Source organism: Camponotus floridanus, unplaced genomic scaffold, assembly GCF_003227725.1.
Source record: "Camponotus floridanus strain SB8 unplaced genomic scaffold, Cflo_v7.5 scaffold20, whole genome shotgun sequence".
NCBI lineage: Eukaryota > Metazoa > Arthropoda > Insecta > Hymenoptera > Formicidae > Camponotus > Camponotus floridanus.
Genome location: NW_020229326.1, coordinates 425,424 through 547,319, shown reverse-complemented (window position 1 = coordinate 547,319; position 121,896 = coordinate 425,424). Strand labels below are relative to the sequence as shown.

The 121,896-nt window shown below is 36.3% G+C and overlaps 1 protein-coding gene across 2 annotated transcripts; it reads left to right on the top strand.

The window, feature by feature from the left end:
• Nucleotides 1–18,595: 18,595 nt before the first annotated feature.
• On the top strand, nucleotides 18,596–91,210 carry LOC105250010 (tyrosine-protein kinase Drl). 2 transcript variants are annotated; one of them, XM_025408304.1, is made up of 9 exons: nucleotides 18,596–19,191; nucleotides 46,472–46,599; nucleotides 69,901–70,180; nucleotides 77,252–77,426; nucleotides 82,617–82,821; nucleotides 88,129–88,285; nucleotides 89,016–89,283; nucleotides 89,762–89,948; nucleotides 90,302–91,210. In XM_025408304.1, the coding sequence occupies exons 2-9, from the start codon at nucleotides 46,525–46,527 to the stop codon at nucleotides 90,548–90,550; spliced, it is 1,596 nt and encodes a 531-aa protein (XP_025264089.1). In that variant the 5' UTR covers nucleotides 18,596–19,191; nucleotides 46,472–46,524; the 3' UTR covers nucleotides 90,551–91,210. The 2 variants fall into 2 exon arrangements, with proteins under 2 accessions (XP_025264089.1, XP_011254153.1); XM_011255851.2 differs by lacking the exon at nucleotides 18,596–19,191 and adding an exon at nucleotides 24,103–24,675.
• The last annotated feature ends 30,686 nt before the right edge of the window (nucleotides 91,211–121,896 follow it).

The window sequence follows — 121,896 nt, the reverse complement described above, 5'->3', positions numbered from 1 at the left end:
CGTTTATTTGTACTGTTATATATAATAATTTTTCATTTATTATACTTGCTTCGTTTGCAATATTTTCTGATATATCTGTCGATTTAGAACAATGTATATTACAAAAAGCATCTGCGAATAGATCTGATCGTTCCATCAATGGTTTGAACAGATTCTCGTGAATGCTCGATACTGTCATTTTATTCGATATTTCTAATGTTCCTTCGAATGATATTTATTACAATAAATAGAAGAATAATTGAATCCACGAAATCTGAAACGAGAATTATTGTATTTTCTTTTTTTAATCGACTGCATGATAAAAAATAAAAAAATTATACAAAAAAGTATAAAATAAAAAGAGATAAGAAACAATTTAGTTACTTAAAAAATTCTACAAAATTATTCAGAATACTATAAATTTTTAGGGAGCAATCCAGACTCGTAATTGTTGATTGATATTCATTCATCAAATTTGATTTAATCGTTTGATATAATTGTTTGCTTTTTATACATATTTTTCACACTTAGTATCTTTCAATATCAATAATTTGAGTTAAATATATTTTTTTAACAAACTGATAGTTTAAATAAATAATTTGTACATTATGTGACATTATTTGTAAAAAAAAGTTTAATAGAAATATGATTTTATATGGTGAATAAATAATGAAGTGTATGTTTATATTTAAAACTATAATGAGGTTAGAGTTGACGTAGATAATATAATTGTTTATTAAATAAAGTAAATAATAAAGTAAATCGTACTATGTGTAAAATTGGCTTAAAATAAATAATTAAAACGCTCAATATTATTTTACAATTATTTACACATTTACAATATAAATTAAAAGAAACCTCGATATAATATAATCCTTAATATCTCTTTTCTTCCGTTTTTTTTATCAGAAGCATTACATGGCATTCAATAAGCCTTGTTGCAAAAAAATTCATATAAAACTAGCGATTGTTAAATAAGTTTAATTAAAATTTTGCGCAACACAGTGAGCGAATTACAGGCTTCATGGCGAATCTTTCTGGCGAATCAGTCTGCCGTTATACCATTTGTTTCACCGATACCAATCTTGGTCGTAAATCGTCGGCTTCTCGTGACACTTTTTGTCGATAAAGCGAACCTCCGACAGGCGACAACTGACATTCGTTACACGAAGCGAGATAGCCGCGTTTGTTTCAATTTTCGCGATAGCCCGCAGTCACCTTTATGTTTACAGTGTCATTTACAACGCTAATAAGGTATGCAGACTATGCATTCTAAGAAAAAAAATGATAATAGCTTAAATCTGGGGAATTTAGCTTTTTATTTTACGGAAAATACAATAAATGTACAGGATACAAAGAGAAAATATTGACGCGTTTTTTAATATATAAACTTTTTATTTTATTATTAAAGTTAAGATATATGATAAATACGTAAAATATATATACATGATACATAGATTTTGTTGCGCATATAAAGCACCGAAAAGTGGAAAGCCCTTTCATCAATTACGCTGATTGCTAGGAAGAATAAGAGAACGGGGCGCGAGAAGAATAAGAGAGCAAATATTCGCGTTGGTGTTCCTGAAAGTTTTTTATGACGCCAGATATAATTTATTGGCCGCCCCAAACAAGTCTCCGCACACTTTTATATACGAGCGCGTTCCTGCGCAACTGCAATATTCATTTGAATACGACCGAAAAAGAGAAGGGAAAATAGCGAGAGGAATAGAGTTGCTGAAATCAACATATCCTACGCGCTTTCGTGTGCAATTTTAAGCGCGTAAAAGTTTATGCACGCGCTCGTGCAATCACTTACACGAGAAAGAATGTAATAAAAATTTTATATACATATTAAGGAAGATGCAATGGAAGTTATTGAAATATGATAAAATATAATATCGCAGATTGGGAAGACTTGATAAAATTTTCAATTACGAATTAATTTTAAGACTTCAGAAAATAATTACGCTCGTATTTTATTTAAACATATTATATGTATATTTATCTTTTAATAAATTAAACAATTAATAGATAAGACAAAGAAATATTAATAAATATTATCGACAAATATTATAATTCGTATATTTTTTCGTTAAATATCTGTCTGCTATAACAATATTAATGGTAGAAAGAAGATAGAATCGCGATGAATATACGCATTTGCGCAATTTATGTATTCGAATAACGAGTCGCGGGGGTTGATATGATAAATAACGATTGTCCGAGCGTGATAGACTCTACGATCGCCGATTATCCGACTATTTACGAGCCTTCGTATAAATCGAATTTTCATATTTCCACGATATAAATTCCAGAAATACGAAATGCTATCGTAACGCGAGCAATCGTATACCTCAAACGATTCTACGCAAAAACCTCCATGGCGCTGTTAAAGGACGGAAGAGGTTCACTTAGAATTTTTACGACCTCCCGGAATCATCTGAATGGTCTCCCGCATCCCACGAGAGCCATGTATGCGCTCCGACGTACATACATTCTAGATTAATATAATATCACGAGGCGCAATATTAATATCGTCACGTGTGTGTAGCAGTGACGCGGTATGCGTCATATAAGGAGAATCCTCTTGTCTTTTGCAATAACCGTGAGAGGTAACGAAGCGAGCCTACGTTCCAGCACGCGGTGGAATAATCTTCCTGCGATAGTGGAGGAATTTAAATGCCGAGTTTCCGGCAGCTTTTTTTAAAGAGCTGCTCGTAGGAAGGAAAGCGTCGCGCAAGGAAAGCGATCTGCATCTCGAAATCGCGTGGGCGTGCAAGAATGCTTGGACCACTCGAGGATTCCGTCAGGCGCTACGCATCCAAGTTGCTAAATTTGCGATAAACTCTCTCTTTTTCTTCGTGAAGGCGCTCGAATCATCTTTATAATTCTAATATTCTCAGCAAGTTTAGGTGCTGTTAAATAAATTCCAGGAGTCTAGATTTTTTCAATTTTAGAGCTTTCGCATGGATCTCCTCGATATAATTGCAAAGCGGGTAATTTTTAGCATAAATTTTATGCAATTTGAATTTAATTTTCCTACGTTGTGTTATAAATTTTTCGGTATTTTAAACAATATTTTGTGATTAAACAATGATTATAAACAGAAATGCAATCTACAAGTTTGACAATAATTTAATTGAAGTTATGTGACGTGCTGTATATTTATTGTATGGTTTGTTGAATACATTTAGATAGATGACGGCTGGCAGTTTTATACAAATTGGACACATGGTTGCATAAAAATTACAAGCTTCGTAGATTTCAACAAAATTTTGATGCTCATAAATATTACACAATATTTCTGACGAGAGTTAAATATCTATTCACGCTCGCCAACGTTTTATTCGTTCTCATATATTCCAGATTTAAATCATGATTAATCTTCGTTTGCATGATAAATTTCAATTTTAATCCTTTTAAACCTAGTTACTAAAATACTTTTAAACCTAGTTACTAAAATACATAGAATGCCTTACTTTTCGCGAATGTAGAATACATCATGTTAGATTTAGCATTGATATTTTCAATTATAATTATTTTAAGTTGGCCTAGTAACTTATAACTTTTTTACACGGTACTGAATGTCTATTATAGCGTCGACATGTTGCTTAAATAATTCAAGATATGTTAAGTGTATGAGAGGGTAGATAGATAAGTGTTCGTACCTAAAGCTCAACAAGTTTACTAATTCCTGCGTAGTTCTGTAATTACGGACAAATCTGATTTTCATCAAACATGAAACCTTGGGTTTGAGGGATTGATGAGTATAAAATCGATGAACGCGAATTACATCCTCGACTGATGTACTACACATTCAATTACAGAAATTATCGAAAAAGGATGAAAGTGAATTAACTTTATATTTTTAAATGTGATGTAGAATTATCGAAAAATCTATAAAATTTTTCAATAAGTACATTATCACATAATATTGCAAAATTATAGTTTAATTAAATAAGGAAATGACTACTTTGAAGCGCGATCGACAAGAGAGCAGTTCGTATTTCATTTCGCGGAAAATAAAGCGATAAAATATTAAAAGACGAGAAAAAGAGAGAAATGTAAAAAAAAAAAAAAACGGTAAAGAATCTATTGAATTACAATTAACCGACATTGATGAACAGGCAAGCGCATACTTTTCCTCTGAGCGGTAATGCATTTACGCGAGCGAGACAATTCACTTAAAATTCTTGCACGAGCATTAAGTATCTTATTACGTTACTCTTGAAAAGAGAGAGTTCAGGTTATAGTTTCTGTATTCTTCTTTTTTGTTTCTTTACCCATCTCACTCAATTAACGCGGCTCTCCTTCTCAAAGCCCGCGGAAATTACAAAGCGCCTCACCGTCGCTTTATCACCCATTCGCAATTATTTTTGCGAGAGAGAACCGGCACGGGGCCGGCTCGTCACGATGCCTAAGGGACATGGTTCCCCGAGGCGCCCGTCCGAGTTCCTCAATTAACGCATCCACGCCGCTTACTTTACCTCAGACGCGAAAGCGGACAGAGGGGGGGGGGGAGGGGGTCGTTAACGCGGTTTTCTTACGGATAGGACGTAATACCTTGCTCGCGATCAAAGGAAACGAATTTCATGTAATTACCGGCGAATACGCGCATTTTCCGAAGAGGACGGTCCTGAAGAAGCCTGTACACCGATAAATTTATCAGCAAAGTCCACGATTCTTTTGAGGATCGTTCTTTCGCTTACCGACGCTCGTCTTCCGATTATTCACTTGCACGTTCTTTCTCTCTCTCTCTCTCTTTCTGTCTCTTTTTGTCTCTTTCTCAAAGCTTTCACCAATTAAGGTGACGCTCGCGCGAGAAATGACTTCCTGGTGGCCCATGTGTAAAGGACTTGACGAGTTACATGGCCCGAGGGTGCTCACTCGGTCGTTCTGAAATTCACTATGAGTCCTTTGATCCTGTTTTCCTTCTTGATTGCAAATGAGAACAGAGAGGTGCGTTTAAAAATATTCATCGCAATTTATAATAATGTTGAAAATGATGCCATGTTATATGGTTCTTTATTATAATTAAATGTTCTTCATTATACAATCATTGTCTTCTTAAAATTACATGTAACAATTCTAGAAATATCTGTGAAATAAGCGAGAATATTAAACGCTGACACACTTCGGTTTAAAATTGTCAATGAGTATATAAAATATTTAAATCGAACTGAAATGATTGAATAGCGCATACTATAAATATTTTGTGCTCATTGTCAGTTTGAAACCAAAGTATATAATTAACATTCAATACATTCTCGTCTATTTTACAAGCATATTTAGGTAACTTTTAAAAATGTTACATGTATAAGGTTACATGTGTAATGTTATATGTATAAGGAGGCAACGTTTATTTTCGCGATAAATTAATAAATCCAAAATAAAAATTCAATACGTAATAAAATAGTATGTTAAATATTTGGATTATGTTCTCTCATAAGAATATGACAGTTTCAAATAAAGATGAAGGCATCATTTGATAGAATCTTTTATAGGATGTGTTTCTTATATACATGTTTTATACTTCGAAGACTTGATTATTAATCTCTCATGTATCGATAAAGATTTATAGTTTGCGTACGAAGTAAAGTACAATGCACTCGCTGGAAAGACGAAGTGATGAAATAAAGCAGCTAATAAGACCTCTTGTATCGTAAAATCATACTTGTCTGTATTCTTATATCCGAATAAATGACGACCCGATAAAACTGCTCGTAAAATTTTACTACAATCGTTGTATTGCCTTCGACATTTTTCCTTATTAGTATTATCGTAATAGAAACGTCTTGCAAAATATTATCATATTTTCTTTCCTTAGGAATCGCAATTTTAGATTAAATTAGATTAGATAAATCTTTTATTAATAAATTTGCGAAAATGTCAATAAAAAATACACATAATTTTATTTTATAAAAAACATGTGTAAATTAATATTTGTTATACGTGTATATTGTTATATGTGTATTATAATATTAATATAATATTAATATAATATTAATATAATATAATATTAATATTTGTGACACTGTGCCTTAACACACTATTTTTAAATCTTTCAAAACACAATAATTTACATGAAACAAAGTACAATTTAAATCTTGTTATTACAATAAAAAAATTATATTTTCATTAAAAAGATTTTAGGGCAATATTGGTTATACCAATTCAATTAAGACTAAAGAGCATTTAAGTTGATTTGCACTCTCTATTAGTAGCTACGTGATAATGGCTCGTATTGCGGTGAGGCTAGACGTAAAATTTAACTGTCGGGCGAGCTTGCGTTCGCGTATTTTGGATAACTGTTACAGTCAGCGGGTACATTTGTAGCTCACACGATTCGTTCACGCGAGCACTTTCGCGAAATGAGCTTGCAGCAGGTGAGCTTGAGCTTCCTGCGAGATCTCTACGTTCTCGTCACGAGCGATTTCCGCGGTACGCGCTTACATCCGCTTTTAGTCTTCGCTAAAGTGACACGTTTGCGACAAATAAGTTCCTGGATGAACATACGAACAGCTGTAGCAATTCTTTGCGATTTCGTGTAATGTGTAATATGTACCTTAGCTGACGCTAAATTATAATTATCACCGGCGGTTAAAACGCTTCTTTGTCGTTTTTAAGTGAAAAGATACTTGTAAGAAAGTGATACTTGTAAAATAATCGATCATATGCATTTTTTGAAAAAAAGTACGAGTCGCCTTAATCCCTTTAATCTCGCCATAGATAGCGAGATGATCGAGGCGCGTTGGAACGTTTCTAATATCCTGTCTGTCGACGGGAGATGAGGTGAAAGGATTCGCATCATGGATCAACGCGAGGGATGCGATCGCGAATAGATTCACCGAAGGACTTGATCTCTCGGAGATTCACCCGGAAGGGCGCGGAACAGAATGATATTCTGTTCGCGATGAAGCTGGCCCGGACAGTTTTGAATATTAGATTAAATACCGCTCGATCCCCTGTCATTAGCAGGATGCTCTAATCAAAGTCGATCCAAAGTTCGGTACCCGTTCGATGTGGGTGGCGCGTCTTATTAAAGCAGAGACAACCCTTCTCCTCTCCTGTCCCGGCTGTCTATTCCCTTATCGGTAGCTTATCCGCGTCGTTGCTCGCTCGAGGGGGCATCCTCGCGTATTAATTAAGGGATCATAGGACTTGATGCGCGTTAAGTGTAGTTGGAGTAAGCGACGAGGTGCTGTAAGTGAATCATGCCCATGTAACGCATAGCAATCGATGTCACTTCCTAGTGCATTTTCGGAAATGCATCGTGCCAATGTTTCGTGCATCGCTACTCGCACTTAGACAGGACATGCATGCTCGTGCATGATGGTGCGCGAGATACAGATTCATCTACGGAATTAATTGAGAGTCGTTTCGCGTAACGGCCGTTTCGCGTGACGCGAAAATTGGATCGCGCATTAAGTGGCGCGTTAAGACAGCCGGTAATCAACGATTTTTACATTTTGTTACGTTGCATGTTATCGACTATCGTGCCGTGTAATATGAGTCAATTTATATAATGGGAATTTATTCTTAAGCTTGGCTTTACACTTTTTTATTTATTACATTCGTTAATTGTACAGCATATCTCAAAAAAAGATGGTCAAAAAGAACGAATATCTCTTGCTCGCAACAAAATGTTCTAATTTCGATAATAAGTAAATTGATAAAGGAAATCTAATTAAATTCCCTGATTGAATCCTTTGGATTTTTATTTATGTAGACATGTGTCAAAAATTTTTTTATTCTTATGATGAATAGAATGTGCTCCTAAAAATTTGACATCTATTTCTGAAACATTTTAAACACGCTAGAAGTATATATTTTATAATATTTACATTTTTTATTTATTACATTCGTTAATTGTACAGCATGCCTCAAAAGAAGATGGTCAAAAAGTTACGAACATCTCTTGCTCGCGAGAAAATTTCCTAATTTCGATAATGAGTAAATTGATAAAGGAAATCTAATTAGATCCTTTGGATTTTTATTTATGTAGACATGTCAAAAATTTTTTTATTCTTATGGTGAATAGAATGTGCTCCTAAAAATTTGACATCTATTTCTGAAACATTCTAAACACGCTAAAAGTATATATTTTATAATATTTAAATTATATATAATTTTTTAATTACATATTTCTTTTTATAGATTTCTAGAATCATTAGATAAATTAACTGTTCATTTGATTTACTTGCGCGAACGAACGAGGAAATGCATAAAACTGGCGATAATGAGAGAAACGTCGCGCCTTAACAGAATGCTCGTTTCGCGTCCGTGGTGCATAATCGTTATCGTCTCATTGTACACCCGATACATCCTCCATCGAGACGCCGCCATTGCGTCGCTCCAAACGATTTCGGCGTTTTCCAAGCGTCAGAACGACGCGAAATACACGCAGTAAATGTCTCATTCACGCTCCATTTCCCGGTTCCCTCGTATTCATTCATGGCCCGTTAGTCTTTAACTGCAGGTGCGTAAGCGCACGTGAGTCCGACATTCATGCTAATTTTATCGCTCTCAGAGAGAGAAAGAGAATAAAGTAAATTGTGGGTGCCTAGTGGCAGTTACGGACTTCGACAATATGATCGCCGACACTTCTTCCCATCACATACGCGATGCTTTAACGGAACTTACGTACCAGATATGTTTGCGATGGAACAATATTTGCCCACTTAATTGCTGTTCTTCCCCCATCGTCGATGATAATTCGATGGTTAATGTCTGACAATTAATATTTAACGAGCCTTTTAACGAAAATCGAGACTCTAGCGTATATAATTAAATTAATAACTTACGATTAAAATTTGCCTATCTGCTTCCACATGTACTTGATATTTGCGGTATTCTGTAATTTTCCTATCGATTATTCGAGATTATTTTCCGCTAGATATGCTTCGGTATATGTTTATTTCGCTCGCTTGCCGCGACGTTAATATCGAGATGTTTACAGAGTTTATACGTGCATATTTTAGTATACAGGTACTATATTATCGTCAAATATGTGTTCAGTAACACTAGAATATATATGTAGACTTGTAAACACAACAGAACTAACGGCACCTTTATTAGCTGTAATTATTAATAAACTTATATTAAAATAATTTGATTATAAACAAAGGTTTCTTAATTTTTTTTACATTTTCTGTAACCATGTTTAAATTTTAGTCAAGTTAAAAATATTCTAAAACCAAAAGTAATTAATTATCCTTTATAATATTTTATATGATATAATATTTAATATTTAATATTAATATATTAATTTCTAATATTAAAGTTCCGCGTGAGCGTGTGTGTGAGTTAAAAGTCCTAACTGACTGGATTCAAATTAAATCTAAATATTATTAAATGCATATAACTCTGTTTATAGAAGTTTAATTACATTTTGAGTAAGCGAAAGATTGCACATATGCTAGACACACACGCTGCACACTTAAGGGTTAAAGAGCAAATATGTGCACTGGATAGATAGTTTTAACTGCAATTAAAAATCCTGTTTGCGAATGTCGATATGTTCGCCCTAACAGATAATCCGTTTGTCCATCTTTCTCTTCGACAGCGGTAGACGCGAAAATGACGGGAACAAGAGTCGAAGAAATTACTTCCATTTCTTTTCACGTACCGGTGATTCTGAACTCTCGAAGGTGCAAAGATAGGAAAGTAGAGAGGGAAAGATCGGTGATAAATGCTTTAGAATTCTCCATCAATGATAGAACGAAAATGATCGTGAATCAAGCCGCGAACATTTCTTAGTCTTTCACGCTAATGGCAATTCTGTAAATAAAGTGCATCAGTTATAATCATCGCAATTTATTAATAAGAAGATTTAGTTCATATTAGAATTTATTATAAGTATGAAAAAGTTTAATCAAAATTTATTTTTACAAGGTATCTATATGCAAATATCGCAATTTAAATGATGCCGAAGAAAAATTATCAAGAAAATATTCGCGAAAGATTTACCTTAGGAAAAGCCGGAAAATAATTAGATAAATTATCTCTCGCAAAAAAGACATGTTTATCATTTAGAAAATTTTTCTCATTATATTACAATAAGTAGCTATATTTTTAATTATTATTATGTGAGCCAATTTTTTATTTAAAATTTTTTAAGATTATTAAATAATACATGTATCTATATAATCTATGCGTATTGTCGGTTTAAAATAATTATAATAAAATTGTATGCTATCGAGAAGCTAATATTCGAGTTAATGTCAATTTACAGATGATATAATACAAATATCACAATTAAATATATAAATATGACAATAAATATGACAGATCTTACTGATTCGGAGAGAGAATGATAAACAGGAGCTACTAGAGAACATCTTAAGAAGGATCGCTATATTAATTTGTCTCCTTCTGTATTAGTATTAGTAATAATAGTATAAAGCAGTTGAGTCAGTCGCAAGATAGTCAAAAATATATAAATTTTCGACAAAATATATAAATTCCGGAAATTGTAAATTAACAAAATCTTTCACACGGCAGACAATCACTTTGCCATCTTTGTCTCGCCATTAATTTCTAAGAAATAATAAGAAATATATAAGAAATTTTTTTTTAAATTCACCATGTTAATTTTTTAAAATTATTTTTAGATTCATTTTTATTTTTATATTTTTATAATTAATTTTACTTTTAAATAAATAAAAATATTCCACATAATTATTTTATTATTATTACAACTACTCTGTATAATGTCTATTCTTTTTTGATTACGGTTTTAGTGAGATATCTTAATCGAAAGTTTATTTGATGTAAAATTTCGCATAAATTACTTGATAATTTCTCGATATATCGAAAGTAATGACTCTCAAACAATTGATTCAATTCTTTCATGTATTTGGCATCGCGACGCTACCACATCGCTTGATGATTTACTGCTTGACTTGTCTCACTGTCAGTTTCGCGTAAATCTGTCACTGATGCATCGAATCGTAGACACAAATGCATGTCCAAAGATTTATTTGTCTCGCCTATCGTTTCGTTTATCCGGACCATGTTAGTTCGCCATGACGTAACGTCGTTTATTCATAATCGGACGAGAGTAATATGGCTGCAGCGATGAATTTACTGGATGCAAGACCGGAGAGCTATACGTGACAGTAAACGAGAACATCGCGTAAAAAGTAAGGGCATGGAAGAGAAGAAATACAGCGGTTTAAGGATATACGAAAGGGATGGTTGCGCTTCTTTTACTACTTCCTGTTTCTCGGCGGGTCCTAACTCCTGACGCGCCAAGAAAAACCGATGCACGACATGCCCGAATGGCATTCAGACAAATTTCGACCCAAGCCAAGAGCATCATAAAAGTTCGCCCATCCTGTTCGCGCGACCCTCTCTTCATCGAGTCATTCAGAGCGAGGGCGGCAAATTTCCATCGGGGTGACGATCTACGATGTATTTCGGCCAATTCTGCATCCCTTTCTTCGGAAGAATGAGCCGCGATCCTACGGACATCGTAAATAGTTATAAATTGCTATTCGCGAACGAATGAACGGAATGCATAATTTTTGGCCGATTGCCATCGGGTACGATACGGCTAGTTTTTGTTGCTTCATCCGGAAAACGGGAAGGGAGAGCAAACCAGACCTAGAGAACGTACGCGATATTGGAAATGTTTTCCGATAAAACATGCACGTAGACTGATGACATCGGAAATATCGAATCGAGTTCCATCTATGGACTAACTCGCTGATATAAAAAGAAAAAGAAGAGACGTAAAAAAATATTAGAAAAAAAATAAAAGTCAAAATGTATAGATATTTTATAAATCGAAAATTTTTCTTTTACCTAGCACATGCACAATTCACAATTTTATTTATAATATATTAAATGAGCAAAATTTTTCAAGGAAAAGAATTTTCTTCTCCTTTTATCCGCAATGATTTCTGATCCATTCGCATTCTGTTAAAGTTTCCATACTTTACGCAATCTCTACATGATCGTCTTTATTTCGTTCCTCTGTTCTTTTCTTCTCTTTTCTCTTCTATCCTTTTTTTATTATCCTATTCCTGGTGCCAGCGAAGTTTAAATGGACTTCGCCCAATAGCCTGCGCTGCCCAACCCCCAAGAGCTAATAAACTATAAATTCTTTCCGCTTCTGGTCATGATATTTTGTTAACCTAAAGTCGATTCTGTCTCGGCTCTCACGACAATAAGGGGCGGTTCTTTGGCCTCGCGAAATGGAGATATAAATATATTTCAAATGCGATATATACAGGGTGATATAAAGCGATCGTGTAATTTATGATGTTCTTGAGAACGGTTGGCAATAGAAAAAAATAATAGATAAAAAAGCATGATATAACAATCACTATTTTTTTATTCTCATTTCTTTTCTTGAATGTAATAATGAACTTATACTTTATTTTTCTTTTTATTTTTTTAAGTCATCTAAATAAATGAAAATAAACACACATGTATGATTAATATATATAAATAATAACATAAATAATAAATTACTCATCCTGAAATTGTGCTCGATGTATTCTTTATGTAAATAAATGATATGTTAAGGAAAAAGCCTCTAGCGACAAAACAATTTTAATTAGTAACCCGAGGAAGCAATTTTTTTAAATTATTGATTACTCGTTATCGATATCGTACTTTAAATAAATAAATTTATCGAGATTTTATTGATTAGATAATTGAAATATTTTGACAATCGTAAAACGAAAAAACCAGAGATTGTTACGATATATATGGAAAATTAAGGATGAGAATGTCGAATTGTTGCAAACAGATTTTAATGCAATTGTTTACCCAGTATGATCGGAAGAAAATAAGCCGACGTCCGTAACGGAAGTCACGTAGACAGGCTTATGGTGCAAACAGCTTCTCAACTAGGTTGGATCTATTAATTTAATGCTGCAAAATCGTTCTGTTTTCTCTCAAAACAGCTGATGTAAACGCTTATTTAATACAGATGAAATGTAGAATATATATATATATATATATATATATATATATATATATGTATATGTTGTAAACAGATTTCAAAATAAAAATTTGATCACGAATTTATATCTTTTCAATATATATACAAAGTTTAGAAAGAATAAATTTAAAAAAAGAAATATTAAGTTATCTTTTTTAAGATATTACTTTGTTTATTTACGCATAAAACGTGTAATAAGACAAGTTTTTACATTTTCTCTGTAATCTGCTTTATAAAGCGAAAGTGAAAACTTTGCAAAGGAAATTGATTTTTTAGACAGAACCGATATCAAACACGCCAATATTTAATGATTTTTTCATCAAGTGTTTTACGCCATTTTGTTTCCTCTGATCCTGGTCATGAGAGGGAAACGATATATTCAATTTTTCTCTTTCTCTTTATTTCAACCCCAGAAGGATACGAAAAATGCCGTCTTCTCTCTCTCTCCATCGATGTTACATAAGAACATCTAATTCCGGCCTCTGTTCTCGTCTGCTTCAGCCTCGCTGCACCAATTACTTGCGCCCATCGCCTTCGAATTTGCTCGCCTTTGCCGAAGGGCATCCGAGCGGTCCCGCCATCAAAGAAGGCACTCTCCGGTGTAATCTAAGCGGCGCAATTCTGCGCAATTATCGTGGGCCCCGCGCGGGAACAAAGTACAAAATCGTATTTCGGCCTTTGGACCAATGTGGCGGGCGTTGATAACGTCCTACACCCTCCCCGAGCAGACACATGTATTTAAGCTTATACAGTGGTTTCTCTTCTCTCAGTGCCCCTCAATGTGCATCGCATATATACATATATGTACATATATATATATATATATATATATATATATATATATATATATATATATATATCTTGTTTTCTCTGTACGCGCTCTGGCGTGGCGAGTGTGAGCGCGACATCGATCCTGAGAGAACGTTTCGAATTTCAGGGGTAGCTCTCCTTGATTGGATTGAAGGTTCCATTGATCACACATGCTTTGACGCTCATTTTGTATATTTTCTGAGAAAAAAATGTTTTTGACAAAATGAAGCGCGTCAATATCGAACAAAATTCGATGTGACACGCGTAAGAGAAAATATTTATAATTTTCACTAATATTTTAATTTTTATTTCATTTACTTTTTTGAATTCCTAACGAAATATATCTTTGCTATATGTTATGAATGCCACGTCTGCCAGCATATTGTAGGATCCTTCTCTTCGAGGGGTGATCACCCTTATCTTTCACAGACAGCGCTTTGGTTGAACCGAACGCTCTTGCTTAGGTAGATAATCGGGAAAACAGTCTCTCTTGCGAACCGAACGTTGTATTAATGAGATCCTTTCATCGTATACGTATCCATTGGATCAAAGAGGAATATAAAAAAGATGATGCAAAAGAACAAGAATTGCAATGTAGTTTTTTGATTGATGAAAAAGAGTTTTGAATTTTTAAATAAAAATTCGATTTATTGATTAAAAATTTAAAATATTTAAAATATTTGTAGATAAATATAATTCATGGATTATTGTCGAATTAAAATAACAGATTTTATAGATCTTAAATAATGATAGATGAAATGAATGAATATATCTGAACAAAATATAAATATAAATATAAATTTATATTATTTCTATTTAATTATAATATTCAATAATCATTAATTTTCGTCGCTCTTTTTGTAAGATTTCACATAACTGATATGGATATATTATATGACTTTGGAAACGGATGTTTAATTATTATCATATAACCATTAATATTCCACAAGAGGCAAATTGTCATGTTAGATCAACAAATAGTAGGGTTCCAACTGCTCGGGCTCACGACCGATTAAGTATCCCTTTTTACTTTGATCTACTTGTCTCACTCATTCCTTAGAATTTTTCTCTATTTTCCTCTTTCTCTTTCTTATTCTATCTCTTTCTCTATCAAAGTGTCTCGTTTCGCGCTGCGACTGATAATGGACTTTTAATGCGTTTGATTTGCGAATCGCATGATCCCATCTCGTCCTTTTCGAAGCGTAATTTCCATAATATTTCCGGTGTGCGCGATGTGGAGGGTTGACGGTGGATTTACCCATCGTATGAGATATTGATGGTTAAATGTCAATAATTCGAATATGGGAAGAGACACGTCATCGTATATTTTATACAGAAAAAACGAGAAAGAGAGAATGAGAGATTCTGGGTACACGAAAGGGAAATTGCAAGAGCAATGTTTGCACCGAAAATTACATCTTTTATCTGCGTTTGCGTATCAAATTGCCATATGTAACAGAATGGAAGCAAAATAAAAAAAGAGGCGAAAAAGAAAAACGGTTTTATCTCGCAAGATGCTCGCAGAACTTGATTTTTCAGAATAGAAAATGTGTATGTGTGTGTTATATATATGTGTGTTTTATTGTCATATGTTGACAGAAGATCCAATTAATTCTTTTATCTCAGTTTTCCTCTCGTAACATTTTAGCGCTATTATTTCTATAATTGTCCATTTAACAAACATATCAACGCATTAAAATCACATTTAAATTTAAATCTAAAAAAATAGAGGCTTGTACATTTTGTTTGTATCTATAAAAAAGAGAGAATACGTATTATAAATTATAAATATTATAAATTATATATGTAATTACATAATTATATAATATTTCTTTTATCTCTGGAGAGATTACATCGATGACATGTATTTGATGACAGGTATTGTTTAGCAGTGAATCTATACGAATTAGGAGTGCTTATTTTATGAATTGCGTGCCACGTTTGTCGCGTATCCTATCGAGTTATGTCATAGCAAATATTGATCGAGTCGATAGGATTAATAGTTAATCATACATATGTAGTTTCTTTTGTCCCGTTAAACTGGTGGTAATCTCGTGTCCCCATTGAAATCGACAGAAATCCGTTGATAGATAAATATCACGACTTGGCTGGTCCCATTAAAAAAATGCAAAAACTCGTCGAGCTTGTTTCACAGGCTCATCTGGGTTAATCGGAATTTCTCGGGAGTTTCTTCATCCGATGGTACCGGGAACCATCCTTCGAAGGACTTAAGCTTCTTTCTCTGAAGTAAGCACATCGAAAAGTTTCGCGCAAAATATGTCGCATGAACGAAAATTTCTGACCTCGACTTCTGTCAGGATTACTTAGAAGTTTCGAATCTTTAGAAACTTCAAATCCTTGCGTCATAAATTTGTTATAGGATTGTATAAATTGTTTCTGATAATGTAGCTAAGTTTGTCATAATTTTATTATAATTTATTAACAGCACTATTATATTATTATTATTATTATTATTATTATTATTATTATTATTATTATTATTATTATTATAACGTTAATAGTTTGTTTTTTTATGTTTTGAATACTAATTGCAAACAATTGTAAAAATTTAGAATAAAACAAAATAAATATCTTAAGCAAGCAATTAATAAAAAAGCGAATTTTAATAAAAAAAAATCACATAACTAAATAAATTTTTATTTCGAGTAATTTTACAAAATTGAAGTTATACTTAAATAAACTATTTAATTTAATTCTATCAAATTATATCTCTTTAACTTTTTTCAAACATATTATATAACTTTAACTAACAATCAACGATTAAAATCAACGATTAAATCAACGATTATATCTCTTATATAAATTCTATGATATTATTTTTAGTTTTCGTTAAATCAATTGATGAATTGTTTGAAAAAATAATTTGGGTATGTGCCTGAATGATTTAAATCGTTTGTTTGCGTTTGCTTTAGACTGATCATATTATTCGATTCTTGTTAATTATACATGTATAATTCATTATTTTGATATTATTTAAGTTCGTAGTATTGGATATTTAATTTCATGTATCTCTAAATATGATAGGCAGTATAATAAATATTTTAATAATAGGCAGTAATAAATATTTTAATAATTCGTGTACTTACTACGTGCTTACTACGTATTATTACTTGCGTACGTATTTTATGGAATGCTGAATATATTTTGTATCAGTGTCCCCCACTCCGCCTCCGTAACACACAAGGAATATCTGGCACGGCGCGCGTGGCTTGTTATTGTTAGAGTCACCTTTGTCGCCGGCGATACTCGAGTCACTAGTCAGTAGCATGAGCTCCTTTGATTGTATCACTACGCATTGTTACCTTCTTCATGCGATCATTTCCACATTCTTATAATAAGCGGTTATCGATCTGCAAATTAGTCGAGGCTTTTTATTAACGACTCGTAAGTGTATAAATAATATGTACTTCGTGAAATTCCGTGTGTCCGAAACGTAACGCAATAAATAAATTCCGATTATATATTTTCGAATGTCCATTTATCGTCTTAATTAATCGATGATGTGTCTTTTCTTGAATTATCGCGCAATCCGCCGAATTTACGCGACTAATTAAACGCGGCTGTCATCTACTTGTCACTGACGTAACGATTGATTAATCAGAGATCTATCTATTTTTTATTAGATAGCCGATAAAAAATACACAAAATGGATATACATACCTGCAGCCCGTCGTTTTTAACTAAATTAAAATTTGCGTTTAATCTAATAATAGAAGCTTTTATGGAAGTATTCTTGTTATTATTATCGAACTGTGATAAACAATGTTTAGTTTCGCGAGTTACGATTTGAAATATGAGAAGCATAGACTACTTATAATTTATGCGAATACATCGACGCGATAAAAGAGAGAGTAATACGTAATTAGGCCGATATTACATTTGTCATAGGGCAAATTTTTAAGCATATTGATTGGCTGTAGCATAGTAATTTTTTAGAAATTTTCTATCCTGCAGCCAATCAACGTGTTTAAAAAATTTGTCGACAAATGTCAGTCAACCTTACTCTTTTCCTTTCTACCAAAAGTAGAGGCAGCATAAATATTTTCTCACACTCTACGCATATTAAAGGAGAACGGTGAAAATTGAATGAGTCGACACTTTTTATTTCTCATAATTGTAATTTACGAAAACTATCAAATGTATGACAATTTTGTAACACAAAAAAACTCTAAATACGCGATATCACTCGGTTGGCATCCCTTGTATCTAGTCGAGAAATTAGTACGCTATCTAAATTAGTACGCTATCTGTCCACCTATCGGCTATCGGCGTTGCAGCGTGACGTAATTTAAATTTTTCTGAAGAAAATGCAAGTTTGCTTCGCGCGTTAACGAACGATGGATGCATCGCACGGTTTAAGAAGTAATCGCGCGATTTATTCGTCCGATATGTGCATCTGCGAGTGCAGAATGTGAGGAGTGACACATAAAGTGATGGACAATTATCGTATCGCGTTAATTCGTATCCGCGGGTGGTTAAATGTGAAAACAAAGGAGTGGATGGAGCGGAGTAAGGTTGACCATTAAACAAAGAGACTTGTTTTTCGCGGATCTTTATTAGAATCCTACATATATCACGAATCGGTGAGTGCGTTTGATGTGCTAAGCAGAAAAAATTCATTTTAAATTTATTACCAAATAAAATTCTCTCTCTCCCCCCCCCTCTCTCTCGCTCGCTCGTTCACTCTCTCTCTCTCCCTCTCTCGCTTTCTCTCTCCTCTCTCTTCCCATTCTTTCTCTCTCTCTCTTTCTCTCTCTCTCTCTCTCTCTCTTTCTCTCTCTCTCTCTCTCTCTCTCTTGTTCGCCCGTTCCGTCTGTTCTCTCAAGGTTTCGAAACGCGCGCATTTGCGTATTTGAGATTTACAAATATACGAAATTGACAGTCATATTTTCGGAGATAATATTCTGCGGATAATTGTTTGTATAATTTTAACTCGTACGCACACGTTTCTTTATCTATCGTTATAATAATTTCGTTTTACAAAACGCGCGCGAGCATATATTATTTGTTACATGAAATACACAAAGTACATAAGAGTGTAACTAAAAGCAACAGGTGCAGCCGCGTTAGATGACGCGTGAAATTGGCCGCGCGATTCTTGAATTCCTCCCCCTCCTCCCGACATTCGTCCGTTGCGCTAATTTCTAAGATCGAGTGTCGAAGGGTAATTTTGTACGAATGCAGTGTTTCGCGTTACTCTCTTTTTCGTAATAATACATACAGTAAAGTTCGCGTCGCGCGTGCATACGATTAATATCGGGAGTGCCGTGAAAAGTGTCGCGCGATCGTGTGGTAAAGTGATGATTACTAATCGCGCGATCGTAATTAACCTCGCGAGTGCATGTTACGCGAGTGCCACGAAAAAGCTTGGGAAAGCAAGGAGAAAGAAGAGGAGACGGCAATGAGTCGACGATGAAGGAATGAAGGTAATTTATTACATATTTATTATTTTTTTTACTTGCGCGCAATTAATCATTTATCTCGGCAACAATCGCAAGCATATCAAGCATCATATGCGTGACTCTGCATTATTGTGTGACGTAATGTGTATAGAGTATTTGAAATCTTTTTATTTTGAGAAAGAGATATTTTTAAAAAATTCTAACAGCATATTTGTAATATTTGGACATGTCGATTAAGAAATTATTCAAGTAGAAAATTTTTTTTACATAAATTATATTATATTAATCATAAAATAAATATTAATAAGAATTATGATATTTAATTTTTTATTACGCTTTAATTATATATTACAATTAAAAGCAGATGTTGTATATACGTTTAATATTTAACAAATAATGTTCTAAATTTTTTTAACCTTAATTAAAAATATTAGCTACATTGGTGCAAAAATTTAATATACAAAAAATAATACAAAATATTGGAAACTTGAAATATTATGTAATATGAAACCGACTATAGATGTGATAAAAATGTGATTGACTCTTTTAAATTTACATAAATTTTTGTTTTTGCAATAAATATGCTTGATTGTTGTTTCCGAGTAATGATGCGCAAATTATTTCTATTAATTTCTATTTCATTATGAAACTACTTCATTGTAGTGCACATGAATAATGATATCATTAGTTCTAAATGCAAAAGGTAAATTTGCTAAATGTATTAATAGGTAATAATATTAGGATAGATTTGTTTTGTTTGCATAACTATGCATATACATCGTACATAATTAATATCATGATCGATTTTCAATCATTATTCATTATTAGAATATTAATGAATTAGAATATTAATGGATTAAAATAAACTGTTTCGAGGACTTCGTTAATTTGATGTTAATTATTTTTTCGTTAGACATTTTGCTCGTTATATCTAATCTTTCAATTTTAATATTTACATTAATGAAATAAACTCATTGCTAATTATTTTTAGACTTTACGTTATAATTCATATATACATATAATGTGTCAAATATAATTTTCCCCGTTAAAATTCTCGATCTCTTTTGACTCATTTTAATTAAAGATAAGAGTGAATCGACCTGTCGATCCGCAATTAAATATTTACAGATATTATATATATATATATATATATATATATATATATATTTAATTTATATATAATCAGGACTTTGATACTTGACTGAATTTATTGGCATGATAGTTGATGTGTCACATTTTTTATTTTCGATTTTTTTGTCACTGATGAATGAAATTGATATTTTCCTAAAATTAAATATATAAAATATTAAATATATAAAACATTAAATGAGCAAAATGAATGATGAGAAAATAGATTTAAAATCAATAGACCTTTGAAATGGTTTATTTTAATAAGTAAATAATTAATATTTTAACAATTAATAATATTGTGCTATAATTAATGATAAATTAATTATAAATTTTGCTTTATTAATTTCCTGTGTTTTTTAAATATATATAACTATACAAGAAAGAGATCAATTAAAAAGAGTATAGATATAAAATAAATATATGAGGCAGTTGCAAAATAAAAAAATCTAATTCAAAATTTGTTTAAATTTAGAATTACAAAATCTTCATCACGAGAAATTTAGTTTAAATGTACAGCATAATTAAATGTATTGATTTATTGTCAAGTTATTGTTGTAATTTCGAATTGTTTGCTTTATATAATTAATTAATATTAAAAATAGAAATGCTGAAATGTATTAATAATTTTAACATTTTCATCTGTAAAAAATATTTGCAAATTGTAAACAAAAATTAAATTAGCAGAATTAATTGATATTGCAAAAATAATAAAAGTTCAAGTTTCAAAAATATTTAATTTCTTATGATGAAGATTGCGGATTAACAATGATGGTTGCAAACCAAGATTAGTCCCAGTAATTTGTGCGAAATATTCGAGGGGAGTCGTCGACATAGGTACATATCGCTTATATCAAACGCATAATCCGAAATATAGTTGCTCGAAATGTGTTGAATTGTGAAAACCATAATAATTCAGTCTGGAACACTGAAATCCCCGGCGGCATTAAGTTGAAATAAGAGGGACGACGAGGAAGAAATATAAATGTAAATATTAATACAGAGAGAGTTGGGCTACTATATGGATCTTAAGAACCGAGGGGAGACTTCCTCCACGAGCTTGCTTCCCTAGCCTCTTTCGTTCGCTCAAATATTTAATGGATTCGACTAGATCCACTCTTAGCTTTAGCTATATTCGTGTAACTTTCGTATGTGTATACATTGAGTTCGTGTGCTGTTCAATTTATATACGTACATACGCCATACGCTTGCGTGATTCTGCGAAAGCTCAAACTACATCCTTACGAGTCGGGGTCGAATCACATTTCGGCGATGTCGGAGAGAGATGTTTTACGCTTGCTATCAAATAGAATGCATCAACAAAGTTAAATTATATCAATCAATGTGTGATTCATGAAAAAGAGGAAAATGTTACACTTATAAAAATATCGATGAAACAAAATTAAAAACATTCTTAAATTATTTAAAATTATAATTTATAAAAGTTTTGGATACGATGATACTCTTATGTAAAAATATGTTAAAAAAGCAAGAGAGACAGAGAAGGAGAGAAATAGAAAACAGATACAAGACGTAATTATAAACATCTTTCTCTTACATTACTTTTTTAATAAAAAAGTCAGTTGTTTATCAGTAAATTACGGTAGCTTCGCATAGTTTGCGATATCACTGCTGTGTAGATTTTTTTGTGCGATTGCAATTAAAAGTACTTTGCTCCCATGTGTCGAATGTCGACGTCAATATAAGATGACTTCGGGAAAGCATCTGTTGTGCAAGCTCGAGGAAAGCGCGGTTCGACGAAAGAGCGAAGGCACGAACGAAAAACAGTCTTTAATTATTTGCGATCGGCTCGGGCGAGTCCCGCGGGTGTGTTCCGTCGAGTTCGACGGAGAGTTAATTAATCCCGCGGTATAATTAAAGCGCCGTTTCGTCAGACCGAGGGACGAGGGGAAAGGGGGATAGGGGAGGGAGGGTAGAAGGCGGACCCGCTGGAAGTTAAACTCTACGAAGATCAAATTGTGAATCCGTGGCTGTCCGGGGGACCGTCCGGCGATTCGGAGAGGGGTGGAAAGGAGAGGGTGGAAAGGAAGTGGACTCTGCGACACGACAGGGGTAGCCGGAGAGACCGATTTAATTAAATTCTAACGCTTTCGGAGAAACGCGCGCGCGAAACGAGCGGCGTCGATCGTGCACCAATATCTCCGATGCCTCCCCTGCCCTCTTTATCCCCCGTCCCTTCTTCCTTCGGAATCATACGAGGAATCAACGTGATCTGGAATCGACGCGTGATTGTTGGAAATTATTTCTTTCGTCGTTACGTTCCCTCTGTGCTTTCGCGTGTCGAGCTAAAGCTCGTCAGCGACGATATTGCGTTCTGACGAGGACCTGGAAACGCACGGGCGAGGGTGAGAAAGGGGGAAGGGGCTATCACAGGGGGAAATTTCACGGCTCGAAGTAGATTGAAAGTTTTTGATGTTATTGGATGCTGGACGTCAATTTCGTCGTTGTGCCGAATCGCGGCCGTTAATCGGCACTCTGTCGCCGCCACGTCAATAACGAGTTCGATAGAATTACGGGCGACAAAGGTTTCCCGTATTATTATGAAATTATATCGTAAATCTGATCGTTTGCGTGTTCCACGCCGTGGAATACGCCGTTGCAAAAATATTTGTACGTATTCTACGGTGAAATTCCATTTTTTGAATTTTCCACGTCTCGCGCGCGCGCACACGCACACACACACACACATACATGGCATAAATATGGGATGGATTGTTACCGATTTTTATATTTTTCACGTTGTACACTTTGGTGAATAAATTATCAAAAATCCGTATATTGCAGTTTAAAATTGGAAATCTTTTTTTTTTATTTTTTACATTTCGATTTAATTCTTATTTTGCTGCGAACCGTGTTTTTTTCACAATCTACAATTAATACTTACGATATATTTAAATGCATGACACACGGATTAAAATAATATTTTTTTTTCTATTTTTTGCTGATATATTTTTTTTGCAAATAGCACAATAGATGATTATATGTTGCGTGCACGATTGTTGTAGGATAAATTATGTCATTTACATAGAAGATTATGTGCGCATTTAAAATAAACGTTGCATGCGCAAAAGATTTATTTTACCATATGTTGGTGATATTACTGATATAATAATTCATATAAATGTGACAAATATGCATATATTATAAGCGTGCAAAGTGTTCTTGGAACATTTCCATGACATCATCGTGGTTGACCTAATTTTCATCATGAAAGAACATACTCGGTGTAATCACAAAACAAATTAATTACGTTAATGCTGCCTATAATCATGAAAACACTGCACGAATTATTCACGCGATTATTCTTAATTTCATGCATCATCAATAATCGTGCACGAATATGCTCAATAATGGTTGAAGTATCCTCTCGATATGGACGAATAACAATTTTTCGAAAAGCAATATTTTCACATTAAAATCGTGGAGAAGCGGTGGAAAAAAATGCAGACCGGAGGGAGGGAGGCTGGGAAAGGGAGGATTTTTCGCGCAATGCGTAGCGATGCATACATCCTCGCTATTTTCGTAGCGATATCTCGCGCGTGATTTTCGCGATATTTATCCGACTGTCTATTTTCGACGACGTAATTTACACCTTACCGGGATTTGCGATGCGTACGCACGCACCCACTGTTTTTCTAGTTCAATCCATCACACGTACGTGTGCATAATATGTCCGTTCGTCGTATATAAGCGACGAGAGGGTGCATAGGCGCAGGCGCGACGAGATTCATCGTCGCGACTCGAAAAGGACGGACATTCGGCACGCCGTTCAGTCGAGCACCGACGTCGACGACGATGACATCGTTTCTCACCCTTAATCAGGCGCCACCCTCGTCTTGTCATCGCGCCTCGCCATGTGATCGTCTTGCCGTTCGAGGGCTCGTCCGATCGTGAGCGGCCTTTGACGGTGCGTGTGCGCGCGAGAAAAATGCGTTGACCATCGTCGAAATTCGCTCCTTTCTACGTATCGGGGTGGAAAATGCTCCCCGATGATTTTCTACGATTACGATGATTGATAAATCTCGGCGAGCGTAGCGATCGAGAGAAGGAGAGACTGACATATCGGGACGGCTTGAGAAATGGCAGGGCACGTCGATGAATGGATCCACGTGCGAGCGATTCATGCCCGAGAGAACGATAGGATTTTTCTGCGATTCTTAACGACGCGGTGTTGAAGTTAAAGGGCTACTTGGTGCGTGGAAACGGGTAGTGCTTACGGAGCATGTGAGACAATGCGGTGGTGTAGTGGTCCTTGCGATCTCCTGCGGCGCGAGTTCTTCGTCCTCCTCGTCCTGATCGGCTGCAGCGATGCCTATCTTAATGTATTCATCAGTCAGTCTCAGGTCATGAAGCTCTTAGGTATGTAGGATTGCTATTTGATGTTGACGTGGGGGAAATTGTGAAAATGTAACATACAGGCGTAGGAAACTGAATAAATAAATTAATGCCGGTCGAATTAATACATAGATAGATTTCGCATCTTTTTTTTTATTTATATCTATAGTTTTATTCATGAAAGATTAGAAAAAATATATTTAAATGTATGACAAAAAGAAGAAGTTTCTGCGTAAAAATTGAATAATTAAACTTTTAAATAAAATTTTAGTATACTTGATTCATATTGATTGATTTATTCATTCATGTTGTCGTAACACGACAATCTGATATTTTGTAATTTTTCTAATTTTTTTAATTCTTCGAATTTCTTAAAAATTTTTATTCATTCAAACATGGGTTTAGCAGTTTCTTTAAATTTTTTGATATCAAAATGAAAATATGCATTGGAAATAAAATTTCATATATCATGCAATAACTCAATGATAATATGTTACTTTGTTTTTGATGCTTTTAAAGTACAGCTCATTTAATTCATAAAAAGAATTTTCAAAATATAATCGTTATCCTATATAAGTTTATCTGAATTATGAATAAAAATTATTTAAGATAAATCGTAAGACAATTACGAACATCGCGTTAATTGAAATTTGACGTATAAACATTTACTTGTATATCTCATCCGACACATATTATGAGAAACAGTTTTAATTATATCTGATTTATTAATGGAACCCATCCTTCGCGAGTAATCTTTTCCTCGTCATGCCGTGTCATGCTAACATCGTGCAAGAGCTATAGTCGCAAAAACGTTGAAATGCTTGCCCCGTCCTCTCAACTTCGCATTACTTTTTCCATTCAATCGAAACTCGCGCGTACATTTCCGCGTGGCGGTAAACATGAAAAGTTCCTCTCCCATGGCGATGTTCGTTAACAGGTCCCATTACAATTGCGCGTCGGACGCGCAATATTTTCTGAGAGCAAACGAAAGCCGGCGAACGCGCGAAAAAAGAGTTGACAGAGAGAATCTGTGAAACCGGACCATTACTATGTTGCCGCACCGGTGCTTGCGCATAAAGTCACAACCAGCGATAAAAACGGAAAAAAGAGAAATAAAACCAACAGAGAAGAGAATCGAGCTCTCGGAAAAGCAGCGCAAAAGTTGAAAGTTAATATTATAGAACTAGTTGAAAATCAGCAAATTAATAATGAAGCATGAATAAAAAATAATATAAATTTTTACAACGACAATATTATTTATAGTGCTTTATTTTTAAAAACTTAATTGACAGCCTTTTCTGAAAAAGTTTACATTTTTATGCTTTTCAAAAAGAATTCTGTCAATTAAATATTAAAAATTTCGAACAAGTATATATGCAATGTTAAATATACATTTTTGTTAGACAACCGATAATAATTTTCATTTTACGTACACAATTAAAATCGATTCAACTTTTCTTAAAAGAATATGTTAGATTTTTGTAAAAATATTAAAAGAACTTTAAAAATTTGGATTAAAAAATTTAAATTAAATTATTTCTATTGGTTTAAAAAATTTAAATTAAATTTAATTTAATTTAAATTAAAACATTAAAAGAACTTTAAAAACTTGGTTTAAAAAATTTTATTCGAAAATTGGAAAATCAAGTACCTTTAAAAAATTGACGATATTATTTTTCTTATTTTGAGACCAAACAAAAATTCTTGGGCATAATATAAGTAAATGTTAAGTTAATGCCCACTAGCGTCGGAAATGTCTTTTCGCTTTTACATTCATATTAATTGCGAGCTATTTGTGATTGTACTATCCTTTGTATCTTATCAAATTTGGTCTCTTTAACGTCCGCATCGTTTCGCATCCCCAGTGTGCAATTAACGCGATTGTAACGTGTCACGGGGGGAAAAAACTCTTTCTCGAAACTCGTTGGCGCGCAGTTTTAACAAACACGGGCGGAAAAACTTGGGGTTGTGTGTAAGGAAAAAAAAAGATGGAGAGCCGCGTATATCTCGAGGCGTCGTGAGAGGGAAACCGCGGGATAATGAACGAAAGAGAGCGAATTAACGTCCAGGACCGCTTATGACAAGCGCGCGCGGAGTGTCATTTTAGCAATTTGCGGCACGGACCGCTCGTTTTAATGGTCGCCCGTCCACATATATCGGGATCCTGCTATGCATCTAGATAGTCTCCGTTCCATTCGATATCACTTTACGGCCCTGCGATTCATATTCGCGCGCGCTCGCTCGCGATCCGCGTCGAACGCGGATCAAGCGTTCTCCACTCGACGTCGGTCGCTGGATTGAACGGGGTCTCGGGGGTGGCGGGGTGCTCGGGTGAAAAAAAAAAGGCGAAATCGCTGTATTTACGAGCGGCCGGTCCGCTCGTGACTCTTCGAAAATCGAGGCAATCCCGGCGGTCGCGACTCTCCGAACGGCAGAACGAACCGACACGTTCCGCTGGTTGCGTCGCGTGCTATAGCGGTACAGATTGCACGCGGCACTTTCATACATTTTACGTTAATCGCGAAATATGGCGCACCGGATGGCGAATGTGCGAAAGAGATAGGGAAAAGAAGACCGAAATAACACGTAGAAGCGAATTTGCGCGCGAATTGAAAGCGGACGGCCAAGGCTTCAACGCATTTTTTCGCTCTCTGTGCGTTCTTTGATTCACGATGGCCCGATTTAATGGCGATTTAGTAATGCAGCAGCTAACGTAAAATCGCGATATTGGAGGTAACGTAGTATTGAGAACGCTTTGGTATGAGATATTTATGGGAGATGCAGGTCTCGTAATATATCGATAAACTGGGCTAGTTTGGCTCCTCTTAGTGGGTAACTTTAGTCAGTCTTGGAAGGAATATATAATTAAATTTCGCTGAAATTACACTAGTGGTATAAGCACGCATCTAAGATACACCGAGGAGAGATAACATGGATAAGAGGGATAATAGCGCCAAGAGAGGCTGATAGGATCTAAGATTGAAGACAAGTAGTGTTGAGTATATTAGTTCATATAAAGTTATTAAGTTTAGTGCTCTACTTAGGCTATGCTTTAAAACGCTTGATCTTAATGACAAATTTTTTTTAATACATATAAAATTGCCTCTTTTCCGGGAAAACTTTGGGGCACTTTTCATTATTTTTCTTCTTTGCGTTTCAAAAGCTTATCAATGATTATGAATTTTTCTTTAATTACACATATCTACATAATTTTCATTAAAATAAATATAATTCTTTTCTTTATTACTTTTTGCAAACATGATTGATTTGCATAATTTTAGCATCAATTAAAAATGTGAAAGATAAATATTTTTTTAATGAATAATTGAAGTTAATCTCTCTGCTTGATAGTTTATGTAATACGAGGATGTAATGCTAATTTAGCAGAAAAAACGCGGTGACTCCGTTCCTTGGACTGGGTCTATCTTTTAGATGCCCGAACAGCCGCGGATCTTTAGAGAGAGATACAGGGTAATTTTCGTCACATTTCGGATTCCGTCGTTGAAGGAGTAGAGACCGGCAACTACGGGAAAGTGAAAGGGTTGCCTCTAAGAAGAGTAAGCGGTGGGGCAAGTTTCGTCGCCGACGCTCTCGAAAGTCACTTAACTTAGATTGCACGAGCGAAATGACTTTACTTCCCCGGAAAACTTCGTTCCGTTGGAAAGGCATCTCTTCTCTGCAAGCACCAAAAAAAAAAAAAGGAACGAAAGGAAAAGAGAACAGAAGAAAAAGAGAAGAGTCGCAAGAGAGAAAGAAAGAGCGGGAGGTGGTTGAAAGTGGTGTTACGTACGTAGGGGGAGAGGAGAGAAAATACTCACTGCCACATACACACGTGCACATCCTCCTTTTGCGAGAACGAAGATACGAGTCGACTATTACCTGACACCTCCGTGCGGATTCAGCATTTACTTCCGTCGCCGAGTTCGGAACGTTTACACGGGGTTTGCTCTGATTGGGCAGGGGATTTCTCACTATGTGATGAAAGGCGCGGGATGAGTTTGCGCTTTGAAGTAATATCCTTATTCCTCAAATGGAGTTGTCTCTCGGCAACCTGGATTTACTACCGAAATTGCTTCGCACCAGTCACGGTCTCCAACGGTGTAAGATACCGAGTCTTACTCCTCGATGAAGTTATTTAGCGGCAACGTAATCTTACACAGATGGAATATACATTTTTTAAATTTCTTTTCCGCGATAATAAATATAATTCGCATATGTAATACTATTGTCGTTAAATGAGCAAGATTAACATAAGAAGTAGAGTGGTTAAAATTGTAAAATTGGGTTGTATTATTTTGGAACGTGAACAATTTTGCTGATTTTTGACCGAAATATCAAATAAATTAATAGAGGCACTCGTAGGACCGAGTTGTGAACATTTGCACGTTTATTTCGCGTGTATAGCGAGATTTCGCGAACTGCACTTTCCTCGCAATAAGCAGGAACTTTGGGACTACCGCACATTCTAGAATTGATTTTTAATTTACCTTCGTACACGATGCACGCTCGCTGCAATCGCCTCCGTATGTTTGTCCTGTCTGGACCACGAAACGGTCCGACAAACAACCAACAACGTGTTCATTGCCGACGACTGTCGGACTAGCTTGTGAAACGACCCTTGTCGATTCCCCAGGCTCCGGCCGTGTCGCTGGAAACGACACGAGAAAATCGATTATTCCACAAGAACGCCCATTAAAAAAATAGTATTGCGCGAAAAGATTAACGGGTGCAATCTATACTCATTTTTGCATATCTCTCTCTCTCTCTCTCTCTCTTTTACAACCATGAATATTTTCTCCGTTTAGCGTTAATTTACAATTGACTCCATTATTTTCGGGTTATTTAAGAGAAAAAAAAATAAAGAAAAAAAAGAGAGCGAAATTATATAAATTATACACACGTACACGTTATTGCAATTTTCTATTCCATTTGCACTTTTATTTATTAAAATTTTTGAGTAACTTAGAATTCATCTTTTATTCGTATATTATTCAAAATTGGCTACTTTTTCTTTGATGTAGGAGATATAAAGAATCATTCTTTGAGAGGTGAAATAGATATTTTCGAAATGAAATTTCTCATATGGTTTTGACGTTTCAAAATTGAAGATATTAGGACGTCCAATTTTCTCGTTAAAGACAAATCGCTTCCATTCCGGATTCTTTCTTTCTGGTTTTCTTTATCACAGTTTATCTCAGTTAGCGCGATTACGAACAATTTATACGACGTATAATTTCTTCTGCGAGATGTGCGGCAAATTCCTCCCTTTTTTCCCTTTATTGTCCGTTATTTGACATGCTGCGAAACTTTGGCGAAAATTTTCGGCCTTTTTCACACACGTGCGTAATTTTCGCGCTGGACCCGACCGCGTCAATTTCTCCAAAATTGCTGCTGCCTGAAGTTGGCAAGGTGGAGGAGCGGCGTCAGCCCGAATTGCAGTAGTTTGGCGATGGGTAGATCCGACCGGACGATAACGTAAACCGCCATGGTTTATAGCCGTGTACGCATTCACGCATACGCGTGCAGGTCGCTGTAGAAGCGGTCTCTTTAGCCACGTGTGTTATTGCGAAGCCCTTGATCCGGCGATAATAGATTAATTAATACGCCTTCCCTGTGTAATTAACGGCTTATATACTGTCGCGTTTCCATCTTTCGTAGTTGCGACAAATTGGGAAGGATTAAGGAGAATGAGCACCTCGATGAATGATGAGAGATTTTTACTCTTTTAATTACCCGGTACATAAAGCAGATGTAAATTTATATGCTTTTGTCTTCAAAAAAAGCGGAATAAATTTTTAAATATTAATTTAATTTTGTTTCTCACAAGACGATATATACGAGTAAAAATAAGAATAATATCTCATTTTTAATATCATTATTCTTATTATTTATCATATAATAAATACGTGTGTGTATAAATATATGTATATATTCATTTCTGTGATAAATTATAAAAATCTTTCTTTATACATTTTTCCCCATCTCCTATTCATTAAAAAAAAATTTTTTTAATATTTAACATAAGTAATAAGATTATGAACACGTGATCAATTTCATATTAGATAACATATTACGAGATTAAAAAAATATAGAAGTATGCAAAATTATTTTTGGAAAAATAAATAAAAAATATATGTATACAAGGCTTCTCTCTTATACATGAACCATTTGATATCGAAAGTAAATCATATAGATATCAGTTAATTTGTTGGCTAGCAAGTATGCAGCTGATTTGCAATCCGATTCATGAGCACAGACCGGTTTATACGGGAAATTGATATGACCGTACAAACGTCGATGTACGCGATATGCGCGCCATTCGCCTCCATATCCACGATTTCGTACATATTTACACGTGTCTCGCTTGCACGCCGGCAGACACGTGTGATTTACGCAAACGCGTGAAGAGATTCGCCGACAAAAATTTATCCTCCGACAGATCATCGATGTATAGCTAAAGTACACATATTACCTATTTTCGTATACACTTTACATATTGATTTTTTTCTTATGAAAGAGTGGACACAGAACGTGTAGAGAAACAAAATTAATTCTGAAACATTAAATTTCAAGAATGCAAATAGAATATTCGAATTAATTTAAAAAGGGGAAATATCCTTGCTATAAAAATAATATTTTTCAAATATTTTTTAGTGCAATATTCAAGATGTATCTAATTTATAGAAAAATACAGAGAATTGCGCATTGAGCGCGCAAATATAACTTTTATTAAACTGCTCGACGAGGAGACAAATAAATCTAATTTCGAAAAGAGAATATCTTGTTTTTACATTTTTTCTCACATATTAAATAAATAAAAATATGATTGTTTTTCACAATCGTATCTTGTTTTCGATACCGATACGTCTGTTAATTTTTTTTTCTCGTCGGATGCTTTGAAAGACTTCTATTGATTCGAGAACTCATCGTTTCATGCGTGATGTATGGTACGTGTCAAATACACTGTGCACGCATCACGTACGAAGTGGTCTCATAGGATATTCGTAGGGAGAGCGCAAATAGTATACGTATATAGAAGTGTAGAGGCTGCACGTGTACTCGCTCCGACACTTGCATATTAGTACGTTTCGCCTATACGTCGATATCCGCGCGTGCACAGTTAAACATATTTGTACGTGCACAGCTAGGGTCAAATCCGTTCGTATTAATTGGCAAACATTAAACTCGTTATGTGTATACGAGCCTTGTACACATATACCACGAGCGATGAAATGTTATTTCAAGTCGGCAAAAATGCATCTGATCAAAAACATGGTGTTTTCGAAATGCTGTGTTTTATCACACATGTCACATTTGTTATTTAAATATAATGAGTAATGTTTTTTTAATATTTGTATGTAGACTGTACTTTTTAACTGTACTTTTATCGAGGGTGCCGTTATAAATTTGCCTATCAAAATTTATATTACAAAAAAAATACATGTATATATATTTTCATCGCGAGCGAGTTTATTACGATTTATTTATATATGTATCAAAAATATTTTTTAAATATTTTTATGGCATTTTGATCGTATGTTACTATTTGTTTAAGCGCTTTATAGTATTTTTAAATATTGCGTGTCGGATACGCGATGTATACACCTGAAACAAGAGTATAGTTTGAAAAATAAAAAAAGAAACGTTTTATGCTCTATATACACACGTGTCGTGTATGACGTTAAGCGTTGACATCGTTACATGTACACGTAAATTGGACGTGTATATGTCGATTGATGGAATCGATAATGTTTTAGTGACAAAAAGCGTGTCACTGTCGTGTGTAACTCGTTCCATACATTTGGCGTCATTTAATTCCTTCATTTAATCGCATGACGCGGTACGCGAACGCACTTCGATAGAAACAAAATTTATAAAGCAAAGCGCCAATACACGCGCGTACGCATGCCTAAATACGCGTTTTCCCAAGTTACTTTTTTTCTCGAAACAAATTTTTCGTTACGTTTGCTATATTTGGCGTCGCGCCGACAATATTTTCAAGACGTAAACTATCGAATTTGTTGCCCGCGCATAATGCACGCGTTCGAGTCGAGCGAAGAAAAAAGTCAAAGGTAAAAACGGAAAAAAAAGAGCACGAGAAGGCCTTTCCATCGAAGCGCAAAATGCGCAGAAAATCGTCGGAAAAGCGTTGTCTGCCGTTGCTCTCTGCGGCTGCACATATTGCGAATCCGCGCACACCCACACACCCACACACCCACACACATACACGCACGGTACCTGTCGAAACCTATCATCGTATGAAATCTTCGTGCAGGTGCGATAGCCGTTCTGTCGCGACCAATGGAAATTGCTCGTGATTCCTGTGAACATTTTTTATATCCCCTTCCCCATCATCGATGGCTCGCTCCCCTCTGCGTTATTCTTTTCGCATATTCCCCGGTCTCCGCGTAGATAATATCGTATCGTTCGCTCCACACTTGTAAATCACACGATATATCGCGATATATCGGTCGGCTTTTTGATGTTTTATTCGAGTGTGATTTAAACTCACGTTTAAAAATGCTCGAAGAATAAATCTACGCGCGTATGAGATTTATTCTCTTTGTATCGCATGTACATCACCAAGTTTACATAGGATAGCGACATTAAGAAATTAAAGGATAAATGGTAACGATAATAAACATCATTAGTATTACTGATGAATATATCCAGTAAATCCGACTCTCGATTTTGAATTTTACGTTATGCGCGAAAACCATTTATCTGTTTCAGTAATTTATTGCGCATTTATGTGTACGTTATTCGTTTATTCTGCATATCGTAACGCGTATGTTGATAAAAACCGCAGGTACTAGAAGAATTAATATCGATTGCATGTCGAATGAATATTCAGCGCGTGATTGGGGCCACATTGTTGCTACGCGTTCACATTCTAATGAGCGTGCATTCCATCGTGATCAATTATCCTAATTGACAATTAGTCGCCAGACATCATGAGATATTAAAAGTGGAAAATGTGCTGTTAAATTAGTGGAGAGAAAAATGGGAGAAACAATTTCGTTCTTTATAAATAAACTTAGAAAATATTCATTAAGAAATTTACAATTATCTGTAGAAGTATTTTTATTAAAAACTCTATAAAATGTATATCTGGACATTAATATTTGTAGATGAAAATTTATGCTGCTCTTTCATATGTTTAATATTGTTTAGCGCATTTTTTTCATAGTAAATTAAAGAAATATATAGTGGATATAAATTAATATATAGTGGATATAAATTGCTTATGTCATTAGAAAGAGCATCAGTATATTCATTAGCTTTATGGCAGTTTATCTAAAATCGACAGGCTGAATTAAACTTTGGATATGTTGATAAGATGCAATTCAGAGTAGAAATAGCTTCGATTCGTAAGCGATATATCTATATACAAAGCACGTATTGTCAGAACTTGGGTATTGAAGGGAGAGTTATTCGCGTCGGATTTATGGAGAAGATAGCGGGAGACATCGGCGCATCGTTGCATGCAAGTAGTACGATAAGTGGTGAGGTTGACATTTCAGTAAAAGAAGCGTTTCCTATGAAAATTACATTGTGCAATTCTTATGCAAAAGAGGAAGGAAGCTTGAATTAAATCTCAGAAAAGAGCTTGTGTCGGTAAAATTATAACAAAATCAACAGTATTAATTCTTTTTTAATTTTAAATCTTCAATCAATAATTTTAGACATTTATCAGTAATTTAGATTTATAGCAAAATGAAGCAGAAAAATGTTTGTATCTCTTGTTGACTATATTTTAAAAATATGTAAAATTAAAAAAAAATAATTACAATTTAAATTAATTTTGTATATCTATTTCTAGTATTATACGAATGTATTTAATAGATGTATAAAATATTGAGAGACAACGTCTCGCCAATATATGTCTATTATACTTCCAAACGAATAAATATAGTAACAATTCTCTCGTGTATAATACAGCTTCGTTTGAAACTACTTGAATAATTCTGTAGTTCGAGGAAGCATTTATCGTTATTAATATAGCGAGAACATTAGTTCGAGGAGTCAGGTCAGTGCATTGGAGACATTGTCGACATCGATTTTCGGCGTAACGCTGTGTGATTGAAACTTTATAATGCAAACACAGTAGACAACTTGATGCACGGTATTGTACAGTGTTCGTATTAGATATTAAATTGCGGGACACAGATTCATATAATAACAAACTTGTTTAATATTGATATAAAAATAAGAAATAAATTGTAAACATTAAATGATACAATTTAGTTATCGTTATCACTAATGGATGATTGACAATTAGTAGAGAGCGAACAAATGAATGGATAAAAAAATTGGGGACAAAGAAAACAAATTTTGTAATTTTATATATTATAAATTATATAATTATTTTATTAGAATCAAGTTTTCACAACTATAAATATAGTTTAAGATAAAATTCTATTTTTAATTTTATATGTCATATTTTTCTCTATAGATATTTATTTTCAAACATGTATTTTCTTTCATACGACTATTTTATTTCCTCAAATAGTCCTTATATTACACGACGTATAAAATTACAAATGAATTTTGTCGCTAATCATAGATCTTTTGAGGTCGGCCTTAGATTATTGATGACTTTAAAACGAGAAAATTCGATTATCGCGAATTCTACGCGACTCGATTTGCGTTTTACAAACGGTGAGATTGACTCGCGAAATTAATATCGTCATGAGATGACGCAAACTTCTATACGATTGCCAGAGCGTTTTTCACTCGACGGTTAAATTAGCATTCTCTGGCAGCGCCGGAACTTCTGCATTTCTTTTTTTGTACAACTCCCTCAACCAGTCTCCGCGGAGAACAAAAATTTTTTTTCATCGGATGTTCCCCCAATTAAAAATTCCGGATAACTGAGCGCGCCTAATTATCGCCCGTGCACGAACAGTCGGGCAAAGTTCTTAATCAGCGGCGGTTAATTGAGAAGCTGCGGTAGCGATCGACCGATCTTACGAACAAAACCACTTCTGCGGAAGCTTCAGATACGTATGCTGCCTCGCTTTTTTCCTACGCTTCTCCCTGGACTGAGCCCGTTAACTCCTTTATTTTTCATAAGAAAAGCGAATAAAAAGCGGAGGAGTGAATCGAGAGGATCGAAAAGTCTGTTTCTCATAACCTTTGCGAATTGAGAATATTTTCTTGAAATCTAAAATTCTTCAATTTCCGATTTACTCCAATTTTTATTTTGTATCTTTTGATGGAAATGGAAATTGAATTTTCCTTAATAAAATTTAACGCGATCTTATATCTTCTCGCAATTTTTATTATTTAATTTTTAAACATTTGTAGAAACTTATTAAGATTATTTCTAGTACGAATTATATATATATATATATATATATATATATATATATATATATATTATCTTCATATTTTGAAAAATGGATGTTTGAAAACTTGATAAGAGTAACATATTGAAACTTCAACTCGTATGGAAACTTTCTATTTTTGATATATTTTTCTCATTTTAAAGAAAACAACTCAAGTTGATCGAGAAATTTACAGAGATAAAAAAGCAAGTTTAATAAACTTTAATTCACTTTATGTTTCTTTCCGTGCGTGTTTGCCCTCTTCCTTTGATTATGCAAACTCGGAAATAGCTAGCCGATTGTAAAGTAGAACGTTGTGAGGAAAGTAATCAAATTTCAACCCTGCTGAGTCTTGCAATAAATGTGCATTCCGAGGAACGTCACCCAAGACAGGAGGAAGGGCGACGGGAAGAAGGAAAGGGTGGGACATGAAAGGGAAGGACGGAGAGGAAGTACCGTCACTCGAGGGCGATTAACGATCGCTGATAAAACGCCTGATGGTAGGCGAGTTAGAGAGATTGACTGCTTTCGCAATAACGCCTGGATAGCATTAGCAATCTAGTTTATTAATTTGTTCGCTACTTAGAGGAACACGATAATTAATCGCTGTGTAATCAGATAGTTATAAAACTAATGACGCGAAATCAGATATGAAGTGAAAGATATATACGTTTTTGGAAATACATAAAAATTACAGGGAAATTAAATTAAAATTTGTGCGAAAAAATATTACTAGGTCCAAGTAATAATTTGATTAAGGAAAATTGTCCTTTGAAGAATAATTTTTCTTTCTAAATTAATTATGCATTTTAAGAAAGGTATAGGAATATCGCGCGTGAGAGAGCTAATTAATAAAATAACGATTTTTCGATTCTCCTGTGAGGACTGCTATTGCACTATTATAATTTAGTTCAATTAAATGCATTTGTACTAGCATCAAACGTATGTGTTTGCGAAATTTAATAGAACACTTAACGTACGTTCGATTCAATTGATCGCCAGTATTAGGTTCATTAACGAAATGTCGGCGCGTTTATATCTCATCGACGTTACTTCTCGTGATAATTGTCGCTAATTACGCTTCGTGTGTTCGCTTTATTTGAGCAAATGTGCCATTATTTCTCTTGTTTCTTGGATCATTATCTGTCTCGTTCATTGATCGTTCTAATGAATCGTAACGTTTCATACCGACATGTTTTATATCGATCTAGCTGCACGTATCGCGACGTCAGTTTCATTTTATCAGATTGAAACATGTTAGACCAAATCACATTTCTCGGACAGTTATTAAAGTGAGAGCCGTTGTACCGATGTTTTTTTTCGGATTTCTTCTTTTAAACTTTTTATCTTAGAAAGAAGAAATTTTCCTTCTCTCTACGATTTCTAGCTAAAAGTTAAAATGATAAAAATTGTTACCAATATTTTTCAGAATATTATTCAGCATTTAAAATGCTAACATTTTTACATGAATAAAAATTGTTTCTTATTTTTGAATAAAATCTGTTACTAAATGAAATGTAGATTGCATCCAGCGATGCGTCGATTTTGATTCAAGCTTTTATCAGGGATGTATAGCGTACTGTCAAACAATGACGATCGATGCACGAGCGTCGCTGCAATTGTGCAGTTTACACAGAATGTGCTTTTTTCCAAGAGAAATCTGCGTTGCGAGTAATTCGTGAATAGTCCCTCACTTGGTTCGGTGCTAAAATACTTCCGCGACAAAGAGACGAAGAGAATAAAATGGTCTTTTTCCCCGCGCAGCTGCAGTCTCGATGTAATGAAAGCCCTTGTATCGCGGTGGCTCTTTCGCATTCATCCCTCGGCCGCCATCGCCGCCTCTCTTGCGAGTACAGTTTTTCATGGCGCCAGTCACCTTCCGTTTGTTTATAGCTTCAACTATTTACCGTCGCTGAGGAAACAGGAAGGTTTTATCACTCCGCGATAAATTGTTAAAAGAACGACATGCGAGGGAATTTTCATTTATTCAAAAGGCGCAAATGGTTTTTAAATAATTCAGTTTTATCAAGAGTCGAAAGAGGGAAAATCTTTCTTTATTACTTTATTAATATTAATCTGGGAATTAATTTTTTATCAATATCTCAATATATATGTCTATTCATAGGACTTTTTCATTTTTTGAATTTTTCGAAAAAAAAGACAACAGATTCTTTAATGATAGTTTCACTGTAAAAATCTGAAAAAAAAAAATCATTTTTAAGTCTTTTCTGTTAACTCTTGCCGACGAATTGTTGATATCTACTTTCTGGTTTTACTGAAACTGTAGGGAGCGAATGTAAATGTAATGCAAATTAGTACACAGCTTCGGAACAATTGTATAATTTGCAAAATGAGCAAAGCGAGATGATTAGGCAGAGAGGATGTTTGTTGCGCAAAGAAATTTATGACGAGCGAAAGTTAAATCCGCATTAACTCATCGTCTGTACAGACAAGGTACTTATCCGAACACGCGAACTTTTCGACCGGAAACGAAATCCAAATATTGCTTATGTATCCTATCAATCGTCCAAATTAACCGCTCGCCGATTCGTCAGTTATCGCTAACCTCCATCGCACTCTGGAAATTAACGAAATTCAATAATTGAGTAACGAGGCAGATCGTGTAATATTCACCTCGTTCTCGTAACGTCGGATCAATATTTAATAAATGTTTCAATCTACCTGAAACAACAAATTTATTGGCTAGAACGATTACCACTCGCTCGAACAAGCGCGCCGGAGGGGCCATGCGCGACTAATTAAAAGCACGGGGGGATAATTGAATATTAAGAATTGTGTCCGACAAAGCGGCCAACGGGGCGGGGGACCCAGGCGGGTGACGATTGCGAAAAGGGCGAAGGGAGGGAGGGAGGAAAAGGGGAGGAAAAGCAACGGCGAATTTTCGCGGAACGAACGAGTTGCGACTGATTTTAATTAAAGACAAACATCCTGTTCAACTAGACGACGCGACGCTCTTTCGCGGCCAACTCCGAGGAACAACCGTCCCGAAAGACTCGTCCGCTTCTTTTTGCTCCTTCGGCTTTGTCTTTCTTCCGCCGCTCCTTGTTTTTCCCGTTTTCTTTCTTTTCTCCTCTTTCCTCTCTCTGCTACTTCGTCGTTGATTTTCCGCGGCATTCGCCCTCGGCTCTTTTGCGCCATATCCTCCAACTATCCGACGAAACCTCGGACGAAACGTCGAAAACTATACAAACGAACCGAGCGAAGAGAAAGTCGGCGATAGGACGAAGAAAGGTCTTCGAGAGAAGAGGCTGCTGTTACACGATCGTAGATAAGTTTTCAGAGAAAATGTACGAGCAAAGAGATGGAGCGTGGCTTGGTCGAAATTATTTGCAAAAAGTGACGTCAGTTTTCTCAAACGACCCCTGCCTCTTTATCGCAGTCTCCCTTTTACTCAGTCTAATACGAACTATACACATAGATATCCGAAGTAATCATCCAAATAAAATAACAGTTATGCGCTTCTCTCTTGCACTTGAAAATAAACACATCATTTTCTCTCTCTCTCTCTCTTAAAAGAAAAAGGAAAAAGGTATGTAAGAAGAAAAATATAATGATATGCATGTAAATAAATTTATTAATAAACATAAAACTTTCTCTAAGAAATCGGAGATAAATATTTTTTTTACTTGCAATAAAATGCTTATAAAAACGCTAGGAAGGGTATATTTTTAACATAGAGAGATATATAATAAATTCTTGTATTTTTACTTGAAGACACACGACGCAAGTAACTAGTAATGTTGTACTCGTACCTTTGAAGCCCTCGTACATCGTTAAGTCTTTCCACAGTGAAACGCAACTCGTACCGTATCGCTTTGCCGGTGAAACAAGGTGGACTCTAATGAATAACAAATGAGCGAGGAAGACCGAGAACGGAATGGAAAAGTAAAAGATTAGCTGCTGGCGATATTCCTTCCATCGCATCTATCTTCTTTATTGCAAATTCGAGTAGTCGACGTGCGCTCTGCGCGCGCTCCAGGAACAATAAATGACTCCTCCGGAATTCCATCCGGCTTCAACGCACACGCTCGGCTTGCGAAGACGGAGATCGCGATAAATGACTCAGATAGAATGAATCGTGGAGACTGCTCAAGGTCATGTCGAGGTGCCGCATTGCGTTCGGTCGATGCACCAGTATCGATCGCCTCTTTGCGGCTCTTCCAATCATTAGAGTTCAACATTCGCGAGTCGCTTCATAGATAAAAAAGAAATACAAAATGATTCGACCAATCGGACATGTATGATTTGATGAGAAATATATATATCATTCAAAAAAATGATCTATTCATGTAGGTACATTTCTAAGTATCACAATAAATATACCGCCATTTTTTGTACCTTCTAAAATATTATTTGTATGATGTAGAATTTATAGCAGCAAACTCTCTAATTAATCTTTGTGCAAATTTAAATTCCATTGCCAAATGTTAATCTGATGCATTGATAAGTTTCCATACTATAATTGGAACGCTCGTAAAAACGAATTTTTCTGCGTGAGTCAAATTTTAGAACAAGTATGACTGTAACGTGGATAGGCGCGCGTAAAAACTGTGACCACACGATATGGTGGCAAGGATCACGCACGTTATCGACGAAGGGGGTAAACGAGTGGAAACGACGATCGAGGGAAACAAGATCCGAGTGCAGGAGATTAGTTTCCAGGGTATATGTCGACCCAGCACGACTTTTTCCATCTCCGGCGATCCGCGAGACGTTCGAATTTCCGTTGTAGTCGGCCATACGCGCCGAGTTTCCCCATCGGCGGGATGTGTCTCCTATACAGGATGTTGTATCCTTAATGTGTTTACCTTGGCTCCTGACCCTGATCGAACCCGCGTGCGCGTCTTCCCCCGTCTATGCGCCTGGAATATCCGCTTAAAGAACATTCATGCGCCTCGTCGCTTAGCCCGACAGCTAGGTGAATACAAATTACATGCTTTAGGAGCAAACGATCCCAAAAGCGTATGTTAAGATGTATTAATTGAGCCTAATAAATTCAACTTGTTGGCTTCAACGCGTTGGATTAATTTGCTTTAATTTGAATATTATTCAATTCACGTGCAAATTAAAGTTTCGCAGAAAGAGATTATCGCTTGGAAACTTCAAGAAATCGATGTTAATATAAAATACCTCTCTCTCTCTTTCTCTTATTAATTCGCGGATTTTATTTCCGGTTGTAATTTGAAAAGGTAACGAGGTAAATAATATTTGAGGGAGTACGGTTTCTAAAATTTAAACTTTACAAACCGTTTACGTTATTGACAGAGGACATCGCACGAAACGCAGTTACTCACGCGCGTTCATTTCAAATTCAATTTGGCGTCGCATCAGTCTGCGATACAACGTCAATCCCTATGCTAATTCAATTTTCCTAGTACGATATATGCTTCTAGAACGAGACTTTCTGCCTCAGAACAACACGTACAGTCAATTTCGCATGATACGTTACTCAACAATTTTCTAAATATTGTATTTAATTACGAAAAAATTATTCGCGACCAATAGTCAATTACCTATCAATTATTATTAATGAAAATTTTCAACGAGATAATTGCTAGAGACGCTTTGAGTAATTCTTGCTCGGAGATAATCGAGAGAATAATACAGTAAATGAAATCGCACTCTGTTTTAATGGCCTAAAATAGTCGTTGGTCGTTCATATGCCAAACACGATATTCTACTTAACGCCATCAAAGCAGGGAGCCCCGTTCACGAGGTTTCATTCCTGAAGAAGCACCCATAACCTATCCTCTCTGTCCCCGTGCTCTTTTTCAGAGAACCATCTCCCACGGGATAAGACAGGAGAGCTGGCCACCCTTCTTCCTAAATTCTTCCTTCCGTACCGTCTCGACGGCAAATTGATAGATCGCCCTATGACCCGCCGTGATCTCGCGCGAGTGCTTGTGAGAGATACGTCAGGAGATTTGATGGATTTGACCGCGATTTTATCATATGAAAGGGACACAGACTATGTAATAAAAGATAAAATGAGTGATATTTATACATGCGCTCGCATGTACGCGTGTCATATCATTCAGATTCGTCTCGTGGAATTTCCGTGCTTTGGAAATTTTTATGCAAGTACTTTTTGAAGACTCGAGATGTATTATAAAAGACTGCCGTGTAACATGACAATTTTACGAATATATATGCAAGATTAAAATTGGAGGAGTTTTTGAAATAAGAGTATAAGTGAGATTTTATTTCTCAACTAACTTTTATATATAAATGATTGATATATATATATATATATATATATATATATATATATATATAATGGAACTTTATTCACAACTTTATTAATAAAAGTTAAGAAGTAAGAAAATACAAAGTTGTATTCTGCACATTCATTTTTCATTTCCATCAAAATAAAAATATAAAAATATAAATATAATAAATAAGTTTGTCAAAATTTTTAATAAAATATTTATTTGTCAAGAGAAGAAATATACATCATAATATTACTTTTTTCCAAATACCTGCGGGTATACATATAATAAAGTTATTCTATATTATATAAATAAATATAGGGTATTTAATTATAATTAACAGAGTCAAACATGTTTCAAATTAAATGCTTTCTTTTTACTTTATTACTTTATAATTTCATATTTTATATTTCATGCTATAAAATGTCAGTAATATCATGATGTTATAAAACATTAGTAATATTATGATATGTATTTAAAATTAAAAATAAGTTAGAAAGCTATTAACTTTTCATGATTCAATATCAATCATATATGTAGAATTTAAAAAAATTAATATTCATAGAAAAATCGTATAATCCTAGTTATAAAAAGAAAATCGTATAATCCTAGTTATAAAAAGAAGACATCATCTTGGCACACTTTCGAATTCAAAAATTAAAATACAAAAATATAACAAAAAGATTTAATTAAATTTCCAAGATACTTGACTTTATTGATAACAACTGGATTCTGTACGATTATTTTATGGATGCCGTCAGATTCGCGAAACCATATCGTGGGATGTGGTATAATTACACGTTTGCTTGCACCGCTAACTTTTGGCCGTCTCGAACTTTTCGCCGAAGATCCTGGGCGTCGTGAAACGGAACTTACGGAACGATCGCAGAGTCGTCTGGGTAGTATCCACGTAATCTCGACAACGTAATGCAATGGCCTGCCCAGGTCTGCCATAGTCGCGCGGTGCAACCTAATTATGTCCATTTGTTGTCCCACTCGAAACCCTTGGGCGATATCGCGAGGAACTTAATCCACCCGAGTTAGTTGCTTGCGCGTGTCCGTTCCTCGTGGGATCGGCTAAGATTTATCTTCTTGAAATATTTTCTGCCCCTGGCTTTCCGACACGCGGTAGAGTTTCGTGTTTCAGAACCTCCTTCACGAGGAGGAAGGAAGAGCGAGACCGTGCACACTCCCCCCCTTCCTCCCGCTTCTTCAGCCATATTCGAAGTCATTCCCGTTTTACGTGTGCGGCATTCCCACGGGATAGCTGCGACTGATAAACTGGCGTACAAATATCCCCGACTTTGCATCCCGGTTATTTTGCGACGCGGTGAATAGATAATAAAGATTCGCGATTTTCCGGTTTGTTTTCTCGCTCGGTTATTTGCGAGCGGGCGATTTAATTGACCGGAATCGAAAGCTAACTGCTCGCTGACGTTTGCAGTAAAGAGTTTTCCTGTTAGTAATTTGTTTTATTTTTACGATGGGTCGGGTGCGAATTTTGATGTCGCCGAGTGAACTAATTGTGAGCTCGCTTCGAAATTTTACATTAATGCAATGGAATTATCATCTGCTTGACACTTTTACGTTAGTTCAATATGAAAATTCGATAGTGTCACTCTTATTTTCAGTATAACTTGATTACGTGAGCGATAAACAATTTTATTATCTTCTAGAAAGTTGGGAAGGATTTTTCGAAATATATATATATATATAGAATAATGAAATATAAAATTTCTTTTTTCAAGAAAGAAAGTATGCACGCGCAACAGGATTTACGCGTTTCACGCGTAACGTAATACCACCAGGCAGCAATATTATGCGATGAGTTTCGGCACATCTTAAAGTGCAAGTGGTAATGCGTTTACTTAGTCAGACACGATTCTCCACTTTAGCCGGGATTAACGCCTGATAATAAAATGGAGTACAGTGGGATTAATTCGATTTCGCGGATGCTTCGCTTAATACACGGCCGACTGTCATTATCAGTTTCTCTGCCGAGTGTTAGTCTTCCGTTCGTAAGACCCGGGGCACGGAGTAGAAAGTTACTTAATCTTCTTACTACGCTTACTCTCGACTCCCCGCTCGATGCCACCTTAAACTTCAACTACTAGCATTTCAATGTATACGTATATTCACGAAACGCTAAGCTCTCGCTAAACCGTATCACAAGCGTTCGCGTCTCGCTTCGACGCCTAGTTCGTGGAAATACAGTTTGTACAACCCATTACGATTTTTGAAGTTTCCAATTTTATTGTTAATCTATTTTGCAACCTTTACAGATAATATACATCTGTGTATGTGAATAAATAGCATAGGTATATCTGAAATAACCGCTCTTTTTTTGTATACATTTCACCTTTGCGTTGGTCCTCGAAGCCTTCTAATTTTTATTGATTTTATCTAACGGACCTTTATTTCATTATAATAATAGGTATATCTATTTAAAAAACAAGTCTTGTGATTCTAGACAAATATTTTTACTTTTAACAATTTTCAGAATATCATTAAAATAATAATATTTTATTCTTATATTTTTCTGCGCTTCTTATATTAAGGGAAATCTAAAATATTTAATATATTTCTCCTTCTTCTTCTATAATAGAAATGTAAGAATATAAATACATACAACAATCGCAAGCAAGTTACTAAACGTTATGTCCTTTGACTATCAAAGAACCAAAGCACAAAAGCAGTAGGACTCGATACAGAGTCAGACAATCTTTCCCATTTGCTTTTGTAGTTAGAACTTTGACTTCGACATGCAATCTGCTATGGAAGGATGTCTGAAATACGTATAAAACAATAAAAATATTTCTCGACTAAACGTGATACGTATTAGTGAAAATTTACAAATATAAAGAAAAATAATTGCTGAGAAGAAGTGCTAATTACAACTGTAAACTGAAACGCGAGCGTTTAACTCGAAAAGAAAAATGTTAAGAGCGAATAACACGATTTACGAGGAGTCAGAAAACTTTTCGGTTTTCAACACTATTAATTTCTACCAAGTCACGTGCGCTGTTCCCACTTGCTCACAACACACTCCGCGATATAGAGATTTATAGAACATCCTTTCCACTTGCCTCTTTTGCTTCTTTCTTTTTCCATTTGCTTTCTTGTACTACATTTTATGCGCTTTTCCTCTACCGAGATTGTGCAGCACTCCGGATCTGAATATCTCGCTTCTTTAAAGGAATCTTATCTCGACGCACACGCGACACATGGTTTGCACGACGTCGAATATGACGTATGTCTATGCACGTCTGATAGAGCTTGTTCGCGAGCGTGATATCGAATTGCGTAGTCATACGTGAAGGCAGACGGATGACGCATCCGATCGCCGAGAAAATTCAGATCCCTGTGTATTTATTCGACGTAGGAGATTTTTCGGGAGAGAGGAGAAGGAAGATGGGGAGACGCGGCTGTACGTGCGAGTGCTCGGGAGGAATTTTCAGATCATGATCCGCACTGAGAAAGAGGCTGCGTGGAGAATGGAGAGAGAGGATGGATATAACTGGCATCGACGGGAATCCGTATTATAAATCCGTTCCTAGAATTCTTGTGGTTATTCCTTGGTAGACATCGTCGAGATATGATTCCACGTGTAGAAAATATATGCCGACAATAATCGTCGCATTAGCTCTCATTCCTCACCTGTCACGCGTCTTGACATTTGCTTGCGACTGACATTTCCCTTCTTCTTCCCTTTTTTCTTAATTTTTCAATTAATATTTCTCAAAATTATATAATTATAATATATAATTATTATAATTTTATTAATTATAAATTATATAATTATAATAATATATAATATATAAATACATATAATAATAATAATAATAATAATAATAATAATAATAATAAAATGAACATTGCGTTTTCCTCAGGGGCAAAAATGTATGTAAGGAAAAAAAGGTTTGCGAAAATAAAAAAGATATGAAAGATCGCATTAGGATTGTATCGAAAGTACAACAATGATTTTGAAGTGCGGGATTCGCGTGCTGCCGAACGGCGAAATTATCCCGTTTCTGAAGTTTTCATACGAGAAACGTACAACTACGATACTTCATGCAAAGAAGACGCGACTGTGGTCAATGTCCTCAACTTATAACGAGAAGGGCGACTGCACGTGCCGTAGTCTGCGATCGGTCGATTCATCGGTGGGTTGGCGAAGGGAAACTTTGCCGGCGACGGCACGGTACAGCTTTTTCATAATTGATCGCCCAATCGATACACTCGTCGCTATTCTGCTTTCAGGACTCGAGGCCGAGTTGTACTACGTCCGGGAGGGGGTGGTCAACACGTACGCGATGAATTTCGTCGTTCCTGTGCCGGCCAACATAGCGGACCTAGAATTTTCATGGCAGAGCCTCGTAGGACACCCGGTATGTATATCCACGAGAGGAACCATCTCTAAGCGAGACTCTCGAAAACGTTCGAGAGCTTACAAATAATGATTTCAACATCGGTTAAATATTTATTTATTTCGTTCCTTACTTGATATTTTTCCTCGGGATAAAAAAGCGCTCGTTCCTTTAATTTACGTGCGCGACATTGTATGATACTATTACGCGTACAAGAAGAACCTAACCACTCCTTTCCGGATACGATACTTTTCCAAGACCTCTCTTACGTCTTGGGTTACAAAAGAAATCACGATACTCGGATGCATATCCGCGTCGCCGAGGGAAACGCTGAAACGGAATCTCCCCCGTGTACTCGGAGAGCAAAACGTTTCCGCCGGCCATTAACGAGACGCAACAATGCGGAACAAAGTAAACACGTGACCCGGCCAGAACGGTAACACACGGGATATCCTCGTTTATGTTTTGCCGCGGGACGGGTGGCCCGTCACGGTGGTTTACCGGGGTTGCTCGTGGAGGGTTAAGAGGGGCTCGTCGGGGCGAGGTACACGACGGTACAGGGCTGTATCAATACTCTATCAATATGAAATACAAATAGATGGCGTGGGCGTGAAAGAGACGGAGCGAGCGAGTGTGGTTCGGTTTTGCGCTCCCTTCGGTCACCAAGGAAACCGAACGCGCCCTCGAAAACCCCTCGCGACGAGATGTAGGACGCGGAAAAACGTGAAAAGTCGCCGCGCTCTCCCTCGATTGGGATGTTAAACGACAAGAGGAAACCTCCATTCCGCAACTACCGTTGCGTATCTAATTGATCGTAATTGCTTTAATAATCCTTGTCGATTGATTTGGATTTATTATCGTATTTATTGATTATTTTGTTTACAAATATTGAGTAGAGATGTAAAGTATCATTGCCGTGCAATAATCGTTTTTTAAAATATGGAGACTTTTTAACATTTCTGGAAATTTGTGTCGAGGAACAGACGAGGTAGTACATTAACATCTATTTTTCATAAGTCTGCTCGAGACCATGTTCTCAAGCATTTTGAATATTTTCTTAGGCAAATAGTAATGCAACAAACGGTGGATACATTTCAAGTGTGCAGAATATTGAAAATAGTCACTTAAATATTGTTTCGTTTAAAATATTATTTAAAATTTTTTTTCGTAGAAATGACAGACACGGGAATATAAATAGAGAAAATATTAAAGTTAAAATTAGAATTTTCAAAAATAATAAAAGAATAATTAAAAATTTTTACTTGATATAAAGTTTTTGAAAGCGCATTGTGATTATTTCATCTTTTTCGTATTATTTCAAATATTATATTAAATGTAAAGAAAATTAATTAGAAAAATAATAGAGTTAATATTTATTTCAAAATATTAATTTAATAAAAAAACCATTAATACTTAACAAAACATGGAACAAACATGAATTTAAGAGATGTATAAGAGATAATTAAATAGAGAAAATACGTATATAAACAATTCGTAAAAATACCGTGTTCAAATATTTTACTACTCATATAATGAGAGAAATAATTATGTAAATTGATTAATTGAAATCCCTGACGAGAAATATTCATTTATTTGAAATATTTATTCATAAAATTAAACTAAATATTACAAATAGGATTTTAATTAATATGTAGATATAAGTTATTATTTTACGTTAATCATTTATAAGCCAATAGGTATAAAATAACTTACGTAAATATTTATATATATATTTTTTATTTTAAATATTATCTTCTACCGAGACTTCTCTCTATCAAGTAACTCAATAGAATTATTATAAGATTAATATATAAATAGGAATAAGGGTTATATAAAAAAGGAGCTTCTATATCGAGCGTCTGTATCGATTTGTTTCCGGTTAATTGATTGTAAAGTTGTCTTTCGACGACGTAGACTTTCTTGTCGACGTAAGTCTTTCTTGTCACCGTCCATGTGTCGTATCGCGGTTTCATTGAATCTCGAGATTTTCAGGACGAGCGTCCGTAAAAGGCCAATATGTTCGCGCCACGAATCCTGGACCTGGACGCGACGACCGCGTCGCGATCGTTGAAAAGACGTTCCTCTACTACTTCGTAGATGTATAACGTATACTCCCGGCACCATTACGGGGTAGGCGCTTTATTGTCGTTGCGGGAATAACACAACGATCCGCCTTATCCCGCGGAGAGTGTTTCCCAGTCCCTTCACTCCGTTATCTCGGTGGACTTATCCATAGGTTCGTTAACCGCGCAAAATCGCACCATTTCCGTGATCACGGACCCGTCGTTTCGCCTTATCTCTCGTTCGCTTTCGATCCGATGGAAGAGTCTCGCTTCTAGAAAACCGCCATAGCCGGCACAAAAGAATGGAGGAACAACGTGCGCAACGAGATGAGAATACACACAGAAATTGGTCGCTTAATTTCGTGCAGATACCACGGATTTTTATAGCTTTGCTTGCATTGCAGAATTTTTGAGCGCGAATGTTTAATTAATTTTTTATTATTTTGCTGAGAGTCAAAATGATAAATTAAAATAGAATGTTAAGCTATTTCGTAAAACGCGTCTTAAAAATCAATTTTGAGAAAGATAGAATTTCTTGTACTTTATTACATTTATATTTAAATATTATTTTTTCCTAGAAACAGTAAAAAAATTATATTTAAATATAAATATAATTTTTATATATCATTTAATATATTATTTTAGAATCAACCTTTTCAAGTATTTAAATTCTGCCAAGTTGGAAAAAATGTGAAAATTCAGAAATAGAGTTGCATAAATGATATATATGAAATATCTTTATATTTGAAATTCTTTGTTTCTCTTGTCGCCCCTGTTAAAAATATTTCAAGAACATTTGAGATATAATGCCTCATTCAGCAGCAACTTGATTAAGCATAGCTTTATCCGGCTTTATCAGTCCATCGAGAGCAAGAACTTTTCCTCTATCATGGGAATGCTACACGTTCTCGTACACGTTCTTCGTGATTCACCAGAATGTCGCATGCTGTGATCAGACGAAAGGATCTCCCGTCAGATATCACCATGTAGGTTCCAACTAATCCGGTCATCTGAACCGGCGGGTCGATGAGTCATGACACTTAGTTCTTTATCCGATGGCTTCATCTATTGAATTGCTCCCCACGAACGAATCGATCGCGACCGAAGGTCCTCGTGTATATAATTTCTCTGGTATTAGAATCGCGAAATGTCGACGGAATCGCGTCGTCGACCTCGTTGTTGACGGCACGAACAGGAAGGAACGCTATTTTTCACTTTTAAGGTGTTTCATCTTAAGAGATTGCCGTCGGAAGACGCGAAGACCGCGACAGTGAAAAATGGAACGGAGCGAGGACATTGGAGGGAAAAAAGAGATCGCAAAGTAACACGGAAGGCGGAAGCAACCTCGAGCGATAGCACCCTCGATTAGGTTCTCGATTCGCGTGATGGCGAATCGGAGAACATTACACGTTTATTTCTCCCCCGTCCACGCCGTTCTTCGGTCTTCCTCTGTTCTCGATTCGTCGCCTGCAGCGAGATACGAGTTATTGGTCGTTCTGGGCAAGGATATAGACTGAAACGAAGTTTCTCATGGCGTGGGGTGGCGTGGGACGCCGAATCGGGAATGATTTGTGAATCATCCACTTGTTAGGCGAAAGTTGCTCGCTACTTTTTCCCTCCGACTCACGAATCGATGTGGGGGAGCGGGAGGGAGGCTTGTGAAAAACGTGGAAGGGTGTCGCAGTCTCGCATTCTTCTCTTTCTCTCTCTCCGTTCGCTTTCAAACCCCTTTGAAACTTCTCTCCTTTTCCCTCGAACCCGCTCTTTCTCTTTTTTTTCCATGCATTCCATGTTATTCTCTCCCGCGTTCTTACTTCGCTTATACGTTTTCCTCCTTTTCCATTTCTGCGTACCATGTTTTCTTTCGTGTCGTGTTTTTCCTCTATCCTTTTTTCCTCCGTTTTCTCTCTGCCACCTATTTTTCCTTCGCTTTACCTCCTTTCCACTCACACCCTCGTCCCATCTCGCTTCGAGATCGGGTTGGGGTGGATATAGGGTCGATCTGCGTCCTCCCCAGGGCGACAATTACTTGTAATACCGTCGGTCTCTCGGGGCCGATGGGAACTCGACGGGGTGTATTTTCTCCGTAAGGAAAAAAAGATATTACTGTAACCCACACATCGAGTCCGGTGCCGCCTCCCTTACGGAAACAGTCACGATCTGTCGTTCTTGTCTTATCGTGGCTGACATGTTTGATGAACTGTCAGGGGCTGCTGTTCAATTAGATGTGTGTATGTCCTGTGAATGGTGTATTTATGTAATTGGACCGCAGTAATTGTACGCGTACTTTGAATTTGATAAAGAAATCATCGCAAAAGTTATTGCATTTTCTCAAACAAATCATCATTGATGATTTCTCGTGTATGGTAAACTTTTTTTAAATTTACTTGATAATTTAACTAAATGAAAAAAAGCTTTACTTGAAACTTATCAAAAAATGATATAGACTTTTCTTGTCGCTATTATTGTTTTCAAAGGTCTTTAGTTTCGATCTTTCGCTCAAACATTTTCTCACAAAGAATAGATTCACAAACGTATCCCTTAACCGCCGACAATGAATTGGCGATGCGCTCAGCCGGCATTCGCTTCGTCGAACGATCCGCATCCGCTAATTCCATCGAATTCCGGCCACTTCCGTTAATTAATGAGATCGAAGCCGCGGCTCATTCATCACCGGCGATCGCGCACCGGTCCGAATCGGACCGCCTCGATATACGGTGTAAACGACGCGCTCCTCGCGACGATGACGGCAATTTCGAATTAATTGCAAATTCACTGAGATCACGCTGGGTGACGCGAAGGTGATTAATGTCCCCGCGGTAATCCGGGGACCGGCCTCCCGCCCCTCCTCCCCCCCCTCCACGATCCGTCCGTCTCGTCCCGTTCTTCCGGCCATCGCGGCGCTTACGTATGGTAAGTGCTGTGGGATAACAGCCTCGTGTTTCGGATAACAGGGAATATCACCCACGGGGACACCCGACACCAACCCGTCGCCGTCGTCGTGGCGGGCCGTGACAAACGCACTCACCGCGGATTATACGACATAATCGCTGGAAACCCGAGCGGCCCGACGAACGCGCGGTAATTTTCCTGAAATATTCACGGAAGATTTCAGTGTCGAAGGACGTTCACGCTCGTCGCTATGTAACGGGAGACAATGACGGAGGGGTGATTGTGCCGGATTTAACGACGGTAGATTACACCGTGTTATCATACCGCGTGTGGTGGTGATTTCAGTAGACATCGGGGGCGGCTGCTTGTTTATAAGTCAGAGTCAACATTCCCACGAGTATCAGAATTTAATATAGTATTACTCTTCGGTTTCCTGCAAAAAAAAGTATCTCGATTTAATCGGGAAAATTAAATACACCTTCTTCAGACGCTTAATTTAATGTAATTGAAAAAAAAAATTTTGTAATCTTAATTAGATTAATCTCGACACTGCAAGAATCCTATTTTATTTTGTGTATTAACTGGGTTTTTTTTTCCTTAAATTAGTTTTTAATTTTTATATATAAAACGAAATAATAAAAATTTTTATTTGCATGTGTCAAAGTGTGATGCGCGATTTTTGATCTCTCGCGTTGGTGCTTATTGTTTTCATGATGCGAAAAATTGATGTTGACGGAGTATCTTTTTTGTTGAATGCAGAAACTTTGTCGGAGAAATATCCATAATATAAAATATTCAAAAAGGAATTCCATATGGCGCGATCGTACCCTGTAATGCTTCGCAACGTCGAAGCGAGAAAACGATGTAGACCGTTTATTGCCCTCTGGGATTACTCAAGAGCCGATAAAAAATTTACCGTTATTCTCCGGATCTTCGTTAAAACGCGTAAATGCACCCAACAGAGCACGCTGATCCTTACAAAATCCAGTATTAAAGCAGACATATATTCATCTGCATAATATTACATTATAATATTATAATCTCATCATAATCTCACACGAGTACTTCTATTTGTCTAAATGTTACACATTTAAAATATATTATATAATAACATATATTTTGACGCATAATTAGATACGTTGCGCGACTTATGGCAGAAGAAGAATTTTTTTACTTGGATAAAAAAATCCTATAATTGCATATATGAGTTACACATATTTGAATGATTGCGTAAATTGTATTCGAAATTAGATAAGACAAGTTTCTCGTTAGCATTTGTGTTACATTATTCATCGTGTTTCTACGAGGAAAAGGGAGAATAATTTTTATTGCGACCCGAGATGCTCTCCATAAGGTCGCTCGATCGATAGAAAGTTAATTGATTCACATTCGCGAACTTACGAATAATAGCGCGCTACTCAAGTATTACTCATAGTTAACATTCCACGTCGTCCTGTGAAGTGCACATTGTGTCGATTTAGTAAATCGTTTCCGAAGTTGAGCTGAACTTTTCGAAACGAAAGGAGCAGCGGAGTTTCGAAACTCTCGAATGTCCGCGAACAAGACGTTAAGGCCCGAACGTGGGCCGCGTTTAAACTGGAAATTTTGTATATACTGCATAATACGACCTTATTATGTTAAGGTATACGACAGACCTGCGACGAGGGCTCCGCGGGGGGTGAATGCATAATACAGTGCTGTACCCAGAAATACTTGCTCGATAGCGTAGGTGGAGATTCGACTCTGTATCCTGGAGGAAGAAAGCAGAAGGAAGGAGGGAGGGATGTATAGGAGTAGTCGTGGCCGTTTCGATACTCCAGTCGCGATATCGATATTCACGATTCGATAACGTTCATATTTTCTCGACTACGACGGCTATCCGATATTATTGTTGCAACAGGAAATAATAAAAATGTCGCTGTGAATATATCCCGCTTGCATTCGAGCTTGCATGAGCTTGCGGCAAGGGAATCGGAGCAATTGATAAGCGATTGTTTAAGCATCCTATATTTTTGTGCGTATATACGTGAGTAGCTTATATATTCATACCTAAGTACACAACAGAAAAATTGTATCGCGATAAATGAATTATTTATCTGCGACTTCTTGGATATTAAGATGAGAGATATCGAATGTCGTACATGTTTTATTAAAGCACCTGGCGAATAAGCACGGAAGATAGCGTGCATTTTTTCAAGAGGCTTGTAAATTACGTTACTTTAATAACTGGAAGCTCGTATTTTTCACCTATAGATAATCTCTCTGTGTCCTCGACGTCGTGTAAACAGCACGCTCAGGATCTCGCGTTCATCGGGAGAAAGAGTTCCATTAGCGCATTGCAGAGAGCAAATCAGGAGGTACGCCAAATGACGCGTATATGTATTAATTTTCAGCCGTGCGCCTGGCGACACCGTAACGGCTTTCGTCGTCAGATATACATGGCGTTGACGTTTTAATAATTTCATTCCCCGCGTCAAGAGCCCCATTTCCCTGGCGCCATCGCGAGACATTTTCCGCGGGAGGATCGAATCCGTCCCCTTTCTCTTGGCTGCCGGGTAGATTCAATTCCAACTTGCAGAATTGCATGCGCCGCGACGCGACGCGCGGCAATGTAATTCCGCGCGATTCTTCGGGAAACTCGTTAATTCCTGCGAGAATAAGACTTTTCAATGGCGGTGGAGTGCGCGGAACGCGCGACGTACGGAAAGTTCGTTATGGGGAGAGCGAATGCGCGGGGGATGGCGGATAGATAAATAGGGTGAAGCGATCGGCGTGGGAGGGAAGGAGAAAAATCACGCGTCCTCGAAGCGCTCGTCTCTCGAGAGTCTGGCTATTGGAGCGATTTCGAATTAAAGTTTCGGCTCATTAGAATTATGGATCGCGCGACGCGAGCGGGGGTGTCACCCGACACGTGATTATGAGCAGCAGCGTGTCGCTCGTGTTTGGGATTTCGTTTGACGCGTTACTCAAATTTCAATTTAAACATTTGCGTTTATATAGGGTGTTTCTAAAGTCTACCAAAAAATCTTACGCGTTCGATCGGTCCGCTTAAATCTTCAACAAGCATGCACGCGAATTGTAATAATGGACGCATCATCACGTCAGCGTGGAACAATTTTTTTAAAAATACTTCTAGTTTCACCAAAATTCGATACTCGAGTTCAGAAACAGCCGTATAACGTGCAAAATTCGAGTTTAAACGCTCGTTTTTGATTTTCTTGATTTTTCATCTTTTTGCCGATTAAACACTTATTGATCGAAATACACGAAACACAATCGCCCCGAGAGAATTTAGCACATAAATCATCGTTATCGCTTCAACGACGCTTCGTTTATCGACAAAAGACCCGGCTACGTTGTTCGCCGCCAATTTAAACGCGAGAGCTCCGTCGAACGAAAACACGATAACGGCGATGTCCATCCTCGTGTCGAACCGCGCTGGTGGGAACCTATTGTCGTTATTCTCCTCGTGCCTCGTCTCCCTCGTGAATTTGTTCTACTCGACGGTGCCGGTGGATCCTTCCACGGTAAAAGTTGCCTATAGAAAACTCCCGGATTCCGTCATTAATTTTCCCGCGTGCGGGAGGGGGGAGGGGGAGAAGGGGGTGACGGAGGCGGCCGGGCCATAGTGAAGATAGTAGCGTCGGTGCCTCTGGCATTGAGCGATCATCTCATCTACTCGGAGAAAGTTAGATGAGGAAATTTGTCCTTGCGATAGGTTCACTCATAGTTCACAAACTTCGCTGGAAGGCCATGCCTGGGCTATATCGGCCGCGCGTGCGCGCGTGTAAGGTCCCTGTATCCGTACGCGAATGCATCCGGTATATGCGTGGGAAGTCTTCGTTACTGTGGCGACACCCGTTACACCCGTCGAATCCATTTCCTCTCTCCTCTCCTCCTCCCCTTTTCCCCCGTCGTAGGGAGCCATGGAGATTCTGGTGGAGAGTGACTACCCGAGAAAAGGAATCGACTAAACCCCTTGAGAATTAATATCTCGGTGGGGAGCAAACGACCTAAGTGCTTCAATAATCGTCGGAGCGGTTAAGAGGGTAAGAGATAAAATCATCCCCGTTCATGGATATACAGTCGTTCGCAATAACGACTACATCGTTATATTTTTTTTTTGTCATTTTGTTCCTACAGAATACATAAAACTGTATATTATTAATTTCCGTTATTCGTTTATATCCATAATTTGTTCGGAAGGAGTATATGGTATGGAGCAGAGGGGGAGGAAGGGGAGAGGAAAATAAGGATCTTTTAATGCTCCGTTGTATACTTTTACGGAAAAAAGAATCTTATACAAATCATTACAATCATATCTACTCAGGGCATTGTTAAGGTAATCAATTTATCTCTTTCTTTCCGCGCCGTCAATTTTATCCTTCAAAATAAAGTAAAATATATAGGAGGCACAATATACAGAGTACGTGTCACGATAAGGACGAGGTATGAGAGCTCGCTTGAAGACGCCTCCTGCTTTATAGGAAACTTGGGATCAAGCGCTCGTTTATCAAACCGAGAATTACGGACATCTGTCCGCTTTGGAACCGCGCCAAATTGAGCGAGCGTCCGCCTTCCATCGGCGAGTACTTGAGAATCGATGGAACATTACGTCCATACCTGTCTCTGCCTTTGTTTGATTAACGACGATTAAAACTGTGAGGGATCCTTCACATTTAACGCGATTCAAAACGGCTAGGCTGATCTCAAGTGTTCTGCCCTTGATTTACAAGTAACGAGCTTCTTGCTTGAAATAATTTAAATAAACATGACAAATTATCATTTTTAAATTGAATAACATTAAAGAGGACGCGATACTTGTTTGATGTCCCGAATACTTGTCATATTTTATGTCGCATGCGTATATAGAGTTTTATATAGAGATGCATGTCGGATATCGCGTAACACAATTTAAAAAGAATGATTTTTCTTTTTTCTTTTGTGTAAAAAGATAAACAAAATGTATATTATACAATTTATTAGAATGCGAAATTTCATTTCTAAAAAAGTTCTTTTTGACTTTTTTTTCATAACGAGAGTCATCTTTATTTGTGATTATGATTCTCAACATATTCTATATATATATGCGTACACAAAAAATTATTTTAAATACATATTTAAAACAAAGATAGTAAAGCATATTGAACAAATATATTAATTTAAAAAAAGTAATTTCTAGATAAAATGCATATTTTAATGCATTATTTAATTTCCTTGCTTAATACAATTCTCCAAACGAGTGTCAATAAACGAGTAGCGTAAAGAATGCATATTCGTATAAAAATAATAAACGAATTATTGTGCAAAATTTCCGCAATAAAGTATTCCCGCAAGAGCGTTTCCGAAATGAACAAGTTATTACGACGAACGAACGTGTAAATTCGATATGAAAATTTGATTCAAAGTGGACAGTGTGTGAGAGCGTTTGCGCTCACTTGATCCCAGCAGGGATGTCCCTTGACGGGCCGGTATCTCATAACCGGCATATCCTCGCAGGTAACATAAATGTAATTATAGTTAGGTCTGCGGAGGCCAAGGATCTAATTACACGGTCGTCCAGATTCCGGAACTCAATGATGCGAGTCCATCGAGGCGTAAGCGCGTAGGACGTACGGAAGGACGCGACTTAAGCGAAGAGAGGACAGCGGAGGGTGGACGGTAGACGAGCGTGTAAGGCAGGAGGTCGGGATCAGAGGCTCGTTTATCAACCTCGGGATTCCAGACGTCTGTCCCGTGTCCCACGGGATGAATTTATCGGTTTTATAATTAAGCGTGGCTCTCCGGCAATACTCTGCAGCGAATGTAACTCTCGCACGGTAATTTATATATCTCTCGGCGACGAGAGAACTCTCGAAATACGCTCGCGGAGCCTGCGCCGCGTCTGTGTTTCGTTAACTTAAATTTTCTCCCGCTTCCCTCCCGCATCTCTCCTCCGATACCATCTCTTTTGTCTTTCGCTACGTGTTTCGCACGTAAACATTTTTCGGCCCTACTGGAAACGGAGGATAACGAACGAAACGAGATAGCGAAAAGTTTGCCGGTTTGCGCGCTAAGAATTTAATCTGATCCCGCTCTCACGCTGCAACGCGCTTAAATGCTTTATAATGCTCAAATAGACAATTGAATCGTTTTGATAAGGGAAACAACGTCTGTGAATAATGCAACATTCACTCAACGTTTAACAATTAAATTCTGATTTAGAACAGGCGCGTTTTCTATTTGGTGTATTTCTAATAAACGAATGGAATACAAAATTTTGTAAAACCTCACGTTTTGAATTTTAAAGCGGAGAAATACACAATTGCTCTGATATGTATCGAAATAATTTAATTGTTAGATGACCGAATACATATTTAAGTGTTGTTATAAATGATGAGGGAAACGCGTACAATGGGATTTGCTTTGAGTATAAAGGTGCCGAGTTTCGACAACGTGCAACTTTGTTAATTAAAAACGGGCAAATGAAAGATGAAGTAGTTACAGGTGAGATTAGGTACTTCGATGAGTAATCTTGCTGTCGTTTGCTAGTACTTTCTTCGCCTATGGAATGGGTAATGGAAGTTTGATTTTGTCGCGAGATGAAGCTACGGCATCTCGTTAGCGAGTCCTCTTTCTCTCTCTTTCGTTGTTGCTGTTTTTCAGTCCCGGCTGGCACTAAAGCGACCCGTTATATGATCACAGAGTATGAAATATTCGTCCGCGTGGAATTCTGCGGGATTCGATCGGCAGACGCGACTGCATTGGTCGATAATGAGAAGCTATGGATGTGCAAATGACGAGAATTAGAAACGCAATTTTCGAGCATTTTCGAGAATTTATATTCGGAAATAATGTCGACGAGTTATTTCGCCATGTACTTTCCTCATTTAACGTGTGTTTAATTAAAACATTTCGGAAATAATGAGAAATGTACATGTTGTTTTCTGCGTTTAATTTACGTAAAAATTATTCTAATAGTAGATACGATTAGTGGCGTTATACGTGAAATGCGCAAGTGTTTATATTTCTATCACACTCTATAAGAGCCTAGATTCATTAAAACACTTATTATAAAATATTATTAGGAAATTTAATTATCTTGCAAAATTTCAATAAAATTATTCGTGTGAAAAATCATAGAAGGCCAGACGAAATAGAAGAGATTTTCCTGATACTTTCTCATTGAATACATATTTAAGAAAGAGATTTTAATGCCTGGATTAGGGAAAGGGATTTTAATGCGCTTTATGAATTATGCTTGGTACAGCGATAAACGATGAAGCCCGTTGTAGACTATTCTCAGGGAGAACGTAATTGCAGCCGCGACTACGAGACGCATACGGTTGACCGTATTATGGCACGTCGGAAAGCCACGCCGGAGGTTTCTCTGCCGGTCGCAGGCCGCTAAACTAAATGACGAGCTTCGAGCTCGGAGCTCGGATATCCATTGCTCTGAGAAACACGGGAGAGGACGATTCTGTTGTTGTTGCTAGCCAACTCGTGCGGCGTTTGAGTTCGTGTACAGGCGCTATATCAACGTGCAAGTAATTACTATGAAATGATTGAGCCGTCACTGCCTGTATAGCACGGGAGAAATCCAGGTAGTTATCGCAACTGTTGAAATCCCGGACTACCGTTCGCGGATTTGAGTTAGGAGCATCGAAAGAGAGAGAGAGAGAGAGAGAGAGACGGACAATGAAAGACGAATGCGGTATGCGGCAGCCGCAGAAAGACGAATAGCGAGGAAGGGAGAGAGAAAAAGAAGGAGAGAGATGGAACGGAAGAGCGAGAAAGAGGGGGGGGAGAGGAGAAAGAGAGGGAGTGAGTGAATACAAACCTAGTATGGAGTTTGAGGCTTGTTTGAACAGGCTGCAGCTTCCAGAGAGGGTGGACGGAGGGTACCGAGGGTTGCTATGACGATCACGCCCCATCGAATTACGCGAAAATTGCCCTACGTACCCTCGACCCCTCTTTCTCCCCATTCCTCCCTCGCGTTCCACCCCTCAACCTCACCATCCACCCTTCATCAGGACTTCAGTCATTCCAATCTCCTCTTCCGTCCCTGTCGCGTTGCGGATGTGAGCGAGGATAAACGGCTCGCCGAATTGTGCCTCTCGATGAACCTCCTTGAGCTCGCGATATCTTTTGCCGAGAGGAACAAGTAAGCGAGTCTTAAGTCAATGTTAAGAGTAGAGGGTCTTTCCGCTTACCGTCTGTCTTAATTTCAACCGTTATTCTTCTTGCCGGATATGCGATGTATTCATTATTCAGTGTGTTTGCGGTTGACTTGATATCGTCGATGTATGTCGCGATACGGAAAAGAGTAAAATTATTGTATTAAAATTATAAAATATAAAATAGAATATAAAATAAAATTTATTAAGATTTACAGAGATACATCATTAATATAAAAATCTTCTTATGACCATCGAACGCTCTACAGTATTTCTTATATAAAAAGTTATACTAGACTTTTAATTGCAGCTTCTTTAGAAAGATATTTAGCCTCATAAAAGATTTATTGAAATAAAAAAAAGATAGAGACTATAATTATTGTATCTAAGTAGTTTCAAGTGGCTATCATATAATCATATAATATAAATCAGCCAATTTATATTCATAGAAAAAGAGCGGTAATAAATAATCAGTATACTAATTGATTAATATTGATTTTGTAGAATAAAATGATAGTTTATTTCTATAAATTAAAGTACAAGGAGTTATAATTGAAAATAATAATGCAATTATTTTTAATTTGTTAAAATTAAACATAAAATAATATAGAAAGAAAGAAAATATTTCAGATTGAAGGTGAATAAAATTGAAATTGAATTAAAACAATCTCAATAAAACTATATAAAATTGACTTTTTATTGCGGTGACAAAGTCGGAAATTTAAGAAAATAATTTGTGGAATCCATTCATTTCTATCGAGAACGTAGCCACTTTCATCGGTCAAAGAAACTAATTTCTCCCGTGCGGTTCAGATTTCCATTATCGTGCACGAAAGCGTTTTCATTTCCTTACAGAAGCGTCTGCCGTGTAAACAGCGCATAATGAAATATATTGAAGTCGAGAATATAGCTTGAAGGTTATAGACGGGGAGAAGACTCAAGCCTTGATCAACAAATGATATAAAAGAGATAAAAAAATATAGAATCATGAAAGAAATATCCATAAAGCAATTTCTATTTTATATTGTCACTATTTATAACAAAAGATTAATAATAAAAAAAAATCATTTATTTTTATTATAAAATGTCGAACAAATAATACATGTATATATTTCGCAATAGATTTCAAATTATCTCGTACTTTCTGCCTTTCAGTTGTCAAACGAAGCGTTAAAATAAATGTTGAAGAATGCGTCTCTCGTATCATTCGCAGCGCAATGAAATGTCGCGCGAGTAATATTTCGCGATTAATTTAACACATCCATACACCATATATAAATATATGCATTACATGTACAGTGCATCCGTCATTAAGGCGTTTACAATGTTGAATAATTTATCTAGCGTTATCTTTAGCGTAAATGTCTTACGTCACAGATGGAGAACACAATGCCGCGAGCGAAATAATGGGAGTCTCACGCGCGATAACGGGCGTTCTCCAACTTTGACTTCTAATCGCTCGCAGACTTCGCGGGGCCATCGGATTCGGTTAGAACTTCTCCACTGTTACCCGCCAAGTTCGCGCCCGACCTCGGTAACCGCACCGTTAAGCCGCCTCGATTTCCGCGGAGATTCCCGTCGGCAGATTTAAAACGACGTCCGTTACGTCTCATCGCTGAAAGACATCGCGTTCCTTTTTTTGTCCGGTCGCCAATAAGCCGCTGGGCCGGGATTAAAAGATTACAAGGTTCAATATATATCGGTGGAGGACCGCTCGGGTTTCTAAGTAAGCACTAGGTAGACGTCGCACGAGATTCCTGCGGGAATTCCAGCAATCCTTTACGTGACTACCTTCCGACCTGGTCCCTCACCGCCGAGGGTGCCGAGGGGGAAGCAATGTTTTCGCATTAAGGATAAACTGCCCCACGTCCCTACGGTCCGTATGAGCCGAGTGTCGCCAAGCCGCTGCAATTTATACGCTTCTGGCGCCAATTAACTGGACTTGCGCGTAATAAAATTAGTATTGCACGATTAGACCCTGTCGCCCGGCAACGAGGTTAACTCGATGGCACAGGTCCGGAATATTGCACGTCGTCGAGAGTCCTGAGGAAGTTTTATTAAAGTAAAAGTAGGATTTCTAAGCGAAAATAAATTGTCTCTTTTGATCGATGTAATAATAGATTCGACGAATGTCGGCAAAATGAAAAGTCGATCGATGATTTTCCGAAAACGGTTTTTTTTTATAACTCGATCGAAATATTATATGAGGATTGAATCTTGCATTAAAAATTTATTTGATTTGATTTATTTTATTTTACTGACTTTTTCGATAATTGTCAAAGTTATTATGCACTTTTGAATCGTATCATTTTTATTTCATATGATTTATTCTTTGTTCTCATTACTGTAGCTGTTCTTTTGTTATGTTTATTAATGATGCTTCTCATTGTCTTTGACACAAGTCCGATATATAGAGACAATGTGTGTACGAGACACATTGCGTATAGGGTGTATTCCGAGAATTAGGAAATAAGAAATAATAACCACGAGAGCACTAGAGGGGGAAAATGTATACATAGTGAAGGTAAAGGAGTGGAAGCAGACGGCACGTTATAGAGGCAAGAGATTTCATATTTCATGGAGATAACGAAGACAAGTGATGCCTGGGGATATGAAGCTCAAGAAAATGAATAAGGGATTGGCGCAGTGATATGTATATGCGACAGAAATGTTAAAATCATGACTGTATATAATATGTCTAACATATCGCGAACTGTGTATTATGAACGAAGAGAAAAAAAGAAGAAGAATAAAAGTCAAGAATAATATATTAATTCGAAAGAAATTACACTCTAAAAAAACCGATATCGCAAGATATTGTACGGATAAATAGATATTGTAGTTAAATTATATAAGCAAATATGTAATTAAATATTGTACAATCGATTTTAGCGGAATATGTCCCAAACAAATAAATCCAATTTAGCAGCTACAAAGAATACAAATTATTAACGGAGAGAAGCGAAGGAAGGGGACGAAGTAGCGCGTTGTAGGCGCTAACGGCGAGCATATAAGGGAATATGGATGCACATGGGCAGACAGCCCGCAGACGGGCAGCGCTCGTGTACACATGTTAAGTGCGTCGCGCCCTAGAGCGAGTATATTGCGTTAACACTGAGGGCGCAAACACACCCTTGCCTCTCGCTTTGCAACCCTTTGTACAATGTTCTTGTTCTCTTCGCGGCAGTACAGTCGGGCTAATAATTAAAGCGTTAAAACCGCTCGTTAAGTCGTCATTTACGTCGCGGCCGCGAAAATTAATGCGGGGATAATCTTTCGACGACTGCTTATAAAAGATATATATTTAGATAAAAACTTCAATGCGTTTTAAACGATACTGTGGGAGCGATAGTTGCAGGTACTTTGCATTAAAATCTTTAAATAATAAAAAAAATAATGTTACATGGAAACATTTCGTATGCACAAAGTCATTCAGTTATTTATGATTAAAAGTTCAATCAATAAATATTTAAGCAATGAGTTAATATTTATAATTTATTATCAAGAAGTATATAAGAAATGTACAATTTCTTAAGTATTTTTTTTAAATCTGTGATTAGTAAAATAATTATCATTCTTTCCGCTGTTACTGTTTCTCTTATAGTTTGGACGAATACCGTTTATTCGCGATAGAAATGGTATTAATCAGTTTCACTTCCCATCTTTAATTAATTCTGTGTATCGCCGGTCATTACACTTCTTGATATATAAATGACGACAGTCAATCGTTAAGAACGGTTAAGGAGGTTTCTTCGCTAACCGCTCTCTCTCTCTCTCTCTCTCTCTCTCTTGTTGTTAATTCATTTGCTTACAACGGTTAAGGAGAGGCAGTCAAAGACGACGTTGGAACGAGGGGTGATTAATTCATCGTGTCGTCGAAAGTAGCATTAAGACGCCTCCCGCATAAATGTTGTCCGAAAGAGGAAGAGGCGTCGCTTTCGCTTCTCGGGCAGCGAGCCGTCTATCTAACAATAAGTATAAGCGCATTAGCGATTATCTTTCTCTCTCCCTCTCTCTCTCTTTATATATATATATATATATATATATATATATATACATATATATGATTGAGATATTATGGCGAGACTAAGCGTCCTTTGCGTGCCTCTAAAGAGCACCTTGTAAGTAGATGCCGCGAGAGATGTTAAGGGGTTTCCGCTCGCATACACGCGATGTTCGCAATCCCTAGCTATTTTTCTTTTTCTAAGGATTTTAATTTGTCCGCTTATTTGTAATCTACTCATTATTTTCTACCTAAAAATTACTTTAAAAATACTTTTTTTAGGATTAGAGCATATCGCATCTAAAATCGACTGATATATATTTCATTTCTTATCTTTTCCTTTTTCTGAAACTTTGTGGAACAACAATCTTAATCCACGTTTTAATTGAATTTATTATATTATATATATATGTATTTTAAATTTTTATTTTATGAAGGTGCAAGTTAAATTTTAGTGTATATTTCTGAAAAAATTATTTGATTTATCTAGACGTCGCGTGTGTCGAGAAATTTTTAACATATCGTGAGTGATCTTATACCGTCAAAGACTTTGATTTAATTTCTTGCGTCTAAAGGTCATTGGTCAGAAAAGAAAGAGAACCGAATTAAAGCGTAAACTCGAAACTTTCGTCCACACAGTTCAAGTGCGAGGGTTCTCAGCGGCGATACAGAGGGTGGACACGCAAAAAGACCAATGGCATTTCGTTATTGCACACTGAAAGCAGAAGGGAAACCATAGGAGGAATCTCGTAAAGCAAAGCATCTCGCCGGCCTCCTCAACACGATGTGCTTTTCCTTTCCGCCTCTTTGTTTTCATATATTTGCGGATATATATATATATATATATATATATATATATATATATAAGGAATAAATAAAATTTCATTGATATATATTTGTAACGGTTTTATTAAATTAATTAGATTTAATTGCAATTAATTTAGATGAAATATAATCGTTATTCGGCAAATTTAATGTGAATTGACGAGATATATAAATTGATATATACAGGGAATAAAAAGAAAATTGGCTTTTATTCTAAATATTTTGACGAGGGATCAAATATAAATATAATTTTAATATTACTTTATCAAACTATTATATTTTATATTGCAATTTTAATATCTGTGATTTCATTAGCTTGTATATGGATACTTGTGTACGAATGAAAATTATTCTCTCATATATTATCATGATTGTACTGAGCGAACAAGATTTTAATTTTTAATTTGAAACTGTACGGTTAACGGAAATATATCACTGCCTTCCAAAATTTAAATTTAAAATGAAAACAGGTATATCCGTGAAAGGACTCGAAAATGTGTTATTTTAATCGACCGTCCGTATGATACAGGATAAAACCGTATGGATTCAATCGTGTAAAAAGATCCACCGGAAAATTCCCATAAAAATTACACGATCGGTGCCTCGAGTGTTTAGCGACACGTGACTAATTTCGTGGCTCACGCACTGATGGATATCGGTTGGAATCATGTACTTTCGGTTACGCGAAAATGTTTACGATATAACTGCGTTTCGATGGTATTTGCTTAACACGTTTCCTTTCAATTTGTAAACTATATTTGCCACAGCAAATTTATTGTTTCATGATAATTAAAATAATTTTATTATTTTTTTTAAATAACAAAAGAATTTTTAAATATTTTATGATTCACATATTTTTATGATCAAAGAATGAGAGGTAAAAGCATTTAATATTATAATAATAGACCTCTTGCATTTAAATACAGATTAAAATATAAGGCAACTCTATTATATTATACTATATTAACGATTATATTTTTCATAACATGTTAAATCTTTTAAAAATCATAAAAAGAGAGAATTAATATTCCAAATAATACCTCGTTCAAATTGTATTATTAATTAATATTTATTGATGTCAATAAATTATAAACAAGCATGTTATTGTGTAAAAACTAACGATAAGATCGATCATGTAAATTGTAGTATATTAACAATATATTTTTGAGATTTTTCCAGTGCATTATTTTTAACGTTATTATAAAGTAGTTCTATAAATTTTGATTAATTCTCTTTAGGACTAAAGTTTCTATTTTCTTGTATATTTATCAAAAAATGCATAAGCAGAAAATGAAAAAGCGTTAACAATACGAGAGGTCGATAAGAAGCATCATGTCTAAACTTATTAACGTTGAAACATACGCTCGGCTGATTCGCGATATTGAAACCTATCTCGAAAATCCCCGGCGCCACGATTAATCACTGAAGCCGCGATCGGCGGCGTTGACCCTTTTCTGTACGCTTCATGCCGCGTTTATCATCGTACTTTTCGCATGGCCGCACATTTTTCATCGCTCACGCGTATCCAGCCAAATCAACCGGCGGGCTCGCTCACTGGAATAACACAAGGACGCGAATAATACGGGAGCCGGGAATAATTCCGGGATAAATCAGCCCGCCTTCGTCCTTTAATATTCTCTCCCCGCTGCTGTCCGATAATACAAAATCGCGGCATAATTTTGGTATAAATCGAAGGCGGGGGGAACGCGAGGAAGCGGAAGGGAACGGGATGCGTTCTCTTTCTCCCTCCCTCTTTCCCCCCCTCTCTCTCCCTTTCCCTTTAAAAGCCACGGGCGTTTCCTTCCTGGTGTCGGACGATAGGATTTCCCCGTGTTATACGACTTCCTTTTCATTGACAGCGACAATGGCGCTCGTCGTGGTGCACTTGTCGCCTCTGTCGTCGTTCCTAGCAGAATCCAAGTGTTCTGTACACGGAAACACGCGCGAGAACGCGTACACACACATGCGCGCGACACGCGGAAGATATGGGAGAAGGTTGACGGATCGCAATTCACGCGACACTGTCGTGTTGGCGTCATGGGCGTCGCCGGGAATGCAACGGGGTGCACCGCACCCCTGAACTCTGTTCTAGGATAGAGCGACAAGCTCGCGTGAAAAATATAACAGAGAAATTCGTCGTTAATTATAGCAGTGCCGTAGAAAGTACGTGATAAAATCATTAAGACCGCGTTGCGGTTTAACGAACCTCGCAAAGTCCATTTTGCCCTAATAGGAAGGTACTGAAAGTCACTCGGGCCTAAGTGCAATACGAGTGTCTAAGGTTAACGTTGCATAGCTGTCGTCATTAATTAAATGGAAAAAAAGTAGGAAAGTTTCCAAGTTTTCTTTCGAGAAAATTTCTGCCATTTCAGGAAAAGTCATGTCGACGCCCATGACTACGTTCTCTCTGGATTCGAGAGGGACGCGCGACGAGAGGAGCAGACGCTTCTTGGGCAAACATTTTTACGCTATTACGGGAATCCGAGACTGGATATTAAGCAAACGCTTACAGCTGCAGGAAATCGCTCGAACTCTTCGTGTCGAATCCTCGCGTACTCTCTCGAATGATGCTGAGCGAGGAGAATCGAGATTTGCGAATTTTTATCGAGAAATTTGTAATAGCGACGATGAGAAACGCGAAATATGCGCTTAATCGGTAGCGACCAAAATATTCTTTAAATGGAGATATTTATATTAATAATTACATCGAAAGAATATATATTACTATTTTTTATCGTTTTGTAGAAGATAATAATATTCGATTATTTTAATTTATACACTGAGGAAAAATCTGGTTGCATTAATTAGAATTCTGGTAGATCAGATTCAACCAGTATGTCTGTTGGAAAATGGACGTAAATTCTTGTAAGAATTACCAAATGAATCTGATTAATTTCTTCTTATTAAATTTACCAAATTTTCTGGTTAATAATACTAAACTCGCCAGCACCAAGTCATCTAAAATTTTTTCCATCTAATCTCAAAAGTCTGTTTAATATTCTAAATTCCAACAAGATTATTAGATAAATTCAATCCAGATTATTGAATAAATTATTTTAAATTCAGTGTGTTAGAAATTAAACTGATAAACAGTGATGCAAGAAGAGGATGCAGCTCAAACACACACAATCAAAGAGCTAGCGTCCTCTTTCTGGTACTACTGCTTGTAAGAGAAAAATAATATATTTTGGATTTAATGTTAATACTAGTTCTTTATATACATTTTAAAAACATTTTATAACACGAGTTAAGTTAAGAGTGGCTCGCCGCAAGCAAAGAAATTAATGTAACAAGAAATTTTATAGATCTAACCAGAAAATATTAACCAAATCCTTATAGTAAAATCTATTAAACGTTCTAGTTATAAAAAATCGAGTCTTATAACTAGAAATTCTTGTTTGATTTAACCAAAATGCCTTCAATCATACACGTCTTGTTGATACAATCAAACGATTTTTCTCAGTGTATCTATCAGTATAAATAATATCACTGTGTGTGTCTGACTGGATTTTATTTTTTATAGTTATAAATCTTGTCTCGTATTTCTTAAAATATATTTCTCCTACAAATCAATCTAGATTTGTTTAGAGATATTGGCCGTTTCTCTTTACCGGGCGCGTTTGAGAGCAATACCGAGAGATGTGAACGCGTTTAGTTCGAGCGCGGTTGATTTATCGTGGGAGAAAAGGGTGGCGCGCGAGTGAAAGAAAAGGGTGGCTTTTCGACGACTGAACGAGGCACTTCTGTCAATTACTACCCGTCGCGTAGGTAGAACGGTGAAAACACGTTTTATCCCTGGCAGCCCGAACGCGACGGATAGATGTCACGTCATCGTCACCCCCGAGAAGCGATTACGAGGCAAATGGCGGCGTCCCGTCTCGAAAGCACCCTCGACATCGCGTCCTCGATTCAACCGCATCGTCATTAAGTTACCGTCAATTAGGACGAATGCCCGGACGAACGTATTCAGTATGAAAAAGCTCGCGTGCCTGCCTGAAGAGAATCGGAAATATCATTTATCTTCCCCTCTCCAAGAGAACCTAACTATCTCCGGTATTTGTAGGGGAGAGTTTGTTAAATGGAATCTTTCTAAAAGAGACTGGACATTGCTATTGATATTATAATCAATCTTCTACAGAAAAGGATCATATTGAATTATTATAGTAAAAAATTTCATCCACCGACTTATTGTTGGTAAAGTGAAGAAATTAATTAATTCTTCACTTTTTTTTTAACGTCGCAGATTTTAATAGGTTTCTTTAGAAAGGATTTGAAAAATCATAACTGCACGATCTCTTTCTACCAATGTCAACGATGAATAACGATTCGCGTGCGCGATGCTTGAATCAAAATAAATCGTCTACCGTAAACTGAGGCACTCTCTGTAATTAAAGGGAAAGGTCGGAATGATCTAAGAGCTGTTCGAGAGCTCTGATATAGAGACCCCCGTCGCGGTATCTCTTACACAAGTGGGAAATGGAGGGAGGGGGTGGGGGAGGAGGACCATACGGGGAGTGCCGTGCACACGCGTGCACGGTCCATTCGGTTTCGTTTATTTTGCCGGGACTCACGTGTATATACGGTCGGGAAAAAAATAATAAATATCCAGAGAGAAAGAGAGGGAAGGTAAGTGCGCGATCTCGCCACGGGGGTACGATAGGTAGGTGTCACGCTACCGCGCGACCCCCCGTCGCGACGATTACCGGTGAGCCGAGAGGGTGGAGTCGCCTTTCCGTTGACACTGCATCACGAAGCACTAACCGGGTTATTTATGCCACCTCGTAAAACTTGTGGCGTGCCTGAACACACTACTCGCCGTTCGAGGTGGGCCAATCTCGAGTGTGACAGAACGAGGGGGTTGGTACAATCGTGCTCGCCGGGATCTGAGCTTACCTTACCTACCCCGTCGTGCTTCTCCTGTGTCACCTCGACTCGGCGTTCAAAGTTACGAGATAGGCGGATAGTAAATACGAAATAGACGCGAAGGATTTAACGCGAAATGTCGCATGCGACGGCGATACGTATTTATATATATATCTATAATATAATGTTAATACGTGCAATCGTATGCGACGAAGGGACCGCGCGAGTCTCTGGCTTTTCCACGTGAGTTATGAGGGCCGCGCTATTTTTATTACACGTCAGATTATCAGCCGGTGAGCGATAACTGGGGAATGCTTTTACGTGCGAAATGTCAACGGGAGTTGAAAGTTCGCGCGAGCGTAAATCACGCTTTTCTCAAAGATTTTCGTCTCTGGTAAAAATGTTTATCTGCTCAAGAGCAATTTGTATGCTTCGAGATTGTGATGATGTAAGATTGCACCCTGTCCCTCGAACGGTACAGTTTTTTTTAAAAACATAATTTCTTTTCTCAAACACACAGTTACCTTATTCCATGGAGTTGGATTATGACGTGGAATATGGGGCGGGAGTGCTGGGTGGACCGTCCTCCGGGATGATGGCGTTGCTGCCACCGAGAGTGAATGTCTCTGCGAGGGGCGAGATTCCAGTCACCCTGCAAGTCTTCAGGATCAGATTGCCCTGTTCGGGGGTCGTTAGCGCCGAAATTCCTCTGGCACTGAGATTGAATGTCACCGCGCCACCCGGCACTAGGTACAACGACACCATCTTGGTCTTCAAGAGAAACAAGATCTGCTTGAAAGGTACGTGAATATATCTAGTTAGAGGTATAATTTCTAGGCGATTTTGCGTGACAATTTTGAAAAATGTCGAAATACACCGCGTTTCGCATTATTTTCGTATTTTCCTGAAGTCAATCACTGAAAATATCACTGATTAAAAAAGTGGCAAAATTTTAAAGATCAACGAATATTTTATTTATTAATTTTTAGCCATTTTTTTAGATTTTAAAACTCATATTTTGCTCTTATTTTATATTTTGCTGATTATGAGATTGTACTGAAAAATTAGCCTCTACCAGTAATTAATTTTTTTCAGTGAGATTTTATTTTCATCAGTGATAGTATACTGAGTTCATTTAAGAAAGTATATGCAGAGATTTTAAAACGGAAAGAGAGAAAGAGAGCGGTATACCTATTTCATTATTCTCGCGCATGAAATTCAATGTGATTTGAAATTCCGCGATTTTCATGGCAACCACGCATTAACCGAGAACCTAGATCCGGATTCTAGATTTTTTTCTCCTTTTCGTTGAAGGAATGCCGCGAGTTCTCTCCTTCCGCTTGTTTTATTCAAAGTCTGAAAAAATCATGACGGCACTCGCCGTTTATCTCACTTGAAATATGAAAACGCTAAAGTGTGAATTATATAACTCTTCCATTTAGTAATGTTTTTACTCTAATTAAAATTGCAATTTTTCCCCAATTCTGAATAACATTTATTTAACTCTTTGAGATTTAGATTCGTTTCTATTTCATGACTGCGTCATTAATTTAATCGTGATACATTTAATCAATGCACGTACACATGCAATATATATATATATAATACATATAATTATACAAATTAAATACATTTCTTCAGGAAATACATTGACATGAATACAATATCACGTTGGTGCGAAAGGTTTATGAATTTCTATGCTCTATTATTTAATGCGGTAATATTGATCTACAATGCGTTATATGAAGATCCATTTCAAAGGATGATACTATTCAAGCTTTGTAATATATGTAACATGTGGTTCGCTTGTTCATATATTCTACAGTACACGAGCGAGTCGCAGCAGAAAGCGCCTTTATTCATCTGTACTCACTTTGGCGCCATTGCAGCCTGTTGATAATTATTTCGTTTACGTAATATCGGATTTAATTAGTGCGTTCGCGAACCCAGTTGAATACCTTCGTTACGGCGAGACAGTTTCGACGTGGTCGCGATTAAAACAGAAGCGCGCATTCATTTCGCGTCACGCGCAAACTCAATTTATCCACGCGATTTATGGACTCTAGAGTAAGCGATTTTTGGTAACTTTGATTTAACGTCGGGAGGTTAAACATTTTTAACATTAAAAAAGGTAATAACAATAGGAACAATTTTTGAAAATGAAATAGAATAAAATAAATATTTATAATTGCATTTAAATATACATACACAAAAAATTGAAACTATATCCTATGTATTTTTTATTCATAGAAGAAAATTTATAGATTTATAAACCGCAATATAATTTAAACCACATTTGTATAATTTAAAGTATTATTTATTTGTCATTTAATATTATTAAAAGTGTTATATAATTTATTTAGAATTGTTACACTTATTTTATTAAGCGATTACTTCGAAATAATTTCCGACACTTCAGAGCTTTTGCTAAATAAACAACTGTTAAATTATAAATACAATGCGGAGCACGCGCATGGTCGTTTAAGTAATTATGTTTAGATAATGGAATTATATATACACGTGTAGTTTACGTTACGAGCAGAAATGGAAATGTTATGACGGACGCGAGCAAAGGTACAAACGTAATTTCCGCACCACTTCCGACAAGGGTGCTCGTAAACTTGTACGCATGGTACTTCACAGGCGGTTCTCTCGACTCCGCAAACTTCACGCGACCTCGAAAGCGTGTTTTCTGAAAAAACAAGCCGCACGGAGCAACGATGAATGCAATCTGGCAAATAACCCCCCTTCCCCCGATTTTCATCCCTCTCTCTAGCGCCATAATAGTTTGCGAATACTTTATACTGATTTTGTGTAACCAAAATGAGTTTTGGGGTGCATGGTTTTCGATAAATAAACGTTCCGCACAAAATAAATTGAAACCACAGCGATGGATTCATGCACTCCATCTTTTTAATTAAGAAGAAAATTGATTCTTTGGTTTCCGATGAAAACGGGTAAAAATTGGATTTTGTAGAATTAAAGAGATGAAAAAAAGAACGCATTTTAAAATTGAAAATAATTTTTCTTTATTTTTGACCAACAGTTGACCGCGACTTTTTCGTTCTCTGAAATAATATCGTTAGACACGAAACAATTTTTTAAATGAATTTTATTGAAATACTCATATTTAGTCCTATATTTTACGTTATTTTATTATATTAAATACACAGAATTTTTTATCTTAAAAATTTAGAAAACATTTATTTAAAATCTTTTTACTAAAATGTAATTAAATATCCCTGGTGTCATGCATAGAGAAACGCATGCATTTATATGATATCTACAGAAAACAATTCGATAGGAGGCGAGCAAGAAAAAAATGAAAAAAGAAGAAAAACAGAAAGGGAGAAAGAGAAGAAGACAAAGAAGTCGCAGATCCGGATCCGGTTACCGAAGCAGGCGATGGTACAACAAAAAGCAATTCGCCGAGTAAAATTGAATTTCGTCGAGGGTCGGTGTATTTAATGAAAGAGAAGAGAAGGCACCAAGAAGATTCCTCCTTCGACGAAGATCAAGAGAGTCGATCGTATAGAAAAACGAGGTGGACAGGGATATGCGAAGAGAGGAAAAAGGACGAAAATAAGTAAGCACCACCGCGGTGAGGACCATAGTCGCGTCTTGAAGAGCAGATTTCCTGCTTTGTCGAATTTGCTTCTTCCTTGTCCGCTCCCGCATCGCCAAAGAAACCGAGGCCGGCTCCTGACGAGTCCTTGGACGATCGTTTCGAGCTCGAGAGGTCCTAGCAGCAATCTGAAAGCGCCTCGAGATCACTCGAAAATAATCGAATTCTCTATACGGAATTCTCTATATTCTCCAAGAAGACTAGAAGATATATTGAAGACTATTGAGATGTCAAATCGAAAAAAAGAAAGATTTAATAATGTCAACTTATTCTCAACTTTCAAATTATAGTTATTTTATTATTTGAACTTTCAATTCGCAATTCGCATTGAGAGTGCACATATTAGATATTTTTTGTTCATATTTTTAAATGACAATATATTCTACCTTCCATATTTTTTTCAGAATTTTCTGTGTTGTTTTCAAACATTTATATTATTTTTCATCTCAAATATCTTTAAAAAATACCGACAGTTTATGAATTATTGAATAATTTCTCTTGCGAGCAATATATACTATATTTAGAGAGTATTAAAAAAATATGTGAAATGTTTGAAGGTAGTGATGCACTAATAAAGATACATCGCGAGGGGATAATTCACCCAACTACTTAAAATATATAAATAAGTATCAATTTTCACTTTTTTTTCGGCACCTAACTGTCGTTAAATTTTCTTAATAGAAAAGAATAAATTTATCAGCGCCTAAAAGTGTAATTTCGTGATTTACGCGAGTCTCTCGACATGACTAAATTTGTTTCTAAAGTCCACAGAGTTCGCGGCGAATGAGGAAACGCGACTCGTGGAGGGTCACCCTGTTAATCCTCTGGAGACTTAATTCCGGTCCTCCGTAAATCTCGGTTAAGGTCTGTTTGATGGTAGCGGATAGCATAGCTCAGTCGGATTTAATTGAGAAGTCGCTCTTAACACGCCTTCCTGACTTTATAGTCGCCCTTTGAGTTTCGCGAGTGCGCGTCAATCGCGCAATTTATATCGATAGGTGCTCCACATTATTTGACTAGTGCAGCGTAATCGAAACGAGATGAAAGTATAACGATGTAGAATGTCTATATTACGCTATTTTTAAATAATCGCACGATGTTAATTTACATATTTAAAAAACCATATTCGATGTATAATATATACGTGATTTAATTTATGTAGGGGGAGTAGCAAAATATAATAAATTTAAATATTGCAAAATATGTAACCGAGCTACATTTTATAGTTAAAATTAAATAAATTAATGAAAAAAACCTGATGAATATATTGCAAAATCTAACGCAATTGCAATTTTAGCGCAAAAATAATAGAGACCTCTCGAAAATGCTCGTCCGTTTCTCGGGCGCATCGTAGCGCACACACGAGAGAAACATTTTAGGAAGATGGAAGGACTCCGCGAAGGAACGATGCGAACGAGTTGCTCCTAAGATACTGTAGCGCAACGCCGAGGGCTACTACGATTTATTTAACTTTTTCTTTTCCTGCTGCATCCTGCGCACGTCTCATCGCGCTCGAGCAAACTCTTTCTCGTCTCGTTCCTCGTAGCTCGTGTTCGCAATGTGCTCTATCACGTAAAGCTGATCTGCTTGGTTTACGTTATTCTGGCAAGAGCACGAAGTCTATTTCCTTCCTTCGTAAAATGAACGAGGGAAAAGGAGAAAAGAGATAAACATCAAGGCTTATTAGAGCCCGTAACATATTTGTCAAAGTGAAGAATTATATTTACAATTTTTTTACGGGAAAACAACACAAGGGAATAATAAAATTGGAAGTAAAATTAAGAAAAATGTTGTTATTTGAATGTTAAGTTTTATAATAAATTTTGAGATGGACGAATCATTGATAATTTAAAAACGTAGAAAATTGAAGCTAAAATATAATTTTGAAGTTATTTTTCAATCCCATTATTGATAATTTGTGAGAATAATAATTTCAAGCTTAACACGAAGAGAAAAATTATAGCTGAAAGTTTTATAATAAAAATTAAAATTTTATATAAAAGTACGACACGTTTTTTTAGACTAAAGCAACTATAACTTGCAAAAAATGTTGAAAGTAATCCAATGTAACATTACTGAATGATGCATCGTAAAGTTTCTACATAAAAGATTTCGGCTTTCAAGTTTTTAGTTTCTCTCTTGATGGAAAGGAAGGAAAAAAGAAAGAATCATGACTGTATATTATGTCGACAATATTTTAATTTTCATTCTGAATTCTTTTACGCCGCAGGCGGTATGTATTTTTAAAGCATTGTTATTTTTACCGCAACTACGACGAATATTTCAAAGAATCGTACCATTTCCTCTCTCTCTGTAGACGACATAGATGTTACTTACTGAAATTACTTTACAACAAAAAATGGTGACCTTCAAATAAATATATAGGGAAGAAAAAGCGACTTGTTATTTAATACCCACAATCAAAATTTAACTTTAATTATCGAAAAATAACAATTTGCGAGTTCGACAAAATTTTGTGCCAATTTTTCCCGAAATTTTAGAATCTTTGTCTTTATATATCTTCATTATATTCAGCGAAAGAGAGCACAAGATTGAGTTTCTATAATTAAATTGAAAAAAAACTATTAGAAATTCGTCAAAAATATACGAGAAAACTTGATAACCACGATATTTTATGTGGAAAAAATAATTACTTGCGTACGCGAGTTATAAGTCAGGGGAGAAGCAGAATTTAATAATGGCGATCTTACTCGTTCGTAAAAAGAAAAAAAAAAGAAATAAGTTAGCGAAGAAATGGAGAGTTGTTTTAGATTTCAGGCGAGCAACGCCTGAAATTGGAGGAACGCATTTAGGGATTATACGACGCTATAATCTCGGCAACGAGTTAAGAGCTGATGGAGTTTACTTAATTTTATCATGACGCTCCGAAAGGATGCGCCCCTTTTCCTCGGCATATCCTAGTCGAGGCTGACGTGCTCGGTTCTTGAAAGCTTTTGAGCTCTCGCGCTAAAGTTCCTCCGTCTAGGCCACGTTATTTACCTTTATAACAGACGACAAGGCGCCGCTCAGTTCGACCAGAGTCTTTACTTCTCACAACGCACGAAAGGATAGAGAGAAAAGAAATATCAGAAAGCCAAGTATGGCGGAAAAATGTAAACGTGCGCGACGCAGAGAGAAAAGTCTCGACAAACTCGTTGTTTCACAATCCCTTTCGCGAAGCGAACGGAGCTAACAAAGTTCGACTAATTCGTTCTAGATTCCTTATCAAATGTGCATTTCGATAATGAAAAGTTTCAACTAAAATTGCGCCCGAATATAGTTTATAAAGTTTCAAGTAGGTATGTCGGAATATTTTAATAATCAAAATAAATTAAATAAAGAAAAATTTGATTATTTTAATTGAGATTTCAAGTGATATACATTGAAAATGATAGACATATCTCGAGAGTTCAAGTGATACACATTGAAAATGGTAGACATATATTCTTCAAATTTGTTTTCCACACAAATAAAGAATGGAGCCGTTAGCATACGCAACGCAGGAATCCTACGGCGCGTGAGAAATGTGTAACTATTTGCGAGGTAAAAGTAAATCGAATGAAACAGTACCTTTCTTGCTGGAAAATTCGTGGTTTGCGACCAATGACTCGCTATCAAAGTGAGATCTCTTTGGGCACTTTCCACGACTCGTCGATATTCCCGCTCGTTCGATAGCGCCGCGATACGTATAAACAATGGCTCGATTCGCGTCCAGTGCTTTTCGATAGATTTGAATCTCGAGCACGTGGCTCGAGTGGAAATGCTCCAATTGATAAAATGGATTGCCGATACTATAATGGCGATCGTGCGAGTTTTGTAGATTGAATACATTTGTATTTGGTGACGGATATAAAAATCGTCGAATAGAACGTCAAGAGGCTTCGCGAGTCGCGTAGCAATTTTTTTTTCGATACAAAATAAAATTAAAATTAAATTAAATTATACACCGATGCGTTACAGAGTTATATATGTGTACATATATTGTTGGTCGCATTTTCTAAAAATTAAAGCACGAGGAAAATGCTTAATTTGACACTTAAAAAGAAATTTATTTTTTATGAAAAAAGGAGAGGAATTTTTTTATCAAATCAATTTAATTATCTTTAATGTATCTATCACAATAATTTTCGAGCGAATGCACCCCTCTTCCATTTATTTTTATATTTGATTTTTAAAATTGCATAAGACAAGGAGAGGTGTATAGAGATTTGTAAAAAGTAATTAATTAATTTATATCTATTTTCAGGTGTCGAGACACCTCCCAGCAACGATTCGGTGCGTTTGGAGCCCGATCCGCTCGCAAACGGTGCCGGTGCACTTTACGTCGCAGCTACTTGTGCGTGCGCTTTAATTCTTGTCGTCGGCAGTGTCGCCAGTGCGTTATACATTCGCAACAGCAAGGCTCGCGTTCAAGAGTCGCAGTGAGTAAATTTTTTCATTAATTATACAGAAAAGTATAGTAGTATGAATATCGTGTATTTAAAATCCCGATGTACCACCACTTTTCCGCTGTTTCGATATTTAAAGTGTTTAGATTAAAAACACGGAAAGGAAGTCTGAGAATGAAATTTTTAAAGAGTAAGCAAGTGTAAGATGAAAGGAGAGGCTTTGTGTATCCTGATAAATTGCCGGTCTTAATCTTTGGTTCGTTAGAATTATTCAAAGAAGTTCGCGCATTATTAAAAACGCGGCAGAAAGAAGTATAATCGGAGCAGTAATAACTCCACATGCACGTACACACGTAAATGCGTCGGTGGATTTTCGAGCCGACGTCTGGCTCGAAAGGAGAGAAACCGACACGAGGAAGAATAATGTGGACGCCGTGCAACTTTTCATTCTACGTCACTTATTAAATTCGCATTTCAAAGCATCGTCCCTCTCGTGCGTCGCTCGCAAAAAGAAGAGAAGAAAAAAAGGAAAGAAGAGAGGTACAAATCGCTGCTCGCGTAGAAAAGATTTTTCCATTACGCAAGACGCCGTCGCTTCGCGTAAGGCGCGTCGTAAATACGGCTTTTCACGTATCGCGCTCTCATTTTCCGCGAGGCGTTCGAGAGCGAAAGAATTCGCGCGTGTCTTGCGACGTCGCGAGTTTTCTGCCGAGCGGAAGAATCGTCTGGGAGGAGGAGAGGGGGTTGGGGGAGGAAATGGAAGGGGAGAGTGACGAAAAGATTTTCGTACACCCGCGGGAAATTCGCGGGGATAAGCTGGATAGGAGGAACTCGTCCGAATGAAATATCCTTTCAATAAGCCGCCGGTGATCCGTCGACCGCTTGGCACGGCAGCCGACATTTTATTGCATAGCTATACGCACCCTCTTACCTTATCCGTGGGACTGGCTGCTGGGGGGAATGTAAGGAGGATGTAAGGGGTCGCGAGAGAGGATCCGCTCTTTTATCTCTCTTTCCATATTCATGCTTTATACTCTTTTGTTTGTCGATCGCCTTTGACCGCGTTGCGCGCATACTTTGAATGGGTTCGATGTAGAGACTTTTTTTGAAATTAATATCGCATTTGATCTCCCCTGAAATGATTTTCCGTTCACATTGATTACAAATCTGCGAAGATTTGGCTCTCTTGACAAAAATTTTTTTAAATCACTTTCTAGTGATTCCCAATGTCACAAATCCTATGTACAGTTTGTGTATTATTATTTAATGTTAATAATATTAATTTCCAATATTAATATTTAATATTAATATATAGTAATATTTAGAGCAATTTTTATTATTTATAATATTATTTATATGGATGAAGTTCACAGTTCTTTTAATTAAAATGATAAAGAAATCCTTACTGGATAAAACCGCGTGTGGTTTCAGATTCATAAATTACAACTCAAAATTAAAGGCACTCGTCAAGAATTAAAACCTCGCAAGAAAAATTATTTTCACAGACCTGTATGTCATTTGACATTTATAAAAATACTTTATTAATTTTATTTTATAGCGTTATTAATTTCATTTTTTATAAAGAAAGTAAAGTACAAAAATACAGTTTTTATGCGCGATGCAGAATATTTTAGATCCCTCATTTTCCTTTAATAGGATTGACTTTTATTTTCGTCGGTAAATTGTCTTTGTCTGAATATATCGAGCATCCTGAAAAGACCTCGTCATGAATTTTTCTCGTTAAACGAAAAGCAGATCGTGTTCTAGCACCCGTCTCCTCATTAACGATATTATGCGAAAACTTGTACCCGTTGCTTTTAAAGTTCGATCGTTATTTTCACTGTAATTATTTTATACTTTAGCGTATCGAATGTTCCATTTCACGTGCCTCTACTTCGAGGCATAATCGGTGGACGGAGAATGTAGAAATCATATTGCCAGAAAGTTGGGCAGAAGCAAAGCCACTCGTCGCTTCACTTTGCTGCCACCTCCTTCTCTTCCCCTATTATTTGTTTCAAAGAGGGCAAATTGTCTTTTACCCGGATATTTATTAGCTTCTTTGATGTTCTCCGTTGCGATTTTTTTAACGAATTTTTCCCGATACTGTTAAATGATAAACAGTGGATTTGCTCTTTCAACGAATTTTGCTGGAAAATTGTATATTATATGTTGTATTATTCATAACATTATATATTTCATACTTAAAATCATTCGCTAATCACTCATCAAAGATAAATTTTTTTTATATCTTATACATTTGACAAAATTATAATTGCTTTTCCTTAAAAGTAAGACCTGTTTCTGGCTGTTTCTATCAATCTGTACGGACGATAAAAAATGCAGTGCATGGGAAGATATATTACGTTAAATCCCAGCGTTATATTACGCGAGATTGAAATATTACACGCCAATCTGTCGCGGAATTGGAATCAATATCTCACCGCGGTACTGACCGGAGAATTCGAAAAAGAAAGCAACAGATGTTCGCTCGAACAAACAACATGCGATTGGTCGGCGCGTGATACGAATCGAGTACGATCATCCGTAACAATGATCTCGCATCGGAGGACATCAAATATTTATCGCGTGGCAAAGTGGCCTTTATGGGGAACTTATAGGGAACCGAAAGGAGGGGACGCGCCCTTACTTTATACGCGCCTTTGGGTTCCTTTTGACGCGGACCAATTGTCTCTCCCGGGATATATTAGCTCTTTTGAGTCTCTTCACCCCGATACCGCGCGAAGGAACGAGGATCTTTGCTTCCCTTGGTCTGTCTTCCCGGTCTCCCTTTCCCTTTTTATCTTTTTTTTTTCTCCTCTACGTACATCCCCGTCGGCGGGTAAAACTGCAGATTTTACATCCGTTCGCTCGAGCGAACACGAGCCGCCCTCGTCCCTCGTAAGCTCTTCTTGCCGCTCGAATTCGACGTACAAAAGGCGCCTTCGAGATTCGGCAAGCAGCGAAAAGTTTCCTCGGGAGTAGTTACGCCACTCACGAAACTCGCGTCGGGATTTCGTTGCAGTCTTCCAACTTTTGCTCCTTCGGCGATGTTTATTTTTGCATTTCGATATTGGCTCGATTGGTCTTTCCGTGACTGTAGGCGCACATATGCTTGTTGCAGTTTTTCCCTTTAATAAGAAGATTCACATATATAAAGACCTGCTCTTTAACTCGTAATCATTCTTGCGATATATTTTTGATCATACGAGTTATTCAGAATACTTGTGTATAAATACTAAGGGCAATTTTTTAAAGATTTTGTAAACTTAAAATGTACATTCTTACGGAAATTTTATTCGTAATATTTGTTCTAAAGTTTGCAAAATTTTATTGCCTCTTCTTCCGAAAGAAAGTTATTGAACTTGAGACATTTTGCAGACCGTTCTTACTTAGGAAATTAGATTAAAATGATCGATTTACGGATTTTGCTCGAGCCGATAATATTGCGGCGAACACGTCCTCGATTTCGCCATAAATTTTCGATCTAGGAATATTTCAGCGCGAATATTCGTTCGCGAGTTGCAAAAATGATATTACTTTCCGAACGACGCTTTAACGTTTCTGTTCCTCGCTTTCACGGACGTAGACAGATTCGCCGGAAGTCGATCTGGCTGCGAAACGCTTCCGTAAGGGTCGCGTAAAAATAAACGGGCACGAATGAACGAACTAGGGGGATATTTGAAATCGATGGCTGTACGCGTTTTTCTACCGCTCGTCTTTTTAACGAATATACATTCGACGGCAGATTTACATGCACGAAATGGCCAATAAATCGCTAAAAATATCCTCTCTTCTATTTCTCGCCGCTATTTTTCAGTCGTCCTTCCGTTTCGTTTCTTCCTTTCTCTCCTTTCAGATTGTCTGCTTGAAAATAACGTCTTTGTTTCAATATAACTGCTCCAAAAATATTTGTCGCGAGAACTTAATATTAATTTCGAAATTACAAGATAAATGAAGAATGATCTTCACTAATTTCTTGAAAAGCCGATATTATTTTATTAATATTTAAATTTAAATTCTACTTTTATTAACTTTTATTAATTTAAATAAAAGATTTATAAAGCTGTTTAATCACAAATCGTGCTAAATACATTCTAAAAGCGGAAAAGAGAGACGAGGAAAATTAAATATGGATGTAATGTTAGACCAATGATGTGGAATAGAGATAAATTGCATTCAAAAGTAAATCGGTTAAGCCGAAGGTAGAAGTAGCTTTTCTCGACTTAGAATCGAATTGACGCGTTTCTTTATCGCAAGATCGTTGGTACGAAAGAGAAAGGATCATTTCGAGCTCGACAGCTCACCCGGGACGGGATGTAAATCCTCCTGGAGATAGATAGATGGATAGATAAAGAGAGAAAGAGAGAAAGAGGAAGGGGAGAGAGGAAGGGTAGAAATACCGGAGAAACTTCTTGTCGAAGATAATTTCTCGTTGAGGGTTATGCACAAGGTGCGGAATGGAGCACGCTTTTGAAATATGATAATGCATCGTTCTTCCCACTTATGCTCTTCTATCTTTTACCGGGCAAAGTATATCTGCCGGACTTTATAAAGCGACGGTCTATCTCGTAAACGACGTTGTAATTTGAACTACGCATTTATTCCGACATATTACTGTCCTGCGGGAGAGGCTCGCTAAAAGAGCTCATTACGCGGTGATCCCCAGGCGAAATTAAAGCGAGGTAAAATTATCAGTTAAGGTGTATATTTTCTGACTCTAATAATGAAGCTTATTAAATATTTTTGAATTGCAAAAATATGTGATTCAAGGTTTCATAAATGCAGATTAAAAACGTCTGATTCGAATCGATTATTAATCATGTAAACATTAATTTTTAAGGAAATTGATGAAAAAATAACGAGTATTTGTGATAAAATAATTCACAGCTGTAGCTAAAATCTTTTTGAATTTGTAAAGTCATGTAATTGTTCAGAAACTAATCCAACGAATAAGAAAATTAACTAACGAATCTTGAAGACGCGCGAAATTATCGATCAAAATTTTCTCGTCGACATCCGTGAATTTTCGTGAGATTTCAAAGAAATTCGACATAATAACGTCCTAAAGTTTGTTGGAGCGAAATCACCTTACTACGACTTCTGCTTCGTGACAATTTTACTCGAACTCTCGTTTTCACGTCGCTATGTGCGTTGCTATTGTAAGGATAATAATTAACTCTGTAACAATTGTGCGCGGCTACAGAGGTCCTTTCGTCCTTTCAGGAAAACTCTGCCCTGCTGCAGTTACTCGGCGGCTGACACCGGCGGCCTGGCGAGAAGTTCTGTCTTGGTTAGAGTCGACCCGCGGCCCGGAAGCGCGAATTCCGGAAGTTACGCCACCATCGCCGACCTCGAGCCGCTGTACGCGAGGCCGTGCGGTTCCAGAGCGAGTTACTATGCGGCGAGCCACGTGACGCATCTGAGCCAGGTATGATGATAACGATTTAGCATGCTAAGCTGGACCTGTGTGTGTCTATCTGAAGCTAAAATATGTACAAAATGTTCGGTACCTCAAGTCACATTTCACGTAAGCTGTCATTTTATGCGATGCCGCTATAGCCTGAATCAAATTCAGAGATTTTTAATTCCAAATGTGTACTTTTTTTTTCTTATCTGGACGTCGCAACATCTCGAGAAATATAAGAAGCTTTAAATTGAGATGAATTTTAGAGCTCGCTCGAGAGAGGATTTTAACTGAAAATTTAATTATCCGAAAAATTAATAATAGATATACACAGCGCGACTGAATTTTGCCGCGCGACGAAATAGTCCGTGAAACAGACTCGGCGAAACGGACTCGGCGAAACTCGTAGCGCGCGTCAGGAAATCCGATTTTTCCCCGGTCGGAGTCTCCTTCCACTTCGCTATCGCTTCGCGGAGCGAAGCGTCTGCCACCGGACTACCGGAAGCGGAAACAGTGCGAGACGACTCCTCCTCCTGTCTCATCCCGCGTCCCGTCCCATCTCGTCTCGTCTCGTCTCGTCTCGTTTCGTCCTGTATATATACACAATGAGTGCCGCGCCTCGCAACTTTATCGAGTTTGCGGCCGAGCGAGCCGCTTTCCACGGACAACTTTGGCGCCCAACCCTTTGCAGCCCTTCGGCTCTTTATTCAGCGATTCTAAGCCCGCCGACCTACAACCCCCGTCTCCCTCTCTCCCTCTCCCTCTCTCTCTCTCTTTCTCTTTCTCCCTCACTTCGAGAGATGTAGGGGAAAAATCGTACGCGAGTAGTGCCTTTTTCGCTTCGATTTGCGTCTTCTCGAGCGTGTTCGCCGATTCCTGCATTTCGAGCAGAATCTCTCCTTCAGTTCGCTTCTATCGTCGCTTTGACGCGATTGCTGACCGCGTCTTTGATTCCTTTCACAGCTTTGAGTTCGCGTTCAGCGAGACGAGATGTTTGGTGCATCGCGATCACTTCCTTGAAATTATTTCTTCAAGAAACGCCGTGAACCTTTTCTTAAGATGGACATTTCTAATATGATAAGAAATATTTTATTATTTTATTTCACGCTTAATTTCATACACTTTTGGTGAGTGGCTTAATTTTGATATAATTGAATAATGATGCAAATTATTTTTAATCTATTCATTTATTCATGCGTCGAAATATCCAGGAAAGATGCATCTTTTTGAAAATTGTATCAATTCATTATATTTTTACGTAAAATAATTTTTAAATATTTTTTTATAATCCTACATTTTTTGTAAAGTATATATATCTATTATTATCGCAGCAGATATAGAAAAGAATTTGTTTGTTCTTTAGGGAAAGAAACAATATCAGATAAATGTTATTAAAGAAATTAGCTAATTTCTCCGCGATTAATTTATACGTCTTTATGGGAAGATAAAGAGTAATTCGTAAGTATCCTTGCGCTTACTATTAACGCGTCGTTCATATGTAGAGTGATATTTACGAGCGGCCGCAAAAAAGCGATAAAGGTCGATTTCAATCACCGGTCGTGCACGCAATCGCCGCGTGTCACGGGCCGCCGCGTCATTTTAACTACCGCGTTTTAAAGCACGCGCTATTACCCGCCGCTATTACTCGTCGTCCCCCGGAGTATCTTTCTGCAAAAGTGCGCAATCAAAGAGAAGAGAAGAGCGAAGGGTCGTGCGAAAATATCGAATAAATATGGGATCGCGCGCCGCTTCTCGCGGAACAAGCGTTTTGCATTAATTTCCCCGGGAAAAGAAACGCGGATGTATTCACCTGCACCCTGGTTGGGCGCGAGAAAGAAAGAGAAAGAGAGAGATCGTGTCGGCAACGCATGTGCGTACAGGGTTGTAGCCGGCGTCGCCGACGCCGGCGTTTGCCCTCCTCAGACGCGAAAGAGAGGGCGAGGATCGGCGTCGAGCTGAGGGAGCCGGGCAGAGGATGAGAGCGGTTGTGGAAGTGGGTCCTGTGATTGTTTCGGCTTTGATCTTGGATCAATTTACCGGGTATACGCGCGTATACGCGCTCTCCCCCTTCTCTCTACAACCCTCCTCGACGCGACGTTCCGTCTCGAGCGCAACCAACCCCGTGAACATACATGCACACACGCCGAAACGCCACGCACACGTGCAAAGACGCATCATATACAGTCACGTACGAGCACTCGCGCGTACCTTACCTACACCAACGGCTCGATGTAACCGTGAACCTTCGTGAAAACTTACCCTCCCGACCCGCCAGCCAGCCAGCCTCTCGGACCAACCGACTGACGTAATCCAGCGACACGGCGTCTTACCCCAACCCTGTAAAACGATACGCTTGAGATCCCATTGCTGGGGAAGCCATTACCTGGCGCTGTCTATCGGGGAAACGATCTTCGGCACGAGGACAAACACACGCCCGTTTCTCTTTCCCTCCTGGATCTCTCCACCGTGGCTTTCTGTGCGAGCGAATCGGACGCAGGGAAATGGCCTGGCGACCCGGCCATTTTCCGCATGGCCTGTCCGGAAGCGACAATTCCCTTTTCTTTTCCTCGTAAAAGTTAGACGTACGTACTATCGTTGCAGTGAAGATAACCAATCGTGTATTTGCGATGTCGCTATCTGATCCTCGCGCTTTGCTCCAACTCTACGGAGCAAACTGGTTATTTTTCGCTTATATTATTATTGGAGATGAACCGTAAAGAATTGACTTTTTTGTATCGTAGATTATTATTATTTTCTTGCGCGAGAAATTCTTTTTTGTCTATCGATCGAAAATATTTTGAAAAGGTAAATGAAGAAATAACTTTACGTATTAATTATAATAATAGAAGAATTTTCCATTTTTTAAACTTTTCATGGGGATGTTTCTCCACTACAGCCAAGCTGACAATAAGCAAAATCGTATATCTCGGAAAGAGACAAATGATTTATTTTGTAAATTCCGGGGGAGGGGGCAACATTGGAAGATCGGTATAGAAGAGAATAATTAATAATTTCGAGCGTATTGGAAACCCCATATAAATCATTTAAAGTAGTAATAAAATCAGAAAAAGCGCGAGCTTTTGCGATTGCGTTGTCGAATTAGCAATTAATTTGCGATGTATCGAGCTGACGCCACGTAATTATTAGTTACGTAAAAGCCGATTCTTCGATTTAATTAATTCTCGTCGTCGCGAACTTCCACTCCGTCGTGTCGAAGCCGTCGCTTTTTAATCGGGTGAGATGGAAAATTGTATTATTACATTGGCAGAGTCGAATTAAAAGTGCTCTGAGCATGTCGGGCATGGTAGTCTGAAAACGAAGCTTTTAGAGCGCCTTCAGCGAGTCGAACGAACGAACGAACGAACGAATGAACGAACGAACGTGATGTTTGACGAAAGCCTTTCAGTAAATAAATCAAATTGCCGCTCCCCCCGCATTGGATGGGTTAAAAACGCTCGACCATGGCGTTCGATACTTTGATTCTGATTCCATAATGCAAACAGTGAAGTAATATTCATTACTAGATGTATGAAAAGTTTCTGAATGATTCGACTCTAAATATATTTCCACAATATATGGTTCTTCATGTTGATTAATAAGTAAGTAATTTTACATATCATTTATTGAGAAATAAATTAATATTTGAGGGTAAATCGCGCGCGCGATTTTTTCGCTTGTTATTTTCAGCACGCTACGATAGGAATAATCAAAGTATACATAGTCATTTAATTGGAAATTTTTTGCTCGTATATTGATTATATCGCGCATCCTCCGGAAAACCTCCGGTGTAAACTAACGATCGATGTTCCATTCGATATCAAATTTAATCAGAATTTATATCGGAGTTTATATTAAGTTAAGTCTTAGAATTTTAATCGCGCTTAATTAATTTATGACAATCGGATATCAGGCAGGACTTAAATTCTTAATTCTAATCTAATTTATATTTATAGCTTCGTTATGCGATTCCGAATTCCATTCGCGCCTCTAACACACGAGACGGTCCCCGCTCGGCAATTTCCATCTCTCATCACATTTTTATCGGGAAACAAAAAAAAAAAGAAAGTACACAAGCGAATCGTATATATGACGTGGACCGAGTATCGCTAAAAAATATAACCGCGAGGGAGAACGAGATCGACGATGAATCGCGTCCGAGGATTTGAGACTCTTGGCCAGCGCGAAAACAACGCTCGCCAGGCGCGCCGTCACAATTCGCCTCCGCAATAATCACAGACCTCAGATAAGCCGCGGAATTAGCCGCGGTGTTTGCATTTTCGCCGAGCGTCCCACTGCTATCCGGGAATTTTGTAAATAATTTCCGAGAGACCGTCCTCTCCCCGCGGATCGACCAACGCCAACTCGCACCTGTACATTCCGAATCCGAACTGTTGCATCCCCCTCTGTCGCATCCCCCGCTCCCTCCCTCCTCCCCGATACATCGCGCGGTAATTTCGCCGACGCGGTCGCATCGACGTGTTTCGAACTGGTCCTCCGTCGCGTTTTCCTTCCCCCTTTTTTCCATTTTTATCCAGTTGCCGCCAGTTCCCCCCTCGCGCCTCTCGTTACTGTCTATGCGCGGGCATGTACGCGTGTGCGTATGTCCAAATGGAACGGGAGGGGCCGAAGGCAAAACTCCGGAAAATTGAAATTAATGAATAGTCACCCCTCCTGCGCGCGCGTCGCGTAGCTTTCTCGCGTTTTACGTCGGGGACCAATGGAAATCCGTCTGGCGAACAAAGAGAGCCGCGCGACACGATGCCATAACGACGCCCGGGGGGAGGCTTCTTCCCCGGAGGACCCGCGCGACGAGGTCTCGTCGGCGTCACCTTACACGCGACAAATGCCTTTTTAATGAATCCTCGCCCGATGGGGATTTCTTTTTTTTTTTTGAAGGGGGGAAGAAGGGGATCGAGGGCAGGGGGTTATGAATTATGCAAGCGCGCCTGTTTGCGCGCGCGATTGAGATTTTAAACGACAGCTAGCGTGACTTGTCAACACTACTAGCATATAAATAATTGTATAATCCAATGATTCTTCCCCGAGAGATAATGGATAAGATTGAAAGAAAACGTTGATCACATGTGGATATTTTTGATTTTTTTCTGCTTTTTTGTTTACTCGTAATCATTTTTTTTAATTTTATTTTTAACTTGATAAATGTTTACGATAAATTTTAAGTGATATAAAATTATACGACTTGTCACATGTGGAAAGTTGTAAAAAAGATAACTTTTATACTATTTAGAAATTATCTAAAAAATTAATATGATTGATATATCTATATAGGATTTAACATAATGAAAAAAATATTGTGTCATTGATTTTCAGTCAACCGACCCGTGTGAGAAGGCCAGAGCACTCGCGATTTCGAGAACGGCATTGTATTGTCGTACTCTTGTGCAGGAAGGTACTTTCGGTCGCGTATACAAAGGAACTTTAGAATTAGCTGGACGGGAACAGGAAGTCATAATAAAAACTGTCACAGGTGAGATTTAATTTATAAAATATTAAAAAATATTAAAAAATATTAAAAAATTTATATTAATATAATATATTATACATATATGTATTATGCATAGGGTGAAACATATAATGTTGCGTTTTTTAATTACAATTTTTTTAGTTTAATTAAAATTATTAAAATGCTGCAAAATATAGATATAAGAGAAATAGAAAAATTTTATTTTATCTAATTATTAAAATAATTTACAAATTGTAATTATCCTTTTTGCAAATATTGAAATACGACTTAATGATCGATGAATTCCAGAATACCTGTTTAAGATAAACTAGAAAATTATCGTATCCGCTATCGGTCAGGTGAATAAATCAATATTCGTGTCGATTTATTATATGAATATAAAATCCCATAATTAAAATCTCATTCAATTTTTGTATGTACTAACTTATTACTATTATAATTATTTAAAATTTACAAATATTTATAAAATAATTCTCCATTACATACATAATTTGACAAGGAAATAAATCTGTTCTGTTGAAAGATTATTGAAATCATTTGAGATTTAAACATGCTAAGTTTTTTATTGTACAAATTTCAATTATAATTATTTTATTCGTTTTAATTATAACTATTTAATATTAATTTGTTGGAAAGATTTTTTAAAGATTGTCCAACGAAACAAACGCATAATCGATTATTACACAGATATTCTAATTATGCCATTAAAGCTGAATAAGTATGTTTATTTCAGAAGTTGCATCCGCTTACCAAGCGTCTCTTTTGGTGGTTGAGGGTTCGCAACTGGCTGGATTAGTTCACTCAAACATCGCCTCTTTGGCGGCTGCTTGTCTGGACAGTTCGTGCCCTTTGTTGGCTTACACAAGTACACCTGGTGAATTAAATCTGAAAGTCTATCTTACCGATGGAAATCATCATCCAGTGACTAGAGATTTGGTGCACGTTGGCGCCCAAGTTGCTAGGGCTGGAGCATTTCTCCACGGCCGAGGATTATTACACAGGTGAATTATTATCCATTCTCCAAAGCATCATTAAAATTTATTACATTGATGAATAAGTTATTTATTAGCCGTTATTACGAGTTATTTCAAGTACAATTCAAAAGTAAAAAGATTAATCTTTTTCCAAATTTTAAATTTTGATTTCAAATTCAAATCATAATAATTTTTCTGACATTTAATATTTTTTAAAATATTTGATATATTTAATGTTTAATTTAATTTTAATATTTAAATCATACATTTTTTCAAATAGAATTATATTTATTAAGAATAAAAGACAGATAACGATTATATTGTTAAAGAAATTAAATTTGAAAGTTAAACTTGCTGAATATAAAATCAAATAGATCATATATTGTTGCAGCCGTCGTTATTATAACTTATTTCACCTCGTGATGTAAAGAGCTCGTCTATCATGGTTATCGTCAAGATGTCAATGTGATCGTTTCCGCCTTAAAATCGATTATTCCTTTTCCAGGGATATCGCTGCCAGAAATTGTCTGATCGAACCGAGCAGCCTTCGCGTGAGATTGGCTGACGCTGCCTTGGCTCGAGATCTCTTCCCTCAGGATTACCATTGTCTCGGTGATAACGAGAACCGACCTATACGTTGGATGGCCTTGGAGAGTCTTCAGCGCAATGAGTATAGCACGGCAACCGATGTGGTACGATCCCAATTTATATTGACAAATCGAACTAACGTATTGTCTTTTTCGCGAAAGCGAAAAGTCTGCGCGAAATAAATAAATAAATATATTTCTATCCATAATTAGACAAGTAACATTCTCTAATAGAATATTTCTAAGAAAAGAGAATTGCATTTATTATAATTTTCCACATATTATAAATTCTCACTTTGTTTCAAAATTAAAATAACAGAAAATTACATGTGCATATTAAAAATTTAATTTTGTTATTTTATTATTTAAACAATTAACAACAGAAAATAAATTATATATAATCAGATAGTTATATCCTACACAGACATTCAATTTTATTATGTGTCTTTTTCTTTAAGTGGTCCTTTGGAGTTTTCCTATGGGAACTGGCGACACTGGGTCAGCAACCATACGTAGAGGTGGACCCGTTTGAGATGATGGCCTGTCTTCGAGACGGATACCGACTCGCTCAGCCGAGACCTTGTCCCGATGAGCTGTTCGCCTGTATGGAAGCCTGCTGGCTCGGTCTTTCCAGGGATCGACCGACCATGCCTCAGTTGCTCGCCTATTTGCAAGATTTCCACGATGCGCTAGGCGGATTCATCTAAATCGTCCGTCCGCGATCGACAGTGTATGATGCATCGGTACAGATTTATGCGCGCACGGTCGATTACAAAATTCGTTTGAATCGCATCGCGGATTGCAAATCGCCGGATAAGTATAGCTAAGGCTATAGTGACCGAAAAACCGTAACGCCGAAAGTACGTCCACTAAGTTTGTAATCAAATGGAAGGTCTGAAGAGAAAATAGAATCAAATTCGCAAGGAATTGAACGTCACTGCCCATTTGCGACATACTGCCCTTAACGATAGACATGACACATCAGGTATGACATTTATATACTATTATTAATTCGGTTTAATCGGCTAATCAGGAATCAAACATTTCGTCGTTTAATCGTCGTTTAATCGACGAGAGAACTCGCGAAGGAAAGTAGAAACAATCGGCACGGACACATCCGTCCATAGCAATTAGAGCACGCGTTTGCGTATTTTGTGTCTCGCATTTGAACGATTCATGTGTGAAACACGAATTTCGAAAGAGTTTTATCTTCAACATTATTAAATACGAGTGGTTCAAAACATTTTTCCTTTCTTTCATGATGAAGAAAGTTTGGTTACGTAAAACAAATTTTATTGCCAGTTTAATCAAATAGATTGAATACGAAGTCGTTACATTCAGGTATTTTTTATTCAATTAAAGTTTATATTTTATATCTCTTCTCTCTCGCTTCTTATAATTAATATCTGTTACGTGAATTATATAAAATTCTCTGAATACACAATATAGATACGCAGCAATTTATAAAATAGCTTGTCAAGAGAAATTGAAAATCCTTTCTGTAATAATATTCTCCCTGGTAATCTCATTGGACTTGGTTAAATTTTATTCGAATGTATCTTGCAAGGCTCGTTACAGTTCGCAGAGTACGCGGTCTTTTACTTTAATCATGAAAATGCGCAGTCCCTGCGCACACAAGGTACGCCTGCGGCGTGGCAATTCTTTATCCTTTTGATGCAGTTGTAACACGAAATTCAGGCGACTGCGTGAATGAAAACGTCACTCCTTCGAGCTGTATTCATTAGCGCTTGTAAATACATGGCCGTCTTAACGCGTACATACCACGAATCACTCAATTCCCATGGCGAAAGCCATGCATTCAATTTAATGAGAAAGCTCGGCTTTGGCTCTTTTTCAGCGTATTGTTCAAGAACGCGAAAATGAAATGACGAAAAACAATATTCAGTCGGAAGAGTCGGAGTAAATTTCCAGAACGTCGTTGCGAGGAATGCATTGCAAATGTACGCTTTTATTCAATGTATAATGTAGAGAGAGATTTACGAAATGCGAATTATATGTTGAAAGTGAAAAACGTATCGATAAATTTTCTCGAAGCACTCGCTACTTGAGGAATCGTGTTTTATATTAAAAGAGAAAATGATGAAATATGTAAAGATCGAAATGATTAAAAGTGGTAAGTTCTTAATATTTAGCGGCGGCGAATAATTTTTGCATTCCTAAAGAAAAAGAGAGAGCATGACAATATTAGTAAATATTAATAACAAAATTATATAACACTAACGCTGTACAGAGCGATGCACACGCACATACATACGTACACACATTCGTTACATAAGACGGCTGTAAGCGTGCAAGATCGATTAATTAGGTCGGTGCATTTCATTCATTCCGCTTTATGGGAGTTTGCGCCACCATCGTCGAACCCGTACGTTGTCAAATCGCGCGAGTTTTCCGCTATGAAAATGCCTCGAGGCGAATCTAACGTAAGCCGCGCACAGAAAGGCGACCCGACCGCGTCGCTCGATCATTATTCATTATCAATAGCGATTGCGAAACCTCGAATAATCGTGACCGGAACGGATGGAGAGAGCAAAGGCAAAGCTCTCCGAACACTTAGAAATCCCATTGTTGTCGCAAATGACCTTCGCACGCTGTGTGTTGCGTAAATGGGCGGTCGAAAACTATACGTACTTTGTAGTTAGGCATACTCTATTAGTTGCACTACCATTGAAAATACCATTTCGAATTCCCGTCGTCGACTCGCGTCGACATCGAGCACGAATCTCGCAAGAACGATGCCGGATTTTAATGTCAGGTCTCGGGAAAATGGTCCCGCGTACGAAATTATCTCGACGCTCGAACCTTTTGACCTTTATACGCGAACTCGAGGTCCTTTCTATTGAGTCTAGAATTTTATGACATGTCAAATATCATCGAAAAATAATAGTAGGATCCAAAACGTACCAAGAGCAGAAATAATAAGTTTTTAACGTACGTTTGGATTTGTTTATTGAGGAAAGTGCAATCCAGTATACTTTTATATTTTGTTATTTTGATTTTATACAAGTAACTTTTTATAAATAACTTTTTGTAGATGTTGAGATCAACGAGTTAAATGTTTATTCAATTGGTTTTATTTATAAATGTTGTGCAAACGTATTTCATTAATATATTTTTCTATCGTATCGCCAAATGGACCAAAAAATACTGCATTAGTGATGTCAGATTGATGTTTAATATTTCCTCGCTATTTGAATTATTATTATTTGTATTATTTACTGTTTATTGTAAATAAAATTACTACAAATGTCGGAACACGGTGAAAGGTTTCGCCGTGACATTTCCATCATATGTAGAAAGACATTACCAAGGGAAATGAAGTTAGAGTCAGGCTGCTTCTAACGGTATGAAAAACATATAATTAACATCCAACTTGTTAAAACAATAAGAATTGATATTACTACATAATTTAATTTATTTTAGCAGTTTAGCAATTATTTTTTCATACGAATATATAATGATTATATTCTATAAAATAGACGTTCTACATATTGTAAATTTATTGAAGCGAATAGAATATATGCGAGTAAGAGTAATGCTGACATACCAAGGCGTATTAATCTGTAATCGTATTAGTTCAATTGCGCTTATTTCATATCTTTTCTGTTGCAAGCGCAATTGCGCAAGTGGCAACTAAAGCTGGTAAGGCATACAAACGAGACGAGGGACAAGAAAGCACGTTTATCGACGTATTAAACACGCTACGCGATTGATATCACGGGATAAAATTAAACTATAGTCAAGAGAGAGAGCAATATTGCAGGGCGCATATACCAGAATATCCTAGATTCAGCGTCTTTCTTTTTTAATGAGGGATTTTTCGCGCAAAGGTTCGATAAAAGAATGACCAGAGATTATCGCATTTTTAGCATTATTTTGTATTTTCGTTATTCGAGATTTAATTCTCTTTTTCTTATAATAAGTAAAAATTTAAAAATTAATTATACATCCTAAGTTATTAACTAAGTTATCTTATTAACTATATATCTAAATTATCTTATTAACACTGTTTATTTTCATCGAATTTAAATCCCATTGAAAAGAAAGATAACGATGCAAATGTCATATGTGTATATAATTAATCATTTTCCCGAGACAACCTATACTCAATCACACTCGATTTCCTCGTCGCATCTCTCATGCGAGCAATAGGTGCAAATCGAACAGCGTGCGAGCGAGGATCGCATTTGCGGCGCGAGGCAAATGTAAGGCACTCTTAAATGTACTCGATGTGTTAAATGTCGCATGTGTTCCTGATCACGACTACGAAACTTTATCGCACTCGTCTTTTACTCGTCGTTTCCTATCCATCTCTTTCTCTCTCTCTCTCTCTCTCTCTCCCTCTCTCTCCCATCTCCTCTCTTCTCTCTCTTTCCTCTCTCTCTCCTCTGCTCTATCGATTTACCGCGCAAACATTACGGGAATGACTCTCTCCTCGTATAACTGCCAGGTGCACATCTATTAACTAATTATCGATATCGCTATTTAATAATTATCTCGCTCGCTACTATTTATTGCGACGCTCTAAAGTTGTGCGTTTAACGAAAAATCGTCGGATTCTATGATGTATTCGTATCTCATGAGTGTTTTTGGAAATGGAGGAACAGGGTAGGCTGTAACTGCACACTTTTCGCTATCGCTGTATAATCGGAAGCTGCCGGAAGTTTCCGTGCGCGAACGCACTGTATTACTCTATGCTCTCCCAATTACTTTCCCCTCTCCTTTCCTCCTGAAAGGAGGGAGATCCGGCGGTGTTGGGGATCCGGTCTCGTTTCCGCTTCAACCCTCGCCCTCAGAAATAAGAACCCCTTCTTCGGACGACAGTTCCAGTCATTGTAAATATCTCTAGCGAATAATAACAGCGGTGCGCCGAGAGAGTTGATTTGTGCAGATTCTATTATTTCCTACGACGATTTACGGCATTATTTTTCAACGGAAAGTGAAATATACGTGTTAAAAAAATATTGACCTTCCATGACGTTTCATATTTTTCCTCTTCGTTTTTCTCTTTGCTCTTTGCGTTGACAGCTGGTAGGGGTCATAAGTAGGATGATAAGACCGACAGAAAAAAATAGAATATAATTATACACCAGACTATAATTATACATTAATTATATAATTATAATTTTTAACTTTATAATTAATATGAGGAGAAATTGCTATTTTTATCTTAAAAAATAATTTTAAAAGTTTTCAATACACGTGTATCTATTTAAAAATTTTTCACATATATAATTTGTATAAAATAAAATTAATAAAATTAATGAAACTAAATGTTTCATGTTAAAGTGCCATATTTCCAGATTACTATTTTATTGTAAGGAACAACACGAGGGAAAAGGGTGCGGTGTCGTGCCTTACGTTCCGCGAGGTGCGGAACATAACGTAAGGGCACCAATGCGGAATGGGGCAACGTACGAGAGAGAAGAGGTAGGAGACCCTTTCTAAAATCGCGGGTGCCAACCGCAAACGGATGGAGGACCCGGTAAGTGCGGCGCGATCGGGGCCTCCGGCGATCGACGGAGGGGCACGCACTATTTCTTAATCCCGGCTCGAGAGAGAAACGGGGAGAGTCCGACCAGCCGACCAACGAAAATGAAAGTGACGGAGAAAGTCGGGGCATTGTTACGAAGCGTAAAGCCCGCGCTGTAGACGAGGTTGTACTTCGGTTCACGAAACACCGGGATCTTGAGCCGCGTGGGTTCTCGTCTCGCACACGACGACGAGAACCGGTGCACTTTAATAGAGATGGCCTCCCCGTGTTTTCTTGCCGAAAAATCGGGGAAAATAATTCGCAGTTTTTAATTTAGATCGTCAAGTATCTGAATTAAAACCTTCTTAAATTGATCATTTTTCTACAAGTTTCCGCATTTTTTTATTAAAAAAGAAAAATGAACAATGGTTTAAAAAAATATATCAAGCAAGAATATATCAAATACTTGAATTAAAACCCTTAAATTTATCATCTTTCTACAAGTTTCCGCATTTTTTTATTAAAAAAGAAAAATAAACAATGGTTTGGAAAAGTATACAAACAAGAAAATATATCATTATCTTCCAGGATTATTTTTATAACAAAAATAAAAAATAAAACTAGATTCTTGTTTAGCAAAGTATTGAATATCAGCGAATGATATGTGTTTTTTAAATGTTAAAATATTCTTCTTAAGTGTATGTAATATGCGGTCTATTCATTTAGCGAGTAAAAATGGTAACTCGATGCAAATTGAGTGAAAAAAACCTTATACGACTATTTTTAACCGCGCGTTTGTTAGGGACGCGTTGGAGCAATCTCGTTCAAAATTTCTGGGTTATCACGTTGGTTTGTTCAACATTGTCGTCATTTTATTTATCACGAGCAAACACTTAAAGGGCCTTCTCGGTTACACAATTTTCACGAGTGGGAGTGTTCCATATATGATGATATGCGTATATATTAAGCACACTGTGCTTTTTCTCTGACAAGGCAGAGACAATCGTTCGATTGCATTACTGTCACGATATATTTTCTTTTTCAAATGCAACATTTATGTTGCACGCGATCGCGTTTGACAACCGGTAATTCTTGTCGCACGTTAAAATGACAATATTAGCGCAATGCTAATAATTATAATCGTCCAACGCGCGCATGTGAAAACATAACAATCACCTTGGTCTCGCTAAATTTAATAATCGTCGCGGTACTACAAAGAAACAATAGCGTAAAATGCAAATTACGTTCGATTTTCCATTAACAATTTTTCGACATAGATGTTTGTCACAAGACAATGACTCATAAAGAAATAGAAGGATGAAATAATACATAAAATAAAAGTTCGAAACTTGTTGCGCAAACGTGCCTTAATTCTAGCAACGCTATAAATATAGCAATGGAGAAATAACGTAAAATAAAATTATAAATTTAATGCGACTGTCAAAAATCGACAATATAAATCGGATGCAATTTTTATAGGTGACGTTACATCCGAAATTATTTTACGAATATTCGGTAGGGTGAAAGGCCGAGCGACGTCCCCCACTTCCCTTACGCCATCATGGATCATTGGTGGCATTACGATATCACAAAACTTTCTCTCTGACTTAATAAATATTGACAATAGATCTTGACTTGTAATGTCGTAATAATTAGCAGGTGATAGAAACCATTATTCCCTCCATATAATCGGTTTATTAATTCATAGCTTATATAAAATGACGCATATTTTGTTCAAACGTATTAGAATAATAAACAAATATTATCTTAATTAAGAATAATAAATAAATATCATTTTAAATTAATAATAATTATTAATAATAAATGTTAAAAAAATTTATGAATTAAAAATAGAAAAATGTATGCTCAGATTTAAGATGTCGGATTACCTGCAAGTTGCAGAGTAGCATGCAAATTATATTGATATAACAAAATCAATTTTTAATGCCAATAATCTACATATTGAACCGCAAATTAAATTTGCCTTTTAATTTTTCTTTCCATACATAATTGTAGATCAATTTTTTTTTTTAATATTTTTTAGAAATTGTACATAGTTTTCTTTATGATACATATTGACTCTTTCTCTCTCTCTCTCTCTCTCTTACTGTCTTTCTCTAATTGTGAGATAAATGCATAGAGAGATTATAGAATTATATTAAAGGTGTGCGTTATGAAAAACAGTCAAGTGCATTATTCTCATTAATGAGATCTACTGTTATACTTTGATCGCGCGACACAATCGTTATGAAGAAAATTAATTTTAAATGCAAAAAGAAAAAAAAATTATCGACGCTTCAACACGCGCAATAGCTATACGATCGCACTGACATAAGAGACGCCGACGAAAGTGCGGCGTTACATAATTCGAGCACGGGACACTCGTTCTCGCGTCCGGTTGGTAGGAAACAAACGTTAAAACACTTGGTGGGGATGGAAAGATGGCAGTCGGACAAGAAACTAATTACATTACTTTGTCGTAACGGAGGAAATGTTTTCACACACACACAGTCGGTCTTTTGTATCTTTCAAATAGAAATCGATTCTCGAGTATCTTGCAATATCTCGATTTCGTGTATTAAATGCAACAAATTAAATTAGAATAATCTTTTCAGAGAATCAGAAAATACAAGCTTTTTTTATCTTGATGGGAAAAAAGGAATTTCAGAGACAATTTCTTTTAAATCTAAAAGTATAATTTAATCGAACTTGATATCTGAAAATGCGTGTCAATTTATTTAAATATTAAAGATGCGAAATTTATAAAATATTTTTTTAGTATCCAAATATTTATTACTACGCATATAACTTTAAAAAGATTACCAGATATTTTAATAACAAAGTTATATATTAGATCCTTTAGCTTTTGGAGTCTGAAATGAAAGTTTTAGGATTAGTTTAATTCTAAACTATATTCATTATATTACTGTGCTATAATATTGCGAGGAAGAAAGTCGCGATAGCTTTTATTAAAAAATATCGTACAGCTAGCGACTTAAATTCGCTTCATAGATAACGCGTGCTAATCGCTGCGATGCAACTTTTTATCGTTTATCTTCTTAGCTTAAATAGCAATTATCGTGCTTCCCAGTTATAGACTAGGTAAAACAATCAGGACAGCTACATAAACCGTCGCGCGAGTCCAACCGGTCTTTTACCCGAGTCGGAAAAACTGGTTCCCCCAGCGCTAAGAATTGGCGATCCGAATCGCGATGAACAAACAGGCCAAAGACACACGCGTTTATCGGCATCAATACGGTGCCATTGAGAATAAAATCGAAATCAATGAATCGTGAGAGTATGTGTAAGAACACAATACTGTAAAGTACGTTTATGTATATGTATATGTAACATTTCATCGCGACCGCATATAATATAATTTGTGATAGAAAATAATCGACATGTAAGTATGACAAGAAATTATATTTTCTCAGATTGAGAAAAAAATCAGAATAAGAGAGAGAGAATTAAAATATATAAATTATTAAATATATATGGCAGGAGATATTAACAATTTATTAATATTATAAATTTAAGAAAAATAATTATGAATTCTAGTAAATTTCATTTACGAGAGGAGTAATAAATGATTAAATAGGAATATACCACTATAAATATTACTGTTTCTTTTTTCAATTAAAACTAAAATAGAAGAAAGAAATTGTAGCTATAAGTCTAGAAGTTATCTTGTCGTTGAAAAGAAGACAGATATAAGTTTATTGACAGTGAAAGCAGTTATGAAACAACGTGGACGAAGAAGCTGTTCTTTCAATGTGATAAAGGAAGAACATTTGGAGCGATCGCGAAGTTAATCGTAAGGAGACTCGGGCCAGTAGTCGCGATCGAGCGAGCGATTGGTCGGGTTAGTGAAACACTTGGAAAGGCGGCTCAAGGCTTAGCTAGCCTTGGACGCATTAGATTGCCTAATATTCAGGCTCCGAGCAATGCTGCGTATCGCCGCCATGGGGCAAAAATACGCGTGAAACTACGCGATAGAAGCACACGATTCTTTATTGACTTTTTATTCGATACGTGCAATTACGGCAAAAAGAAATAGTGAACATTTATAGGCTTGCTGCTGTCATCATGTGGCCGAAGAGGCGCCAATCTGATCAGCTGATCGTGCTTCGCTAAACTTTAAATTGGCGCGGTGAAAAAATTTAATGGGAAAGTTACGTACATTCAAGATAAGAAAGAGAGAATCTCTTTCTCTATATCTCTATAATATATAAAGATAGCAATTATTTTTTTATGCGAATCTACTTTTTTTTCTTTTAATATTGTTAATTGTTTTTATGTTTAACAATTTTCTATACAACTTTCATGAGAGATAAAAGGTTTTAACAAGTTTAAATCGATTAATAACTTCTTTGCATAAAAAGACTTTTCGAACTATTCTTATCAGTATGGAATTAATGACAGATCTGTTACGCAAAGAAACTGAAAGTTTTATTGACTTTAGAAATACAAGCTTGCGACATTTTATTTTTGGCAATCACATCGGCTTTTCAGGGAGAATATTCAGTCCGATGATTGTAATCACTTGCTACTCAATAGTCGACGAAAAGAGACTCAGACTGGTTCATGTTTTAAAACTATTTAACCATCCGTTATAATCGTTGATGTCTCATGTGATGAAAGAATTTATAAAATTTTGTATTATCTATCTATTTTCTATCTGTTTCGATATTAAAAAAACATGCATGAAAAATGTATCGTAAAATTTAAAAAAAATGCGAAAGATTTTGAAACATGTGTATGTAAAATGCGCGCAAAAACAATTCTATTCTCAATCAAATTTCATATTTTTATAATCAATATATACTGATTTGATTATAAAAATTTAAAGCTTGGTTAATAAAATGACAGATAACATGATAGAGAAATTTCAAATTTATTAAGAATTATGTGTTTCTTCTGCATAAACAATTTTCGAATGTTGTATAATCCATAAGTATCATATAATACGGAACATTATGTGGGAATCTATATTAATAACAGATAATATTGTGGAAAAAAATACTATAAGCAAGAATATTAACCACAATAATTGATATATAATAATCGATAATATATATTTATTTAATAACGTCAAATACAGAGTAGTAAAAACAGGAAATCCCGCCAGAGTTGAACCTGCAACTAGTTCAACAATTATCGGAGTGGCTCGCGTTTGTATCGCGTTCGTAGAGTATCATCGAGGGCATATTATGTGTTTTGAAAAGTACGCAAAGAGAGTGAAATACGTGCGGCGCGCACACACGTGTGCGTCGAGTTATGACATAACGGCGTAATGCATGCGTTTAAAGAAGACTATCGGAAAGAGAGAGAAAGAGAGAGAAAGAGAGAGAGAGAGAGAGAGAGAGAGAGAGAGAGAGAGAGAGAGAGAGAGAGAGAGAGAGAGAGAGAGAGAGAGAGAGAGAGAGAGAGAGAGAGAGAGAGAGAGAGAGAGAGAGAGAGAGAGAGAGAGAGAGAGAGACGCGAGCCCGTCTTGTACGGGGGAAAGCACTGCTCACTTTCACCATTCGCAGGCTTTTACATTGTAACACACGCGTGCACCACGCCGGGCCTCCCGTAGGTAGGTAGATAGGTACACAACTCCAGCGCGCCGTCTCTCTTTCGCGCGCGTCCCGCCGTTTAATATAATACCCAGATGAGCTCTCGCAACGCGAGGACCTGCATCGGTCTTACGTAATCCGCGTCGGAAGATACTTTGTCCTCAAAGTTTTTCACAGCCACGCAGCTCACGCAGCTGAGAGAACAGTGAGAACATTTCGCCTCCGTAAAAAATTGAATAGCTATATATTTCGTTGGATAGCTTTTTAGACATATCTCTCTCTTTCATTGAAAATCCTAGATATGATTAGATAAATCGATTAATATTGTCGTTAATTATTGTGACGTAAAACTAGATGTTTCGCATTAAAATTAATTATTATAAATATAAATATTACATATTATGTAATATATTGTATTATTATTCTTTTGAAGATTGTCAGTGATGTCGGAAACATAATTATATTTATTATAACGCTCGCATCTCTTTTAATTTCTCTGGATGAGCAATAATGTTGTTTTGATGTGATAAGATTTATATTAATATATTTTATTATATAAGATATCTTTTTTTATATACATGATAAGAAATATCGACGTATTCATTAATTGAATTAATCTTTATCTCAAGACACGTGTAATGTAAATATAAATCAGGTGTCATAGAAAATTTAGTGATTTTTCTCAATAATGATCGATAAGTCAATCTCTTAAGTCGAATTAAGTCAGATATTGAAACATCTTGATTACGATATTTCTCGATATTGGCAATATGATCGGTAGATATTAGTCACTTAACTCAACAAATAGACAAAAATAGAGCGAGATAAATTTATTTACGTGTAATTGTAAGATTTATTACTTTTCACGGATGAGAATATACTATTTCATTTGTCATTTACTATTTCGTTACATTATATATTATTTTATTTATTATCTGGAAGTATATATATATATATATATATATATATATATATATAAATGGCAGATATTTGATATCGTGTTTTTTTTAGCAATGTGATTTAAATCTATTACGCTTTCATTTCAATTATATAAAAGCCAATAAATGCAAATATAATTTTTAAAAAATCTACAAGCATAACGAAAAGCTATTTTTCATTGGAATTAAATTATAAATTTTATATATATGTTATATATATATATATATATATATATATATATATATATAATTGATTTAATTTTATATATAAAATTAATTTAAATATTTAATATACTAAAACATTTCTTGTTGAATATGAAAAAGTTATAAAAATTTTTTCCCCGATAATAATAATTTTAAGAAAGAGAGAGAGAGAGAGAGAAAAAAAAAAGAGAGAGAGATTTGATTTTCTGTAATAGACAAATCTTTATTTTTAAAAATGTTAATATTCAACATTTAAATTAAACGAGCTGATTTGCACGTTACATTCAATTATTAGTTCTTACATTTTAAATTTGAACGATCTAATTATTTTTTTAAACTCCGGTTTGTGGGATTTTTTTTTAATTTCCTCCTATTCTTTTCTTCGGAGACCAAACGTTGAGTAAAAGTACGCGACCTAACGGTTCGCTCCTTCATAAGGTACCGTGTATCCTCAGTGCGATACGTAAAGTAAGGCGGGCACTTTCGAATTGCATAACCGCGGCCCGCGCCTTCATTCGGTTATGTCAGAAGAAAGCTGCCGAGAGAGCATGTCTGGGAAACGTAGGTACGGTTGTAGGTAGAGATAGGTATACGTCACACGTACACATGTACACGCTCGCTCTCTGCGTCTGCTTCTCTTTAAACATTATAAATAAACGCGCGCCAGTTTCTTAACTGGCATTCGAACGCCCTATTCATCGAAAGGGCACGGCTGCTCCTTCTCGTTCTTCCCTCCCGCGCAATATTTGTACATCTCATTATTCGAATTGAACAGATTAATAATATTATTAGATGTTTGAACTAGAGCGCCATAAATATTTTTTAAATTCATACTATGTATTTTCCAAACTGTTTAGACATACATTAGATACAGCTTTTGAGTCATAAAAATATCTAAGTTCATAATTCGATAATTGTGTCTTTACAAGTATAAAGATAAGTAAAAGAAAATATTATATACCTGCAAAATTCTATTCACGAAAGACAAAAACTTATCGTTTCAAAATAAGGATGGTCGAAGCAATCTATTATATATATATTGAAGTAGTAATGACACAAAAAGAGAAGCCCTTGATCCCAAGGATTCTGGTACTTATTTGTCCTAAACTGTTAATCCGCAGGCGGTAAGAAGAAAAGGACGCGGCTTTCCTTTAAACCTACTTTTTCTCTAAAGGACACTATATAAGCGATACGATGACATCAACGCCACGCGCTTCACGTGATTTATTATCGAATTTTGCATTTTCTTGGTTTTTGATTTTCGTACAGACACATATCTTCTTTTTATTTTGACCAATGCTATCCCTTATATTATATATAGGAGACTTTTCTTGCCTTTTTTCCATCCGTACGACTTACGTAAACTTTTTAAACGTGGTCGGAATATAGCCACTGACCACCGCAACCCAAAGATATTTTGTTATGTTTGACAGTAACAACAAGTTCCATCGTTGTGACATATATCATTGAACTTTACCGAATGCAAAAGAATGCGATTTCGGCCTTCAACGTCAAGGTGCAACCAAAAAAGTCATTTTTCAATTAAATTAAATTGAAATCGATTAAGAGAAAAAATTTTGACTTTTAGGCAGGCACATGGTCAGGTAGGATTCACTCTTGGATCTTTGTCTGAATATTATCTTCAAAAATTCTGCCTTTGTATTATATTATATTATATAAGTTATATAAATATGCGACCTTTCAGATATTGATAATCTTATATTTCTACTTTGCTTATAAAGTAGACTATCTTGTAGAATCCGCCTCGCAATATTCTCTTCGAGTACTCTAATAAATTATTTTTCATTTACAATTTAAATTTTCAGTAAATCATTTTTATAGCGGTACTCGTGGACTCGTGGACTCTCTTCTATCGTAATTTTTATTTAAACTGTCATGTATAATAAATAATTTCGTCTATCTTTATTTTTCTCAATTTTCTTGAAGAATATAAGTCGATATTTTGTGTAAGTAGAATTTTATTTGTCATATATTTTCTTATCTTAATTTATAGCAAGACATATCTTTTCACATAAGCATTTTGTGAGTTAATATTTAAATAACTGATTTGCTTCATTATTCTTTTACGAAGTATATCATATGCTTCTACATTGATAAATATGCAATTTTAGATATTGATAATTTTATATTTGTACTTCAATTATATAAAGTAGACAATCTTATAGAGAGAAACCTCCGTAAAAGATCAAACAATAATTATTTTATTCAATAAAAAATTCATAACGGTGAAAAAAATTCATAACGATGTACAAAATGTATTGAATTCGATTAATACAAACAGCGTGTTGTAAAATAGAAAAAAATGATATATTACAAAATGAGAAAACAATATGTTATACAAAACAGAAAATAAATAACATTTTACATAAAATGATGATTGGTCGTAAGATTATAACGCAGCGTATTATCTTTTACGTTAATTACTGAGTCATTTACGGGTTAACATGTTCACGTGCAACATGATAAAGGCGTGAAACTAGTAAAATGTTGCCTTATCACTAATAGCACGGCTGTAGAGTAATAGTGCAGTACCGTTTATAACGCGCGACTGCAGTAATAGTGCAGTACTGTTTATAGCGCGCTCCTTATCGACGTCAGTTTTTATCACTTACTGCCGAAGTTAAGTTTATCACTTAATGCAGAAGTTCTTAATCACGTTTTGTTAGAATGCAGTATTGTCGCTTGCTCTTTTCCAACTTTTAAAGAATTGCGCAACAACATTGACTGTGGTAGAGTTGCAAAGCATTACATAAGCGAATTTTATCAATACAATCGAAAACTTAAATCTACGCGTACGCTTAAACAATTAAATTAATTTTACTTTGACTTTAATATCAAAATTTAAATTTTTTTTAAAGTATAAAGAATCGTTAAAAAATTACTTTTAATACATACACTTCAGAGTTACTTCAAAATAATCTTTATGGATAAGTAATATCTTTAAGACTATATTTAGTTTAGTCTACCTTTAATTTTCCAAGAAAATTCATTTTTCTTCTGATTATATAAGACAAATTGTTTTGTTATCAGCGTATTAATATAATCTATAAATTAACATATCTTTGTTATATTTATAAAGAAAAGTGAAGTAACTTTAACATATAATTATATATGTAGACGTGCATAATTTTGCAATATGACATATGGAAATGTCTTAACCGTCGCATTGTTGCACAAATGCGTTACAATTTGCGGCTTATGTAAAATGCAATTGTATGCATGACGAAGCAACCGTAAAATACCGCACATTTTTAGAAAGCGCTTAAAGTCATTGCGTGCGAAATATCTATGTCGATATTATCCACGTTGTAAGGAGGAGGTCATCGTAGAGATAGCGTAAAAGCAACATTGTTGAATCTTATCGCTGCCGTTAAATTTGTGAAGTATAATTTGCATAAAGTAGAACGGCCGTGAATTTTGCACGTGTAGCTTATGAAATTAAATGACAGTTCATTTTTGTTTCTTTTCGATAAATTTAATTTTCTTTTTCTTTATTTTTAAATTTTCCACTTACTCCTTGCAACGAAGTATCCTTGAACTCCTCCACGTATTGCTTGCTTACACATGTAGGTTGAAGTGCGTCCGGAATATTCAATTTTATTGAAGTTGTTTTTTAGAAACTCGAAATTACGATTAATTACACTTTTCTCAGATATATCTACATATATCGTAAAATTAAAAAAAATAAATATTGTTATTATTAAAATAACTTGATGATTCTTAAAAATGTATCGTTTAATTATATATATATATATATATATATATATATATATATATATATACATATATATATATATATATTGAGAAAAAAAAATTATTAACTTGACTAAACCATTCAACTAAAATTATTAACTTGACTAAACCATTCAACTTATTTTTTTAATTGAAATATTTAATTATTTAAATTAAATAGTACACATTAAATTTAACATGACATCTATTTAACTTAAAATTTAAATATTTCAATTAAAAAAATAATAATTTAGTTGAACGGTTTGGTCAAGTTAACGACTTTTTTTCAGTGTGTAGAACCAGAATATAATTTTGTGAAAAGTTCACGCATTTAAATGTGCATCTTTAGGGTTCGGTTTATCTAAATTATCCTACTCTTTAGCGAGAATTCATTTCTTAACACAACAAAAATGCTTTCCCTGAGTTCACTCGGTATTCTTCCTAAGACGGGATGCCATGTTGACGACCGTATAATGAACATGATTATTTTATGACAACGAAATGTACTGTTTCACGATCGTAGCGGCTGCAAGATCACGCGCCGCTTGATTACGAGACATTGGCAGCGCGATAGTCTATAGGTGCGTGCATTATGCGTGGCCATGTATGAGCGTGCTCACGATTGTCACGAAAATAGGTCGTCGAGCTGCTACAACTGAGATTGTATATGTCGTGTATGTGTGTATGTTCGAGGGGAAAAAAGAAAGAATTATACTATTTGCTTTCCTTCTCTTCAACCGGGCCAGATATTCGGTTGGTTTACTCGCTCGTGGACGTTTTAATGACTGCCCTAGAAATATTTCGGCTGCTCAACCACACGGTTAAGCCGAGCTTATATTACTTAATCTTATAATCATCATGAATCATTCAGATATGATATATAGAATGAACAGGTTTATTTAATTTATCAATCAACTATTCAATTCAAGTCGCTTTAATCTCGAAGGTATTTGGAAAAAATCCAATGTGAGAAAGACGCGATTTTTGTTTCAAAATCACAATTGTATGTGATAAAACTTAATTTAAACCAGCTCTGCCCCATGTAATCTCCATAAATTTACCGTTTTCTGCGCATGAAATCAAATCTTACAATATATTGGAGAGTTTACACATCGTACGATAAATTTTTTACTCCAAACAATCAAAACAGAGAATGATCATTTCTCCATTATTTATAACATGATTGAAAAAAATATATAATAAATCTGTTAATTATAAATAATATTAAATTAATACAATTCAATTAATATTATATTTATTATTTATTATTATTATTAATTATTAATTATTTATCATTATTTATTATTTATTATTATTTATTATTATTATTATTATTATCAGTAATTATTAATTATTTATTATTATTTATTTATTTATTTATTATTATTATTAAATGCGATGATTTTATACAGAAAAGGAGAAAATTTTTTCGTGAGAAGGAAACATTCCCGAATTAAGAATTAAGTAAACGCGATTCGTGCATAAGTCGCCGCCCTCGTGTTCGTTAAAGTCGCGACGACTGCGGCAGTAAAATTACGTGAGGCTATCGCCTAAAGTGGGTTAGACTAGTGCTGACTGGGCCGATGTCGAAAAGAATCGAACGAAATGGGTCAGCGCCGGAAACGATGTCGAAACGAGAATCGCGCTAGTCTAGTAGCCGCGCTTTCTTCGCGACCTTCCTCCCCGTATCTATAAATACGCGTACGTGCGTGCCTTGTATACGCGCAAACAGAAGCAGACACGCGGGTGCGTGCGAGCTTAACGGGCGTGAAGCGTTTCTACAAACCACGGCCCGGGAAAATAGGTCGGCGACAAACATGATACATAGTTACGTACTTTCGACTGTTCTCTGTGGTACTCGTAGACCTCGTGGAAGAAACCACACTCTGTATAAAATTTAGAGAACATTTCATAAATTTATGTCAGAACGTCTGCGGATAGTTTGGCAAAATTAACGCTTCTCTTGAAATTAATATCTCTTTAATTAGTAATATTTTATATAATGCTATTTTTATGAGAAATCCCGCTCTGATGACTTTATTTATTTTATTATGAATTTATTTATTAAATGAATTTATGGAAATCAATCTGAATAATTGAAACTTATTATTCAATGAATAATATAACGAATTTATAGAATAAATTTCTGTTGGAGAATAAAAATAAGAAAAAAACATGCAACAGAAATATATTTTTATAGAAGAGGTTTTTTAACCATTTTTATTCAAGTCATATTTGTGTCGTGCACATTTTGCAGCAGGAGCGCAAAGAAATTTTGTAGCATGTTCCGCGAATAAGCTCAGCTTAACGTTCGTAGACATAAATATAGAAATATAGCTTAGAAAGTCGTTAACGCCATCGTTGCCTTATAAAGTTCCACAATTTTTAACGACGGGGAGCGATATTGTTTCACCCGCGATACGCAACGAATATCGTTACACAACGCTCGGGTGATATTATTAGTGACCCGTCTGGATGATTGCTCGGCAGCTGTCTCTGCCAAACGGTCAAACGGTCTAGGCGCTTTCTTCCCGACCTTCCTCATCTATAAATAAGCGTGTGAGCTTACGCGAATGCGTTTATGCAATTGTACGACGAGAGAAATAGGTCAAGCTAACGAGAGCGCGATCTTGTTTCGTTTTCTTTTTCTTTCTCCCAATCGTACCTTCATCCGGTATCCATTTTCCGGCGAGGACCAACACGCTTCATTGACGACAGTCAAACCGCATTTCCTACAGGGACGCAAGAGCGGTTTTAAATTCGATGACAGATGAGATATTCCACTTAATTTTCCAAATACTTAGATATTTGGCATTTTGTTTTTTGTAAAATCCTAATTTCTTTACCTTTATCTTAATTCATCTTTTTTTATCGTAATTTTTTGATATTTATCATATTGTCCCTTTTGTAATTTTTACTCTCTTTCTCTCTAAAGGAGAGATTTATTTAAAAAATATTCAAGGCCGCAACAGATGATAATGATAGTGATAATGGTTATACGATATTTATTACGAGAAGGTAAAGTAAAAGGATGAAAAAATAGATCGAACGCCTACGGATATCGCGATGGAATCGAGATCAGCAGCATGCTTTCTTCTTGGCCTTCCATCTTCCTTGACTTCTACTTTGTTCGTCTTCGTCGTTTCTATAAATAGCGGCCTGCACGCGCTTACGCTTGTGCACGTCGACTGCGTGAACCGAGGGACACGCGTATTCACGCACAGTGCGCGGTTGCGACAGTCCGCCTGATTACAACAGGGCCGTATGCACAATGTCCAGTGGGAGGAGACCGTCTCTTCCTCCCTTTCGTTATCGTATTTTTCTTCTCCTATTTGCCTCCTGTTTCGAGATGTTAGGTAAACATTGTAACGTAAAACATTGTAAAAACGTAACGCGTGCTCTCGATTTCGAGCATGCATCCTTCATTCACGTTTATTCGGAGGGAAATAAACCTCCGGTTTTTTTAGGTTTCTAGGTAAAAAAGACGATAAAGTAAACTCGTGTAATATCTAATGACTCTTTAAACAACCAAGACCCTTGGACTGTATAAGTAGATTTCGTCACGCATTTTCTAAAAGTAGGACATTATCCAATTGTGACTGACATTATCGGTGGCAAGAAGTTATGGTAGCGCAACAAGTGGTCCTTTCAACAATCTCAGTTAATCTGACTATAGCGGAGAGTATTTGCTGTATTTCTGAAAGAAAAAGTGCGAGAAAGCCTGAGGAGAAGCCGACCTTCTATTCTAACTATTGATTTCAAACGGAAGCTTTTAAATGTGTCTAAATGACACTCGTAAATGACATTCTTTCCTTACTTTGAGTAACGCCAAAATAATCCAAAATGTGGACTTAGTTCGGTTTCACAGTCTTTAGCCTAATTGTTCGGTTTCACAGCCTTTAGCCTAATTGTTTCGTAGATGCTTCTTTATGTGACTCCTGTTGACCGTCGGAAAATAAAATGCCTCACCAAATGAGATGAAAACAGCTTAAAATGCGAGAAAACACTTATAACTTTGTATGAGAAAACAGTCTAATTTTACGTGTTGGTTTTCAATTTTTGTCGAATCTTATGATGACTAGCATGTAAAATTGTAAAACAGATATAAATAGAAGAATAAAATCCTTGGAAAAATATGGAAAACCTGAAATTCTAATTTCTATAATACTTGGAAAAATCAGAGAAATTTTATTATGAGGAAATTTAATTTTTAAAAAAATTAATTTAATATTATTTAATCAATTCAGTATATTATTTAATTTATTTTTCCAATACACTTACAAATCTACAATAGTACTCGAAACTTAAGTGGCTCCTTCGTACAAGTGAAAAACCGAGATTAGAAATCGTATATAATAAAAAATTTTATTTATAAAATTGCACATCCCAATTTGTTTTATAAAATTGCACTCCAAAAATATTTTAAATATTTTTCTTCTCGGAGTTTCAAATAAAAATCCGAAAAGGAGAATTTTTTCGCAAGATTTAAATATCCCCTGAGAGAAAATTTTATACTTCGCGCATTTTACGCTAAAAATACTTGTGCTTTTAAAATCCTTTTTCCTTTCCCGAGGACGATCATCAGCGAAATCTTAAGGTACGATCGGAGTTAACGTCGGCAACGAATATATAATAAGAGTGGCCACTATTATTTCGACACGCGGCTCTCTCGCGCGACCGGCCCTTCTCCTCTCTTCTCCGCTGTTACGGGCCCCGCTTACGTAATTTTCTCAACCGCCGGAGTGCGCCGACGAAACGAAATTGAAAGTAAAGTAACCAAACGTTCCCCGATGTTCTGTGCTGCCGTTAAAATACGGTGAGAAGTGAACCGCGGGGGACGAGAAGCACGGCAACAAGTAGACGCTCGGCCAAAAGTACTCTCTCTCGATCTAACGTAAGTGGGAAAAGAGAAGCAGAAAGACTTCCTGCCCTTCTCACATCGAGAGGAAGTGGTCGCGGAGGAAACGGCACTCTCCTTTTCGCTCCGAAACAAGTCCGAATAGCCTCGCAACCTGGTGAATGGCACAAAACCGCGCATCAGGTCGGGATGTGCGCTCGCTAGTACTTATTAAATCCTAAATTTAATTAATCTCTGCGTCTCTATCTATTCGAGAAAGACAGAGAGAGCAAGAGCAATTTTTTGTGAGCTTTGTTCTCAGATCTAGATATTTTATAAATTCTCGAGAAACTTTCAGATAAATTAATTTCGATAACAGAGCCATCGTTGTTTATGAATGAAACGGTTTATCTTATTAAAGCAATCTGAAAAATCTCTTGACAAACTAACTAGTCGAGAGGAAAGTTTATCCAATAATCGGGCAAATGTTATCAAAATAAGCCATTAGTATTTAATATTTGTTCGGGATTGCATAATGGATGTAACATCTCAAAGTTCGATTTTTCCTGAGCTTTCCCGTATTATTTTGCGGTGATTCACCGTAGGTGTTGCGATGCTTCTCGGAATTTTTCACAGCGACTTTTGGATGAGTCGATGGAAAAGCTCGCGCGCCGATGTCGCGTTGGCCCGGATGAATTCACGAGATCTATTTTCCCGCGAGTCAGTCACTTGGCCAACCGCTTGGCTGAGAGCCACTTATTGCATCTTAGCAGCCTCTTCCTAACTCTCCGGACCTTGCTCCCATTTCACTGCCAGGAGATAAAGAGGTAGGAGCAACTAGATCCTCCGCGCGATGTGGACGCCCGAGACTCTTCTCGCGCAAAAGTAATTGTTAAGTAAGCAAATAGCACTTCGCGGTGATGAAAAATGATACTTCCGCGTGATGTTAAATCGATAGAGATGTTAAATATGAAAAAAAATATAGGGAGGCTTAGGCAGAGTATCTCTCCCCAAATTCCTTTTATTTAAAGATATTATAAATTGCTGTAAAAAAGAGGAGCTAAATTTATAATAGATATGAATAAATCAAGAAAATTATTTTTCTTTATTTTTATTTTTTTGTTTGGTATTAATACATATGTTCAAGATTTTTCTTCGCGCGACAAATAATTTCTAAGAGCTACATTTTCTCTCATATTCCAACATTCCACAGGGTGAGAGAGATAAAATCGTTTCGTCAAATTTAGCACAGGGTCGAATGGCATACCCGATTTCACTGCTCTAATTTATATCTGATGGATACGATGCAATAACTCGGTTCTCGCTTTTTCTAATGTCGTGCTGCGGTGCCCTTACAATGTGCACGCGTATTACACACATTAAAAACAATTTCTATCCATTTTTGACTCAAGGATAAGAGAAATCTTCGCCGTTGGTCCTTTGTCTCAGCTGGTTGACTCGCAAAAAATTATTAGAAAAACTAACTAAAGCAAAGAGCCAGGAAACGTGCGAGTGAAAATTGTACTAGTTAATATATAACAATCTTCTTGAACAGGATGGATGGATAGAGGAAGAGAAGAAAAAAAAGAGAAGAGAAAATGGAAGAATAGAAATAGAATTCTTGGGATACAACAGAAAGACTTCCTAAACTTATTTTAGACGGAATCAGAGAAAAGAAAACACGGAAGAGAATCGGCGAGAGGGTTGGCCGAATTAGAAAAAAATCTCATAATTCGGACGTTGACCAATAGCAACCGCTCGTAAATGTTCTCGTAAATGCCGCATAATGCCAAATGGTTGTTTCTGTTAGTCGGTTTTTGGAGGACAGAGAGAGATAAAGATTCTCAATGATACTTATGTTCATCTTTACCGTCTTTTTTGCCGAGGATGTTTGAAAATGCCGAAAGCTTTTCACGGATGATACAGTTTCATGAAATTAATTTTATCTTTTTGTCCTTTCATCCTTGGTTCTTTTTACCCTACTAAAAAGTATGCGAATAGTTTCCTAGTTTTTCTGGAAAAACCCTCTGCATTCTTGGGCATAATGCGTACATAAAATGAGTGATTTACTATCATTTTTTTACATATCCATCGTTGTAAATATAGTGCGACTTAACAAAGAGACAGATTCGCTATAAAAAAATAAAAAAACGAATGCATGAATGATATATATCATTAAAGATATATATTTATATCTTAATATTTCAAGGATGTTGTGAATTATGGTATAATGATAACATATAGATATATTACACATTTTAAAATTTACCTTTTAGAAATTTATTTCTTTTATCTATTTAAAATTATAAAATAAATATATTTAATATATTTATAATTAAAGATATTTAAAATTGCTGCGATATATATTTATTTCAATGTATTTTATAATTTTTCTATTAAAATACAGTAATATATTTTCTATTAAAATACAGTAATATATTTTCTGATGAAACAAGAACATTATATAAGTTAATTGATAAGAGTGGAGAGCAATTACATTTTAGTTTTTAAAATTTTGATACAATTATTTCTTTTGAATTATTTAATATTTATTACTTTTGCATTAATTATATTTAGAGAAAGAAAGGAAGAGAAGAGAAAGAGAAAGAGAGATTGGCTGAAGTTATATTTTACAAGTTATATTTTACAGTATTTTAGTTTCGGGTAGTTTGGATTTTTTAGGTATCTATGCTTCTCTCTCTCTCTCTCTTATGTTTCCTCTGTGTCTTCAAGGCTGTAACTTTATTGTGTTAAGACTCGAAAAATGCATGTGTAACTCTTTTCTCGTTTCCGTCGTTTATGACAGCACGTGTTGATGATTTAATGCGAATCTTTGGTAATAAGATCACATCATGACTCACAAAACTAAAAATTCTTAATTACTTATAATTGACAAAAAATGTCCGCTCTCGGAGTTTTGTAAACTTGTTAGATTTTTTCTCTTTGTATTTTTTAATTGCAATTTAAACGTGAATAGAAAATAAAACTCTTTACTTATATTTAAGATAACATTTATACTTGATTATACAATCAGTATAAATTTTATGAAAATTGTGCTGCTTATAATTACGTTGTTTAAATATTTTTTAACGCGAGAGCAAATTTAATGTTTTGTTAACACTAACAAATTATTTGTATAAATTTTGGTTTTCATTAATCAACAAAGGTTCAGAAACGTTTTTGCTTAAAATGTAATAAGTAAAATAAAATTTGTGCTTCCGAACAAAACAATAATAGAAATCTAATATTTTTTACATTTTGTTTCTATTGATACCTCGATAATCATTGAATTCTAATTTGAAACGAAACGTTTGAAATCATGTCGAGGTAACTTATTCAGATGTCATTCGACTTTTCATCGTCTCGAGGTTATTATTATGATGAAACATGACTAGTTACGGGGCGACGGTTGAGACAAAAGATAATATAAAACTAGATAAAACACGTACAGTGATATAGGACGTTGCACTACAGGAGCAATGGAACTGTGAACAAAAATAGAAAGTACATTTAAGATTAAATAAGGCTAACAAGATTGAATAAAATTTATTTATTAAAATATTAATTATATATATATATATATATATATATATATATATATATGCGATAAATAATATATTTATAATCTCATTTGTTATCTTTTTTATTATAAATAGATACATGTATATATATATATTAATATTTTTATTATAATAAAACATTATGAATAGATTTTTCTCACGCAAACAAATTTTTATCATTTATAATAAAAAAATAGATTATATATATAATAAATTATACATATAAATTATACATACATATATATATATATATATATATATGTATATATATTTATACATAATATATGTATATATTTATACATAATATATATAATGTAACTGTATTATATATAATACAATATCAAAAAATATATTATATATATTATATAAAATATAAATTTTATAAATATATTATATAAAATATAAATTTTTTATAGAGATAATTTAAAAAAAACTGCATGCAAAATTACAACTATTTTAATTAAAAAACAAATATTATTTATGGAGAAATGCACGCATACACTATATGTAACAATTATATTTATAGAACCACTCAAGTTTTAAACTAGATCTGTACATATATAACGCATGCTATGAGAATGCCTCTATCTATAATCCTTTTATCTCGCGATCTGAATTCAGTATATATGCTGTATCTTTAACTACATCGTTAAAAACAAGAGAGATGATCGATACAGCGGAAAGATCCAAAAAATTAGATCAGCGACGCCGAAATCCATCAGTCATTCTCTTGTTTCTGGCGATGCCCAGGAAAATTGCTCATGGGTGCCACGTTGATTCGTAAAGGGACGATAAGTATCTGCGATTATTTCACATCTTCTCCTTATCAACGTGACTTCAGGCGCAGTTATCCACACACACGGGCGTTTCAATTTCCGAATGACCCAATTTCGCAATGACCAAGTCGTATACACGCATATGTGCACGCGCGTGTGTTGCATCTGTCCCTCCCCCACGGATCGTCCCTATTCTCCACGTGTTACCGAAAGTTCGTTTAGCTTGACACGCGTGGAGCGATAACATGCATTGTCAGACATGAGGCGCCACGATTGAAAAGACGTTAGATGCCATTCCACGATAATTTTCGACAAAATTTTTGATAAATTTTCAAACTCCATCTTTAGTCCCGAATAGAAAGAAAGAGAGAGAGAGAAAGAGAGAGACAGAAGAAACTGCGTCACTCTTTGTACATTGTATTTTTTTCCTTCAAGGTTTGATCTTGACTACAATTCGTAACGGAAATAGTCACAAACCAGTCATTTCGCACGCTTCGAATTTACATATTTACTAGCAGGCACATAAGGCAAATAAAGAAATTACCATAGATTTTGCTCACGTTTCTCTTATCACTACTTAATGTAAAAGCGTTAAGCGACGCGCGAAATATTACTGCCGTGTCTCGATAAGTATTGCCGATATCATTTCATGTTTGTAGTGAGATTAAAAAACTATTTTCTCGACATTTTTCGCGCTTAATGTACGCCAATATTTCATCAATATTTATCGTGCGCGCGTGTATGACATAAAACAATCATTTATTCTTTCATATTTTATTTTATGTAAATATTGTAGAATTTACCTTTTAAAATTGTTAATATCTTTCTTTCTTTTTCTAACCATATACAGTTTGTATTTTATTTAAATTGGCAATGATTAGACAAGGTTTTCTATTAAAAGCGAAAAATCTTTAAAATTTCCAAAAAAAGGAAAGAAAAATTATTGCCAATTTTTCTTACTTTTCTTCTTTAGTACGTGTGCCTGCCTTTTATTATATTTCTCTATATACAGAGTTACTTCCGCATATTTCATTATGAGACATTTATCTGTCATCAGCATTCTTTTGTTTGCAAATCATTGTCAACCATTATGTTCCATTCAATTTTCTAAAAATCCTTAATTTTTTTCTTTTAAAAATAAGGACAATCGGTTCATCCTTGTAGAAATGCGTGTCCAGAGAAATTTTCCACGAAATTTACAGGTACCAAGATGCGTATTATAAGGCAAGATGTATTACGGAGGTCAAGTAGTATCGTCGCATCGTCCGTGTTTTGTACTCCATTTTGTTTCTCGGTTCTCCAATCGGTTATTTATAAAAATTTCAGTTATGTAAACAACAATTTCGTAATTTATTTACATATTTGAAACTCGCGTAATTTATGTATGTGTAAATATGGCATTTTCGTAAAAGAACAAGCAAATATCTGGAAAAAAGAGCGTAGAGTCTGTATTATATATTTAAAAAAGCGATGCGAGGTATTTCATGTATTGAGACACTAATGAGAGAAATATTCTACATGATTGGCGCGAGATTTTGAAAAACACAGGCTTTCGAAAATGCTCTTCGAGGACGCCGCGTTTGAATTTTCCGAAATACCTATACTTTGACAGTTTCCCTCTGATAAATTTCTATCGTCACCTATTACAATATTTCCCGATTATTTTGCAGAGAATGTCAAACAATCATTCTATCACGCATCCAAGGCCGGCGTCCCTCTTCATCTTCCATCCATCGCGTATGCACTTTGCGAGCGTCGACAAAACAACATTGGCAAGATGGCCTCTCGAGTGAGAAGAGGCCGGTGAGAGCGCGATAAAAGAGCGAAGGAAAAAAAAAAATCGAGAAAATTCTCGAACGAGCGTTCAACGTTCACGCGTGCTCGCCCTCGCGCTTCAATGCGGCGGACGCGCGTCGTGCGACGCGCGTGTAGTACACACACGCCGATTGCGCTGCGTGCGTGCGTGCGTGCGTGCGTGCATGAATGCTCGCGCGGGCATTAGTGACGCATATAAGTGCGCACCGAGTGTAAGTAGGCCACGGTGCTTTCACACGATAAGACCTTATCAGAGGCGTGCGCGTACGCCTTTGGTTCGTATCATGCGCGTCTCCCCTTCCTCCCCCCTCCCCCCTGCCCCCCCTTGGACCCCCATCACCTCTTCCTGCGCCTATTGGTACCGCCGCCCCCCTGGAGCTCTCTGCGTCCTCGTGATCTCGGCTCTTCCCTCTCTCTCTCTTTCACTCCCCGTATCGCTCGCTTCAGCTCTTTCGCATGCACACGCGCCGTCCTCTCTTTCTCTATCCACCGCGTCTCCCTTTCGTTGGTAATATCAACAGATTATCCGTTTCCTCTCCCTTGTTGTTGTATAAAGCGGGATATGAAGTATTTTTCTTTTCCCTCAACGATTTATCTGTAAAATTCTCGTCTCCAAATTAGTGTTTCCGCGGTAAGATAATAATAATAATCAGAAGGTGTACTTATCTCTTTAAATCGTTAGATCAGGGTTCAATTTATATGAACGATCTAGAACAAATATTGCATATATCTATATATATAAAAAATCTTTTTCAATTATACATTGAGATATAAATTGAGAAAAAGATATTTTAATTTATTAAAATAGAAAAAGAGAAAAATGATATAAGGACAGACCAATAATATTGTTTCAGAAGCAATAAAATAATAGAAAGAATAAAATAAGAGAAACTATTTTAACAAAATGTATTGTATATTTATATATTTTTTTAAATTTATATCCATATTATATCCATATTTATATCCATATTTATTTTAAAATATCGCTATATGATATTTACAATAGAAATAATAATATGAAATTATTTTTATTTCAAAAATATAATTTTCATTTCCGTTTATATTTGAAAATAATAAAATTCAATTCATATTTAAAACATAAATAATTAGATTACGTCACAATATGTGTGACATTTTAGAATAGTTTAACCAAGTGTATAAATACGGTCAAAGAACAAATATTTATGAGCTATAATAAACGGAAATGAAAATTTCGAAACCGATTGTCAGTATCTATGCCAACAGAAATTTAATTTTTATGATTGCAAAAAGAAGGAAAAAATAGAGTAGTTAAATCAAAAACTGGAATAGAAATAGTCGTATATTGTGAAAGAAAAAAGGGTGACCTTACGACAAAAGATTTTCTCGAAATTGTATCCTATTCTGTTAATATTTTTTTTCATTCAAAGTTTTTTTATTCCCGGCTTTTTATTGGAGCATTTCCTTCAGCCTCTTGTGAAATAATCTCACACATTGATCGAAAAAGAGAAAATTTCTAAATGAAGAAGAGAGATATCTCTTTTCGACTCTAATCCGTTCAAAGATAATTTGAAGGATCGCAACGTGACGTATAAATATGATTCATATTAGTAAGAAGAAGGCGTCTACAAAAACTTTTATGGAAAGATTTCTAAAAATCTGCCTTTAGACATCTTTATAAACATTAAATAGAATCTTTAATTTTATTTTTATTTATATCTTTTGTACTTCCACTTATGAAGAAAACTATAGAGGAGACCGACGTGCATTCTAGAATTTTGTAATTTTAATTTGATGTTCCAGATACTATTTTTTATCGTTCAAGATCCAATCTTGATTTGAAATCTAGAGATATCAATATAGTCAGTTTCGAATTACAAAACGATTGTTGATAAAATGGTTTCAGGGGAAATTATTCCATTAAACACTTCTACTGAGCAAATATTGCTTGAATTTAAATGCCAATCTAATTTGCATCATTTCATAAAACTAATATATTGTGTCTGTTTGTATAAATGTGTATGTATGTATATGTATATAAGCTTTATGAATTAATGCAAATCTGGTTGACGTTTAAATCTCGCACATGCACCTGTGCAAGTATGAGTGAAATTTTTTTCGCACGAGCGCGTCCGCGACGCATGGCGAGATTTTCGCGCGAGGTGTCACGTCCCTGGACCGCATCGGGACGCGTTAACGCGACGTACAAATAACAATGTGGGGACCTTGAGACCGCAACGGTGCAAGGCATCGAGAACGCGAAACGCTCGCATAACGTTATAGCATTACATAATGATGCGTGAATGCAACGTTGCGTCTGCTGCGCTCGAAAACGGGGCGAAAAAGATCAGGCAGGCGGATCGCGCAGAAAAACGCGCGGGAAGGTGCGCATCGAGCGTTTAATCGCGTATGCGTGTATGCGTCGAGTCAAGGTAACAGAAGGTTGTATTTGTGTGTGTGTGTGTGCATGATCGATTTATCGTGGCGAGCGTTTTATCGCCGGCTGCTCTCAAAATATCAACAATTAGCGCCTAGTTCTATTGAGGAAAGCACGATTCCGTCTCTAATCTCGAGTATGCATTCTATCAATAATAATCGATAGCGGATTTCCCACGTGTCGCGATGATGATTACAACACATTTAAGAGAGAGAGAGAGAGAAATCGGGTAAATATCTCTTTATCTCTGTAATCGACAACGCGCTTGATCGTAAAACACGTGGAATCGACAAGCGTAAGAGCGTGTTATATTTTTCTAGCGGCACATATATCTTTCTCCTCGCTACAAGAGAGAAAAAAATTCTTAAAATATTCCTCTGAAATTTCTCGACCGCGTTTTTTCAAAAGCGCAGTTTTCTCGATACATCGATTGCTTCTATTGTCGATTAATCGCACCAACAGTTTACACGCTTTCGAAGAAACGCTTTCTAGAAATGTAAAAATGAGATAAGAGCGGTAAACACAATAACTCGTTATCACGGGAAATTGCGATTGGATACAGCAGAGCATATATAAGCATATGGATGAGAAGTGTGTCGTCACAAAAATATTGTCGCGATTGCGTCGTCTAAAATACGTAAAAATAATCGTGCATGACGACAAGAAAGCGATTAGAGAGAAGAAAGCCGAGATATGCGAACAACGCAGTTGAAAATGACCGTGAATCAATCTGTGACACGATGCGAATTTGCGTGAATTGTGAGAATCTAATCGGTTACGTGAGCCGCCGCTGTATAATTCAATTGAATGACATTTCGCTGCGATCATTCCTATCTACGTGTTCCATCTCTCTATTGAAATTATATATTTGTATATATAAATAAATTTTTATATATAAAAAGAATCAATTATATGAATTATATATTTATAAATATATTATAAATATATTATAAATATATAATTTATATAATTGCTTCTATATATATATATATATAATAGTATTTAATGAGAGAGAGAGAGAGGAGGAGGAGGAGGAGAGAGAGCTTCTATTGTCGCATATTTGAGATACGTCCTATTCTCTTCGCGTCCCGCTTGCAATTAACGATTAGCAAAGAAATGAACGGACGACAAATTATGGTAGAAATAATTTTGCGATGCTCGTACAAACGCCGGCATTCGCTCGTGCCTCTCGTCGATCCTTGTCACTTGGATGCATCGACTCCGACCGATGCCGCGTGATTGCGTCAACGCCTCTAACCGTTTCCATCGGCGGTACGACAACTGTCGTTTCAGAAAGACGACCTCTTATGCAACCTCGTCGTTGTTTTTTTCCTATTTTTCTTTTACGGCGAGGCGCGCGTGCGGCCGTGCGCGCGAGCGAGCGCGTATTCTTCTTTGGAAAGTCGAGGTCTCGCGGCTTATTATCTGGCCACGTACGTGGAAAAGAGACCTTATCGTTCGTCGCCAACGCGCAGATTCGTCACGATCCGTGCTCCGTCAGCGCGAGTCGTTTCGCGAAAACTTTCGCGATCGCGCAACTCGCCTTTCACTTTCGAGTCGCATTAATAATTAGCGCGATGCGCTTTATCAATCTGATACAATTTTCATATATTCGTTTCATCCAGGACACATTAGCTCTACATCCTCCGATAATTTGATTCGGAGCAAAGGTAGAAAAAAAAGAGAGATCCGGAAAGAAACGTTTGACGAAAAAATTAATCTAATTTGTCGAGATAAAAGAGACGGAGCATCTCTTGTCATCGTCCACTAGATTACAAGTTTCACCAGGATCCGATAATAAGCACTAAATATTAATTATTGGATTAAATTCTCTATAAATTTATTTAAAGTCAAGTGGTTACTCGAAAAAGTTACTTGTAACGTTGCAGAGAGGAACAGGAAAGCAAAGAATTGTCGCGAATGTATCAATGTTAACTTTACTCAACGATATAGAATTGCAAATTTTCTCCATATTTAATTTATTATTTATTACAGCGACTTGTGTTACTTAAGATAGCTCTCCGAGTGAATCGCACTTTGAAAAACGCTTGAATCTCTACGCAGAAAAATTGCAGGAAACGCTAATCTTTGCGACGATGGGTTCCATAAAGTCGGTCGGAATATATTTCTTGGCAAGGAGCATGTTTACGATTGCGCTTTTGTGCGAAATACCTTCCGGAGCGAGAAAATTCTCGCATGCTTCGATTCTATTTCGACCAACGGGAGAGCTCGGGAGCGGACACGCTAGCGTATTTCTGTCAACTGCTACGTGCGAAGCGGAAGGTTGCCGCATGACATCAGTCCGGGAGCCATTACTACGCTCTGTTATAGCACAATCGCATTTTCTTCGTTTACGTGAGAATTACGGACTAGCGATCGTCGATCGCGAATATCGTCGGCGGGGAATCGCCGATGGAAACGTCAAATGCGACGTCGAGCGACAGGCTATGGGTCCGCGCCTCTCGTCGTCGCTTCGAGATGCAAGCGGGATTCTTCAAGGTAATTAAAATCTTTGCGACGAGCGATTAGCGGAGGGTTTTTATTGACTGAAACAAGAACAGATCCGCGATAAGGCGTGCATGTACGAGCGACACGTCTCTCTTGCACACTTAATAAAACGGCATAACGATGTCAGGCTTACGCAACCAGTTTCGCACGTTTTCAATTGTCTAAGGCATCGGGGTACCAAACTGGGGCGTGAG

Coding starts and splice junctions, on each gene's coding strand:
- LOC105250010 (XM_011255851.2), top strand. CDS start 24,549: ATGCGGTGGTGTAGTGGTCCTTGCGATCTCCTGCGGCGCGAGTTCTTC. Junction 70,181..77,251: donor AAACAAGATCTGCTTGAAAG/GTACGTGAATAT, acceptor ATCTATTTTCAG/GTGTCGAGACACCTCCCAGC. Junction 82,822..88,128: donor ACGTGACGCATCTGAGCCAG/GTATGATGATAA, acceptor ATTGATTTTCAG/TCAACCGACCCGTGTGAGAA.